A 144,179-nucleotide genomic window follows, 5' to 3' on the forward strand; every position below is an offset into this window, starting at 1 on the left:
CTATGTCTCTTGTTTCCCCTTTCTAATTTTTCCAAGTTTGGGCATGGGGGATGAGGGGCAACAAAACAGCAAAAACCTTTGGGAGAGGAATGTTGCTTCTAGCCATGCGAATCATAAATATCTGGAAGGAGAGTAGGGGAGGAAATCAAAGTCCTAGCAGCCCTTACAAATCAGTTTAGGTAAAACAGTATACTTAAAAAAAAAACCTCAGAAAATGCATTAGTATTTTCATAACCAAAACCTTCAGAACACCAGTAAATATACCGCACAAGGCATTTTCTAACACCCTTGTTTAATCCTCCCAGTAAAACAGTATAAAAAAGTTATTAGCAGAGACTGATCAGAGTTTACTTCACAACACTGCATATACCTTGTTAGTCTACACCGCACACTAAATTCAGAATAAGCTTCTGAATATCTTCTGAAATAGCTTATTTCAAAATAGAGTGTCCACACTACAGGGAAGCCTTAAGATGTTAGTCTGAGGCAGCCTCCACTAATGTGGATGCACTATCTCGATGTAGAGCTCCAGGAAGCACTGGGGAGAAATTATATAGAATATCTCTGGTGAGGAGCTATTTCGAAATAGCAGCAGTGGAGCATCCACTCTCAAACTATTTCGAAATAGCTATTTTGGAAGATGAGTTATTCCTTGTCAAATGAGGTTTACAGAAGTCGGAATAGGCCACCCATTATTTCCATATTATTTTGAAATAACGGAATTGCTGTGTAGAAGCTCACATTGTTATTTCAGAATAACACTAGTTTTTCTGAAATAGCGGGGCAATATAGATGCACCCTAAGGATATGTCTACACTACAGTGCTATTTCAAGTTATCATAATCTGAAATAGTTAACTCAAATTAAGCTAATTTGAATTAACACATCTACACACAAAATCTATTTTGAAATAGCGTTTTGCTATTTTGAAATAGCGCGTCCACACTGAGTGGACCCTGAACCGAAGTTAAGGCTGGCCGGATCCAGTACCGGCAGGGTTAGGACTTAGCATGTGGGGCTGCTGCCTGAGGCTAACTGAGCTCTGTGCTTAAAGGGACCCTACCCCCACCCCAGTCACACAGTTCTCAGGGTTCCCTGCTTGCTTGTCTACCTCACTGAGAGTATGTCTACACTACCACCCTAGTTTGAACTAGGGTGGTAATGTAGGCAACCAGAGTTCCAAATGAAGCCCGGGAATTCAAATCCCGGGCTTCATTTGCATAAAGCCGGGTGCCGCCATTTTTAAATGTCCGCTAGTGCGGACTCCGTGCCGCGCGGCTACAGGCGGCACGGACTAGGTAGTTCAGACTAGGCTTCCTAGTCCGAACTACCGTTGCTCCTCGTGAAACGGTGGCCACCAGAGTGGCCACCAGGGCTCCCTGGGAAGGGCTGGAGGCCCTCTATTTCGAATTAAGTGTCTACACAGAACTTAATTCAAAAAAGCTATTTCAAATTTTGCATTACTCCTCATAGAATAAGGTTTACCAAATTCGAATTAAGCGTTCCACTATTTCGAATTAATTTTGAAATAGCGGTTTGCATGTATAGACACTATTAAAGTTAATTCGAAATAACGGCTGTGTAGACATACCCTAAGAGCGAATTCTCCAGAACTACATGAAAGTAGAAAACCACAGCCTTGCACGCACGGGGCCTGAAAGAAGGCCTCTCTTCATATGGGAATAAGACCATTCAAGAGTACCAGATTCCTCTATGTGTGTAATAGAGAGAAACTCTATGGCTGTGTCTAGACTACATGCCTCTGTCGTCAGAGGCATGTAGATTAGACACATAGGCAAAGTCAAATGAAGCCGCAATTTAAATGATCGTGGCTTCATTTAAATTTACATAGCTGATCAGCTGTTTGTCCGCTCAGCACGCTAGTCTGGACACTCCCCTGCCGACATCAAAGCCCTTTGTCAGCAGCACCGGTAAACCTCATCCCACAAGGAATAACTGGGCTGCCGACTAAGGGCTTTGATATCGGCAGGGGAGCATCCAGACTAGCGCGCTGAGCGGACAAACAGCTGATTAGCTGTTTGTCGGCTCAGCACGGCAGCCATGTAAATTTAAATGAAGCCGCGATCATTTAAATCGCGGCTTCATTTGACTTTGCCAAAACAACAAATCTACATGGCTCCGTCGACGGAGCCATGTAGTTTAGACGTACCCTATATTATTGCTGTCTAAATGGAGAAAACACCTCCATCCTGTTGAATATAGATATTAACCAGCTGATATAGAGCCTGGTCTAAAAAAACCAATTGAAATCAATTGGAATCTTTTCATTAATCTTAATGGAAAATGTTGGGTCTGATTGAAAACCTCCTTTGATATATAGAAACTAATAGTCTCATACATTCAATAAAAAAAAAAAGTTCTCCTAAAGCCATCAGGCTTTCTCCCCCCAAAGCTTTCAAATATAAGGAGATTTTATTGAGAGAACACTGCTTCTGACAGGTCCAAGGCACTCAGTGACTCATTGAAGATGGGTGAAAAACTGACTTGCATTTATTTCACAGACATTTTGAAGCAACCTTTGAAGTTTCATGTTAAACTAAAAAGCTCTCCGGTTTTTAGTTATCTAATTAAATCTGCTTTGGGAGAGACCTACATTCAAACCTCTCCTCTAGTGACTAGTCAACTATTTTATATTTAGTGGAACAATAAGACACTTTGAGAGATTTGTTGAAGAATATCCCGCTTGGGAGGGGAGATCCAAATTCAAATGCTTGCTCCATATCAGGCTAATGGTAGACTTGACCTCATGTCTTCCAAATCTTGGCTGAGTGCTTTAACCAGAAGGCTTGAAGTTCAGAGGTTGATGACCTCTTTCAGCTATTTTGTGAGCAGTGCCAGAGTCCCCTTTGACTCTAGTGTAATTTTAAAAAAACTTCAGTACAATTTTCTATTCAAATATTTTTGGTCAACCAAAACCACACATTTCTATTTTTCCCAGCTCTACTCATTAACCAGGCCACTAAATCAATCTCTAATATATTGCAAAAATCCAATTCACATAAACATAGAACTACAGTAAGACATGGATCTGCATTACATTACACTGTCTTTGCTGTCACATTGAAAGTCTAATCCCAGCAGGCTATGGGGAAGAACTGAAAGATGGAAGTGTTGGAGAGGGAGCATCTGTACACTCATATTATATGCTTCCATCTCATGGACTTGGGCCTACTTTCCTGTTCTAGGCATTTCAGCCTGGATCAAAAGATTGCAGCACCTCAAAGATTTAACCTGGTGGCCCCTTTATCTTGAGGCAAGTGGCATTACGTTTTCTCCCCTCCCATGTTGAAATATTCAAAGTGTGGAGCCAGGCCATTCCTTATGGAAGAGGACCAGTGCTGTGGAGTGAACTTGTTCTCCATATTCTTCCCCTCTTTTTCCCCATCCCTTCCCTCTGCACAGAGCAGATCTAGGCTGGGGACTAGTAATGGATTAATCGGACTCTGGCTTTGGCTACTTATATAGAACCTTTCACCACCCTCTGGTGGCTCAGGTAACACTGTTTAGGAAATGCTAATGACACACTTTATGGTGCTAATGACACACTGTATGGTGGTTTGTCCAGATTTTTGAAGTTCTAAGTGAGGGTGGAGGGTTCACTACTTTCTTTATGAGTATTCAACAGTTTGATATATTTTGCTATCTGAAAGTTATCTTTAGTTCACTAGACATGTTAATATTGATTAGTGTGGTGGGTACCACACAAGTGGACTAAATCTAATCCTTGTATTTCAAAATTTGTATAAGGGCCCCTGTTAAAAACCACCACTCTTGACAATGCAACTATATACAAACCATGTTCATTTTTCGTTGAGGTATTGTAGTACACAGTGAAGTGTTTCTCCTCATTTTACCATGTGAGGGTTTTGAAACTCTTTCTGATACCCGCTCTGTGGCTCTCCAATGTTCTGTGTTATTCTGACCATATATAGACACTCATGCATTATAGAAAAATATATTGTAATCTGGTGTCTGCCAGCAATTCCAGCTTCACATTTTACTTAAATGCTTCAAGACTTTGATCAGCAAAGCTGTAAGAATAAGCATTCCCAGAGTGACATCAACAATATTGTGTTAAATAGGACTATTTATATGCTTAATTTTTTGCACATATTGTGTGCTTTGCTGGACTGGTCTCTGAAAGTAGCATAGTGCTCAGCTTCAAATCAGACAAAGTGACCATACATACCTCACCTCTTTCTGGCTGGATATTTTATTTCTCTGGCCACTTTTGGCTGAGTGTTTCCTGCAGGATTTAGAGCCCAACTTCAATTATTCTTCATAACTGTTGTATAGAATCAAAGCAAATGGAGATGGGTGCTGTGCCATGTAAACAAAATTATTTTTTGTCTGCTAATGGGGGAAGAAAGCAAGAATCAAATGAGTTAGGTTTTATATAATAAGTATATTGAAGATTTCCAGAAAATTATGGTATGTGAAGCCCTAACAAATAGAATTTACTAATGTAAATCTTAAAAAACTTTTTTTATTTTAATATGACTTGTTTTACAGTAGTACACAAAGATGCTAACCAAGATCACGGATCTATGGTGCTAGACACTGTGAATAAATATAGCAGAGGAGAATCCATGCTCTTGATTCTAAAAACAAAAACAAACTAAAGTTGGAGAAAGGAATCATGTGTCTTTCCATTTTGTGGACAGGGAAGCGATAGCACAGAGATTAAGTGATTCACCAATGGTCATACAGGAAGCAAATAGTAAAGACAAGAATTGAAGCCTAATAACATGAGAGTTCAAGCCTACAAAATGCTATTATGATTTTAGTCCATCAAGCACATGCTTAGTTTTGAGCCTGTAAATAGTTCCATTCAATAGGAATATGTAAATGAAGCCATTATAGCTGTTTTCTCAGCTGAAAGAAGGATACCGTAAAATTGTAGGACAATGGAAGAGTTATAAGGAATTTCTGAAGGATAACTTAAAGTACAATGGTGACATTGACACTTGGGAGACACTCGTCTAGGATCACTCAAAATGGAGAGAAGTCCTAAACAATGGCCCCTGCATTTTGAATTTGCCCACCAACAAGCAGAGGTGAAGAGATGCAGGAGGAAGGGGAGACTGACTTCTTGTCATGGTCAACAGTCTCCTGATGTACCAGGAAACATCTATCCTCATTTTAATAGAACTTGTGGTTCAAGAACTTGCCTTATCAGCCACCTGAGGGGCCACAACTTCCATGGAAGATTATCAGACTCGGCAATGAGTGATCATCCATCATCATATGAACTTGAATCCTGTTACATCTAACCTAGCTGTGATACCAGGAGGCTTCAAAGAAATAAAAAACACACCAGGAAACATGCAGTTTAGCCCCCTAAAAAGACAAAACAGTCAGGCCCACAGAATCTTAATCTACAACTAATGCAAGACAAGGCAGGGCAGCTAACCAGGCATGGGTTTTTGATAAGCTTGGGCCTAGTTCAAATAGATCAGGTATGGCACTTAGCAGCCAATCTGCCAGCTCTAGCTCCATTTACCTAGCCAATAGCTAGGCAGAGAATGAAAGCTCCCTTCTCTGCCATGCATGAATTTGGACTTCTGTTATTTCTTACTTCCTAGTTAATCACTAAAGGAAAATTCTCATAGTTATTTTCCCCCATAATTAGTTCTTAGCCTCATTTCCAATCTTCTCTTTTTCTCTCTTTACCTTCTTTGGAAACAAGGAATCTTTTTTTTTAACATCTACATTCTTTCCAAAAGCAATAAAATAAATTTCAGAAGAAAGAAAAGGGATTCCTTCCAACAGCAGAATATCAGCAGGAATCCAATGCATGCAGCTGCCAAGTTATAAAATTCAGCTCAAGAAGGATGAACAATTACCATATATTCAGAAGTTCTCCTTTGGAGTAATAGATTTTTTTAATAGAAATTCTTTGCTAAATAAGATTAATAGGCTTACTGTTGAACTCACCAGATTCTTTGAAACAGGGTGATGGTGGATGGAGAAGATATTCTGGGCTTACTAAAATCAAGTAATGGAGTAAGTGAAAGAATTAATATGCATGAAAATACATTAAGTAAAGGTTACAGTTTATGTGCTTGATCTTACATCAGTTAAAACTGGAGAAAAGAGTTCTATTGACTTCACTAGTCTCAGGAGAAGATCCTATGTCCTTCTGGGTAGCAAGATGAACTCGTCAGCTTCAAATAGCTATGGAAGCATAGGAAAGTGTCTTCCTATAGATCACCTACATTTCCCCATTCAAAATTGATAAAAACATAGTTAGGTATTATATACATTTATTATTTGGGGTAAAATACAAGGACTTAGCTTGTATTGTATTGTATTGCTCCCCAAAAGCAGCAATATAAACCAGGAAACTCAGAATTGATGATAAACTTTAAAGACTTGCAAACATGTTAAGGTGAAAAAATCAAGTTAGGGCCCCTAGAGACCCTTAATTGTTCTCTGGAGTGATGGCATACAATTACAGGCACAAAATTATTCTTACTGTATACATGGTTCCACATTAGATTAAACTGAGTTTAAGAATGCATTTGATTTTTCATATTTTAAGGGTGTTTTTTTCCCAAAGGGAATAGCACCCCAAAGGCTAAATTAATTTGTCCAAAAGAAACTTTCACAGAGGTTTCATCATTCTGAGAAGAGGCAAAAGATCTGTGACATGTCTAGCTAAAGCAGTGTCCTTTCAAATTAAGTTAACCTTTCAAATTAACAGTATCCAAACACATATGAAAATACATGTAATCTAGATGCCATTTATTTCTCAAACTCCTTTACTCCAGTTGCTCTAATTTGGAATTCATGTGCAATTGTTTTTCAAGATACTGTCTTGAACCAAATTATTCTCAATCATTCCTGCGCCTCTCCATTGATGTCAACAGAGCTGCAGAATTTTGCTAAATAGCTTGTGCTCACTGAGAGGATGTGTGTCGATTTTCTTTAAATCTGTAGCAGGAAGCTCATCAGGTGAAATGGCTTTGAGAGAAGATCTAAATTGAAGCTCAGTGAGAGAGCCCTGAAGTGCTAGGGATAATACTATTATCCTTAGTGTTAGGCAAATAGAACTCTCATTGTATACCATTATCACATGACAATTACTAGGGTGAAACCTGTATTTATGACTGCATGCTCACTGCAGTTTCTCTCTTCCATATTAAAATTCTCAGTTCCTGCAAGAGTTATTTTCTCCAGTGTAATTCACTGAGGCTACATCTACACAGCTGCATTATTTCAGAGTAACTGATGTAATTCCGAAATAACATAGTGTGCACCTACACTACAAGTCTTTATTTTGAAATGTCAAGCTGGAGGACTTCTTACTCTGACTCCTGTAATCCTTATTTCACGAGGAGTAAGGGAAAGTTGAAGGAAGAGTGTTCTTCCTTCGACTTCCAGCTGTGGAGTCAGTGCCAAAAGCTGAAATAAGCTATTTCTACTTAAGCTACGCAATTGACGTAGCTCAAGTTGCATAGCTTAATTTGACTTTAGCCCTGCTGTATAGGTGTACCCTGAATCACGTGGCCAGATGCATAATACATTCCTGGCTGCCTGGTGCCCCATGCTGCTGTATACAAAGAATTTCACAGTATGAATGGAAAAGTTTTGTGGAGTCTCATTCTCCTTTCCTCACAAATGGTCACAAAATAAATGTCTTAGACTGAAAAAAAAATTAGACTAATGTTACCAATACAGATTATACTTAAAGTTTTAGTGTGCATTATTTACAACTCCATGTTGTAAAGTTTGAGTGAAGCCCTCCAAATGATTTATGAGCCCAATGTAATCCACGAGCTAGCATGCACACACACATAGGAACTTGATGTAGAATTAGTGTGCAATGAAGAGCTAGAGTGGAATAGCTCTGGTGATGTGAATTCATTCCCTATCTTATTTCACAATAGTTTCCATATGTTGATGAGTTAATTTGAGCTTAGATGTAAAATGAAGAAAATGGTTTGAAACCTGCTAAAATTAACAGCCCTTAGAATTCAACCACACTTCATAATAGTTGGCACAATCACCAAGAAATTGCTCATTGCAACTCTAACTGTAACTTACTTGCTAATATCATATATAAAATAGCCTTTCATTATACTGAGGAGTTCTCAAACATTTCTATAATATGGACCACATCTTAAGAAATATTGCTTTGTAAACCTCGCTTCCCATTCTTGTTTTCACAGGCCACTACCTCTGCCATTCCTGATTACATTGACCATCTACACTTTGGTTTGGGATTGCATAGCATTCTTGTAATATCAGCTGCTAGAAGATTTACCCAGAAACTGGAGGTGTGAATGGGGGGTGTGTGTGTGTGGGGAGTGTTACAGGAGTCAGGGCAGGAGACTGGGAGCTATGGGGGGAATCAGGGTGGGGGATGAGGGCAGGTGCAGCAATCAGGGTGGGGAGCAGGTGCAGGGGGCTGGGGACAGCAGAGGCCACACAATCCAGACTTCAGCTGCTCCCTGAGGGCACCCTGGGAGTGTGGGTTTCAGACTACCTGGCTGTCAGTAGCGCCATGGCTCTCTGGGTTATTGTAATACAAGGACCTCTCCCCTGGTCCAGCTGGGGTGGTGGAGCCACCATGTTTTGCTGGTGGCTGCTTTGCATCTCTCCAGGGCTGTCAGGGTAGTTGGAGTGCACTTGCTTGCTATCCCCCTGTGGTCATTCCCAGCTATCACAGCCCTCCCTTTCTGTTTGATGAGAAACAATCACATTCCATGTACATCCCATCGTCCTGACACAACCAAACCCTGACCTTGCTTTAAATTATTATAAGAGGAAGCTGCATAGCAAAATGGTCCTAGGTCCTCCATTTAGGAGGAGTTCTTGAATGAACAGACTCATGGACAGACAAATGCACAAACTCACTCAAATCTATAATAGATAACTGACTACATGGAAAAGTAATATTATAAAAATATATTTAGATTCTTGTCACTATACTTTAGTATCTGAAAAAAAAATAGTCAAACAACCTGTGCCTGATCCAAAGTCCATTAAGTTATTATAAATTCTCCCATTGGTCCAATGGGCTTTGAGACACAGGGTCAATGGTTCACCTGCACTCTAGATATACTGATTTGAAGACAAAAGCATTGTGATCATGAATGATGCTTCTCTTATAAATTTTGTGATCAAGTAATTTTTTTAAAAAGTTTGATTAAAGTGACGATGTTATGTCAAAATAAAATTATTCCCATCCAGGCTACCTCATGGAAGAAATCCCACTCCAGCAACAAACTTTCACAAGTACTACACAATTAGGGTATGTCTACATCTACACCCTAGTTCGAACTTGGGCTGCAAATGTAGGCATTCGAAATAGTCAATGAAGCGGGGATTTAAATATCCTGCGCTTCATTAGCATGATCTCGCCAGCACGTTGCTCTGATCAACAGCTGTTTTGAAAGTGAAAGTGTGCGCTGGGATGCATTAGTTCGAATCAAACCCTTTGGTTCAAACTAATGTTACTTCTCAAAAAAAGGAGTAACATTAGTTCGAACCAAGGGGTTTGGTTTGAACTAATGTGTCCCGGAGCGCACTTTCACTTTTGAATCAGCTGTTGATCGGAGTAACACGCCAGTGAGCTCATACTAATGAAGCGTGGAATATTTAAATCCTTGCTTCATTGACTATTTCAAATACCTACATTTGCATCTCTAGTTCGAACTAGGGTGCAAGTGTACACATACCCTCAGTGCTGTTCCGGTCATGAGACCAAAAGACCTGGTAGCAATAAATTCAGACATAGCACAGGCTAGATCTAGATGAGCTATGACATATGCAATCCAGGTTTCCTTCAAATAGATTTACTCTTGTAATTTAAATCTGAAACCCTAGCAACTCACCACTGGTGTTACCGACCTGAATGTTTGAAAAGATACTGACAATTTTAGTTCAATCTATACTCTTTGGTATATGGTATATACTCTTTGGTATATATCACAATAGTGTCTGAGTGTCTCTGCAATCTTAACAGTGGTTTTGGGACATGGTCAAATGCCCACCAGGGACTTAGACGAAGCACCCAGCTCACTTTCATTTCAAATCTAAGCAAGAACTTAGTCTCCAAAGGTTCAAAAACCAGTGCATCAGTCTAGTAATACACTTAGTCCTCAAGATAAATGTGTATAGAAATAGGAAAAGCATATAATTTCCTCAATATTGTCAATGTAAGTGTGATCCTTAATGGTGATTTATCCGAGTTATTTCTATCTATTTTATCTTTCTATTTCTATATAGAATATTCTTATCTTCAAACAGAAAGATGGAATGAAAAGATAGGACTTGCTCCCCTAACTCAAAATTAAAGATTTAATATAACTCAACTATAGAAAGGAAAATGTGTTTTTCTGTGCAATGATTCACAGCACAGATGTAGTAATGAAACACTTTGTCTGTTAAATGCATGGCAATCTACAGAATCTATTACATCACAAAGAGTAATGAGGCCTCCGCAGTTGCAGAATCTAAACAGATCATAGTGATATAGAACTGTTTGGTGTTGGACTCTGAATTTCCTAATTTTTTCCTGCATTTCAACAGACCTTGAACATGTACTTTAATGCATAGCTTTAGTATTCTTATGAAGTAACAAACTCTTGCTGTTTCCAAGACTAATTAAACTGACAACATCAATAACAAAACACGATTAATGGAAAGGAGGGACATCTCTTTAATAGGTTCCAATTCGCTCATAAACCCTAAAAGCAAGACTCTGACTATGAAATGACAGCCATCATCTTAAGTTCATTGCTGTAGGGTCTAATTTATTACTCACACAGCCTGTTTAGATACAGTAGACCTGTTGCTGCTTCTGGAGAAGGGAATATACTCAGTATAATCGAAAATTCAACTTACATGGTATTTTGTTTCATGATCAAACCATGAGTTATTTTCAACAAACTTCAACACCCCACCCCACTTTTCTTGTTTCTCATCACCAATTTGCTCTTCAGCTATAGAACAAATGGAATAATGAATGATTCTAAACAAAAATTCACCACAATGTTGTATTGACAAATGTATCCTATTGCTTAGGTGGTATCCTATTGCTTAGGTGGTACATATTAGAAATTGAGCATGTTGCACACACCAGAAATTACACAACCCTCAGCAAATGAGGTATGGAGTTTATTCATATTTTTTTGTCATGTGTGTGAAAAGTGTGGGATCCTTCTCAATTACTGGGGCACTTAGGTGCCATGTTCTATAGCTGGATTTCAGCAACTCCAAATATAAACTCCCAGGCTGCGTCTAGACTGGCAATTTTTTCCACAAAAGCAGCTGCTTTTTCAGAAAAAATTGCCAGCTGTCTACACTCGCCACTTGAATTTCTGTAAGAACATTGACGATCTCATGTAAGATTGTCAGTGTTCTTGCGGAAATGTTATGCTGCTCCCATTCGGGCAAAAGCCCTCTTGCGCAAATGCTTTTGCGTAAGAGGGCCAATGCAGACAACACGGTATTGTTTTGCACAAAAAAGCCCCAATCGCGAAAATGACAATTGGGGCTTTATTGCGCAAAACCATGTCTAGATTGGCACGGACGCTTTTCCGCAAAAAGTGCTTTTGCGGAAAAGCGTCCGTGCCAAACTAGACACTCTTTTCTGCAAATGCTTTTAATGGAAAAACTTTTCAGTTAAAAGTATTTGCGGAAAATCATGCCAGTCTAGACATAGCCCCAAAGTACTGTAATGGAGTCACATACAGTCTCCTTAGATGCTTTGGTCTGTCTTACCATATACAAAGCTGGTCTGACAAATAGTCAATATTTTGTGTATAAGCTATGAAATATTCAGGTTGTATCCAGTTTCAATAACTAGTCACCAGTTGCACCTTAGTTCTCACACCAAATACAAAGCTGGCAGCCAGTTCTATAATAAACTCGCTCAAGGTTTATTAGCTAAGAAAAAGAAATGAGTTACTGAGAGGTTAAAACAAATAAAAGACGGAATCACAGTCACTAAAGTCAAAAGTCAACAGAGATGTAGTAATCCATGTTTCCCAAAAGTCTTTTAGGGCTGCCCAGAATTATTCTAGAGAAGGCCTACCATTGAGAGGCATTTTTCATGTGATGCAGGCATTATTCATGTTAAGAGTTTGTAGGAGCCTTCTTGTAATGTAAAGAGCAAGGAGAGCTCTATTTTCATAGCTCTGATCTCTCTGGGCTCCTGGGCTACGTCTACACTGGCCCCTTTTCCGGAAGGGGCATGTAAATTTCACGAGTCGTCGTAGGGAAATGCGCGGGGGATTTAAATATCCCCCGCGGCATTTAAATAAAAATGTCCGCCGCTTTTTTCCGGCTTTTAAAAAAGCCGGAAAAGAGCGTCTAGACTGGCCCCGATCCTCCGGAAAAAGTGCCCTTTTCCGGAGGCTCTTATTCTTACTTCAAAGTAAGTAAGTAAGAATAAGAGCCTCCGGAAAAGGGCACTTTTTCCGGAGGATCGGGGCCAGTCTAGACGCTCTTTTCCGGCTTTTTTAAAAGCCAGAAAAAAGCGGCGGACATTTTTATTTAAATGCCGCGGGGGATATTTAAATCCCCCGCGGATTTCCCTACGACGACTGGTGAAATTTACATGCCCCTTCCGGAAAAGGGGCCAGTGTAGACGTAGCCCTGAAGTATAAAGGAAGCAGCATAATCACAGGGAAGATTCTCTCATATGCTTTGCCCTGTTAAATAGACAGCATATCCCATAAAATAGTTTGGTTAGTTATTTTTTTCTCTTTTCTGTTTATGAACTGATGCCAAACTAATGAACAATGAACATAATTAGTCCCACTGAAATTTCCTAGGCAAAGTTATTCATTTTTTGTCTAGATTTCATTTTTCAAAAGAAAAGTAACGTGAAATGTACAATGTAGTCAAGTGAGGTCAAATGATCCCAACTTTCATCCTGGAAGTGTCCTACCTAGTGATTTTCAATTATCATAGGTATTCAGTTCATTTGCCTATCCTTCATATTGTCATTATTGATCTGAGCTAGAATTTTACTTTGCTGTTGGAAGACATTCTCTTGCAAGAAACACATACATATCATATCACATCACAATAACTCCAGACATGGAACCACCACTGAAGTGACAGTTCATGGGAATAAAAAGAAAATATGAAATTAAAACAGCACAATGCCCCCCAAATGTGCCACTATATATTCTAGATGGAGGGACACACTCCCAAGCCACCAGGTCATGCCACTTTTGGCTAGGGCATCGAATTAGCACAGAAGAAAAGTATTGTCCCCAAGGATTGCTCTGAAATGCCATGGAAAGGACCCCTCCTTTTTCCATGGAGAGCAGGCCATTTTGTTTTCCTGGATGCATGTTCTCACGAGAGCATAAGCTTGCCCTTAAGTGTCCAGACATCTGATGGTTTTGCATCTATTTTTCTTGCCAGTGACAGAAAAAAATCCTTGTTTTTCATAGTGAAGTGTTGCCACTGTAGACACGGGGCTTCCCCCCCTGAATGTATCATGTGGACGTAAGACTGTCTTTGGGTCACCAACTCAAACCAGTTGCCCTTTTGGGTTAGGGTGGTCCTCCAAGCATCCCGCCCTCAGTGTGCCCTTCTGAAGAATACTTCTCTAATATGCTTTTCAACCAATAAAATTACTATCCCAGGATGTTGTCTGCCAGTGTAACACCAACTGGCAGAACTGAACCTGGGACCTCTGGAACTTAGCGCATAAGCCTTTACCACATGAGCTAAAAGCCAGCTGGATCTCAGCTATGGCCAAAGAGCACTCTCATTCTCTCTCTTGTAAGTGGTCTAATGCTACTACATAGGACAGTACACCACACACAGTAGGTGTGTGGTTTATATATCAGCTCAAACTTTCCCTCCAGTGGACATCTTTTTCCATCTTGTCTCTCTCCACTGCACTACTCATTCCAGGGTCTGTAGCTTCCTTTCTAGGGGTTGGCCCTCTGGCCAGGCCACTAAAGTCTTCCCCTTTCATTCTTTACAGACATACTGGCTGGTACTTCCAAACCTCTGCCCTTTCCCAGTGGCTGGCAGGGGAACCCACACTCCCCCTCTACACTGAGTTTCAGCCCAAGGACTCTCTAAAAAGCAACCACACTCCCTGTATGCCCCTATCTTTTTGCTACTATTTCTCTGGACTTCTTCATACTTCTCTAGCTTCTCTTCCCCTCTCCCAATCTGGGTTTATCAGCCTCTACTTTCCTACAGCTATTCATAGCTACCACCCTCTACAGCTAGCTATCCGGCTTAACATAGACCCTCCCTGGGCAAAACTCTCCTTAAATAGTTGCCTTCAGCCTAACTCACACCTGCTTGCAGTCTAACTATCTGATTGAGCACACCTGGCCTAATGTAGCTCTCTTGGGCTAGTGTTAGGAGTCCATCACAATTACCCTGTAATATGAGTGTTAGTAATATGGTACCCTCAAATCTCAAAATAATGTCTAATACTATGTCAAAAGTGTTTGTGTCCACCACTTTCTGAGACTGCAGGGACTTCAGAAGCTCTCAATCTGCCTTCAAAAAAGGTAATAGCATAGACAATGCCCTCTCACCTTGGTCTTATTAAAAGTCTCTCACTAGGTTCTTTCCTAGCTCCCTATACTTTGCACAGAGCAGTAGCTGCAGGGTTCCTCCCTGGATCCTCCCTCATACCAGTATTCACAGAAACTGACAGAAAACATGCACTGTACTGGTCCTTGACTTTCTTCAGTCTCAGATACTCCCATTTCCATGCACCTTGTACAATACAGTGGCTACTGGAGTCTTCTTTCCTGGAGTCTTTGCTCTGTTCTTAAAACTATAGGAAGGGTTATAGTCCTGTAGACTGGATTTCTACAGGACTCTAACCCTTCTACAGTTTTTCCTGCTGCTAGTGCTAACCCCCATGGTCCTTAAAAGGCTATCCCACCTTGTATCAGGGTCCTAGAGGAATGACTGTAGCAAATTCTGAGACTTTGCATTCCCAATATTATTGTTAATATTTCTTAAAAGAATGCCCCTCTTTTCTTAAAGAAAGACACTCATCTAATAGAATAGAATGTGGAAATGCCTTGAGAATTGAGAATAAAAATCCAGTGCACAAATGGAAAACAGGACTTAAACAGGAATTTTGGGCTCGAGATGCACGATTTATGTGATGAACAAAACATTTGTTTTCAAAACATTGGCATTCATAGTAAGAATATAGAAACTGCTAGAGTGTTTAACATAAATTACTACTTTTATTTAACTGTAAAAACATAGCAGCAGCTGTTTATGATGGGAATAAGATTATTCTGGCAGCTAGGGTACTAACCTGGGACTTAGAAAAGTAGGATTCTGTGTCCTGAGTGACCTTGGACAAAAAACATATAGCTTCTATGTGCCTCCATTCCTCACCAGCAAAATGGAGGATACTAGCACTTCCATATCTCATAAGGATTTGTGGAGATGAATGGATTAAAATACGTGAGATGCTCTGAAAATTCAGTATTGGGTGCAAGAGAAGTACCAAGCCCGTTCTATTCATTATTTAGTTCTTTCATCCCTCAGGGTATGTCTACACTAGCTCGTTAGTTCGAGCTAGGTAGGGTAATGAAGGCAAGTGATGTTGCAAATGAAGCCCGGGATTTAAATATCCCGGGCTTCATTTGCATGTTCCTGGGCGCTGCCATTTTTAAATCCCCCTTAGTCCGAACTCCATGCGCACGGCTACACGCGGCACGGAGTAGGTAGTTCGAATTAAAGATCCTAATTCGAACTACCATTACTCCTCATGAATTTGGATCTTTAATTCGAACTACCTACTCCGTGCTGAGTGTAGCCGTGCGCATGGAGTTCGGACTAAGGGGGATTTAAAAATGACGGCGCCCGGGAACATGCAAATGAAGCCCGGGATATTTAAATCCCGGGCTTCATTTGCAACTCCGCTTGCCCTCATTACCCTACCTACCTCGAACTAACGAGCCAATGTAGACATACCCTCACTGACTTGCATGGGAGCTGATGGAAAAGAACTGAGGACTAAGTTTAGCTATGTGTTTGTAATGCTGTACAGCAGCCTTGAAGCCACTACCTTAGTGTACAGGCATTTCTTTCCTTTCCTCTGTTTTGGACTTACAATTCAAGTACCCACTGGAGAATGAATCCACCTCAAGCATTTGAGGTTGCTTAAGAAAATGTATAGCTGATTTTATGTTAATTTAACTTTTTGGTTTACAAAATAGGGAGCCTGTTGGGAAAAAATGCAACAGAAGCAAAGTTTAAAGAAAATAAAATAAGTTATAATATTAAATTGAGCCGAACTAAAGTTTTAGCCCTTATGCTGTAGACACAGAAGTAACTGCAACTTTCCAACAGTGGTACACATTATATTTCCTCTTTACTATATATTAAACCATGTGATTTCTTTGATAAAGTAAAACAACCTCAGTTGTTAAAGTTTCCAATGTACCTGGTTTGAGGTTTCTTGTGGGGTACCCAGGGTTGTGAAGGACCTTGCTACTACATGGCCTTGGCATGAAAAGCTTTATCTGTCCTCTCATGGTCAGCTCCCCGACTCTACCAACTATTGGCCACACAAGAACTCCGCTCTAGACCTTGTAAGTCCTGCTGTTCTTTTATGTGTTCATGGTTTTCCCACTCAAACCCTTGAGCTATCAGATCTGCTTCTGGTCCACTGGACATTGGCAGTATTTACAGTTCATTGCTCCTGAAGAAACAGTACCCCACCATTTCCATCTCAGATCACTGCTGTGCTTAACACTGAGAACATATATGTGCTTATAGTGAAATTAAATGTAAAGTTATTTAACAAATCACAGAAATTCAAGTAGCATCAAGTAAAAATATTGGAAACAGATAGTTACATGTAAAATAAAGTTATAACTCACATTCTACAGCCTAGACTTAATAAACAAGATACTCTCATGTCTTGTAGAGTATTGATCACCTAAAATCTTAGCTGTATTTTACAGCTATGCTTGGCTATGGCTCCCCCTTTTATAAGACAAGTAATATACTGACAGTGAGGTAAAGGTTTCTATGTGTTTTCTTTGCATCCCAATATAGACCAGAACAATGCTTTATTTTTCATTCATAAACAGAAAGCTCCCAAATGTAGATTTCATCTGGTAAATTTCCCATCTGCTAGACTTGCAATCTTTCATGCTGCCCCTGTTCTATTATCAAATAGACATACATTACGGGGTGCTCGACACAAATGACCAATTAGGGAGACATATTTGCTACGTCCTGATTAAAGGAACATTTCTGTTGTATGTGATATCTTTTTAACTCCAAAACCTTGAGAGAATAATTTTAAAGTATAGATAAATAACTTCTTGAACATTACCTGTACATTGATATTGCAATGATAATGACCACTGTTCTAGTGGCTGTCAGTAGAGACTCCATATGCTGCCCTGAAGTGAACTATCATGCATATATATAATCCAGAAAATCCCTGTAAAACTCTATGCACTTTCTGTGCCCTAAGCCAGGTGAATCAAGGAATCATATTTGAACATTGGAAAACTTTCAGATGATACAAAAAATCTGTCATCTATTTTATTTATTAAACCTTCCATTCATCCTTCTTCAAAACTTGACCTTTCTTTCACACTGCCCTGAACTGTAACTGTAAAATCAATAGCAAGCCAAGAATAATCACTTTGAGTATGCATGCTATGGAGGAGAACATATTTTGATAAGCCAATGGGACCCAGTGTCAAATTCCAAGTGGTTATGATGAACAAATGATTTTAAAGATTATTGAATGTGTACTGAAAATGTCCTTTCAAAAGGATCTGACTTTGTTGTCAGTGCAGGGCAAAGGAAATTAAATCAGTTGCAGTGCTCGTCTGACTTTGCTGTCATCGCAACTTATAATAGTGAAATAAAATCAGAGTTCAACTGCCCAATGTGTCTAGACCCTGCTGAACTTTTCAGCCAAAACAATTATATTTCTTTCCTTCTTTATTTTGCAACATAATGCTCTGTGACCTTTTCTGTCAAATAAATGTATTAAAAATGGCAGTATGAAAAGTGCCTGGACACTACAGAACTTTCAGACCAAGAATATAATAATTTTCATCCTTTTCTTCTTGTTTTCTAAATGAAAACTAGGGTGTTCCTATTCATTCAGAGAAAGAAAAATTAAACCTGTGGCCAAATACTAAAGAAATGTCAGGGACAATAGAAATGCATTGATTTTGCTTTATAACTGAAAGATAATGGACTTTGATACAGCAGTTTGTTACTAATTTAAATAATACTACATAGCGTTTCAAAAACTGTGATGCCTGTAGGTTGTTTCTGCAATGTTTTGGCCCAGTTTCTGTGGCAGAATGCACAAGATTTTTCAGATGGAAGAAACTGCATCTGGTTTGAGTTGGATCCCAAATAGAAATTGGAAATTGCTTGAAACACAGACCCTTTAACAACCTTAACCTGATTATTACTATTGTTAAGACAGATTAAAGTCATTCCACTAATTAGAAACAAAAACATATTTAACTTAATGGGTTGCAGAAGAGGTAGCAAATAAATAAATAAATAAAACATAAAAAATCAGTCAAAAGCAATTTGACCGAGTGTAACAAATGTAGAGATGTAGGTTATATCTACACTGCAGGCTTTTTTTGGAAGAAGCTTTTCCGGAAGAGATCTTCCAAAAAAAACTTTCTTTCGAAAGGGAGCGTCTACTACACAAAAATGTATTGAAAAAGCGATCTGCTTTTTCAACAGATACTGTCCATTCAGTGTGAACACTATCTTGCATGTAAGCTGTGATTACTATGGGTAGAACGGCCACTAGGACACCTGTGCTTTTTCCTCTTTCCTCTTCTTGCAAAATAACTCTCTCTTTCTCGTCCGTACATGCCTTTTTCTGAAAGAGCTCTTTTGGAAAAAGGCTTCTTCCTCATAGAAAGAGGTTTACCAATGTCAGAAGAAAACCTTGATTTTTTTCCGAAAGAACACAATTGCAGTGTGGATGCAATTGAAGATTTTTCTAAAAAAAAAATGCCATTTTTCTGAAAAAACTCTGTAGTATAGACATACCCTTATCACTAGGTCCCATATTCTTCCAAGTCAACTTGCTTTGGGTGGAGTCTAGTCACCATTTCTAGTATACTCCCAGGCTCATACAACTTGTTTTACACCCTTCTCTGTGACTTGGAGTACCACTGCCTAGCCACCCTAGACCAGGGTTTCTCAACCTGTGGGTTGATACTCAAAATTGGGTTTTGGATTAAATCTATACAATTTTGTGACCCCAATACCCATAACAGGGAACTGAGCCAGCTGCATAGGACAGGAGCCAGGAGAGAGTGGTTGTTGTAGGTAGGATCTGAAATGCAATAAACCATTCCCAGGCTTGCAGCTGAATGAACCCCATCTCAAATACCCCTGTCTTGCCTCCTAGTACAAGCATCCCAAAGAAAGAAGTCTCTCCATATGTCATGCCACCCAATTGGCCCTACAGCTCTTCATTCTACCACAGAATTTCCATCTTCCTTTATCCTCCACACGTATCATCAGGACACCAAACCCTTCCACTCCTTTATCCTCTGCCCACTAAGGGCCTTGTGTATGGGTTGTTCCTCTCCCAGACTCCTCTGACCCATATCCTTCACCCACAACCTTTGTGCACCCAACACTTCTCCTCTAGCCCACCATAAACCTCTACCTCTTTCCTGATTGCATCTTACCACTTATGTGTGTTTTTAGGGAGTATCTTCGTTCACCTTCCCTTCTCCATGTGATAACCTGGGGGAGCATTCCCTAGGTCACATCTGGCTGGAGTGTCTGAAATCTTAGCTCAGAGCCTCCCCTTCCCCTAACAAACCCTGCAAAGGTTTGGGGGAATCAAGTCTATGTTGTCTTGAGGGAAAGCAACCATGAGTCAAAGGCCTGGCAGTATTTTGGACTAGATGGAGTCAATACTTCTGTCTCTCTCTTGTAAATTCCCCTGTCTTGGTGCTATGACCAGCCTCTCAGCATAAAAAGGGAGCCCTGATTTATATTCTCAGACTAAGAAGCTCCTGCATCACAAATCTTATTCATACCATTGGATTTTAAGCAGAAAATCCATAAACCCAAAGGGAACAATATCCCCAGATCAGGGTTTTGATATCTTCATTGTTAGTACTTCAACAAACTTTCAAGCACCTTTCCCTGGCATGGCAGTTATCTGGAGTTTAGCATGATAAATTATCTTTGGGCACATCCAGGTTTGTGCAGTTACGATGTACAGTATAATATTTCCACACATGGTACAAGACTGACTCAAACTGTAAGTTCTGACATAGCCCACCTACTACCTAATGGATCAGGAAAATATTGAATATTTAAAACTAATACTTGTGGTGACATTTTTGGCAGTATACCACAATGAACCGAAAGGTTGGTAATACCTAGTGCGCCTTCCTGCTCAACATGACCTATAAAAAGTATTCCAAGAAATTTCAGAGAAAAAGAAAAGATTTTTTTTACAGTAGCTATGATAAATGATGACCACTGACTCTATTAATTAGTCATGTTAGAGAGAAAGGATGAGTGAAGTAATATTTTTATTGGACCAACTTCTGCTGGTGAGAGACAGACTTAGAACTCATCTTCAAATCTGGGAAAAGTATTCAGCATCACAGCTAAAAATAAGATGGAACAGATAAGGCATTCAAGATAAGTCATGCAAGAGCCCATTCAAGGTGACAGAGTAGTTAACATCTTATGCAATCATTAGTAGGTTACAGGTACTCATAAATCCAGTGTATCTATGAAGTTCATGCTTTTTGATGATTTTGGTTGTAGACTATGTTTGTAGACTATGCAGCTTAGCTTTTGTGAGCCATCTGGGCTATATCTACACTGCAAGGTTTTTGCACAAAAATGGCTGTTTTTGCATAAAAACCTGCAGAGTGTCCATACATCAATTGCGCTTTTGCTCAAGTAAACCAGCAGTAAAATGGCAGAAGAGATGGCTTTTGCTGGTATAGGTAAACCTCCTTCTATGAGGCATAACTCCCTTTTGAGCTACAGCTATTGTGCAAAAAGGACGCTCCAGAAGAAAAAGCAGAGGTGCTCTGATGTCCATTCTGTGAATAGCCATCAGAGCTTTCTTATGCAAGAGTGTCCATGCAGTGTGAATGATCTGTTGCACAAAAGTCTTCTTGTGCAAGAAGCTGGCAGTGTAGATGTAGCCCTGGAGAAACCGTGTGGATCAGGATGAACCATGTGGGTCATAGTCTTGAATGATCAGAGGCAAGATTAACAAAGTCATCCATGCCTTTCCTTCTGCCTGAGTTTCTAGTACTGAACCCCAAATCCTTCTGAGACTAGTACTCAGAGAGGGAAAGTATGGCTATGTATAAAGCTATACCCAAAGACTTACACTCACATATAAATACCTTTCTTTCTATTTTAAGGTAGCCTCTTCCCATTCTTATTTATGGGAGTCAATCTGCAGGTAGATGAACTGAATTCTAATGAAAGAAAGTTGCAGAATTGCTTTGTGAAGGAGCATCAGATACAGATGCCCAGCCAAGAGAAATCCTGTATTAAAACGTGAATACATCTCCCAGTAGCAGCCCTGCAGATTTGTCAGATGGACAGATTATGGAGAAAGGCCATGTATATCGTTATATCTCTGTGAAGTAATGCTTTCAGGCATCGATACCAAAGCTGTAGGATAACAGGGCAGATCCTTTGTGGTGAACAGCTTGAGATGTGACATTATATTATAGTGTCTGAGCACTTGTACAATGTGGCTTTTGAGTAAAGGAGAAAAAACCATTGGAGCCCATATCTGACAGCTTGAGCCCATTTACTTGGATTTTTACTTCTCAACTCTTGACTCTCAGACATAAACTCCTAGTTCCAGAGGCAGGCATCTGTGAGGAATAGAACTGAAGAAGAAAACAGAAAAATAATCTGTTCTGATTGTTGCCCTGTCATTTCAAGAGAAGACTTGGAATTCTAAGTGCATAATCAAAAGTACACTCGTATCTTCTACATCTACATTTGGAGTGCAATTTGCTTCCACTCAATGTTTTAATGCTCCAGTTTGCATATAGTATCAGATTTGGGATTGAGGCCTTGAGACAGAAGAGAAAAAAGATGTGAACAAATGTATTGTGGCAGTAGTGCTTTCATGCTCCCATGGTGTCTCTTTTCATATTAGGATGTCATCTCCATGATAGAAGCTTAGGTGACACCAAATGACTTCAAGGCAAACACAATAAGAGGCTGTCTTATCTGAATTGGAATGTATTGACACTCAGATGGAATAATGAGATGTCAGTTACACATGTTAACACATTGTTAAAACCCGAGTAATATTTTTACAAATCTTAAATAAAATATAAAGTGCCTTCTCCACTGCAATGAAATGATCTATGTGCAATATATTTTAAAACCACAAATTTCAAATGTTTTCCTCTTCATAGAAAATGTTTTTGATTGACAGCAAGTAAAAGGACTTTACAAAATTACAAATAGTTGAAATTAAAAGTGGACAAAAAACTTAATTTGTACAGAACTGAGTTTAGTGATATAGGTATGTGTTTACCGTATATGTATTGGTGACATAAAATATAAGTGGTACAAAGTGCTACTGTCCAGTCCCCAGAATTCTCTATACCACTTTAGGTACTAAAGTTGACATCAGCCACATCAGGAGTAGCAATGAACCTAGGTCTTGGCAGATCAATACAGGTGGAATTATACAAATATTTTGTTTCAAAATGTGTTTTAGCAATTTGTTCTGTGTGCATACAATTTGAACTCTGTAGCTGGCTGATTTTGAATCTAAGACTATGTCAACACTGTGGAGCTATTTTGGGATACATCCGTTATCCTGAAACAACTGTTCCATGTCTTAAAAGCAATCCTGTTAAAAAGGAAGTATATTTCGATATACCTCTCCTAACATAGACTCATAGACTTTAAGGTCAGAAGGGACCATTATGATCATCTAGTCTGACCCCCTGCACAATGCAGGCCACAGAATCTCACCCACCCACTCCTGGAATAATCCTCTCACCTATATCTCAGATATTGAAGTCCTCAGATGATGGTTTAAAGACCCCAAGATGCAGAGAATCCTCCAGTAAGTGATCCATGCCCTATGCTACAAGATTTCATAAGCTTCTTTGAGACAAGAATTCTCCATATTAGGTCTCAGCCAACAAATGAAGATGTCTTGAAAATGTAAATGAAATTATTTGAAGCATTTATTTATTTGAACTATGAAAATCTAAATAAATGAACATAAGTTCTTTGTTTTCCATTTGGTTGTTTCCAAAACACTGGAGAAATGATACTTCAAATGTATTTCGTTTTGTAGATCTTGTTGAGACTTGGGCCAGACCTTCAGCTGGCATAAATCAGTGTGGCTTTTCATTATGTTGACTTCAATGGAGCTATGTCAGTTGACATCAATTGAGATTCTGTCCCAAAATTACATTGTGGTCATGTAAACTGGCATATTCTGACCAAATAGATCTATCCACCATGTATATTCAAGAATACACTTGATTATTGTGTACTGACAAAAGTCAGTGTTTACCGATTCTTGCTCCAGTTCGCTCTGCTGAGCCACCCATGAGTGAGCTATGTTATGTTTCTTAGCCACCACAATAGAAATTTGTAAAATTGCAACTAGTTACATTTGTCAAACATTGCTGAAAGCAACAAATTTGCATAGGTTCACATAGAGCCCAATTTAACTTGCAGAGCCTTTATAATAATACGTGAAAAAAACAATGGCAGCTTGACTATCAGATGTCAATATATTTAGTATGGATGGAACTGAGAAACAGTATGCATGCAAACTCATCATAATTACAATCAATTTTCAAGGTTTTAGAGATGTGGTTCAGTACAGTTTTTTTTTAAGTTATAAACATGCAACCCTTCTGCCAGGAGTCACGGGCTGTAACCAGGCAGAATTCAATAATATGCCTAGGAAAGCATTTCCAAAATTAATAAAACACGTGGATCAAGCCTCTAACTACAATTGTAGCTACTCCCAGATTTTAATAGTTTAAATACCCCAGTCACTGTTACAACTGTTTCTTTACCACTCACAAACAACAGGACTCCTTGGGATTATGAATCCCAGATATCTCTTCTTTTTGTGAAAGCATAATAACTATATAGTTGCCCTTGAAAGTCATCTCTAATAGCTGTCCACTCTCATGTAGCTTGCAAAGTCAGATCCATTGTAGCCAGTGTGATCCTGAAAATGTAGTTCCACGGCTGCTTGAGGTGGTCAAGAGATTTCAAGCAAGGGGCCTTGTTTCAGAAGCAAATGTTGCAGGATTGTACATACTACCTGATGCAGTCATATAGGCCAGTGTACTAAACTCCATTGAGAAAGTGACCAGAGTGCATCATGTCACAATATAATTTCAGGACCTGGAGTCAAGATTGACCCTCTATAACGTAAATATGATCCTTGTAATAAAGGAGGCCATCCTGAATTCAGAGCTGGATTGGGCATCTCCATTATCCAGGGCCTGAAAGAACTGAGTTGTGGAGCTGCTGAAAATGAGATTGCTGTTGCTGACATTAGATTGCTGTTGACAGACCCACTGACAAAGCTGGATGCCTTAAGCACCATAGAGTTCTTCTCTAAGATCAAGATACTCTTCTTTGTGCAACAGGGCATCTGCTTTCGCATTTCTAGCCCCCCAGGTGATAGGTAAGTCTAATTAGTCCAAAGAGACTAGCAGATCTGGCATTAAGATATCTAATCATCCAGAGGCATTCTACGTTCTTATAGTCAGAACCTGGATTGGGACCCAAGATACTTTCAGGAGATGATGTTATTCCTTGAATTCTGCCTTGGTTGCTAATATCTCTAGGCACATCTACACAGCAGGGCAAAATTTGAATTAAGCTACACAACTTGAGCTACGTCAACTGTGTAGCTTAATTCAAAATAGCTTAATTAGGCTTTTGGTGGTATTTACACAGCAGGAAGTCGAAGGAAGAGCACTATTCCTTTGACTTCCCTTACTTCTCATAACATGAGGGTTACAGGAGTCGGAGTAAGAAGTCCTCCAGCTCTCCATTATTTCAAAATGATGCCTTGCAGTGTAGACATGCTCTTTGTTATTTTGGAATAACATTAGTTATTCCAAAATAATGCTGCTGTGTAGACATACCCTCCTTATGCCAAATATTGTAATTCTGTTCCACAGGGGTCATTTGAGAGAGTAAAAGGATAAACTGACTGTGGGAGCTAACAGACTAGAATAAAACTACGCTTATGGCAAAATTTATTGTGTTTGGTTATATAGTACTTTTGCAGGGTCAATGGCTAAAAATTGGCAGAATGGTGAATGCCCTCTTCAATTGATCAAAGGCAGATTGACCTTCCGAAGATCAAACAAACTATGCTTCTTTTCACAGGAGTGCTGTTGCAGAGACAACCAGGTTAGGAAATCCATTGACGAAAGACATGTAAAATCTAATGAAACACAAGAATCACTGTATTCTCAGAAGGTATCTGGACAAAAATTTGTTCAGCATGCCATGGAAGAGATCATTAAATGAATTGTTGAAAAGTCTTCAAGGCATTGTATGGGCTGAAAGGCATGAACGGTTTTGAAATGTTCCTAGTAGGTGCAGAAAATGGCCTTCCACTTATTTCCTTCCTCTATCTGAACTAGATTATAGGCTCTGTTAAAGTACAGAATCCTGAAGATTCTGGCACAGTGCAGCTTTTGAAAGAGCTCACTAATAAAGGGTAAAGGCTACTGAGTATCAATGCCTGGTATCCCACATAAGAATGCAGGGAGCTATCCTTAGTAACAAAGAAGATCAGAGCACTGGGCAGAAATGTACAGAGGCAGATTAACCTGTTTTGGAGGTTTTCCTTGAGATAATTTTGGGGAGATAGTAGTTCTGACTATGACAGCAGATAGATTTGCTCTAAAGGGACCTCCACTTCAAGATGGAGAGGAATGTGTACCCATAGCTGTGACGTGTGGGGCCCAAACACTGACTACTTTTTTTTTTAAACAAGTCTGTAAAAGCCTGTTATTTGGCAAACATTCCCTGGCATTTTGGAGAGTAGCATAACTTTCCAGCTTCACTCCTTTGGTCCCAGAGCTCCCTGGGGCAAAGATAGAGCTAAAAAGTATCTATGGCCTGGCCAGATTCTGGGAGACAAGATTGCACTCTACAGTGAATTAAAATGAACTGTGATGGTTTGCCTCCAGATATATGGCTTGTGGGTGATGACTCATAGGATGCTGAGAACAACCTGATAGTGGCTTGCACAGATCTAGCTGAATTGGAGAACTTCATGGTGACTTTGTGGTGTGATGAGTTCTAAAGGGAATGTCTGGTGGCTGGCTAGGCCTGAACGGAAGGGCCTGAATGGAGGAGCCTCCATCAATAGCCTCCAGGAAATGGGGATTAGTCTTGCACTGGGTTGGGATATTATGCAGCTGGGCAAACTCCAAATGTAGGAAATTGTGTGAAGTGCTAGAGTCTACTAGAGCTTCTAGATTAACTTACAAAATGGTGATGGGGGTACCAGAGAAGAAGCAAGAATTGGAGAGGTTCTGATGAACATTATGTAGGAAAGCAATTAAGTGTTGCAAAAATCTCCGTGGACCTGCATTGGCATAAAGGACTAGGGAAAGGGTAAAAATGCTAACTCAACTCAGTCTGCTCTGTTGAGACTGAGGTATACCATTTCCTGATCAGAATTTCAAACTGGGGTTTTCTAGGGCAGCTTGATGTGAAATGTCCCAGTTCAGTGCACAATACAATCATAGGCCTGATGCTTGCTACAAACCAGTTTTTCTCTATGTTGGAGAGACACAGCCAAGCTTGGCTGAGCTGCATGGGTTCCAGCTGAATGAGGACATCAGGGTTATGTCTAGACTACATGCCTCTGCTGACAGAGGCATGTAAATTAGACATACCGACATAGTCAATGAAGCAGGGATTTAAATATCCCACCCCTTCATTAGAATAAAAATGGCCACCGCGTTGTGCCGGCTCAGCTGTTTGTCAGCCCGCACCAGCAGTCAAGATGGGGATCGGTCAACAAGGAAAGCCTTTGCCGACTGATCCTGTAAACCTTGTTTCACGAGCCATAAGGGATCGTTCAGCAAAGGCTTTCCTTGTCGACCGATCCCCGTCTTGACTACCGGTATGTACCGACAAACAGCTGAGCCAGCACAATGCGGTGGCCATTTTTATTCTAACGAAGCGGGGGATATTTAAATCCTTCTTCATTGACTATGTTGGTATGTCTAATTTACATGCCTCTGTCAGCAGAGAGGCATGTAGTCTAGACATACCCCAGGTGCTGGAAGACTGGACCTGGCAAGACCAGTGAGGGTTGGAACTGCCTGATGGAACACTGCCTGGAAAGTAAGTCAGTCTTAAAACAGAGCTCTAGCAAGACCTCCAGGCATTTGACTCTGTGCTTGCCAGTTCATCTTTAGTCTCATCTTTGAGGCCAACCTGGAAGTGGTAGAACTCCATTGCCTCATTCCATGTGGTGTCAGCTTCCAAATGTTGAAACTCTGCAGCTTAATTACCCTGTCCCTATGACAAAGTCTAGAGTACAGCCTTGGTAGTCAACATGGCTTGGATCATCAAAAAATAATGCCGTGACTTGAACAAAGTCCTCGAACTTTGCCAGCAGTAGGGAGGTCTAAGCCAATGTCTCCCTGGTCAGCAGGCAAATGGTAAGTCCCACCAGGAACAGGTGAATGGGGGGAAATGGCAGACATAGCAGGAATAAGCACTCAAACAGAATAATAAAACTGTAGAGCTGACTGCAGTCAGCACCACACTTGTGCAGTAGGAGAACTTCCAATTCCAGAGAGGAAGATCTCATGGAAGAAGAAGCCTTGGTCTGCAGCATGGTATTCTGCACATGCAGCACATTTATTTGCATTTGTAGGTTCTGTATGGTGCCATGATGCTAACTTTAGTGGAATACATTCCCATAACCAACCTGCTCCTGTCTTCTTCTTTGCTTCCTTGTTTGGTAGGGCTACTCAAACTGTCATTGATTGGGCCAGGGTGGTCAGTGGTGATCAGTCTTAGTGATTGGACCTGGTAGCGAGATCCAGAACCAGAACTGGAAACCCGGAGTCAGAAACTGAGCCAGGAAGAAGCAAGCCTGGAAACAAGGTAGGTACAGGAGCAATTGCAGCTGTGGGTATAAGTACTAAGCAGCCATTGGCCAAATGCCTTTGTTGGACTTAAGAGCACCTTTGGCAAGCTGACGTATTAGTAGATGTCCACAAATGCCACATACTTGTAACAGTCTTATTTGCTGTTTATATTTCTCACAGTAATCGTTGTCATCTCCAGCACAGAGTTCATAGGTAAACCAAAGGTAATGTCAATTGGGAAAAGAGCTGAATTCCACATAGTAAATAGAAAGTTGAAAGCCCTGTAGCTTCATTTTTTTGTACATTTATAGTCATAGATGGTCTTATTTAGGGAGCCCTTTCAGTCTGAGTTTTGTTCTTCTAGAATGGTTCTCAATGTAGCTTTCTGAGCTTGGTTCAGCCTTTCAACTTCCTTTATGTCCCGTGGTAACATAGGAATGTGTGAAATGTTTCAGTTTTACTGAAGTGGTATAACCTTCTAAATAAATTATTTGAAAATTCTGCCCCTTGGTCATGATGAATCCTTTTGGGGAATCTTAAAACATAGTCATTGAAGATCTTATCCGCCACAGGCTTGTCTGACTTGTTGATGATAAGAAAAGTTTGGACAAAGAAGATGCAAAAAGTCTATTGATACCAGTGCAAATGTTTCTATTTTAACTATGGTAGTTTGCAGAACTGAGGTGGTCTCTTTTGCTTGATAGATGAACAAAATAACAACAGTGTTCAATGCCCCACATTATCTTTGGCCAATAACCTGATCTCATGCCAGACTGTTCATTTGCTTTGCTCCTAAGAGTCCCATCTCTACCTGTTACATCCCCGACTAAAACAAAAGAGCTTTTGCTTCAGTTTTACTGCAAATCATTATAGAAAAGCCTGGGATTCAAAATCTCTTCAGTGCTCATCATTTAGCTGTTATAAAAGTCATCCAACCCCAGTGAAGTTCTTCTAGCTCTTTCCCAGCCATTGTACTTGCAAATAATTAAATCTTCTTTGGCAACTTTTCCTGGAACAGTCTGAAGCAGCTGTAGGTAGAAAGGATCATCTCTTGGCGAGATTCGATAATCCTGTGCATGCCAACCATTACATTCCCAAACCAGGGACCATTTTAAACTTAATGTAAAAAATACAAACACATACAATTTGTGCAAGCCCCATTGCTGCTTAATCCTTTCAAGGACACACAACCAGATCTGTCTTCTTTGGTCCCTCAAAGGAACAGAGTACAGGCGAATCTACCTCAGACATTCCCTCATGAGTGCTACATTTGGAACTTACCTCTCTACAGATCCTTCTTTTTTCTGCTTCCCTGAAAGGTAACAATCATCCAGGTTGGCTTTAATTACCTTCTGGCAGCTGATCTAATGAGAGTGATATCAGAGTGATATCAGACCTATGAGTCCTTCTCCCAGAAGGTGGTTTAAGGTAAGAATTAATTTGGGGGCTGGTTGGGAGGAGAGTAGGTCCAGCGAGAAAGGAAGAAAAATGGATGTTCAATGTAGTAGGTAAATATTTATAATGAAGTGTCAGGAATATTTAAATTAAACTAGAAATGGACAGTAACTGGTGATTCAGATGGTATTTGAGTTCAGAGGCTATTAATGACAAATTATTTTTTTCTCCTAAATACGGAGCATGTGTTAAGTCTGTATGTTTTTTTTCTCTTATATGTACATTCTGTCTTTAAAGTTTTCAAACAGACAGTTGAAACCTTAAAATCACAGAGACAGGTGTTAATCACTGCTCAGGAATAGCTGAGAGAAGCTGCTTGGCAGTTTCCCAAGGAGAATTGAAGACAGACATCATGTGGTGGCCAAATGAATGTTTTTTACATCAACCGTTGGCTCACTTTTGGAAACATCTGAGAAGAAGCCAAAAGCTTTGGCTGCACTTGGCTGTTTCCAGTATGAGCCGAAGAATGATGCAAAGCCAATGTAGAACTTCCTTTAAAAAATCAATTGTGAGTTTTTTTAAAGTGAAACACATTTTGCTAGCAACACAGCAGTCAATATAAGCCTATGGCCTCTTTTTTGCAATTTAGTGGTGAGCGTTTTTGAGCTGTAAAATCTATTTTTCCGTGATTGATAACATACAGTAGATAAATACTTAACACCATGGACCTGAAAGAATGTTCACTGGAGAATGTCCACTATGAACTGGAGTTTGGTTTTGCAAGATTACGCTCTAATGCCAAGTTCTTCTGTCTTGAAACTTCCTTTTCATTTTGAGAAGAGCATGTTTCTGAAGGTCAATAAATCATAATGCAATTCTCAAATTTAAAATGGCCACCTGCAAAAGTACTCAAGATACCATACATCATAATACAAAAAATAATTAATTAAAATATAATAAAAAAGCTTCTAAAAGTATCCAACAAACTAAAACAGAAAGTGTTGGGTTTTTTTTTTAAAGCAGAGATGGGCAAAACAATTTAGGGCCAAAAGTAGCCAAACCAGAAAACAGTTTTAGACTTAGGATAGTAAAGTGCTTGTTTAGACATGAAAATTACAATAGTATAAAACAAAAACATTTCAAACTTTCAAACCAATGGGTTTCAATTAAGAATATGACAATAGTTTATACACTGAAACTAAATCTTGATCTTGAACAAGGAATCAAAAAGTTCAGCAATGAGCAATCAAAGCCTAATAGATTGAGACATTGCAGGCTTAATTTTTAGTGTAGGCAAATACATTACACACGCATGCATTGGTAGTAGGATATATAATCACAGCACTATTTTTTACTAGTGAACTTTTCCTCTATGAATTCTCATCTTCTGATCCAGCTACTGGAATGACAGGAGTGTGCAAATATTAATATAGCACAAATGCACAGCAGCTGCAACTATTTGTACCATTGCATATGAAAAAACGGTGGTTGGGTTGAGAAAAAGGCTGTTTGGGGTTAAAAAAACCATTTAAATTATCCAGCACAACATTAAATGCACCTACGTCTTTTTGCAGACCTTATTTGTGTTATGTTTGTCCATCTCCTCAGATCCATTTGTGCCCATCCTTATCTCTGCTGAGTACTCTGTGAGTGTTCATGTATTTCTATTGTGTGAATAAACTCAGTCACTTTTTCCTATTACAGAGTATACAACTGTATACAATTTGTTCTGAGCAAATATTTTTAGCACTTATTTGATTTTGACTTACTGGCATAGAACAAGCAGATGGTGATTTTTCTCTTGCTCACATAGTCTACTTGTGAATAGACTACAAGTCACATGACATTGTTTCTATTTTCTGGGAGTCTGAATGCCTTTCATCAAGTTTCTGCTGCAAATGCTTGAAAATGTCTTTTTTAAATTTGCTTTCCATGAATTTTCAAGCATGTGAGTTTACAACTTGCTTATAGTGACAATTCATGCTAAAATATTTATTGTATGAATGTTAATGCGAAATTACTATACAAGGGAAAAATAGTCAAATGAAGTTATTTACATTTAAAGAAATATTCATGAAAATATCTTTCATTATTTACCAATCTCTAATGTAGAAAACATGACATTGAAGGTGGGGGTATGGAAAGGCAATGCACAAAGAATTTTGATGTCTAAATTTCTGAGTCACATATTAACCAGTTTTTCAAAGCAAATAATGCAATTTTAAAACAGTGTAGAGTGTAAGAAGTTGTCAAAAATACAGTGTAGCAACTGACATAATTATTTTTTATAAGAAGATAATGAAAAATAATTTGACAGAATTGCAAAATCAAATTGAATTATAAATTCATCTTTTTTTACTTGCTGAGGTTATTAGTCTATATATAATAAAGGGAGAGAATACTATTAGACTAAAGTTGTAAAATCATTGTGTGAAGGGAAGGAATCAACCCAGACCACAAGTTGTATGATGAGCCCATATAGGAAAAGACAAGTTACAAATGCATGATTACACGAACACTTTTGTAAGAGAAGGCCACAGGTTTATTAAAAGCAAGAGTCTTATAAACCAAGAACAAACATTACTCACTACAACATCTTGCACTACCATACATAGTAAAAGATGACATCTCTTCTTTACTAGCAATATTCACAAACATTCCTATGCGTTCTAAACCATTTTTCAAATATACCATATAATTTGTGTCTCCTCCAATTTTTATTTGTTTTTATTACACACACACTGCTTCACAAATTACTGGATTCATTAATGCGGTCTTTTTTTCATGTCCATTCTATGAGAATGTTACCTCAGGAAGGGTACATCTACATAGCAACATTGTTTTGAAATAAATAGTGTTATTTCAAAATAATTTAGTCCGTGTCTACACAGCTGATAGTTATATTGAAATAATGTTAAAATACTGTCAAGCTGGAGGACCTTCTTACTCTGACTCCTGTAACCCTCATTGTACAAGGAGTAAGGGGTGGAAGAGTTCTCTATTTCAAAATAAGTGCTTTGTAGACACTCCCAATTTCGAAATAAGCTATTCCAACATAATCTACAAAACTGACGTAGCACAATTTGCAAAGCTTTTTTTGAGGTAAGCCCTGCTGTATACACGCACCCAAAGAGATGAGACTCATGGTAGTGTACAACTAGATGGTAGAATTACTACACTAAAAATAACGATCAAATTTGTCCATACGAAACAGGGAAATCTTGGATCTTTCTGAGTTTGACTAATGGTCTTTCAGTCTTCCAGAAAAAAGTTGAGCCCTCTTGCCTTTTATTCGACTACCAGTCAGTGCATTTGAATGGAGCCCTCCTGAGCCAAATGAATACTTAATCTTGAACTCTCCATCAAGAAGCATGCAGAATCGCAGTACCTAGACATCACATCTTCTTGTCTTCTGTATAAACTGGCAACAGTAAGGCGATTTTAGCAAAACTAAAGCAGGATAAGATGGATTGAAATTTAGATGACACAGCAGTATCTTAAATGATTATTTGTCACAGAAAATATATGTAGATAAGAACAAGGGGACAACAAACATTCCGTGGCTAGTAGTGGAGTCCTCATCAGAAAACAAACAAAAATACATTGATTATCAGGGAAGAAAAAGTGGCAGATATTCCTAGTGTATGAGGAAGGCAATTAATTTTAGACTTCTGCTAGCAACCATTCCTGCCAGGATGTGATATACCAACAGAAGTCAAGAATTCCACTTGAGAAGGGGACTGTACTGGGTTTAGTCATATTGACAGAAGCAGAACCCATCTTGTTTGTAGGAGAAGTCAAACCAGACCTGGTCAATTTTTTTTTTTTTGTTACAGATAATATTTGTTGTGAATTTGGCCTTGTTTGGTTTTATTGTTTTCTGATTTCTGTGCACATTTATTATTTGTAGCTATTTGCAGGAAGGGTTAGAGAAGCCTTCATATCTGTGTTTGATTTTGAGCAGCTTCAAACCTTAAGGAATAGATCATGACAACTAAAAATATCTATCCAAGAAATCTTGTTAAGGAGAGAGTCTGCCATTTATCGGCTATTGGACATAGGGACATTTTCTATTCCATTACAAATGTATGATCATTCCACAGAAGAGAAGGGAAATTACTCCAGATATAAACTTGTGTAGCTGAGAGCAAAATCTTGTCCGCAGGAGGCCAATTTTTTTTCAGTCCTCATTAGGAAGACTCCCAATAGACATTCATTCATTCATTCATTCAAGATATTTTTACCCCACCTATTTATTTAAAATATTCAAGGTGTCTTACAAAATTTTTAAAACACAATATATATAAATTAAACAATAAAATCAAGACTCCAAAGTGGGGCATAAGACACCTCAGGAGCAGGGACACACACACACACACACACACACACACACACACACACCAATAGGGTGTCTTTATCCTGGTGCTGAAACAGTGCCAGCATTGATGCCAGGAAAATGTCTGGGGGAGATAATTCCATAGCTTGGGGGCAAAAGCTAAAAAGGCCTTGCTCCATGTAGATGTCAACCTTATCTCCATAAGTGGTAGAACATGGAGCAGTCTTCAACTGACCTCAATCTCTGGACAGGTTTGTATGGAAGGAGATGGTTCTTTAAATACCCCACTCCCAACCCATGTAGGGCTTTATAAGTCAAAACCAAGACACACTTGAATTGTGTCCAGAAACCTACTGGAAGCCAGTGCAACTCTCAGACCACCGGTATAATCTGCTCTGTATAACAATGTTAGTTAAAACTCGAGCAGCCACATTCTGGACCAGTTGAAGTGTCCGAAGACATTTCAAAGGCAGCTCCAGGTAGAGCGCATTGCAGTAGTCCAGTTGGAATGTGACAAGAGCATGAATCACTGTAGCTAAGTCATTCTTATTCAGGAAGGGTTGCAGCTGGCGGATCAGGGTTTTGTCTCAGTGAGGAGTGCTAGATTTGGTCTTCCAGAGATACTGAATAAAAAATATCAAGGGAAAAAAAACTTACTCAATGTGTTGGACCAAACTCTTCTTTTTTTTTTAAACCATGGAGGTTGACTGCAATGTAATGTAGTTGCCCATTCTTATGTCCGACAGCCAGGAGTTTTGTCTGAGTAAGTGAGTAGAAATTCGCCCAGACAGCATAATTTGGCCATTTCAGTTTCTTTGTATGTCAATAATAAATAATCTTTCTCACCCTTTAAAATCCTGATAAATAGAGAAGCGTAAAGTTAAAAGTAAATGCATCATCCTTCTATGGTCTACACTGAGAATTTCATCTCATCATTCTTCACTCATGTAATGCATTAAAATCTCATTGGTCATGACGTTCCATATGTTGGGATTGGTCCTGGTTTTAGCAGGGGGGTTCTATTCAATGGCCTCTTCGGGTTTCTGTCAATCCTTTGATTCTATGAAGCAAATACAGTGTGTGCAAACTAGATCCAATCCATGACTAATAAGTCAATTTTATAAATCAGAAATATGGCTGTTCATCCAGTTGCTGGTGTCCCACACAGACCAGCACTGCTACCCCTTTGGAGAAAGGGAGCTGAAGCTGTTGGGAAAAGAGGTTACCAGGATGGATGCCATTTATTGTAGTGACGTCTTGTCCAAGAGAGTTGATAACCTAGAGCAGGGCTGGGAGGGATGTGCAAGCTGAAGGAGCATCAGGCAGCTGCACAGTCAGCCTGAGAAAAGCACCAATTTTAAGGGGAAAGTGCTGCTTCTCTTTAGCTGCCTGCTGTGCATCAGCCCCCTGCTCTGTCCTCCAGTCTACCAGAGCTGTTTGCCTCCAACTGGTGAACATGGGCTGAATGCTGAGTCTTGGTGGAGGGTGCTGGGAAATGGGGTGGCTGAAGGTTTTCCTATCAGTAGGGATTACCCAGAGAGAATTTTGCACCACATTTTTAATCAAAAGGACATTTTTCATAAAGTGGAAGAAAACCAGGAGCTTTCTGCTGGGCTTTGTTATTCAATGTCTCATTAAACTTACAGTATCTTAGTAAATTGAGTAATCAGTTTTGAATACTGAAAGTCTAGAAGTTACACTAACTTTGGGGCAGAACAACCTGTATTCCACTTGGGAAGAAGTCTTCCTGATTGAGAGAATTTTCAGATTTTTGTAGCAGCTTTTCAGAGTATGCTATACTATACTTATCTCAGGCATCTAGACAGCAAAAATAAGTAATACATTCACCTCTGCTTTGGGGAAAAAAAGTCATGTTTGTCATTTGCAAGATCTGTAAATAGATCTCTATGAAGTAAAACACCTTTTTAATATTGCCAAATATGAAAGAATTACTCACTAAATTAGTTTAGTTTTACAATACCTGTTGAGATTAAGTGGAATTAGACATTTGAACCAGATTTAAAAAAAATACTTTTAAATAATTTATACTCTCCTAACTTACAATCTCTGATAGGAAGGGACATCTGGTTAAGCTCACCTACAAATAATTATTTATGCTAGATCCATATTACTTTATCTACCAGTAAAGAGGTCTGGAGCTAAAACTTTGAACATAAATTAATAATAAACCAGTACTCAGAGCTGTGCTGATTTAACAGATAATATCATTGATGATTCATCACTGAGCAAGATATTGTTGAACAAGGTATAGGCAGATTAGTTTGTGTCAGGGAACAACTGGCAGATAAAATTATTTGCTAAATTGGGGGAAAATGTTGATAGTTGCAAGAAAAAAATCCATTATGCTTGTTTTTAACCAAATTTGTTTTTAAAAAAAGTATGGGCACTGTCTGCAGCTTAATGTCCTAAACAGAATGCATAAAACCAAAGCTAAAAGAAAAGGAGAGGGAACAAGGGAGAGAATAACTCTTAATTTGTTCACATATGTAGGTAAAAAGCGTATTATTTACCAATGAGTCAAATTGGGTATGTCTACACTACAGCGCTAATTCGAACTGACTTAGTTCGAATTAGTTAATTCAAACTAAGTTAATTCGAATTAGCACATCTAGACTTAAAAACTAGTTCAAATTAGCATTTTGCTAATTTGAACTAGCGTGTCCACACCGATTGGACGCTGGGGCGCACTTAAGGGCAGCTGAAACTGGTTCCGGCAGGGAATCAGGTCAGTAGTTGCTTTGTGTGGCTGCTGTCTGAGGCTATCTGAGGCCTGTGCTTAAAGGGACCCCCCTGGACAGCCGGTTCTCAGCTTTTCCGCTTGCTTGTCTACCTTGCCAAGGGACAGCAAAGCGTTTTTCTCTGCGCCTGTCTGTGTCGGTGCTTCTCTTTGGGGCCGCCGCCGCAGTTGGCAACATGGAGCCAGAGCTCACCCTGGGCTTTCTGGTGCAGTTTTTGGACTTGCTGCTGCAAGCCTGCCAGAAATGGTGCACGTCAGCCCCCTACCTCTCCGCCTGGCCTCCCTGGGGGCCATGGAGGAGCCGCAGCAGCGCCCGGACGCCAGCGTTCCCCGCCGCATCTGGACACCAGCAGCGACTGGTGGGACCGCATCGTCCTGGAGCGCTGGGGAGACAGACAGTGGCCCAGAACTTCAGGATGAAGAGGGACACCTTCCTGGAGCTCTGCGAGTGGCTCGCCCCTGCTCTGCTGCGATGGGACACTCGCATGAGGCCCGCCATCCCCCTCCAGAAGCGTATGGTCATCGCCCTCTGGAAGCTCTCCACGCTGGACAGCTACCGATCCGTCGGGAACCAGTTCAGCGTGGGGAGATTCACCGTCGGAGCAGTGCTCATGCAGGTACAGCACCCACTGGCCACTGGACCGAGGGGGAAGAGGGCTGCAAGGAGGGGATGGGCCGCCACAGGGAAAATGGGGGGGGGGGAGGCGAAAGTGCCCCGCACCGGAGGGTTTGGTCTGTCCCGGCCGTACTACATGCCGCTCGGGGGGGTTGCTTCCGGGAGTGGGGCGCGGAGCAGTCCCAGGACACGAACACTCCCAGTCACCCAGGTGCCCCAGTGATTGGCGCTTTGCTGTGTCTCTCTGCAGGTGGTCAAGGCCATCAACCGGGTGCTGCTCTGCAGGGTGGGCCGCCTCACTGACCAGGACGCCGTCATCCAGGGGTTCGGTGCCCTCGGCTTCCCCAACTGCGGGGGGGCCATCGACAGGACGCACATCCCCATCCATGCCCCGGAACACCAGGCCTCCCAGTACGTCAACTGCAAGGGGTACTTATCCGTGCTCCTGCAGGCCGTGTGTGACCACTGGAGCCAGTTCATGGACATTAATGTGGGCTGGTCCGGCAAGGCACACGACGCACAGGTGTACCGGAACTCCTCCGTGTGCCAGAGGCTGCAGGCCGGGACCTTCTTCCCCAACCGCCACATCAGGGTCGGGAACGTGGACATCCCCGTGTGCCTGGTGGGGAATGCGGCCTACCCCCTACAGCCCTACATGGGACACCTCAACCCCTCCCGCTAGGCCTTCAATTCCAGGCTCACCAGGGCCCTCATTGTAATGGAGGGGGCCTTCGGCCGAATGAAAGCACGATTTAGGTGCCTCCTCACCCGCCTTGACCTCACCAAGCACAATATCCCTCCCGTGGTGGCAGCATGTTGCACAATTTGTGCGAGAGGAAGGGGGAGGAGGAGCCGCCATTTCCCGGGCTTCATTAGCATAAGCGGGGAGCCGCCATTTTTAAATCCCCGCTGCTTCGAACCCCGTGTAGCGCGGCTACACGGGGCTCGAACTAGGTAGTTCGGACTAGGGTGATTATTCCGAACTACCGGTACACCTCGTTTCACGAGGAGTAACGGTAGTTCGGAATAGGACCCTAGTCCGAACTACCTAGTTCGAGCCCCGTGTAGCCGTGCTACACGGGGTTCGAAGCAGCGGGGATTTAAAAATGGCGGCTCCCCGCTTATGCTAATGAAGCCCGGGAAATTCAAATCCCGGGCTTCATTAGCAAGTGCGGTATGCATACATTACCCCGCTAGTTCGAACTAGCGGGGTAGTGTAGACATACCCAGAGTTAGTTCAGTATAAATGTTTTGCTGAAGAGTATGAATTTTCTATGCTCCTGAGTGATGTAGGTTTACTGACATAATTTGCTAGTATAGACCAAACTTAAGCCCTTCTTGTTTACAGAATGACAGCGTTTCATTAAGAGTTGTATACGCTACAAGAATTGAAGCAAAACAGTTGGGGTATGGCTACACAGCAGGGCTAGTTGAATTAAGCTATGCAACTTCAGCTACATCAATTGCGTAGCTGAATTTGAAATAGCTTAATTCGGTTTTTGGCGCTGTCTACACTGCAGGAAGTCAAAGGAAGAACACTCTTCCTTCGACTTCCTTTACTCCTTGTGAAATGAAGGTTATCATGAGTCAGAATAAGAAGTCCTCCAGCTTGACATTACTTCAAAATAAAGGCTTGTAGTGTAGAAGTGCACTATGGGTATGTCTACACTTGCCCCCTACTTTGAACTAGTGAGGCAAATGAAGCATTCCGAAGTTGCAAATCAAGCATGGGATTTAAATATCCCGTGCTTGATTAGCATAATTGCAGCTGGTCACCATTTTAAAATGCTGGTCGCCCGATTTAACTTGCCGCGTGTAGACATGGTAGTTTGATCAGAAACTCTTCCCTCGAATGAACTGTTACTCCTCTTGCAATGGAGGCAGTGTTAGTTTGCATCTGCAAAAAACAACGAGGAGTCCTGTGACACCTTAAGGACTAACAGATCTATAATTAGGGCATACATTTTCATGAGTAAAACCCACTTCATCACCTCGCCTGGAATCCTCAAAAGCTTATGCCCTAATTAATCTACTCCAAGGTGCCACAGGACCCCTTGTTGTTGTGGCCAGAAAGAGATAAGCACCGTGCAGGATAAATGACCCAAACTCAACCAATAGGGACATAATGGTAGATAATGTGTGTGTATATGTATTTATGTTACTAGAGGAATCAAATGTTTCAGGTCAGTGCTATATTTTTTTAATTCAGAGATCAAGAGGAGATCTTAACATTTAAATTAACTGAAAAATATAGAGATATCACTGTATTGATCACTCTTTGAAAGGTACAGCAAATGGTGGGAAACAGGCAATTGCCTTATGTTAATCCATATAGCTAATCACCAGTGATGTTTAGGAAATAGGTCTGCTTCACATACTTGATGATTTCCTATTGTTTGCCTAAGGACTCTGAGCTGTCAAGAGAACTGTACACAAAACCTCTGACCCTTTTTATCTCAGATCTGCTTCATGCTTTATGCAGGAGAAGTTTGAATCCTAAGTCACCAGTCCCATCGGGATCACCCTGATTATGAACATTGGACCATAACCTATGGTCTAGTTCTGAACGAACACTTTGCAACTACAAAGTCCAACATCTCTGCTATGAAATTGTTCTCAGATCAGAGGGGTAGCCGTGTTAGTCTGGATCTGCAAAAGCGACAAGGAGTTCTGTGGCACCTTATAGACTAACAGATGTATTGGAGCATAAGCTTTTGTGGGCATGCATCTGACGAAGTGGGTCTTTGCCCATGAAAGCTTATGCTCCAATACATCTGTTAGTCTATAAGGTGCCACAGGACTCCTTGTCATGTTCTCAGAGCTGTACTCATATCTGTATGTATACAAATCTTTTAACTTTGTTTCATTGAGATTAGGGAAAATTGGAAAGAATGGGACAGAATCACCAAAGCTGACTGATAATTCAATACTTGGCTTTATCAGACCAGAACAAAACGATTTCTATAATACCTTATTAGATACACAGAGAGCACATGGTTCCCTTAGAGCAACCCAACCTTGGGCTCTGCAACAATGCAGTCTCACCACTGCAGCACCTCCTGCTGGTCACACTGGGAATTAGCTTAGTCCATAAAGTGTGCTGCCTAATGGATGGTGTCTCCCCTGTTGTCCACTCTCCCCCATTGTCTGTTTTCATGTCTCCACCCTATGGCTTTGGACTCGTATCACAGTCTTTTTCCTCTTGCCAAATTTTGCTTCCGATTTTGTGGGTGGTCATCTTGCTTTGAATTTTAAGAAAGAGGACCAGACTTAAAGAACAACAGCAGCTTCAACCTATCTTACATACTTTCTTCTCTCTTCCCAAAAAGGAATAATAATTACCGTCTTTAATACCATCTGAAAGATTCTCCCCCTCCTGGGGATTTCCTCCAGCTAAAGGGAACAATGGAGGTTGTTAAAATTAAACCCTTATTTAATATTTAATTTTCAAATTGTTAACTGTTTTCCCCTTTTTCCTATATATTTAATAAAAGTCTAAAAGAGTTTTAATGGCGTGTTTATCATAGTATTAAGCAGGCAAAAGTCTCCATGTCCAGGTCTACATTACAAACTTATATTGATATAACTACGTCATCCAGAAATGTGTGTGTAGTTATAATCTAATTCCAAGGAAAGGCTTGTTTTAAAATCCTTAAATGTGTTTGTTTGGGAGAAGCATGCAAAGCATGCAAGTACCAATGACATAAGACAAGATAGAAAAGAGGATCAGGGAGGTGGGGGTGGGAGGGTCTTGCATATTTTGACTTATAGTTAAGAGATAGTCCAGGATCTCCATGGTAACATTCTCTGAGAGACCATGGTCCATCATGGGATGCCATTTCAATACACAGGGGCAGGTGGATATGCAGAACGGCAGGATCTACCTGCATAGATGAGAGGATAGTGTTTGGAAGAGGGATTTAGGCTAAATAGGCACTGGGAAAACTTTTCGGAAAGGCAGATCTGGTATGTAAAATTAAAAAGGTTGTAAAGGATTATTTAAATTAAGGGCTGGGGGAAGCTGAGAGGGACAGAGGAGCACATGGTTCAGATGAAGACATCCCTTAGGGGAACATTTATTGCAGAGAATACAATATGCTGATTACTCATTACAGATTTCCTCATCCTTACCCATCTTGGGCTTCACAGTCAAAAAAGTAACAAAAGCCAATTTGTTCCTAAACATCTTTCAAACACATTACAGCAGCAGTTTTAAGATCTATTTTAGCTACAAATAAGACTCAATCTCCTGTAAAGTTTAATTGTAATCTATTTAATGTTGAATCAAATAAGCATTCGTAAATCCTAATTTTGGAATAAAAACATTGCAAACCTTAAAATAAATCTAAGTACCCTTTTTCTTTTATTTTTTGCTATAAGGTTAACTAAGATTTGTTTGTCATTGTAATTCTGTGAACAAAGTTGGATCCTAGATTATTTCTTAAATTGCAATAATTGGACCTACACACTTACCTAATTGTAAGCTAAATTGTAAAAAGTGATAGTTAATGAAGTATCTCAATAACCTGCTATTGATAAATATTAATGAATAAAGTTTCAAGAGAGAGAAAAAACTGAAATAAAGAAAAACATAATAAAATTTAAGGTTTGTGTTACAGTCATCCCTTGTAAACATGCATCTGATGAAGTGGGTCTTTGCCCACGAAAGCTTATGCTCCTACACTTCAGTTAGTCTATAAGGTGCCACAGGACTCCTCGTCGCTTTTGCAGATTCAGACTAACACGGCTACCCCTCTGATACTAGTCATCCCTTGTAAACAATACAGTTTTAAACCAAAAACTTAGTGAACCAAATTAGTGTTACAGTATTTAGACCTCTTAATAAAAAGGATGAATGATCCTGCCCATTGCTACATTTTGTATTTGATTTTTGTAAAGAGATTATGGTGGGGAAATGCAGACAAACAGATGGAGGTTGCTATGACACTAGCTGACAAAGACATGACAAGGGGAAGAAGAGAGGTTCACCATCCTGGCTGCATACACCATAATCTCCTGGGAGCCTGGACCTTCTTAATCCTAACCCTAAGTCTTTTGACCTTCCTGGACCCAGAGATCAGGACCCAGATGACATCACCATATTCACCTAAATCCTACATACTACCTAGGATGTAAGACTTTGTCTTCTTCCCCATCCTCCACATTTTTCCTTTCTCCAGTTTATTTCTTCTCTTTCCCAACCCTCATTTTTTCTATGTTAGCCAGCTGTCACAGTTCAATTCCCCAACCTGGCACTTCAAGTGTAGATATAGGGGCCCAGCTAGCAGAATAAACTCTGTAAGAACTTCTCTCTGTAATTCCCAGAAACAACTTTTTCAATCTCAGTTTCCCTGAGATCTTAGGGAAAAAAATCGCTGCTACCACCAAGTGTCAATTTGAATAAAAAAATAAATAAAAAAGAAATTACCTTCTTACAAAGAAGAGACTACTTGGAATCCCTTCCCTGAGGCAAAGTCTGCCCCCCTGCCCTTGCCTCCATCCTCCATTTTGCTTGGAGTAGGGAAGACAAACAGAGATAATCCACAGAGAACAATGGGGCTCTGCTTCTCTTGGGTAACATGGTTTCTCTTAGGTAGGAATATTTAAGGACACAAAAATCAATTAATACCAGTTAACCAAAACAGAAAGAAAACACTTTTATTATTAAAACAAGACTTCTGTTGCAAGCATAGTAAATGACTGGGTGTTAAAAGTCATGGACTGAAATAGACTCAGGGAGAATCCCTGGGATATAATTCTTAGTTACAAAAGAACAGAGAAAAACAATTAACCAGCTCAGAAATGATTTCCAAACCCCCAAACAAGGAAAACAATAAAAACCTGACAGACTATCTAAACTTTTCCCAACTCACACATTTCAAGGAGTCTCTTCCTGGGGGAGTCCATCTCTCCTGCTTCCTGGGGAAAACTGCTGCTTGCTCCAAAGAAAGGGAAAAAAACCCCTCTGTTATTAGAAATTCTTTATTTTCATTTCATTGGCTGACTGCCCAAATCCCCCTCTTTCAGGTGCATCTCCACATTAGCTTAATCCTTTCCTCACTCTCTAGGTAAGCCAGAACTCCTTTGCAGTTCCCATTCATGACACCAGCCAAGACTGAATATATTGCTGTAAACTGTAGCAAAAAGAAAAAAAGAAAAAAAGAAAAGAAAAGGCAACTAAAGCACTCTATTAAACAGCCCAGTTCAATGCTGGTACAAGTTTGCCAGATCTCGAAGTATCTAATAAGACTGAGCTTTGCCTGTGTTTCTCCACTAGTGAGGTTGGAAGTGAAATTCAAAACCAGCAACAGAAGCTGCGCACTCAACTTTTTATATTCTTTTCTTGTCCCTAGAGTGTGTTTGTCTTGTTTTGTCTTTTAGAAAACAGGATTGAACTTTAATAACAAAAGCTCCCATCTATTAGTTAGTCTCTAAGGTGCCACAGGACTGCTGCTTGTTTTTAAAGTTACAGACTAACACAGTTATAACGCTGAGGCTCCAGGCTATGTTATCCACCACTACCCACACCCAAGAATAAAGAACAATTATTAACTTCTTTAGTACTACCTAAAAGACTTTCAACCAAGGGAATGATTCATTATAAAAACTGCCCAGTGAAATGGAACAAAAATGTTATTAAAAGAAAAGCTGTATATAATACTTTACATTTGAGATCCGTTCCCCCTTTATGTGTATGTGTATGTACCTTATGTGTAAAAGGTTATAAAGATGTTTAATGGTGTATTTGCCATGCCACTAAGCAAGTTAAAGTCTCTGTATACCAAACCCCCAACCTTCTTTAAAACTGTTGAATGTTGGACAATAAAAGGGTTATATATACCCATATATTTCATCTACATTAATACAAAAATTCACTAAAGGAAAACATGCCAATTAAGACAATCAGCATAGAACATTTGTTTGGAATGGAAGCAGTGCCTCAGTATTATTTAATAAGTAGAATAAAAAGCTTAAAAAATAAACTAATGAGTCTATTGTTTCTCTCAAGGACAATCAGTTCAAGCTCTAGATTTCACACCAGTAGTTTCTCCAGTTCTCAGGCTATATCCGCACTATAGCTTATGTTGGCATAATTTATGTTGTTCAGGATGAGGCTAAACCACCCCCCCAAGTGACGCAAATTGCATTGACATAAGCGTTTGTGTGTACAACACTATGTTGGTGGGAGAGCTTCTGCCATTTGTGGTGGCATCTATTAAGCTTAAGGGAGAATTCTCTCCAGTTGGCATAGCAGCTGTACAGCTGTGTTGGTACAGCTCCACTGCTCCATCAGTGTGTAGTCATGTGTGTGTCTGAGTGAGCTGTGGCCCATTTACTTTGCACTCAGGCACACACACCTTCAGATCACCTAGCAAATGAGTCAGGGAAAGGGTCAGAGCATTGGAGCATTCTTCCATCTGTGCCAGTGCTGTGGTTGTGGAGCAGTGCTGAGGTTCAGCCTGTGGTGCTCCATCCAAGTGGCAGAGCTGGCACTTGCTCCACAGAACTCTAGATGGGGACTAGGGTGCTGAGGCTTGCTCCTCTCTCCCCCTCTCTCTGTCCCTCCCCATTTTTGCCCATTTCTCATGTTAGGGCCCATCCAAGCGGCCCCACTGGCTATGTCACTGTGCTGCAAGCCTGCATCATTTATTCACTATTTCCTGTATACATGTTTATTTTAATTGCTCAATTTTATTTCTGATTCTCCTCTTATTTCAATGTACTTGTATGTAGCCTTTTTTTCTAGTGTAAATAAATATCAGATTTATATCTGTTATCTCTACCTTATGGGCATTTCTTGATTTGCAGTGCTAGGAATAGCATACAAACTGGAGGTACATAATCCAGTATGACCACCTTGAAAGCATGCTCCTTAATGTTACAGAGAGAGCCAAAGAAAGATGTCTTGAAGCTTGATAAATTTAAACATTTGAAATTATTTTAATTAGCGGGGCTTCCCATTTTGAAAAAGATCCACTAAAATATAATATGTGGACAGCACAATGGATTTAAGAGTTGGGTAGAGATGAGAAGTAATCTTTCAATCTTATGAAGGTGGAAATCCCAACATAATGACTAATATTTCATCTCATTAAAACAAGTTCTAAGGCCCATAAACTCTTTGTGTGTTATTGCTTAAGGCATACTGGTTGGCACACCTTTCCTGCTGAGTCACCACACCAGCCATATTTAATACAACATTACTTCCTAAAATGCTTTGAAGTACTGAGCATTATAAGTGTTATGTATAAAACAAATTCTGCCCACTGGCCATCCCCTCAGTGACTTCAACTGGAGGAATGCTGCTTCCCCAGTAAGGAACAGTTTGTTACTTTCAGTAGTTTGAATGTGCAGGAGTGGGAGAGACAAAGAAATGTCAGACTCACCTGACTGGGAACAATTTTGTACTCGAGAAGCACAAAGACTGCTCCTCTATGAAAGCCTGGGCAGAGGAGGAATCTAAATTGCATCCAAGAAGAGGGGAGAAAGCTGTAGGTCATGGTCCAGACTCTGCACTGAACTACAGAGGAGCGGTAGAGTAGGGAGCAAGTTGCACTATGCCACTGGATGTCACAACTTGATTATCTTCCTCCTCACGGCCTTTCCTTCCATATTTCTTGGTGGCACAATTTCAAAGTAACTTCTGCTACAGACTGTGGCTAATTGATACAACTTACTCCTAAATTAATGCTTCATACAAACCTGGAACCCAGGATTCTCCTCTCAGTTTCAATGAACGGATACCTGGTCAACAATGTTCATGATGGCATTAGCTTGCACTATACAGTACTCAGGTTTAGAAAAACCACATGGTTAGTATTCATCTTAGTAATGGTCTTATAAAAAGGAAAGAGAAATGAATCAAAACTGATTTTCTCTACAGTTCAGTGGTTCCACTGTTTACATTTGATGACATTTATCTTTATTGATACAATTCTGCTGGAAATTTAGAGAATTTTGGAATTAAAAAGACATAAAAGTAATAACATATACCCATACAATAATTTTTACCCCAAGAATCTCCTTGAAATTCAGTCTTAAAATGCACTGTGAAACAATAGTTTGGAAAAGATCAGAATTTGGACTTGATGTCATTTATTCTGAATCCTAGGAAATCATCCAAAATGTAGCAGGCTGTGAATGCAGGCTGTAAGTCAAGTGGCAGAACATCATTAATTTATGTTCCCTTTCTCATGTATCAATCCTTTTTTTTCTCCAAAACATTGGGTGCTATGGGCTTATAATCACCTGGTTAAAACTGTTGTGACAGTTCACATCTGCCTCAAAGATCTTTAAAGATATATGCAACTGAGTTCATCTCCATTAGCTCATATTCATCCTGAGGGTTGTTATACAGTATTTGAAAACCAATACATTTTTGCCTAGCTCGAAATAAGTTGGCACTCTGTCTAACAGGCTTCAGCCTTTAGGAAATTGTTGTCATGTATTAGAATTCAAAGAGAAGACTATCACCATATTACAATAGGAAAGACAAGATGCTTTGCATACTTCAAAGAAGTAATTTATTCTTCTTGAATATGATATTAAATAGTGAAACCCTCTCGAATTTTCCCTGGAAGGAATACTCTCAAATTCCTAATCTGTATAGTGGTATTAGGGTAGATTCTTGAAAGATATTGCCTTGTGCTTGGAATCATTAAAAACTGGGGCCCTGGTTGCAGAACTGATAGCTTTAAAATTTAAGTTGATTTTAACTGTTTCATTCTTTTGGTCTGAAACAATGAGCCAAGAGAGTGTTCTCTTTTAAAATTAAAAACATCTGTGACATGCAGCCTGATTTTTTTTCAAAAGAACTGTTTGAGATAAATCATCCAGGACTGCTCACAAGAGAGCGAGATGCAAAATGTACTAGCTCAAAAATATTGTGCTCCCACTTAGCTCCCTTCATAAAAGGCCATGAGTCTGTCCATACTTCAGTCCATGGCTTTGAGCATGTCAAAACCCACCAAGGACTTACTTAAAATGGATGAGGCCAGCCCATAAACCTCTGAATCCTACTCCTCAGTTGTGCAAGTGTGATACAGGCACAAGGAATGCATAAAGAAAGGGAGGGTGTACTTGCTTTAATGCATGCTTTTTACTGTGTTGATCCCTGTGGCTACAGCAAGTATAGTAACAGAGGAGGTGAGCAAACACAAAGTAATGCTGATAATCAAATGCATACGGATCTTCAAAATGAGGGCTTGTTTGGTGCACTCTCTGACACACGCAGATACACACACACACTACCTCTACTGAATCTCTCATCTGCCCGGACCATATTACAAATGAAATATACCATTGCCACATCTGATGGGGCTGGTATGGTGAACCTCTGGCAACGTCCCTTAAGGTCTGACATGTCTTCTCCTCTTTGACTGCCTCAGATGGATTGGTGCATTCAGATACTGGTCCATGAGCTGTGGTATTCCTCCCACTATTGAGAAAGAAACTGTGACAGATGTGATTTAATAAGGTCAGTAGCCATACTTTAGTGTCACCTGGGACACGCTATATTCATGATTTTGTAGCACTTGGAAAAAGTAAGCACAACTCTTACAGTTAGTTGAAAAATGTGAGTTCTTTTCTATGAACATTTTCAAATGAAATTAAATCTGTGGGGTTTGAACATTTTTCATTTTTTTGGCAAAACATTTTTTAAGTTTTGTTTTCTTTGTTTTACCTCCTGTTCTTTTCCATTAAGAAAATGAGAGAAAATACAAACTAAATAGAAACCTGAACATTTTGTGTTTAGATTCAAACTGATTTGATCAAATGTTCGCACAAAAATCACTTACTTTCATTTTTTAAAAGAACCTGGAAACTCTGAAAAAGAACATTGTGTATTTCAAAAAGGTGTTTTTCTTCAAAAAATCAATAGAAATGTCAGTTATATTTATGGCTCATGATATAAATGACCAGCTGTATCACTCTGAATGCCTTCCCTGCTCCTTGCACACACAGCAGGTCTTTAAGTGGATCAGTAAGTGCATACTGTCTGGTAAAACCCAAGGCTTTGCGTCTTTATCTTTTTCTCAATGACCATTACGGTCCTAAAATCCTTTTTTTTTTTCTGTTGAAGTTTTCCCATCTTTCGAATCGACTGTCCTTCAATTCTTGGGTGTGGTTTTACTGATCTTTCTGGCAGTTCGGTTTCCTATTGTTGCTCAGTTTATCCTGCTTTCTTTGCCAGCATAGATAGTTGTTTCGAAAACATCTAGGCCTGCACTCCTTAGGGGAGATTTTCCACTTATTGCTCCAATATCTGTGGGTACATCTACACAGCAATGTTATTTCAGAGTAACTGATGTTATTCTGAAATAACATAATCCACATCTACACTACAAGCAATTATTTCGACATAATGTCAAAATAATGTGAAGCTGAAGGACTTCTTACTCTGACTCCTGTAATCCTCACTTTACGAGGAGTAAGGGAAGTCGGAGGAAGAGTGTTCTTTGTCGGACTTCCTACTGTGTAGATAGTACCAAAAGCTGAAATAGGCTATTTCAACTTAAGTTACACAATTGACATAGTTTACGCTCAAATTGCGTAATTTATTTTGGCTTTAGCCCTGCTGTGTAGACATACCTTGTATATGTCCACTGTTTCCCCACTTTAAGGATCTCAAGCCTAGTTCTATAGGTTAGCCATTCTGTCCAGTATCAGATGAAGGAGTAAGAACTATGGTTTATTTCAAAATCTCTCCTGATATTTATCTTCTGAAATCCCCAACCCATCCAAAATAACTTAGCTCATGATCCATCTGTAGCATCCTTATCCAGAACTCTATAGACAGGTTAGAAAAAGGACCAGCTGGAAACTTCAGGATTCCTTTCCCTACTGATCTGAAATAGCTATCCATGCAAAAGTGATCAGGTAACCCAGGCCCTCTGATGATCCCAGGAAAGCTAGGATTTAACAGTCACCAGAACAGAGCCATTGAGTTACTCAGCTTCTGCAGCTACTGCTAACAGAACTGCTGCTGCTGCTGTTCTTTCACAAACTGCACCCAGGCCAGACACTGTTCTCACTGGGCTTCAATCTGGGCTTGCTGCTGTTGTCTGAGTTCTATTATCAAACTCATGACTACTTGCATTTTGCCTTTGTTTCAAAGATGTGACTTCCATGGAGTCACACAGGCTTACCCCTATTGGTTATTTAAATTAACAATTAAAGAAAATCCTCAAACACAAACCTCTACCTAGGTTTCCTCCCACACATAGCTGTTCCTAGGGTTTTTCAGTGCTAAACCCAATATCCATTCACTTTGTGGTCTCTGTCTTAGACACACACTGGAATATAGCTAATAAGATCCACCTAATCTGTCAGGTTGAATACTATGCACAATGCTGTCAGGTGACCCAATTATTTGCCATTATATCTATTACATGTACAGAGCACTTGACACTTACAGAATGATATGAAAAGAAGTTCCTTGCCCCAAGGAACTTACAAAGTAAGAGGAAGATCATGGAAGGTGCCATGCTGAGAATATATCAGCTCACTCTAACTTCAATGATATAGGAAGCTATTCAGATCACACAGGAGAAACTCAACACTTCTAGGATTGAACCATACATGGACAGACCGCAAATATACCAGAGACAATGAGAAAAAGCCAAAAGCAATAGGAGGGAATTATTTGTTTCATTTATATGCTTAGAATGAACTTCTGTTCCAGTGAGTTAAGTGGAAAAGCCATGTAGTGCAAGGAGAAACTTGAAAGTGGTAGAAAGATACCAGATAGGGTCAAGGAAATGGTTTCAGGAGCATGGAGAAAGGGTGGGTGCCAACAGTAGAATAGTTAATATAATCATTTTCTCCATTTCTCTTACAACAGTGTTTTTTCCCACCAGCAGTTTTAACTCCAAACAATCTATTTCTTCCCACTTCTGTCAGTTTGTGGCTTTAACAAGATTTTAAGGGTTTAGTTATTATATATAGATATATATAATACATTTCACACATATATAAAAGCAGATGGTCTGCTTTGTACTAGTAAATCTAACTTCTTTTTATCTAAAAAAACTCAAACCCCCTGTTCTATTTAAGCGCAATCTCCCTGCAAATGGTTCAAATTATTGCCCTTATTCAACATATGGCTTACATATGGTAGCTCACAACACCAATAATACAACAACCAGTGTTTGCGAAAACAACTATTATTTACAGTACTCATGTCTGAAGAGAAATAGGATAGGTTCATTAGTGAGTCATTTCTGAAGTTACAATAACACAATATTTTAATATGGTTCTATCAAATTAATAGTTTAGAACCGTGTTCTTCTAAGTGGTCCACAAAAACACTTTGAGAAACCTAACTGGTTACTCCCGTGTGTTTATTTACTAGCTCTATGGCCTTGGAGCCTCATGGCTCCCATTGTCTCTGGTTTGCCATTTGCAACTAAGGGGAGCCACGGGAAGCAGCCAGTTAGTAGGTTGCTCAGGGTCTATTGACACTGCACACTTACCTCAAAATAAGCTACTCAATTTGTGCTCCACAAATTGTGTAGCTTATTTTGAGGTAATTTAAAAATAACTTATTTCAAAATTTGGCACTGTCTACACAGAGCCAAATTTCAAAATAAAGCACTATTTTGACAAGTCCCTTAACAAAATAAAGGTTGCGTTTGAAGACCGGAATACTATTTTGTGAAACTTCTGGTATCCTGAAATAGCCCTGTCTAGATGTAGCCTCAAAGTGGTTTCACCAACCACTTTTAGAAACACTGGTTTAGAATTAGGGACAAGGGTTCTCTCTGATTCCACAGAATTCTGACTGGCTTCAAAGTCTGTTGTCTTCAAGAGCCCATGGAGATAGATTCTACACAAATATCCTTGGCTGTGTCTAGACAGGCAAGTTTTTCCGCAAAATCATCAGCTTTTGCGGAAAAACTTGCCAGCTGTATACACTGGCCGCTTGAATTTCCGCAAGAACACTGATGATCTCATGTAAGATTGTCAGTGTTCTTGCGGAAATACTATGCTGCTTCCGTTCGGGCAAAAGTCCTTTTGTGCAAAACTTTTGCACAAAAGGGCCAGTGTAGACAGCTGATATTTGTTTTCTGCAAAAAAACCCCATTCGCGAAAATGGCGATCGGGGCTTTTTTGCGGAAAAGCGCGTCTAGATTGGCCATGGACGCTTTTCCACAAAAAGTGCTTTTGTGGAAAAGCGTCTGTGCCAATCTAGATGCTCTTTTCCGAAAATGTTTTTAACGGAAAACTTTTCCCTTAAAAGCATTTCCGGAAAATCATGCCAGTCTAGACGTAGCCCTTGTGTGATACATACAGGACGCACAGGAGTTATCCAAAAGTGTCAATATTCCACAGGATCAGAACGAAAGATCTGCCTAGCATAGTCTGAATAAATGTGCTTCTTTGAATTTGTACCAAACTCCTCATTGTAAAATATGGCTTTAAAGTTGTTCCATTTTATCTATTTATAATCCTGCGTTCCCTGACAGAGGTGACATTCCTGTCCTTTTTGTCTAGGAGCAGAGGAAAAGTTAACCTTCATGGACAGGAAGTCTTCTGACTCCAGTCAGTTTGTATCAATTAACTCACCAACTCACATGACATAGGTTGGTCAGGCCAACTTACCTATATAGATGTATATAAAGCTATCATTTCAATTTTTCTTATTATATGCCATACTAAAAATAAATATAAATAAAATCATATATTTAGTTACACGTACTCACCACTTTCCAGCTGGCTACCTTGCCTTCTGAGGACTGGGTCTCAGAAAATCTCGAGTATAATGCACACTTTTTCCCCCGGTTTTTAAGGATTAAAACTGGGGTGCACATTATACATAGGAAGCAATTTGTAAAGTTTTTATCTAACCATCCCTGCCTGGCTGACCTCTTGCCTGCTGTGGTGGGACCCCTGCCCACCTGACCTCGTACTTGCCATGGGGGCCCCCTACCCAGCTGCTGGTGTGCCACGCTGAGCTCGCACCTGCCACAGGGGCCCCCTGCCCAGTTGAGTTTGTGCCTGCCACGGGGGCCTCCTGCTCAGCTGCCGGTGTGCCATGCTGGGCAGGGGGCCGCTGCGGCAGGCGTGAGCTCAGTGCGGCGCGCTGGCAGCAGAGCAGAGGGCCCCTGCGGCAGGCGCGAGCTCGGTGCAGCACTCCAGCAGCTGGGTAGGGGGCTTGTCCGGGAGCCTGGCAGGGATGGTTAGGTAAAAACTTTACAAATCGCTTCCTATGTATAATGTGCTGGGTGGGGGGGAGGAGGAAGGGGCCCTGCAGCAGGTGCGAGCTCAGCCCAGTGAACGAGCAGCTGGGCAGGGAGCAGGTTTCAAACTCTGCTGCACACACTTTTCCAGGGTGAGCCTGCAGGTGGGAGCGGGATCGTAAAATCGTGAGTTTAATGGGGGTATGCAATATAGATAACAGCTCAGTTTGTTCCAGAATTCTGATGTTTAAAAGGTAGGTGCGCATTACACATAGGTGAGCATTATACTCGAGATTTTAAGGTAATCTCTTCTAGACCTTCCTACAGCTTAAGCTTTGGCACCATCCCAATACTTTGGAGAAAAATCTGTTAAGGAATCATTTTAAAAGAATAAACCTGCCTGAAAAGTATAAGGGACCAATCTGATAGCAGTTCTGTTACACTTAATGAGTATTTTCCCTGGCTTTGCCAGAATCTCCCTTCCTAGTTTCTCACTTTCTAGTTTCCCGTCTCACTTTCTAGTTCAGTACCACAGGTACCAAAGATTATGTATTTCTACGAAATAAAAATAAACAAAATAATTGCCATGCTGTTTGAAAAGTTGTTGTTCTATTGAGGATGTTAAGGAAAATCAAAAGCAAAAAGCTATACTCCTATTACATTTCTTGGGAAAGGCCTCACTATCATAATCAGTTTGTTACCTCTCATACCATTGTGGTTATCTTTATTAAAGAAAAGCTAATGTCTTCTATGGACATTCATTGCATTGAAAAATTGTCTAAAATGTACATTTTTGGTAATAATTGGTACATGATTGGCAGTAGCAATGCAAGCTTCCTTGCTAATCTCTTGGGGTATGTCTAGACTGCATTCCTCTGTTGGCAGAGGGATGCAGATTAGGCAGGATGACATTGCAAATGAAGCGGGGATTTAAATATCCTGTGCTTAAGTTGCATAAAAATGGCCCCCGTTTTTGCTGACTCAGCAGTTTGTCGGCAAAAAGAGGCAATCTAGAGGGGGATCTGTCGAGAAAGAAAGCCTTTTTCGACAGATCCTGTAAACCTCCTTGCAGGAGGCATAAGGGATTTGTCGAAAAAGGCTTTCTTTCTCAACAGATCCCCCTCTAGACTGCCTCTTTTTGCCGACAAACTGCTGAGTCATAAAAAATGGCTGCCATTTTTATGCAAATTAAGCACGGGATATTTCAATCCCCGCTTCATTTGCAATGTCAACCTGCCTAATCTGCATCCCTCTGCCGACAGAGGGATGCAGTCTGAACATACCCTCTGAGTCACTTTTTATACCACCAGTGTCTGTGGGGAAAGTCATTCATTTTATCATGTTCAGTCTATCTTTCGCCTCACTGTTGAATTTACCAAATGCAATTGTTCACCATGAACTGTACTAAGACTACCAACTCACTTCACATAGGACTGACAAGATAATAAATTTCTTTTCTACTGAGTATTTGAATGATGACTTGAGTTCAGTGGAAGATAGGTGGAAAAATCCTATTAAGCATCTATCTGCATCTTGGGGCATGTCTACACTAGGAAATTATTTTGAAAGAACTAAATTAGTAATAGTAACACCCAAAATAGCTATTTTGAAATAAGCTTATTCCCCAAGGAAAGAAGGAGTACAGGTTTCAAAATAACCAGTCCCTTATTTTGAAATAACAGGCTTGGTGGTATGGATGTTCCACTTATTATTTCAAAATAAAAGGGGTTATTAGAGGCCTAAACACCTTAAAAAGTCTGACCCTACCCCTCTAATGGTGCAACTGAACCAGTTATGAGCAATTGAACCAGTTATATATTTCACTCTGAACAGTTTCTGCCACATAAAGCACCATGTAGGGTGTCACTGAGTTAAAATTGCCTCCTCTGAGGCTCAAGTAGCCCAATTCAAGGAGCCACATAACATTATTACATCAGGAAGATGTTTAAACAAAAGTCTTCCTATTAAATATTCATGGTCTTGCTTATTGGAAACTTTTATCACCTTGTCTTTCTCAACATGAGTGCTGGAGGCTTTGGATATGAAAAGGGTACACAAGGGCTGCATGGCATGCAAGCTGAGTGAAGAATGGCAGGAAAAAAATGGAAGGTAAGTCTATTTAAAAGCATGTATCACACTTGTTATTGGGTATTTACATGCTGGTTTATAATTATACCAATATTGAATCAAGTATCAAAGTTTCATTGTTTCAGAAGATAGTTCTTGCAGAACAAAACCAGGGAATATGTAGCTCGTGAGTTTGTATGGGGAAACTAGGAGAAGTTTAACAATATACTTTAACCTACTTGGTAGCATCATGTATATTAATCTTGGAAGGCTTTTTTCTTATTTAAATAAAATTATGTAATTATATACACATACTGAATGGTCTGTAAAACATTCTACACCATATTAATTTATTTCTGCATACATATATTTAGAACTACAGTGTGAATACTGTTTTCTGGAAGCAAATATTTTGAATCTACTTTGTTCTGCACCCTTTTCACTTTTAAAGCAAGTATATTATCACTTTCAACATTTTGATAGAAACTATAGTTGTTAACCATATTTTCAAAAAACTTCCTAAACTGTGCTTAAAAATATTTGCAAGCACATTTATTTTCTTGTGTTAAATCTCACAGTTGTAATGGCAAATTTCATGATTATGAACTCATTTTCATGTTCTAAGGCAGGACTTTGTGTACACAAATGGATGCATTTACACACTAAGGTGGCTTTTGGAAAGTTTGGCCTTAGATGCTTAGTAAGGTTTTTTTGAAATGCAATTCACCTGCAGTCAGACTGTTGTGTATATCATGTTTCCTGGTTTCTTTTAAAAGGAAATAGAAGATACATCTACGTACCCATTATTTGTTTATTACTCTCAGTACAGCTTTATTACTACAGTTTCTGAGTGTTATTTTCTTAGCTATGAATTGTCTAGACAAAGTAATGTAAATCAATGAGATTAGAGGTAGGCTCAAACCAAAAAGTTAGTATCCGTGTCTATCTACATTTTAAAAACTTTGGAATTTATAAGTGTTTAGCTCTGAAGCTATAGTTCACTTCTCTATAAAAGATGGGGATCATTTGTAAAACTTGGATTCAGATTTTGAATTTGTACAACCCAAATTGGTGATGTTCAGATGGCTGTGTATGGGCATATAGAAGAAACAACAAAATCTCAAGTTTGATGTTCCATTGTTCTTTCATTCTGTATTCTACCTTTTGATGGCTCAGCGCAAATATGTTTTTCATGTGATCTGGATTACAACGTTTCATAAGGAAAAGGGAATTCTTTTGGTTACATTTATGACTCTTCTAGTTAATGCTTTGTACTCTTAGTAGTTTAATTTTCTGGGTCCTACTCTGAGCAGGAATAAAGTATAGATATACACACACATGCTGAGAAAATCTGATTTTCATGTAATTTAGGTGACATTGTTTCTAACTGTGGTATTTATTATGGTTTCATTTATTGTAGTTTCTGAGTGCCTCACCTTCTTTGAAGTATTTATCCCTCTGAGGTATGGAAATGCTAATTGCATTTCCCCCCCCCCCCCCAACAGATGGGGATCTGAGAAAAAGAGGCTAAGTAAATTGCCTGTGGTCATATAACAATTCTTTAGCATGATAAAGTCTTGAACCTAGCTTTCTTAAGTCCTAGACTAGTGCCTTAACCACGGAATAATACTTATTTTCTACACAATTTTCTTATCAACTTCAAGTGCAAGTTTTATGCACCAGGCTGGAATTTTAGCTATGGAGATAAATGGCAAGCTTTGATTTCTCCTTCCTTTTATGCAAGCCGAGATGGGGGAAGGGTTTAAAAAAAAGAGAGGATTGAACTCCAAGGATTTTATGAAACTAAAAAAAAAAAAAAAAAGATTTCAAGAAGTTTTATGTCTTGTTGTCCAGTTAATCTAATACCTTCTCTGTTCATTCCCTCTGAGGCACCTGGCATTGGGTCACTGATGGAACACAGTATACTGGGCTAGATGTACATTTGGCATGACCCACTATGGTCATTCTTTATTCACTTAGTACCATTGTCAGCCAGTTTTAACAACAGTCCATCTGCTCTTGAAAGCCTGACCAAGTCATAGAGGCAAAAATATGCTTTCCATTGACATTACACATATTCCACATTGTTCTGCCTTTTTATTTATATGTTTGTATAAACGTGCTTATGATGGATGCCATAGAAGTGCTATCTTATGTAAATGAACTTTACACAGGGGAGTTCTATGGGGGGTCAGTGAGAAGCAATGAATTCTCTTCCTCAGAGTAGAGCAGTAACACTGTTCTATGTAGCAGCCACAATCTCTGTAGCATCTTTGCCTTCAACATGGATTTTTGGCCAGGTATGAGTGGGTACCCTAGTTACACTTATGTTCCCAGTTTGTTTACCTAGGTACAATAGATAGCCCATACAGCATGCAGGATGGTGTAGATTCCTTATACAGGATAACCACATTCTGCCCTCATGAAGAACAGCTACATTCCTTTCCTCGTTGTCTGGATTATGTTTGCTATGATGGAACAGAATAAGGCAGGATTTAGGTCCATGTCTGAATAGCTCTACACAACTCTGTGAATTCACAAAGGCAATGATATGCAGAGTTCTCCAAAATATGTTTTTATTGTTTAATATGCACAAAGGGATGGGGGGGGGTCCTTCTGCTCCATTTATTAATAATTACTCATACATCTTGACCTATAAATGTCCATCATGGATTTTGTCTCATCACAAAGAGAGCACAATGGTGCAAATAGGATTCAAGGCCATGGTGTATATGCTATCAGGTATGGCAACACATGAGCATAATAACACAATAAAAAGCATTTGCTGCTTTGTAAATGGTTTCAGTGATATCTTGTCTCCTTTCCCAGATTTATTCAAGAAGACTGAACAAAATAGCATGTATGGAAGCCTGTCAAAGAATTTTCATTACCTCATTACAACCTATCATGTAAGCCTATTCTGGCCTATCCAGATTGACAAAATGTTTGAACTATGCACTCAAGCATCCAACACAGCTTGCTCTAGAAGAGGTATTGATACAAGCCAGGGAAAGTAACAAGTAAAAAACTGACACCACTGAACAAAATTACTCTGTCATAAAAAAGAATGTCATACGATTGTACGGGCCATCAAATAGTTAAGGCCTTGTCTATTTTGAGACAATTTAGAGTCCTGACATGTCATTCCTCAGCAGAGAACAAAAAGATACCAACACCAAACTGCTATTCAGGAGGATCTTGCCAAGAACATGACAGAAATTGTACATTCAATAAAGGTAAAAATAGCTATTAGTTGCATGCATGCATTGTTACTCAGCACAAGAAAGATTGACACCATACCTGGGGCCTTTTGTGGGCTTTTTTCCCTCAACAAGACTTAAACTTTATTTCTCTCAACCAACACAAAGTCATCATTTGCCATTTTGCCTTCAACCAAGGACATTTAGCAGAAGTCTACCAATTCCCCATATGTTCCATGTACTAATCACTTGCCTGAGAGTCATCCTCTCCCAGGGCCAATCTACTTTCTGTACCTCCCCACTAGGGCAACCCTTCTCAGCTGGGAGGAAAATGATTGGTCACAGGTAAGGCTATGCTCCACTCCCCTTTAAGGACTACCCACCCTGTGACAGGTGTGGGGGAGGAGGGCAGATGGGGGGTAAAAAACAAGGAAAGGTACATTTTGGACTCTATATTGCTTGATCTATGAAACTCTTACTAATATGAATGTAATGTTGTGTAACTTTACCATTTTTTCTGGTTGATGAAAATGTGGAAATAGCTATTGGTTGCATGCATTATAACTTTTTTCTTCACACACCATTTCCAATCTGGGGAGAATTTATATCTTCAGGTCAGTGGCTCTACTATGGGTACCCACATGGCCTCACAATATGACAACATTTTAATGGCTGAACTAGAGCACTTCCTCAAGCCCCATCCCCTTACACTACTCCTCTACCTACATTTTATTGATGTTATCTTCATCGTATGGATCCATGGAAAGGAGGACCTTGAAGAATTCCACTGGGATTTCAATAATTTCCACCCCACTATCGCCTCAGCTTGGAACAATTCACACAAGAGATCCACTTCCTGGACATGACAGTACAAATAAATGACGGTAACATAAACACCATCCTATACTAGAAATCTGACAACTGTTATTCTTACCTACATACCTCTAGCTTCTATCTGACACATCACATGATCCATTGTCTACAGCCAAGCCCTAGGATACAATTGTATCTACTCCAATCCCACAGACAGAGATAAACACCTACATGAGCCTTATCTGGCATTCTTAAAACTTAAATACCTACCTTGGGAAGCGAAGAAACAGATTGACAGAGCCAGATGTGTACCTAGAAGTCACCTACTTCAGGACAGACCCAAAAAAGAAAACCACAGAACACCACTAGTTATTACTTACAGCCCCCAGCTTAAACCCCTCCAGTGCATCACTGACAATCTACATCCTATTCTGGAAATTGGTTGCTCACTCTCATAGATCTTGGGAGACAAGCCAGTCCTCACCTGCAGACAGCCTCCCAATCTGAAGAAAATACTTACCAGCTACCACACAATACACCACAGAAATCACTCTTACCCAGAAACCTATCATTGAATCAAACCCAGTTCCCAAATTTATCCACATATCTATAAAATGACATCATCACAGGACCTAACCACATAAGCCACACCATCAGGGGCTCATCCACCTGCACATCCACTAACATGATACAAGCTATCAAGTGCCAGCAATGCCCCCCTGTCATATTTGCCATACTGGACAGTCTCTATGCCAAAGGATAAATCAGACATCAGACATGTTAACATACATAAATCCGTAAGAAAACACTTTAACCTCTCTGGACATTCAGTAATAGATTTAAAAGTAGCAATCCTTCTACAAAAGAATTTCAAAACCTGATTACAAAGGGAGACAGCTTAACTAGAGTTCATTTGCAAATTCAGTGTTACCAATTTAGGATTGAATAAGGATCTTAACTGGTTAATGCATCACAAAGGCAATTTCCCCATGTCTTGATATCTACACTTCCACATCAATGGCTATGAATGAGCCACTTCCACCCTGACTTGATTAGCCTCATTTACACAAATACCCTCTTTTTTTGTTGTTGTCCTTATATATACCAATGCCTCTGTAAATTCCATTCCGATTCATCTTATGTTTATGCTCTAATAAATCAGTTAGTCTCTAACTGGCACAAGATTTCTAGTTTTTGCATATTTTCAGCATCTCTTTCCTATATACACAACTTAATACATAGCCATGTTGCCCTAACTTATAGTTTAATGGCCCAGACATGAGAGTAGGTGACTACCATCCACACCTCATTTTAAGGGACATCTCTTCTTAGTGTTTAATGTCCCATCTCCAGTAAAAAGAGTTTTTTGAGGAATACAGGATCTTTTGAAATGGGGCATTTCTGTCGAAAATGCCCCATCTAAACTGCCAGGTTTTTTAGAAAAGCCCCATTTCGAAAAAAAGCGTCGGCCGCCATTATGCAAATGAAGCACAGGATATTTAAATCCCCTCTTCGCTTGTACTTTCGATACATCTAATTTACATCTCTCTGCTGACAGAGGGGTGTAGTTTAGACATGGCCTCTGAAACAAATGCATTTTTATTCAATATGCATTTTTATTGTGCCATAAAATATTGTGGGGAGCTGACACTGAAAAATTAAACTAAAATTTATAAAATTTTAATTCAATTTAGGATCACATACACAAATAAAAATAACAGAGTGGAGTGTAGCCTGGGTCCAGAAGACAGGATGGCTCAGCACAGTGAAGAAGAGTCCAAACTGTTCCGGTCTAATAGATTCTTTCTACATAGTGATGCATGGGACACTAACTGCACATAATAAACATGCACCCAGTGATCTGTGGCTCACTGCGTGTCTGGGCCTTGTTACATAATGGTAGAAAACCACACTCAGTATTGATGGACTTTGAAACAAGTCTGGGATTACCTCAGCAAATTTGTCAATGCAATTATCCTGACATATGCACTATCATCAGGAAAGTCCAAAAGCCCTTTACTACCATGGGACCAAATTCACATGCTGAGGGGCTTAGGTACATTACATTGAAGCCTTATTGATGACTCTAGAACTTGAGCTGACAGTTGTAAGCAGATAGAAAATGAGCATTACTTCTTATAGCAGCATTACTTGGGTCACTATAGTTACTATTGTGTCAGCGCTTCTACTATCAGCCTATTTTTCAGGGGTTTATAAATCATCCTCATAATTTCACTCCCTTCTTGTAACTAGCATACACAATCCCTCATCATTATCCCTCATCTCGGTCTTTCTGTCACACAAACACACAGCTGCCACCACTGACTTGCCCAGGAGAGCCTCACAGTTTTAAAAGAGTCATTTTGTTCACCTCAAAGGATAAACATTAAAAACCCAAGGAATTCACATAAAACAAACATGTTTAATGATATGGTTGTGCCACAAATTGACATAGGCCAGAAAATAAGGTCAAAACATCACAGCATCTTTAATGCATATGTTTCTTCTTTCAGGACAATGAGTGTTTTAAATTCAGTGACAGCTTTCCCAGCATTGGTTGGTAATATTCATACTCACAAGCTAAAATTGTGACTACATTCTAAAGAGCAGAATTAAATGAATTGTTCAATAATTGTGGTTCTGATTTAGCAAATCAATTCACACACAACTACAGAGCTGGTGGAACATTTAAAACATGTTGGAAAATGACAAAATGAACAAAGTTGATTTTTCCAGCAGATTTGAACATTGGTTGTACATTTGCATTGCCCCTTTTATGTATTTCTTGCCTCAGTGCCTTCCATTTGAAATTTGCTAACTACAGTAAAATTCCAGTGGTCCAGCATCCAATGGTCTGGCACTCCTGATGGTCCAGCACCATCTGGAAACTGGAAGTGCTCCAGGCAGCTGGACAATTGGAGCTGATCTGCCTCTGGCTTCCTCGATTCAGTCGCTGCTGAAACTGACCAGCAGCTTCCCCGAGTCAGCCGCTGGTCAGTTTCAGCAGAAGTTGACTTGGGGAAGTCTGGGGCAGAGCAGCTGGGGTGCTGCCAGGTTGGTCCCACAGTGCCGAGGGACACATCCCTCCCACTCCATCCCAGACCCCTCATAGCCCCCCCTTCTGATAGTCCGGCATATCTGATAATCTGGCACCCCCTGGGTCCTAAAGGTGCCAGATTATCAGAAGTTTACTGTACAATTAAAAATGTTGTATGCCATAACCAACAGAACATAAGAACATAAGAACGGCTGTATTGGGTCAGACCAAAGGTCCATCTAAAGAGCCTGTCTGCCGACAGTGGCCAGCACCAGGTGCCCCAGTGGGGGTGGACCGAAGACAATGATCAAGCGATTTGTCTCCTGCCATCCTTCTCCAGCCTCTGACAAACAGAGGCCAGGGACACCATTTCTATCCCCTGGCTAATAGCCTTTTATGGACCTAACCTCCATGAATTATCTAACTTCTCTTTAAACTCTTTTATAGTCCTAGCCTTCACAGCCTCCTCTGCTAAGGAGTTCCACAGGTTGACTACACGCTGTGTGAAGAAGAACTTTCTTTTATTAGTTTTAAACCTGCTACACATTAATTTCGTTTGGTGTCCTCTAGTTCTTCTATTATGGGAACTAGTAAATAACTTTTATTTATCTGCCCTCTCCACATCACTCATGATTTTATAGACCTCTATCATATTCCCCCCTCAGTCTCCTCTTCTCTAAACTGAAGAGTCCCAGTCGCTTTAACCTCTCCTCATATGGGACCCGTTCCAAACCTCTAATCATTTTAGTTGCCCTTTACTGAACCCTTTCAAAGGCCAAAATATCTTTTTTGAGGTGAGGAGACCACATCTGTACACAGTATTCAAGATGTGGGCGTACCATAGTTTTATAGAGGGGCAGTAAGATATTCTGTGTCTTATGTTCTATCTTTCTTAATAATTCCTAGCATCCTATTTGCCTTTTTGACCGCCAAATCTTCATACCAAATCTGGAATTAAGTCTTAGGGAAACATGTAAACATGTATGCTTTCTGACTTGTGCATTAGAACAAGTAATAATGTTTAAGCAAAACAAATTTAACTATTCTATTGATGAACAAGTGAGAAATGATTTTAGCTCAATGTTAGAGAGCAGCCTATAGCCAGCCAGCCAGCCTACAATAAGGTAGAGTTAATTGTGCTTCGTTCTTTTAGGGTATGTCTACACAACCCGGATAAAGTCCAATTAAACTACGTAATTTCAGCTATGTCAATTGCATAACTGAAATCGAAATAGCTTAATTCAGCTTTTTGTGCTGTCTACATAGCAGGAAGTTGAAGGAAGAACACTCTGAGAAATGAGGGTTACCATTAGTCATAGTAAGAAGTCCTCCAGCTTGACATTATTTCAAAATAAAGGCTTGTGGTGTAGACACAAACTATGTTATTTTGGAATAATGTCAGTTATGAAATAATGCTATTGTGTAGATATACCATTAGGGAGCAGCCTGCTTTGTCTCCATTTTTGTCTTCTTGTGTGTTGTCATTCTGAGTTCTAAGAAGTTTCATGCTATAACTTCCCTGAAAAAGAGTATTTGCTTTTTCATCTAATGTTTCTGTTTATGCTGTGAATATAACAATGACAAGATCTGTTTAATAAGATGTAATGTGTGAAGCACCACTTTTCTGATGGCAACTGCCATTTAACTTTATTCCAAGTCTATTTTCTTTGCCAAAGTTCATTCATTTTGAATCAAAATTGTTCCACTTGAGCTGGATCCAAGAGCTCCTATTCTGCTGAACTTTGCAGAGTCAAACCTGCATTAAAGTGAAATTGCAAATCTAAATGGTTCTACAGCTTTACTTCTATACTCTTACAATAGTTGCTATACTAGGTATGAATTTATTAGTTGGCCCTCTCTGGTTTTCTGGTTCAAAGACATTCGATAATTAACTTAATTTTGATACAATTTCTACTAATTCATTAAAAACTAAACAAACCATTGTTTGAATGGCAATGCTTTAATTAGTGAGTGATAGAAATGTAGCCGTGTTAGTCTGGGTTTAATTAGTGAGATAACAGAACCCTGTATGAAGACATTAGTCCCCACTCTTTGACAATGAACTGCTGAGACTATATCTGTAATTTCTATGGGGAAGGTTTTTTTGTTTTTGTTTCTGTTTTGGTACTGCACTAACAAATGTGAATGAGTTCCATGAAAGGGCAAAATGGATTTAGTTTCCTTCACATGCTGCCCTCAGATAGAGAGAGTGTTTAAATTATATGTTTTGTTAGCACTATCTAACCTGCTCAGTTTATTTAACTGTTTATTTAACTAAATGTATTTAGACAGACAGCATTCTAATAGCAACACTTGCGTATGTCAGATGATTTGGTACCGCGTTATTCCCTGTTAACATAGCAATGTAAGAGTAAATGAGATTCTAATAGGTATGAGAGACAACTGAAAGTAGGGTCAGGAATATTACATTTCCCCCCTATTAACCATCTTGTGTAGGTGCCACATTTGCAATTAATCATTACACTGATTTGTGTAGATGCTAGTTCAGCAGGATGAAACAAGTGATTACATTACTTCAAAGACCATTCGTAAGATATTCACACGTAATTATGTAACCATAGTAGAACAAAGATGAAGGGAATTGTTATCAAAACATCACATGATAATCATTTTGCTAGAAAGCAACGGAGTTATATATACCCTGTGACCTCCATCAACCTAATCTGCTAGCAACTTTTATTCTGCTAATGGACTTTGAGCAGTCTGGTTCAGAAGTAACAAAGTATATCACAAATGATGATCTTAAGTATTCTTGTCTGTAAGACATAGCCGATCACAGTGACTGGATACTAGATTAGAAGGGCAACAATTTGCTTCACTTTTCTGAAGAAATGGGTTGTGCCCATGAAAGCTCACTGATAATATCTATATATTTTTTTGTTAGTCTGTAAGGGTATGTCTACACTACAGCACTAATTTGAACTAACTTAATTTGAATTAGTTAATTCGAACTAAGCTAATTCGAACTAGTGCATCTAGACCTTAAAACTAGTTTGAATTAGCTAGTTTTGCTAATTCAAACTAGCATGTTCACACTGAGTGGACCCTGAACCAGGGTTCAGGATGGCCGGAAGCAGTGATGGCAGGACATCAGGTTAGGACTCAGGAATGTCTCAGGCTAGCCGAGGGCTGTGCTTAAAGGGACCCAACCCTGGACAGACAGTTCTCAGGGGTTCCCCGCTTGCTTGTCTAACTCGATGAGGGACAGCAAAGCAGTCCTGGCTTGGAGTGCCCTGAGTGCCCACGCTCGGCACATCACAGCCCTCGGCCATCAGCCCAGGTGCACTTGCCGCAGGCTGCCATCCAGGGAGGGGGGGGGTCAATCGGGGGGCTGCAGGAGAGCTTCCACCCCAAGGAGCCCACAGAGCCACCCCAGTCCTCCCCATCGGGGGCTCGTACCCCATTCCTCCCTCACCTCCTTCCACTTACCCCTCCCTAGCCCCCCTTCCTGATGTACAAAATAAAGGACACATGTTCAAAAATAGAAACTCTCTTTATTGAACAAAACTCGGGGAGACTGGGAAAAGGAGGTGGGAGAGGGGAAGAGAGAGGGTGGGAGAGGGGAGGGCAACTAAAATGATCAGGGGTTGGGAACAGGTCCCATATGAAGAGAGGCTAAAGAGACTGGGACTTTTCAGCTTAGAAAAGAGGAGACTGAGGGGGGATATGATAGAGGTCTATAAAAGCATGAGTGGTGTAGAGAGGGTGCATAAAGAAAAGTTCTTCATTAGTTCCCATAATAGAAGGACTAGAGGACACCAAATGAAATGAATGGGTAGCAGGCTTCAAACTAATAACAGAAAGTTCTTCTTCACTAAGCAAATAATCATCCTGTGGAACTCCTTGCTGCAGGAGGCTGTGAAGGCTAGAACTATAACAGAATTTAAAGAGAAGTGAGATAAAGTCATGGAGGTTGGGTCCATGGAGTGCTATTAGCCAGAGGGTAGAAATGGTGTCCCTTCCCTCTGTTTGTGGAAGGCTGGAGATGGATGGCATGAGACAAGTGGCTTGGTCATTGTTTCGGTCCATCCCCTCCAGGGTACCTAGTGTTGGCCGCTGTTGGCAGACAGGCTATTGGGATAGATGGACCTTTGGTCTGACCCAGTACGGCCATTCTAAGCTCAGGGCTCAGGGTCGGGGGTCTCATTGGACCACTTTGATTTTCATGCAAACCTGATCCTGGGTGGCCAGGCTGGCAGCTATCCTGCCCTAGACGGTCACTTTCCTGTGCCTACTGTGGACGTCGTGGATGAGGTCCACAATCTCCGCACTAGACCAGGTGGACACCCACCTCTTGCGGACCCGGACAGGCTCCTGGGAGCTGCCAGCGTGGTCCCGGGAAGAGGCGGAGGGCTGGGTGGCAGCGGGTAGTTGGTTCGTGCCATGCCAGGTGCAGGGTCTGCTGGCTGGGTGCTGGCAGGCTTGCACCTGGCATGGGCACCGTAGCCAGCCCGTGCCCCTTTAAGGGGTCCGGGGCCGGGAGGGGGGCAGAAGAGTTTCCCTGGTGTTGGCCAGAGTGGCCACCAGGGAAAGCTGGGGAGGGCTAGCCTCCCACTAGTTCGAATTAAGTGGCTACACAGCCCTTAATTCAAACTGCTTAATTCAAACTAGGCTTTAGTCCTCGTAGAATGAGGTTTACCTAGTCCGAATTAAGCGCTCCACTAGTTCGAATTAAGTTCGAACTAGCGGTTTGTATGTGTAGCACCTATCAAAGTTGATTCAAACTGACGTCTGTTAGTTCATATTAACTTTGTAGTGTAGACATACCCTAAGGCTGTGTCGGCACGGCTACATGCGGCACGGACTAGGTAGTTCGGACTAGGCTTCCTATTCCGAACTACCGTTACTGCTCGTGAAACGCGCGGCACGGAGTCCGCACTAGCAGACATTTAAAAATGGCGGCGCCTGGCAAGATGCAAATGAAGCCCGGGAAATTGAAATCCTGGGCTTCATTTGCAACTCCGGTTGTCTACATTACCACCCTAGTTCGAACTAGGGTTGTAGTGTAGACATACCCTAAGGGTATGTCTACACTACAGCATTATTTCAAAATATTTTATATCAAAATAGTTATTTTGAAATAGCTTATTTTGAAATAACACATCTAGATACAAAATGTATTTCGAAATAGTGTTTTGCTATTTTGAAATAGAGTGTCCACAATGATAGGACTCTGAATCGCATTTAAGGCTGGCCGGAACCGGTTTTGGCAGGGCATCAGGTCAGGAGTTACCTTGTGTATCTGCTGCTTGAGGCTATCTGAGACCTGTGCTTAAAGGGACCCCGCCCCTCTCCCTCCCCTCCCCCCGAGAGCTGGTTCTAAGGTTTCCCTGCTTGCTTGCCTGTCTTGCTGAGGGACAGCAAAGCATTTTTTCTCTGCGTGCTCTGATTGCCCTCACTTAGAACACTACAGCACTCTGAAGCATGGAGCTGGAGCCACCCTTGGGCACTCTGGTGCTTCTCCTGGATGTGTTGCTGAAAGCCTGGCAGCAGGTTCTGCAGGCAGTAACAGTCTCCCTGGTGTGCCCCACTGGGGGCTTGTGCTTCATTCCTCCCTCACGTCCTTCCACTCACCTCTCCCTAACCCCCCTTCCTGCTGTACAATAAAAGACACATGTGTTCATTACAACAAAGCCTCTATTGAACTAAACTGGGGTGGTGAGGAGAATGAAACTGAGGTGAGACTGGGGAAAGAAGGTGGGAGAGGGGAGGAGGGAGTGTGGGAGAGGGGAGGGGGAAACCTGGGAGGAGGGAGCTGGCAGGGGGAGGCAAGGAGAGGAAGGGGGAGGAGAAGCTCAGTGCTTAGGGTTGGGGGGTCTCACCAGCCCAACTGTCTCCCAGCACCATGGGTGTGGGGGCGTTGGTGTCCCTCGGGGTGTGGGGAGGAAGAAGTGGGAGGGGGAAAAGGAGTGGAAGTAGGAGTGGTAGTTGGGGAGGCAGCAGGGACTGGAGCAGCACCACGCAGCAAGCTCTACCCCAGGGTAGATGACCACCTGGGAGGCACGGACCGTCCTGCCCCCCCAGGATGTGGTCCATGGCATCAAAATAGGGGGAAGGGTCTGGGTCTGCCCCTGGTTGGGAGCTGCTCCCTGTGGCCCTGGCATATGCCTGCTGCAGCTCCTTTATTTTCATGCGAACCTGCTCCTGGGTTTGCATGTGGCCTTTGGTGGCCAAGCTGGCAGCCATCCACCTGTAGACGGCTGTTTTCTTCCATTTAGTGTGGAGATCATGGACGTTGGAGGCATCCCCCCAAACCTAAATTAGGTCCCTGATCTCCGCACTGGAGCAGGTAGGTGCCCGCCTTTTCCGGCCCCTGGCAGGCTCCTGGGAGCTGGCAGACTGATCCTGGGGAGTGGTGGAGGGCTGGCTGGCACTGGCTACCTGGCTCATGCTGGGGCCACTGGGTCAGGCGCAGTGACTGCTGGCTCTGGGCTGACAGGCTTGGAGCTGGCACAGGCACTGTGGCCAGAGTCTACCCCTTTAAGGGCTCCAGGGGACGGCGGAGAAGAATAGGAGTTTTCTTGGTTGTGCCAGAGTGTCCACCAGGGCATGGTGGGAAGGGCTGGAGGCCCCCTATTTCAAAATAAGAATCTACACAGCACTTATTTTGAAATAGCAACTTCAAAATTGGTGCTATTCCTCGTGGAATGAGGTTTACCAATTTCAAAATAAGACTGTGTAGATGCTGGTAAAATTATTTCGAAATAACTTTGCTGTGTAGACATACCCTAAGGTGCTACAGGACCACCTGTCTTTTAAGTTTTTTGACGTTACAGACTAACTTGAGTACCCCTTTGAGACAGTTCTACTATGTATCCATCCAAGATGAGAGTAAAACTATAGGATTGATGGTAAAACCTGTGGAATGTGGGTGTAGTAGAAGAAGCAATTTATAGCAACTTGAAACCAGATGGTTGGGTGAATTTGCCTAAAATATGTATCTATCCATATTACCCTGGACACCACTGTCACTATTATGCTATAGCTTTGACTTTTAGTCACATTGAATTTCTTCACACTGAAGAAATATATAGACTGAAATGAAGATGTTATAATTGTTTTTAAGGAAAACACCATGAGTTCCATACCACTAAAGTAACCTCATAATCTATTTGTAAACTTCCCTCCATGTTTCACAATGACATCTACTTGTATGTCAGTATGTCTCACTGGGAATGCCAGTTCCTCAGTGTAGGAACCTTGTCTTCCACATCTCTATCCAGTGCCATATATATCATAACATTATTTTTAAATATTAAGCAATAATAATTGTTATAACTAGATATTATTGATAATATGTGCTCTATACTTGAGGAAAAGCCAGAGGATATATTCGTACTATATTAATACAATACAACATTTTCCACCCTAATATTAACTTAGGAGGATGTTAAAAGCAGTTCATAAAGACAAACATTTTAAAATCAGCAAGTCTGAATAACTCGCATCCAAAAGTTTGTAGACTTCTGGACAAGGACCAGGCTTTTCTCCGGACACCTGTGGCAGAGCAGCTGGGGTGCTGCCGGTTGGTCCCGCAGCGCAGCTCTGGGCGCTACTGGCCCAACCCAGCAGCATCCCAGCTGCTCTGCCCCAGGCGTCCTGATTTAGCTGCTGCTGAAACTGACCAGCACTGACTACAGGAAGCCCGAGGCAGAGTTGCTCTGCCCCAGGCTTCCTGGAATCAGCTGCTGATCAGTTTCAGCAGCAGCTGACTTGGGGACGCTTGGGGTTCTTAAGTTGATTCTGTATGTAAGTCAGAACTGGCAGTCAGTTTCAGCAGCGGCTGAATCTGGACGCCAGTTCCGACTTACATACAGATTCAACTTAAGAACAAACCTACAGTCCCTATCTTGTACGTAACCCGGGGACTGCCTGTACTGTGATTACAGAATATATAAACAAGGGTATATCACATAGAAGTAAAAAAAAATTATATGATTAGTGTGATGAAAGCAATACTGGAATACTGTGTGCAGTTGATACATTGGAGAGGATTCTAAAAACAGACATGAGAATTATGATAATATTGGAAAAAACTTCCTTAAATTGATAGATTTAAAAAGCACAATCTGAAAAAGAAAAGTTTGAGAAGTTACTTGATCATGCCTGTAAGTGCCCACAGAAATTTAATAGGAGAATGCTCTTCAATCTAGCAGATAAAGGTATAATAAGATTGAATCTTGGAGCCAGACTAATTCAGAATTGAAATAAGGCACATTTTAACAGTGTCAGAGCTAAGCCAGGCTACAGGCAGTTTGTGTGCACCAGTCAGTTACCAAGATGCAGGAAGCAGGTAAGTCACAAAGTGAGGGTCAAGCCAGGTCAGGATCCCAGGAATTTAGGGTAAAGTACTTGGTTACAAACAACAAGCAAACAGGCCCAGAAATCAGACCTTAGGATCCACAGCATTGCTCAAGACAGCTTGCCATCACGACCCCTGGTTTGTATACCAGCATGAGCAAATCGGTGGAATGTGTGGGGCCACGACATAGGCAATGCTGGGTATCACCTACTGCAGAGTCTAGCTTCTCAGTGTCCTACAGCAGCAAACAAACCTAAGCTGGCAGTGATGCTGCAGAAATGTCAGTCTCCAACAATCCTTATAGTCCCAGGCTCTTGACCTGAAAGTTCTTAGAAACAGTGAGGGTAATTAACCCTTGGGGAAAAAATTACCAAATATTGTTGTGAAGTCTTCATCACTGGAAATCTTGAAAGAGATTGCATGGTTTTCTAAAAGAGATGCTCTAGTTCAAACAGGAATACATTCAGGACAGTTCTTTCGTTTGTGTTACACAGAGATCAGATTTGATTATCACAATGGCCCTGTTCTAGCTTTAAAATACAATGACTGACCTAACCACCAGGGAGAATCTGCCTGTATAATTTATGAATTCTGGTAGATATTATGGATTAATTATGAAATGTTATTTCACAAAATGGATGTATCATGAATGTACATAAGGGTGAGTATATATCCACCCACCAGAGGTTAGCAAGATTGTGTCACATCCTCCTAGGACAGATAAAAAATAAAAAACTTTTAACAGCATCACTTTGGACACAATAATGTGCTATGAAATAACTTCATCTTTTGAGAAAACAGTTTTTTTCTTACCCTCTGGAGAGAGGCAGAGAAAAGTAGGAGCAGTGGAAATTCACTAGGAGCAGAACTAAATAGGAAAAGGGCATAGGCAGGTTTATAAATAAGGGAACATGCAGGAACCAAGGAGATCAGGCAGGAAGAGAAAGCACTGAATAGGAGAGAGAAAGGTTACACAAGCTGACATGGCACTTAAACCTAAAGAGAGCTTAAAACAAATACTTTGGCCTTGAAATATTAAGGTCTGGTGGCTTTGGGGCCTGGTCCTTTCCCCAGTTAGTTAATGTGACAGTTTTCTAGGGGGCTTTCTTCCTCTTTTAGGATGCTCCCTCTCTTCATTCGGTGTTACAACATTTACTCATCTCCCTTCTCCTCCAGGTCATACCATCCTCCAACCCCACATTTAGCCCTTCCCTCTCCATCATATACCTGACACATTGGGCTCCATGAGTTTTTCAAATCCATTTCTTGCTCAGTGCTTCCTCTTCCTGTCTAATCTCCTTTGCTTCTGTGTGTTCCAGCTGTGGGATCCTGGATCCATGAGTGCATGAACACCGGCCTGTGAGACTCAGAGAGGAATCAGTAACAGTGTGCATGAGGCAAGGGAAATGCTGCCTGGCTGCACATTGATGGTCCTGACTCCCCAGTAGGATGAGTTAGAAAGGGACATTGTGTTTAGGAGGTTAGCTATATTCTATATGAAATACTTGCTTGTGGTTTATATGACTAAGTAGGAAAGAGCAATAATGTGTTAGGCTTGTGTGAAGTATTTTTTTATGTTGAATACTTTACACTTACTGTTTTCCCTTCTGGGAGACTTGAAACTATAAATCAGAGGCTTCACACCCTTATGGGAGAGGGAGTGTTTAAGTAATTGGGGTATTTTGCGGGTAGTGCTGGCCCAAGCAACATGGATTGAGGAACTCCATTTCTGTGCAAGGGAATTTGACTAATAGTCAGTGCCTAGGAGGGAAGCAGTGCTTCAGCCTGCTAAGACCCCAGGGATGCTTAAACTACTTGTGAGACTTAGTGCCCTGGAATCCTCTCTCACAGCTCAAAAAGCAGCCACTATTGGAATATCCTACTGTGTCTGTGACACCACAACAATCATTTTCTTTGTAATCTAAATGAAATTTATTTTAAATTTTAATGAAATTTTCCCTCTGCTGTCTAGAATACAGAAGATACATCCTGGAATAAGTCAATTGAGCCATTCACATCAAATCCTTACAGTCTTCTTCACTTTGAATAGTCAGAAATCAACCTTGGACCACAAAACAAGCTACTATTTATTTATTTCAGTAGAACTTAAAGACCCCAACATAACTTGTGGGTCTATTTGTCTAGATTACTGGGTAAACTCATAATAAGATAAAGTCTCCCATCTTCAGCAAAACTGGCTGGTGATCATAGAAACAAAACTAATACACCAATAATTTAATAAATTCCATAAAGCAACCCAGTTTTTCTTACATATTAATATTATATTCTACCATTTCATCAATATACTTAATTATTATTAATCTTATAACACTGTACATGTTGAACCTCTGCAAAATGGTACTCCATTGTCTGTCAACATCTGTGGTCCAGAAGGACTATAGATGTTGCAGGACCACAGCGTCTCGATGGTGGGCTGGTGCCTACAATCTCTTTTGACTGGCAGCAGAAAGCTTCCAGAAGAGCCAAGAGCCAGGCTCCCTGCAGCTGGGCTGCCAGATGTACCCCAGCTGGGTAGCTCATAGGGGCTGTACCAGCGTGCCCCAGCTGGGCTGCCCAGCTGAGCCAAGAGCCTCATGTGCCACAGTGGAGTTGTTCAGTGGGACTTGAACCTCAGTGGGGCTGGGCCCAGAACCAAGAGTGCCTTGGTAGGACTGCCTGGCAGGCCACAGCAGAGCTGCACTGCACGTCCCAGCTGGGCTGCCCAGTGTGGGGACCATCAGGACAGAGGGGCCTGCAGCAGGGTTCAGAGCTGGGGGGCCGATAGGAAGGATGGGGGAAGATATGACTGGCAAAATCTCTCATCTAAAACCAGTCAGATCCCAAGGGTGCTGGACCAGGGAGGTCCAAATCATATCACCAAATCCAAGTACTCAAATATAATGGATTAGCCCTCACCCACCAATCGTGAGATTAGCCTAACAACAATACAGATATCAATATACTAAAAATGAGAAATTATTTTTATTTCCCTTCTGATTTTTGATCCTTTAAGTCCGTGGTGTCCAACATGCTAGCCACTAGCCACATGTGGCTATTTGGCCGGTTGATTGTGGCTAGTTCACTGTAGTAGTAGTCACTATAGTGTTGTGAACTAGACATCAGAAGTAATTCTTCTTCTCTACTCTGCACTGATTAGGCCTCAGCTGAAAGATTATGTCCAGTTCTGGGTACCACACTTTCAAGAAAGATGTGGAGAAATTAGAGAAGGTCCAGACAATAGGACCAATGAGGAAAGACTACAAGAATTGGACTTGTTTAGATTAGAAAAGAGAAGACTGAGAGGGGACGTGTCTGAAAGGTGTTACAAGGAGGAGGGAGGAAAATAGTTCTTCTTGACCGCTGATGATAGGACAAGGAGCAATAGGCTTAAATTGTAGCAAGGGAGGTTTAGGTTGGACATTAGGAAAAACTTCCTAACTGTCAGGTTAAACACTGGAATAAATTGCCAAGGGAGGCTGTGGAATCTCTATCATGGGAGATATTTAAGAGCAGTGTGGATAGATATCTATCAGGGATGACCTAGATGGTACTTGGCCCTGCTGTGAGGGGAGGGGAATGGACTTGATGACCTCTCAAGGCCTCTTCCAGTTCTAGTATTCAATGATTCTATGATTCTATGATAGTGACTACTGCTTCAGAATCAGTTGGATATCACAGCTTTAGGGTTTATGTTTTCAGGCTGTTCTCCACAAGCATGTGGGCTAGAAATTTACTTTTAACAAAATGAATGCCGAGAAGCAAATTTAACCATATGACTGAGGAACTGGGGCTTTAAGAAAAACACCAAATATCACAAGTCTCAAAATATAATCACAAGAGCACTTGTGCTTAGTGTCCCCAAACAAGATTAATCACCTTTGTCATTTTAGCCAGAAGGTCTCTCCCCAGAAGAACTTACAATTTACATAGACTATACCAGACAAAGAGGGGGAAAAAAGAAATATTACTTGATTTATATTCTTGAGATAGAAGCCAACAGCGTATTAACCTTTATCACTGATGTGCCCTGGACCAGACATTTTAATGCCCAAACTATCAGTACACCTACACAACTTTCCTCTAGCTTATTAATAATTCAGTACCATTTGCATTACAGAAAACTGAGTTTGGGGATTATTTCTACCCAAGTGATCTACTTCAATCTTAGATACATTAAATTTCACAGCACACCGTTCAGCCTGTTCATCCAATCTGTTAAAATTATGCTAAGAAAATATATCCCTCTTCTGAGTTTTAACTACTCTTCCAACTTATTTCTAATGTGCTAATTACAGATCTTTGTTACAGATCTTGGTACAGATTTTTATCATTGTTTAAATATCTACAGGTACTGGCACAATACTGGTAAAGTGTATGTCTCATTCCCTGCTGGTGGCTTCTGCACTGGAAGATACCAGCCTACTGCTACCATTTATAGAAGTTAATGCCTTAGCTCAGATGATACATATAATAGATCAGATCAAATTGGTCCCTTGTAGGATTAAAATCTGTGAAGTCTGAACTGTGTGCAGAAGTTCTCAGATTCAAATTCGTCTGACAATTCTTGGAAGAGGAAATGGTTAGCACTCTCTCCCTCTCCACATATAAGTGTACACTCTCTCCTTTAATTACAACTTTCTATTCATTATGTCTTTTTTTTTGCAATGCACTGAGCATGCTTTGTAGCACTGCAATAGGGCTTTCTGGGTCTGTGGGAAATGGGGGCAGCGTGCATAAGAAGCTATAATACCAAATCTGAAGATTTAGTTGGTCCAGGGTACAGCTGCAGTAAAGGTAATATAGTCACAATTTTGCTGACTATATCTATTTCAGAAATACAAATAGCTCTGTTTTTATGCCTTAATCTTAGTTCCACAGTTCCTTCTTGTCTATTAGGCACTTTATGTGGAGAAGAAAGAAACATCCAAGTCCAACTATTCAAATAAATACAAACTTTCAAACTAAAGAGAGCAAGCAGTAAGCACAACTTGTGCATTGCATGAGTTGATACTCCATAATGTGAATGTTTCCTGTGGAATGTGTATCTTGTGAAATACAGATTAGCAAAGTAATATCAGAGAAAAATGTTACAAAACAGCCTTGTGAATGTGTAATTATTAGGTCAACTGAGATTACTAAATTCTGATCTATGCACTTTCTAAATGGATGTAGTCTCTGAACATCAAGCAGATTTTCTGTACAACCTCAGTCCCTGCCAATAGGTTCATCAAATAGTATTGGCACCCATAGGGGAGGATATAGGGCAGGGCAAGCGGGGCGGCCGCCCTGGGCTCCGCGCTTCAAGAAGCCCCGCGTATGCGCATGGCGCCACTGCGCATGCGCCGTGTCAAAGGGGGGGCCCTGCGAAATTGTGTTGCCCTGGGCCCCGCAAAATTGTCATCTGCCCCTGGACACCCACTTCAATGAGAAGTGCTATCCCAATTTTCTAGTGGAAGGGGCAAATACTGCAGTCATTACCCTGAGCAGGAAGCTGGAAATGAAATAGTGATAGTAAACCTTCCACCCCCTCCCCCCAAAAAAACCAATAGAATGCTGCTGTTGGTGCAAAAGCAAAGATTGTTTACAGCTACAACAGTTTTACTTAATTTAAATTAGGGAAATGGGCCAGACATGAAGAATGAGCAAACATACATATTATTTACTGTGATTTTTCCTTGTAGGCCTGCCCTGTAGTTCTCCAACTTGATGTAGTTAGGGGCTGTATTTTTTCCCCTTTCCTTTTACAGCAGAGAATAGAAGTATATTATTTTCTTTTGTAAAAGAAAACTTGGCATGTGATGGCCTGGTTGAGCTTTGTTGTTGTGATGTGAAGAAATTGACATGACTAAATGACAGAAACAAAATAGTAGTTCCAAGCCACATATTAAAGACTCGAACACTTATTTTGGGTTGCAAGAAAAGCTATTAAATCAGACTGTGGCTTTTTATAGCTGAAGGGCTTGAAGAACGGGAGAGATGTGAACACTTGCAAGAAAAGAATATTTTATCGCTCACAAGGCAGACACAAACCACTACTGAGCTGTACCCATATTTATTCTTTATATTTCATTGGTAATGTCATTTTCATTATTAAATAGCAGTCAGCATATGCACATTTTAAATCATGCTATTAAATGTTATACTAAAAACTGGCCCTCCAAGGAGGAATACTGTGAGTTTAACCTTTTAACACACACATACACACAAAGAATTGGCATGAAATAGTTGAATTTTTTCATCCACCTTCTACTTTGGAACTCAGGCTCTCTTTCCCAGCCACTGATTTCTCAGTGTTCTCTGTGGGACAAACACTGCCCCCTTTCTAGATAAAGAAACTAGATAAGATAAGAAATAAATTAGAATTGGATATTCATGGAGAATAGGTCCCATCAATGGCTATTAACCAGGATGGGCAGGGATGGTGGTCCCTAGCTTCTGTTTGTTAGGGCTGGAAATGCTTGATAGAGGGGTTGAACACTTGATGATTATCTGTTCTGTTAATTCCCTCCAGGGCACCTGGCACTGGCCACTCTCAGAAGACAGAAAACTGGGCCAGATGGACCTTTTGCCTGACCCAGTGTAGCTACAGGTATGTTCTCCACAGGTCCAGAAAGTCAACCTGAAGTAAAATTGGCACAGCTCCAAATATCATGTAATTTAAACAGCATTTACTCCTTCTCTAGATGGATCCTTTGGGGATACCTTCAGGCCATCATATCCGTATGGAGGAGAAGCAATCGTGGAATTAGGCAATATAACAGCAAGAAGAAAGTTTGGTTTTCTATGCCAAACCGTATTGTACATTCTAAGTATTCCTTTCTCTAAGTTCTTTTGTGTCCTCTCTCTTCATAGTATCGGAGTGCCTCAGAATCAATGGATTTATTTCATCAGAAAAATATTATTCCCATTTTACAAATGGGCAACTAAGCCACAGGGTAATTTAAGCCACATGTGCAAAATCAGTGTCTCAAGTCCAATCAAGCTGCTAGAAAATCCTTCCTATCCTCTTGATAGACATTCCTATTTCTCATTATTATTATAAGGTATTTACTTGGCCCCCATTACTGTAGTATCTAGTCATATACTATTTACCCTCCCAGAACTCCTGTCAGATGGAGAAATAGTATTATTCCCATTTATTGGGAGCCAGTACTCATGTATAAATATATATTCTACGAGGTCAATGATAAAGACAAGCTGGAATATATTAGACTATATTGTTTCATTTTAGCCATTTTTCTGCCATTGGATCATTGCTGAAGGACTTTTTTTTTGCTTGATAAATGTTGCAACAGAATTTTATTAATAAGAATTATTAAAATTCTGTTTGGGACCATTTCCACATTAGCTGCTTCAGCTTAGCCAAGGCAGCTACCAGAAACTCTATTGATATCCATTAAAGGATGACTGATTTCATATTGTACAACAAAAGAACATTTCTTATTATAAAATGAGTAACATCTGTATTGAAGACTAATGTGAAACTAGTAACTTGATAGGTACTAGCTCCCCTACTAGCAGCTACTGAACCAATATCTCAGCATAGCACTAAAGGCAGTCTGATGCAGAAGGGACAATCAATTGGAGTGGAACAAAACTAAGCCCTTATAATCTATTAGTCTAAATAATTTGCAGGTGCATTTCAAAAGGCTGCTTGTGACTTAGGAAGTCTTAAGGAGCTTGGATTCCACCCACCCTTTTACACCTGTGCAAATGGAGCGAGTTTGTGCCATATATTCCCCTTCTAATTTGGCAGCTACCTTGACCAGGTGTGAATAAGTGCACAAGATAAAGGGCAAAGAGGAATTATCCCTAACACCACTTTGTGTGACCATACCACTGAGATCAGAAGAGGTACCTGAAGACAATGACTGCCCAGGACATTAAGTGACCACATGGACTCTAGAATTCTCTCCAACAAAGCTTGAGGCTATTGACTTTCAGAGTATGTTGGCAGGCCTCCCAGGTTTAAAAAAAATAGGCAGTTAAGAAGACTGGAAGCTACTTGTAGGTGATATTAGTGAATTGTATTGTATAAATAATAAAAGATAACTACAAAAGCACATTTTAAAAAGAATAGTAGTGCTGTTATTCATGCCTTGTTCAAATTCCCATTGATTCCCATTCTGCTTATAGATAAATTATAAAATGTATTCTTCAGGTCTCCTTCTAAATAGAGCTTTGTAGTGTAGCTAAAGAACAGCTGAGACATTCCACTCAGAAATGAGTACATTTTGCATGAATGTATCTATTTTTTTGTGAAATCTGATTTTTTCTCCCTGAATCTAAACAAGGTCCTCTAATTTTCTTGATCTTTATTTCCCTAACTGTTAATCTATCATAACTTAATGATTCTCCAGCATTCAAATTTGCAAAAATAGCTCACCAAAATGGTTAGACTTGCCTGACTATTCTGTGTTTCTCTTTTTTAATATCACCCACACAATGGGATTTCCAATTACTTTGCTATTAAAATCCTAGCTTCAATTTTTAGATTAAATGCATTCTTTTCATCTGGCATTGGCAATTGATGTTCATAGATATAGTGCTTTCTAGCAAGACAACTCTATAATTGTTTATTTCGGAGTTTTGAGAAAAGTTCAAGGCTTATTTTAAGATTGATTTTTTTATTTCAATCAAATTACTAATGTAGATATGGTTTAAAAAACAGATTATAATGTTTTGACTTTTTCTATTTCCTGGTTTGAAACATTAAACATACCAAATGGTTTCTCTTAGACTCATAGACTTTAAGGTCAGAAGGGGCCATTATGATCATCTAGTCTGACCCCCTGCACAATGCAGGCCACAGAATCTCACACATCCCCTTCTAGAATAATCCTCTCACCTATATCTCAGATATTGAAGCCTTCAAATAGTTTGAAGACCCCAAGATGCAGAGAATCCTCCAGCTGTGATATGTACCCCATGCTACAGAGGAAGGTGAAAAACCTCCAGGGTCTCTGCCAATCTACCCTAGAGGAAAATTCCTTCCCGACCCCAAATATGGCGATTAGCTAAACCCTGAGCATGTGGGCAAGACTCACCAGCCAGACACCCAGAAAGTTCTCTATAGTAACTCCTAGCATCCCTCCATTGACCTATTTCCCACTGATAATGAATGGTCAATTAGTTACCAAGATCATGTTCTCTCATCAAACCATCCCCTTCATAAACCCATCTAGTTTAATCTTGAAACCAGATAGATCTTTTGCCCCCACTACTTCCCTTGGAAGGCCGTTCCAGAACTTCACTCCTCTAATTGTTAGAAACCTTCGTCTAATTTCAAGTCTAAACTTCCTAATGGCCACCTTATATCCTTTTCTTCTTGTGTCCACATTGGTATTAAGCTTAAATAATTCCTCTCCCTCCCTGGTATTTATCCCTCTAATATATTTAAAGAGTGCAATCATGTCCCCCCTCAGCCTTCTTTTGGTTAAGGTAAACAATCCAAGCTCCTTAAGTCTCCCTTCATAAGACAGGTTTTCCATTCCTCGGATCATCCTAGTGGCCCTTCTTTGTACCTGTTCCAGTTTGAATTCATCCTTCTTAAACATGGGAGACCAGAACTGCACACAGTATTCCAAATGGGGTCTCACCAATGCTTTGTATAATGGCACTAACACCTCCTTATCTCTACATCCCAAGACCGTATTAGCCTTTTTCACGGCCATGTCACAATGGCGGCTCATAGTCATCCTATAATCAACCAGGACTCCAAGGTCCTTCTCCTCCTCTGTTACTTCCAACTGATGTGTCCCCAGCTTATAACTAAAATTCTTGTTATTAATCCCTAAATGCATAACCTTATACTTCTCACTATTAAATTTCATCCTATTGCTATCATTCCAATTTACAAGATCATCCAGATCTTCCTGTATGATATCCTGATCCTTTTCTGAATTGACAATAGCTCCCAACTTTGTGTCATCTTCAAATTTTATCAGGACACTTCCACTTTTGGTGCCAAGGTCAGCGATAAAAAGGTTAAATAAAATTGGCCCCAAAACTGATCCCAGAGGGTATTTCTACACTACCCCGCTAGTTCGAACTAGGATTCCTATTCCGAACTAGCTGTACTCCTCGTGGAATGAGGAGTACAGCTAGTTGGGATTAGGAAGCCTAATCCGAACTAGCTACTCCGTGCCGCGTGTAGCCGCGCGGCATGGGGTTCGAACTGCCGTCATTTAAAAATGGTGCCGGCCGGCTTCATGCAAATGAAGCCCGGGAAATTCAAATCCTGGGCTTCATTTGCAAGTGCGGTATGCCTACATTACCCTCCTAGTTTGAAGTAGGAGGGTAGTGTAGACATACCTGAGGAACTCTGCTAGTAACCTTCCTCCAACCTGACAATTCACCATTCAATATGATCCGCTGTAGTCTGCCCTTTAACCAGTTGCTTATCCACCTCTCAACTTTCATATTAATCCCTATCTTTTCTAATTTAACCAATAATTCTCCATGTGGTACTGTATCAAATGTCTTACTAAAGTCGAGGTAGATTAGATCCACTGCATTACCTTTATCTAAAAAAATCTGTTACTTTCTCAAAAAAGGAGATCAGGTTGGTTTGGCACGATCTACCTTTTGTAAAACCATGTCGTAATTTGTCCCAATTGTCATTAGCCTCAATGTCTCTAACTACTTTCTCCTTCAAAAGTTTTTCCAAGATTTTGCATACTACAGATGTCAAACTAACAGGCATATAGTTACCCGGGTCGCTTTTTTCCCCTTTCTTAAAAATCGGAACTATATTAGCAATTCTCCAGTCAAATGGTACAACCCCTGAGTTTAGAGATTTATTAAAAATTTTTGCTAATGGACTTGAAAAAATTCTCTTACATGAGAAGGCTTTCTGGAGTAGAATTCTTATGGTTAGTACATTCCTCTCCTTCTCCTTTGTTCCAACTCCACCTAAGATCTTTACCATTTGCTTATTTTATGTAAATTATCAGTCTGAAGTGTGCATTATAAGTGTTTTAAATTTCCTCAGCCTAACTTGTGAGCTATATGCACAAATATGAGACTAAATATAAATTGCTTTTGTGATTTAACAAATATAATTAGAACATAAGAATGATCACACTCAGTCAGACCAATGCTCTAAATAGCATAGGCTCCTGTCTTCTGAGTGCCAATGCCCGATGCTCAAGAGAGAATGAACAGACAAGGACAATTTATCAAATGAGCCATCACCTGATGTCCTGCTCTAGCAGAAGTGTTGTAAGCAAAACATGATAAGTAATTATTTCACTCTACTCCATGATGATTAGGCATCAACTGGAATATTGTGCCTAGTTCTATGTGACTTTTTCAAGAGAGATGTGGACACATTGGAAAAAGTCCAAAGAAAAGCAACAAAAATGATAAAAGTATGACCTATAAGGCAAGACAGAAAGAACTGGGTTTGCTTAGTCTGGAAAAAAGAAAACAGAGGGGACATCATAACAGCTTTCAAATACCTAAGGCTGCGTCTAGATTGGCATCATTTTCCGGAAATGCTTGTAACGGAAAACTTTTCCGTTAAAAGCATTTTCGGAACAGAGCGTCTAGATTGGCATGGACGCTTTTCCACAAAAGCACTTTTTGCGAAAAAGCGTCCGTGCCAATCTAGACGCGTTTTTCCGCAAGAAAGCCCCGAGTGCCATTTTTGCGATCGGGGCTTTTTTGCGGAAAACAAATCTGAACTGTCTACACTGGCCCTTTTGCTCAAAAGCTTTGCGCAAAAGGGACTGTTGCCTGAACGGGAGCAGAATAGTATTTCCGCAAGAAGCACTGATTTCTTACAGTAGGAAGTCAATGCTTTTGTGGAAATTCAAGCGGCCAGTGTAGACAGCTGGCAAGTTTTTCCGGAAAAGCGGCTGATTTTCTGGAAAAACTGGCCAGTCTAGACACAGCCTAAGATATTATTACAAGGAGCAGGGAGAAAAATATTCTCCTTAACTTCTGATGACAGGACAAGAAGCTGTCAGGGTGGTTATATACTGCAGTAAATTGTGTAGGGAGGTTATAGAATCTCCATAATTGGAGATTTTAAAGAGTAGGTTAGACAATACTTCTCAGAGATGGTCGATGGGGCTTGGTCATGCAATGGGTTCAGGGAATTGGACTTGATGGCTTCTCGGGGTTCCTTCAAGTTCTATGATTCTGACAGTCAGGCTACGTCTAGACTGGCCCCTATTCCGAAATAGCCATGCTAATTTTAAATTTGGGAATAGGGAAATCCGCGGGGGATTTAAATATCCCCTGCGGGATTTAAATAAACATGGCCGCCGCTTTTTTCCGGCTTGGGGAAAAGCCGGAAAAAAGCGTCTAGATTGGCCCGATCCTCCAGAATAAAGCCCTATTCCGGAGGATCTCTTATTCCTACTTTCATTCCCTCAAGAAATGCTTTAAGTTGCCTAACTGTAGGCAGTAGGTTCCCATTTAAGGATCATTAAGCAGAGTTAGGTTCTGCCCTGCGGCTTGTACTTAGAGAGATGGTAGGTAAGGTAAGAAAATGTGCCATTATCTCAGGAGTGAGAAAGAAACATTCAGGGAAAATATAACAATTTCAAAATAAGTATTTTTAAAACATCAGCTCTTTGACTATACCAAATTTAAAGGACACCCCTCCCAATTTTTCCCTTTCCACCTTGAAAAGTGTGCTAGGAAAAAAGTTCCATAAGAAAATAGTCCTGCTTCTCAGAGCTTTATTTGACAATGGACAGTCTTGAGGAAAGGTTTCCTGACAGCAGTGAGAATCGTGGCTGTGGGAGCAGAAGTAGCTTGTATGTCCTGTATATCACACGAGATATTGTGATTATACAGTTGTTTTGTTCTGTATTGATTACCTTACAATTGAGAGTATTAAATTGCAACAAACTGCAAAAGATAAGCATAAATCCAATTACTATGTCTGATAGTACATATTTTTGTTTCATGGTAAACAGATTGCAATATTCTTCATGTCAAAACAAAACACTAAAATGTTTTTGTGTTTGTCCTGAGGTGAATGTATTGTTCTTATGGGTGCTAAGAAATACCCATGAAAATAATGTAAACCATGAGAGACTGTTAATGTTGTCTTATGTTAGTTCCACATTTTTTATAAGCATTCACATATACTAGGGTGGCTTTGGGCACAACAAACACAATGCAACAGAAAGACATGTGAGGCTGTGGAATGATTATGGTTTTCAGAGTTTTAAAAATGCTATTTCAATGTTTCCTTGTAATTATGCCTTGCCTAGTGCTCAGAAGCACTATCAGTGCATACTCCCAGAAAACTTTTTCACTAAAAAATCACTCAGCTATTCTGCACTTCAAAAGATACATGAACATTTTTGTTCAATTTTCATGTGTCTGAGTTTACTTTCCCTGTCCTGGTTTTATTTTTGGTTCAGACTAGTCCACATTTTTAAGAAAAACTTTGTCAAGGTGACCAATTTTCACCCACTTTTACATGAAAGATATTCTCTGTAAAAATTTCTCATACAAAATCATAAGCTGATAAATATTTGCTTCAGGATAGATGGGTAGGGAATAAAGACCATACAAAGCTACTATGTTTGCTTTGATTTATTTGCATTTAGTAATATCATTCTAGTCTGTAGTAGTAGAATAGCATGATTTTGTTTAAAGCAACCAGGTTTCTTTGAATGTAATACTTATGTTTGTGCTTATTGAACAGTTTGGATGTATAATGTTCAGACTAATGGTTCACATCCAGTATTGCCTATTTCTATTTGGTCACTTAAGTCACACAGCATTGCTTGTTTTCTATGACTGAAGCTTTTAAAATAGGTAAGTACTGAAAAAAATAGCAAATATAAATATTTTAGTAAAGCATATCATATCCAAATTTTGTGACCATTTTGAGATTGTTTACCTTTTATGAATACCCAAATACCTATGAGCAGTGAATAGACTGATTACATGAATACTCACAAGGTAATGCAAGTTGACCTCTCTGGTCCAGCAGCTCAGGACTTGACTGGTGCCAAACTAGAGAATTTGCTGAATCATGAGGGGGTCAATATGGTCTATCAGCATTACCCATACTTCCACAGCTTATACTGGGTTTTTAGAAGATGTTTAACAGCAAATTAGAGCTAAACAGCAGTACAGAACACTGAGAGTCAGGTGGCTGATGGCTGTAAACAAACTTTATATGATCAAGGGAAACTTGTTCAAACCCATGATAAGTGGACATCCAGCTAACTAAAATCATGCTGGACCATGGATGTTGCTGGACCAGAGAGTGCCGCACTAGAGAGGTTCTTGGAAGTTTATCTATGAAATTTACTTGGGGCTCATAATCAGGGCTCGACAAATCAGTGAATCTACTTGCCTGTGGTGAGTAGATTTCAGCCGGTCTCCCCATTCATCGGTGGCGTGCGCATGTGCAATGTGGGTCTAGCGCATGCAGAGTGCGGGGCTGGCGAGTAGATTTCACCGTGGTTTGTCAAGCCCTGCTCATAATCATAAATACATTTGCAGTTTGCGTTTTTCAGTATTTGACCAGTTCTGAAGGATCTCCATCCACCTACACCCTAGATTCAACAATGAAATTGTGCCTCTTATGACAGAGGTGAGCAATAATTTTTGATAAGGGGTCCACACCAAGAATTTGGTAAGTGGTCAAAGGCACTCTAGGATATTAATGGAGAAGGTGAGGGTTTGGGAGAGGTTAGGTCCAAAAGGGAGCTCAGGGAAGGAGATTGGGGTGCAAGAAGAGTGGTAAGGCCTGAGAGGGAGTTTGGGTGAAGGAAGGGGAGTTTTAACCTGAGACAGGGTATTGAGGTGTTGGAGGGGATTCGGCATCTGGATGCTGGAGCAGGAGTGCAGGGGGTAAGGGTTGTTATCTGGGTCAGTAACCTGGGATTCTGGGAGGTGCTTACCTTAGGCAGCTCCCAGCCAGCCACCCAGAGGGACCCTCAAGCCGTGCCTCGACATGTTACTCATAGAGGCCAGTATATGATTCTCTGTGCCATGCATCCCTCAGTGGAAGCTTCATATTTGCCCCTGTGCCCAGCAAAGTCTCACAGCTCCCATTGTCTGGAAATTGGTGAATGGGAGCTACCTGGAATATACTTGCAGTGAAGGCAGCACATGGAGGACCCTCCCCAAAAGGGTGCCTGTCTCCTTTAAGTAGTGTGCAGCGCATAGCAGATCTTTTACTCAGCCCTAGAATCATAAAATCATAGAGCTGGAAGAGACCTCAGGAGGTCATCAAGTCCAGCCTCCTGCCCAAGGCAGGACCGATCCCAACTAAATCAACCCATCCAGGGCTTTGTCAAGCCAAGACTTAAACACCTCTAGGGATGGAGTTTCCACCACCTCCCTAGGTAACCCATTCCAGTGCTTCACCATCCTCCTAGTGAAATAGTTTTTCCTAATATCCAACCGAGACCTCTCCCACTGTAACTCGAGACCATTGCTCCTTGTTCTGCCATCTGTCACTACTAGGAACAGCCTTTCTCCATTCTTTTTGGAACTTCCCTTCAGGAAGTTGAAGGCTGCTATCATATCCCCTCCCTCCCTGTTCTTCTCTTCTGCAGACTAAACAAACCTAAATCCCTCAGTCTCTTCTCATAGGTCATATGCTCCAGACCCCTAATCATTTTAGTTGCCCTCCATTGGACCCTCTCCAATGTATCCACATCCTTTTTATAGTGGGGGGCACAGAACTGGACACAATACTCCAGATGTGGCCTCACCAAAGCTGAGTAAAGGGAAATAATCACTTCTCTGGATCTGCTGACAATGCTCTTCCTAATGCAACCTAATATGCTATTAGCCTTCTTGGCTACAAGGGCACACTGTTGACTCATATCCAGCTTCTCATCCACTGTAATCCCCAGGTTCTTTTCTGCAGAACTGCTACTTAGCTATTCGGTCCCCAGCCTGTAACAATGCTTGGGATTCTAACATGACAAGTGCAGGACTCTACACTTGTCCTTGCTGAACCTCATCAGATATCTTTTGGCCCAATCCTCTAATCTGTCCAGGTCACACTGGACCCTATCTCGGTCCTCCAGCATATCTACTTCTCCCCCTAGCTTAGTGTCATCTGCGATCTTACTGAGGGTGCAATCCACCCCTCATCCAGGTCATTAATAAAGATGATGAACAAAACCGGTCCTAGAACAGACCTTTGGGGCACTCCGCTAGAAACTGACTGGCAACCTGACATCGAGCCGTTGGTCCCGACAGTCTAGCCAGCTTTCTATTCATTTTACAGTCCATGTATCCAATCCATATTCCCTTAAACTTGCTGGCAAGAATATTGTGGGAGACTGTATCAAAAGCTTTGTTAAAGTCAAGGTACATCACATCCACTGACTTTCCCATATCCACAGAACCAGTTACCTCATCATAGAAACTAATCAGATTGGTCAGGCATGACTTGCCCTTCGTGAATCCATGTGGACTATTCCTGATCACTTCCCCTCTTCCAAGTGCTTCAAAATAGATTCCTTGAGGATCCCCTTCATCATTTTTCCGGGGATTGAGATAAGGCTGATTGGCCTGTAGTTCCCTAGATTGTCCTTCTTCCCTTTTTTAAAGATGGGCACTACATTTACCTTTTTTCAATCATCTGGGATCTCTCTCATTTGCCACGAGTTTTCAAAGATAGTGACCAAAGGCTCTGCAATGACATTTGCCAACTCCCTCAGTACCATCGGATGCATTAAATCCAGGCTCATGGATTTGTGTAAGTTTAGCTTTTGTAAATATTTCCTAACTTGTTCTTTCCCCACCAAGGACTATCCACCTCCTTCTCATACTGCATTGCCTAGTGCATTAGTCTGGGAGCTGATCTTGTCCTTGAAGACAGAGGCAAAGAAAGGATTGAGTACTTCAGCTTTTCCCACATCCTCTGTCTCTAGGTTACCTCCCTTATCCAATAAGGGCCCCACACCCTCTCTCAACACCCTCTTATTGCTAACATGTCTGTAGAACCCTTTCTTGTTATCCTTCACATCCCTTTCTAGTTGCAATTCCAATTGCACTTTCGCCTTCCTGATGTCCCCTGCATTCTTGAACAATATATTTATACTCCTCCCTAGTCATCTGTCCAAGTTTCCACTTCTTTAAACTTCCTTTTTGTGTATAAGCTCACCAAGGATGTTCCCGGTAAGCCAATCTGGTTGCCTACAATATATGCTTTTCTTGTTGCACATCGGGATGGTTTTTTCCTTTGCCTTTAATAAGGCTTCTTTAAAATACTGCCAGCTCTCCTGGACTCCTTTCCCCTTCATGTAAGCATCCCAGGGAATCCTGCCTATCAGTTATCTGGGGGAGTCAAAAGTTCTTTGAGGAAAACTTAGAAGAATGCCATTTATTTTAAAAAGTAGGCTCTCTGTGTGTGTGTGTGTGTGTGTGTGTGTGTGTGTGTGTGTGGCTGTGTCTACACTGGGCCACTTATTCCGGAAAAGCAGTCGCTTTTCCGGAATAACTTGCCAGCAGTCTATACTGGCCACTTGCTTTTCCGGAAAAGCAATGACGATCTACTGTAAAATTGTCAGTTTTTTTCCGGAAAAACTATGCTGCTCCCATTCGGGCAAAAGTCCTTTTCCGGTAAAACTGTTCCGGAAAAGGGCCAGAGTAGACAGCACAGTAGTCTTTTCTGCAAAAAAGCCCCGATTGCAAAAATGAAGATCGGGGCTTTTTTCCAGAAAAGCGCGTCTACATTGGCTTTTCCGGAAAAAGTGCTTTTCTGGAAAAGCATCCTGCCAATGTAGACGCACTTTTTCCGGAAATACTTATAACGGAAAACTGTTCCGTTTTAAGCATTTCCGGAAAAGGGTGCCAGTGTAGACGTAGCCCGTGTGTGTGTGTGTGTGTGTGTGTGTGTGTGTGTGTGTGAGAGAGTAAAATGCCAAACAAATATATGGAAATCAAAGTTTTCTATTTTATCCACAGAAGTAGAACAACAATTCAAGCTCTCTCACTTTGGCCCCATTCCTGCAAAGCATTCAAGCATCTGCACAATTTTAGCATGCAAGTAAGCTTGACTATTCTGGGATAGACTCTCTGTACTTGAAGTTAAGCACTTTGAAGGATCAGTGTCATTGTGCCTCCATAAGTGATTGGATTCCTCTTTGGCCCCCTGTTGAAAATTCAGAAAGATTTGCCAGTTCTAATGGTGCTTTTTACCACGTTGGACATCTGACTACTAGAAAATAGGCTTAGACTACTGACTGCTTTGAATATGTTACCATACAGACATGAAATGATAACATTTTGTCTCATCATTTAAGCAGAATTTGACTCTCATCTAATGCTGAAAGGGGCTAATTGCCCTTACTAATATGATGAGTATTCTAGTCCCCTAATAAGTAGTTTCATAAAGCTCTTTTATACTTGCTTTTTCTATTTACTTTCTTCTCACATTTGATTAATTTCAGTATGGTTTAAATTCAAACAGCAGGCAATTAGTAAATGTAAATTTCTTATGCTGTATTTTTCTTGTGTTGACTGTTATTACAGTGTTTGATTAAAGGCTCAGAAAATGGTATATTAGCTACTTTGTCTAGTGAATCATAATTAAAATGAAGTGTATAATATAAATAACTAATACATAAATATAGGCAAGATATAAAACAATTTTTGAATCAGTTCTTAATATGTGGATCAAATCTCAGTGGAGTATTAAGTACTACATTAACTGCAAATTTCACACATTCTTTGTTCTCTTGAATGCGTGTCTTTTGGGATGAGAAGTTAGACTCAAAATCAAATACTCTGCCCCTGCTTCTTCTAGTAGAGTCTAGTGTTCATTCATTTATGCACAAGAAAATTTGAGAGCAGGAACAATGATTCCTAATGTGCTTTTCTTGTCAATGAAATAAGGAAGATTTAATGAAATTCCCTGTACCATTAATCTACCTGTCATGTTAAACCACTATAATATTTTTCTCTTGGTGGTTACAAAATTGAGAATTATGGAGCACAGTCTTCAGCTCAGTAATTTTCAAACAAAAAAAGTTGTCCAGCAGCTTATTTCATGGATTGAACATTTAATAGTAATGGGCTAAGTTAGGAATCAGAAAATAGCTACTCTTGCCAGTGCTCCATTAGAGGTTTTAAAATGTCTCATCCTTTATACAGTACCTTTAATTCTATTTTGTTATGGCCAACAAACTTCAGAAACTTTTAAATTAAGAACTTTACATTTTTGCTAGTTAATCACGTGTTGTTTTTTCTATCAAGTCATGTCAATGTAATTGCTGCATAGTATGAACAATTTTCACTACCTGGATGGTTCAAAATGATTGATTGACATTGACAATTTGTTTATTGTATGTGAAGGATAACATAAATTACATGATACTACTTCTTTTTCCTATGCTGAAATTTAATATACAGGGCAATAAAAAACATCAAATGAAGAAAATGAAATAACTAAGTTTGTTTGTGTTCATGCAAATAAGGATATTCACAAAGAAATTCCCCAAACATTTATGCTACTAAAAATATTTTCATGCAAATATTTATGAATAGTGTTTAATATGGAGTATGAGCATCAAATTGAACAGCTGTTCAGAAAACTGATAAATTTGGCAGTATTTGGGCAGCATATTTTTTAACAAAAATATAAATCCTATAACTACCAAAATTATTATTTCTTCAGAAATCAAAAAAGCTCACAAATACCCAATAGTCATTTTCTCCGCATAAGAATTAACTTCAGAACTATGAAGAGTGATTGGGCAAGGCCTGTAGCAGTTCTGGAAGACTAGCAACACTTAAAATAGCAATTACAAAGGAATGGAGGTGATTGTAATGTGTAGAAATAAGGTAGTAGCTTTCTGTGGTTTAGAAACTGCCAGAACCCATGCAGGGAAGCAATATGTATATGTCTCTAGACCTTGCATGTTGTGTATTTTCAGTAAACAAATTAATTAGACCCAAATGGAACTCCATTGAGCCTATTATATTTATGTGAAAAGCAAAAGATAAAAAAGTGGTAGTGGTAGGTGGATTAAAAAGTATCCAGTCAGGATAAGTGAGCAAAGAGATTATCTTCATTATGAGTTTAGGTACTAATTCAGCCAATCAGAATCTGCCATATCATTAAACTACCTATCAGAGGCTAGGAGAAGTGGAAGCTGCAAATAAATGCTTGCCCAGGGGATGCTGGGTGGCTGGAAGGCCTGGCTTTATCCCAGTTTTACCCCTCCACACCCAAGAAAAGTGGTGGGTTAAACTAGAGGACAAGGCCCATCTAACTCAAGCTCCTGATCGAATAGCCCAACTCTGTTTCAACAAAGGCATTTATGATAGAAACTAGTAGCATCAACATCATTGTGAGGGTTGTTGGGAAGACTGACAATATGCTGCAAAATCTAGCAATTTCCTTTTTGAAATGAACAGAATAATTTTAATAGATCATTATGGCTCATTTCCCTTGGGATTCTGAGTAAGAGGAAAACCAACTGCTTTCTCATCAGCTAGCATCCACTCCACTCTCAATTTTTAATTGTCCCACATCAGGGAAACATCATGACAAGAATGTAATGTGTTTACCTTTTTTTCCTCTCTCCTGAACTGATAGACTCTGAAAGTATGATAAATATACATACTAGTAGTGGATTTGCTCAGGTAACATAAATGCTGTAAACACCAGGCAATTCATCACACCTAAATAATAAAATGCCGCTTAAAAACATTTTCTGATATTTTCTATATTTTCAAATACTGATTTAAATTACAACCCAGAATACAAAATGTAGTCAGTTCATTTTATATTTTTGTCTATTATACATTTTGAAGAGTATGTTTGTTTGGATTTGTTTGTATAAAATAAAGTCATACTTCACAATTAACCAAGCGATACCAAATTTTACATAAGCAATTCTAGCACCTATATCATAGAATCATAGAGCTGGAAAAGACCTCAGAAGGTAATCAAGTCCAGTCCCCTGTTCTAGGCAGGACCAATCCCAACTAAATCAAAACAGCTAGGGTTTTGTCAAGCTGAGACTTAAACACCTCTAGGGATGGAGAATCCACTACTACCCTAGGTAACCCATTCCAGTGCTTCACCACTCTCCTAGTGAAATAGTTTTTTCCTAATATCCAACCTGGACCTCTCCCACCACAATATGAGACCATTGCTTCTTGTTCTACCATCCGTCACTACTGTGAACAGCCTTTCTCCATCCTTTTTGGAACTTCCCTTCAGAAATTTCCCCCTGTCCCTGCCCCCGTTCTTCTCTTCTGCAGACTAAACAAACCTAAATCCCTAAGGGTATGTCTACACTACCCCGCTAGTTCGAACTAGCAGGGGTAATGTAGTCATCCGCAGTTGCAAATGAAGCCCGGGATTTGAATTTCCTGGGCTTCATTTGCATGAAGCTGGCCGGCGCCTTTTTTAAATGCCGGCTAGTTCAGACTCCGTGCCGCGCGGCTACACGTGGCACGGACTAGCTAGTTCGGATTAGGCTTCGTGGAACGAGGCGTACAGCTAGTTTGGATTAGAAGCCTAATCCGAACTAGCTAGTCCATGCCGCGTGTAGCCGCGCGGCACGGAGTAGCTAGTTCAGATTAGAAGCCTAATCCACGAGGAGTACAGCTAGTTCGGATTAGAAACCTAATCCGAACTAGCTACTCCGTGCCGCGTGTAGCCGCGCGGCACGGGGTTCGAACTAGCCGGGATTTAAAAATGGCGGTGCCCGGCTTATGCAAATGAAGCCCGGGAAATTCAAATCCCGGGCTTCATTTGCAAGTGCGGTATGCCTACATTACCCTCCTACTTCAAAATAGGAGGGTAGTGTAGACATACCCCCAGAGACCTGATGGGTAGAATCCCCTGGGATGTTAACATGAAGGGGAAAGGAGTCCAGGACAGCTGGCAGTATTTTAAAGAAGCGTTATTGAAGGCACAGAAAGAAACCATCCCGGTGCGTAGCAAGACAGACAAACATTGTAGGAGACTGGATTGGCTTACAGGGGAAATCCTTGGTGAACTTAAGCACAAAAAGGAAGCTTACAAAAAGTGGAAACTTGGACAAATGACCAAGGAGGGGTTTAAACGTATAGCTCGAGAATGCCGGGGGGTTATCAGGAAGGTGAAAGCGCAAGTGGTATTGCAACTGGCAAAGGATGTGAAGGATAACAAGAAAGGTTTCTACAGGCATGTTACCAAGAAGAAGGTGATCGGAGAAGATGTGAGGACCCTACTGGATGAAGGAGGTAACGTAGTGACAGATGATGTGGGGAAAGCTGACGTACTCTATGCTTTCTTTGCCTCTGTATTCATGGACAAAAAGTCGGCTCCTGTACTAATGTGCTATGTTATGCAAGATGGGATAAAGATCGACAGCCCTTGGTGGGTAAAGTACAAGTTAGGAACTATTTAGAAAAGCTAAACGTATACTTAAATTAGCTGAATGGAGTACTTTTAACAATGGAATATCCTGGATGAAAGGGTTAAATAATTATTTTTGTTTTCCATTAGAAAAAAGTCATGATTATTATGATTAGAGTTAATTAAAATATTTGATAAAATTAAAATTAAGTCACCTATTCAAGTGTCATTTTAATGTAAAGAACATTTTTAGTGTTACAAATCACAAAATAATTCAAATTAGTTACAGAAAGAGGAATGAAAGCTTTACGAGTTTCAGATTCAAATTTACTATGCATGGTAATTATTCAATACAATAAGGAATATTTGAAGTTGAAATCCTACACATTTAAAACTGTTCTTTTACTTCCTTTTTGCAATTACATATATTTAATTTCTTGAACTTTCTTATAAGTGTAATCTAGACAAAATGATGTTGCCTGGTCAACAACAGTCCTCACTTGCTAGTTACAAATATTTATACTGTAAAAATAGTATTTTTTAATTCCCCTAATACAAGTACTGCACTCCAATATCTTTATTTTGAAAGTTGAACTTACAAATGTAGAGTTATGTACATAAAACGTATTAAAAAATAAACCAATGTAAAACTTTAGCACCTAAAACTCCACTCGGTCCTATATCTTGTTCAGCTAATCACCCAAAGAATTTGTTTACATTTGCAAGGGATAATGCTGTCCGCTTTTTGTTCACAATGTCACCTAAAAGAAAGAATAGGTATTTGGGTGGCACTGTTGTAGCTGATGATATTTATATGCCAGATGCATGAAAGATTCATATGTCTCTTTATGCTTCAACAACTATTCCAGGGCACATGGACCCCGGCTGAGGACAGGTTTTGCTCACTAGCAAGCCAAAGCAGTGCAGACCAGCGCATGTTCATTTTCATCACCTGAGTCAAATGCCACTGCAGAAGGTTGGTTTTCTGTGTTAAGGGTCTGTAGTTTCAACGTTGGAGTGTTGCTCTTTTAAGACATATCCCTCTCAGCTTCTGTCACATTCTGCAGCTATTTTTAGAAATCTCACATTGGTATCTTCTTCATGTTTTGGCAAATCTGCAGCAGATTTGTATGGCAGAAAACAGATAAAACAGAGGAGACAGACATTTCTCCCCAAGAGAGTTCAGTCAAAAATGTAATTTTTACTATTTTGTAACCATCATCAGCATGGAAGCTGTCCTGTGGAATGGTGGGCAAAGCAGAAATGAGCATACAAATGATTAGCATATCTGGCATGTAAATACCTTGCAGTAACAGCAAGGTATAACAAAAATGTTATACTAACTCCTGTTTCTGAGAGTTATAAAGATTACAAAGATCACAATGAGTTGCAGTTTAAAACCTTAGCCATTACAGTTTAGTGTAGTTTCAGAAAATGCATGTGTATAAATCAAGTAAGCTCAGGTGGAGGCTTTTTTATGCAAAAGTTATAATTTTTAAAGTGCAAATATTTGCAGTATAATGTGAGCACTGTATACTTTGTGTTCTGGCTGTTCATTGAAATCACTATTTCTGAAATTGTAGAAAATACCCAAAATATTTAATAAATTTTAATCCAGTATGGGTATGTCTACACTACCCCGCTAGTTCAAACTAGCGGGGGTAATGTAGTCATCCACAGTTGCAAATGAAGCCCGGGATTTGAATTTCCCGGGCTTCATTTGCATGAAGCCGGCCGGCACCATTTTTAAATGCTGGCTAGTTCAGACTCCATGACGCGCGGCTACACGCAGCACGGACTAGCTAGTTCGGATTAGGCTTCTAATCTGAACTAGCTGTACGCCTCAACAGCCCTAGCATATGCCCATTATTGTAACTGAGAATGGGACAAGGGTGATTGTTTCATGCAAAAAATGTTAATCCCTTTTCAGCCATTCATTTACAGCCCCTATCACTGAACAAAAATGTCAGCTGCAAACCCATCTTTCTGTAAGGCTCAGCAAATAATCCAGGAATGATACAAAGGTTTAATGACTCTACAAAACTGATGAGGGATGATAGGCCAAGCACTTTACATCTGACAGCTACTCAGTAAGGTTTTCTGAATGAATAGACATCAATTGTGCTGTACCATTCTGATCCCTCTTGAGATGAAAAAGGATATTGGCATTTGAATCACTTTGCTGATATTACTGCAATAATTTCCATGGACAAGTAAGCCACAATGATAGAAGAACTGCACATAGAGCACGGTGAAGATTTTAAAGTACAGAGGGTCCAACCCTGCAGGTTTTAAATATGCAAAGGTCCTATTAACTTCAATAAGAATTCTGACTGCTTATGAGCTAGATGATCATTGTACTGAAGGCTCTAAGCAATATATCACTTAAGCCTTCTGGTATTCAATCCCAGTGAGGGGATCATTCACTGTAATGGGTGTATTTTCTAAAAGGGAGTGCTCAGAAAGCCCTTTCACTCCAGTGATCTAAGTTAGCTTTTCAGGACTCTGTTATTGCCACAAGCCAGTGTCACTTTGAGCAATCCCTGGCTTTTATAACAGAAGTACATGGTAGAAGAAGTGAAGAGAACAGCATCAAGATGATGACAGTGTGTGACTCCAGTATGTCTAGATGCCAACTGACAGAGCTCACAAGAGGCGTAGAGGTTGCAGGGACCCCCAGAGGCTGGTATTTACATTCTAATTCACAAAGGAAAGTTTCTACTGGGTCACAGTGGTCATCAATCTTTCCAAAATGGATATGTGGACAATACATAAGGAGAAACAATATCTATGTTTCTGTTCTTAAGGTCTTGAATTTAAAGGCAGGTCACTGAAAGTACATCTAAAATGTAATTAAAATCCAGCATCTGGCTGATGCCAGCTGACTCAGTCTTCCTAGGCTGAGGCTAAGCAAGGACATGGATGATGGATGACCTGTTGGCTCAAGGAGGCTAGCCCATGGATGGCCTTGTCCCATTCTCCTGCTAGAATCCAGAGGCCCCAGTTCTCTCAGCCCCCAAGCACCAGTTGCTTGGGGGGTAGGGGTGGTGGGGTGGTCGTTCCCTCACAACCCCAAAATGAGATGCGGGTAAGTAGATCTCCTTGCTTTGGGTGGGCAGTGTGCAGCTCTCCAACCCTAGTGTGTGCTCTCTGAGCACTAGGTGATGTAGTCCATCAGCCTGGGGTCCAAGCTAACAGAAGTCCTGGCCACAGGACACCTTAACCCTTGTCCCGGAGCCTCGCCCTAGCATGCTTCCTTGAAGAGGAGCCTGGGCAGGGGTCAAGGGAGAAGGGCAAGTAGTAGAGGGCCTTCTGGTCAGAACATGGGCAGGGCCACGCAGGGCTGTTTGGGGAGGCACAGCCTATGATACACACATTCATGGTAAGATTCTATTCAATGGCTGTGTTCAGGTTCTAGCCAGGGCTTGAGGACCCTGTGAGGTGGGAGCAAGTTGTCGCCCAAGCCTGAATATCCATGCCACAATTAAACAATGTCTTAGCCTGAACCCTGTGAGTGTGGGTTGGCATGGGCCAGCCGTGGGTATCTAATTGCAGTGCAGACATATGCTCAGAGATAGAGTGGCTGGAGACAGACTTCTTCTGACAGGCTGACCATTGCATGTCTTAGAATGAGAATACATGTCTTTTGTGAGTCAAATGCTAATGAAGAGTTTAAGACACTTCAGGAGGAAAATGAACATGAAGATGTAAACAGTGGGGGTATTTTCAGGTGCAAATCAAAAGTCTGGGGAGCTATAACTGGGGGTTTCGAAAGATGTCCGGACACCCTTCTATAGGGTAGATGAGCTGTCAGCAGACTTGGACTCAATGAAAGGAAGGTCTTGGCCATCCTGGTGGAAAAATGGTGAAAAATGCACTGAGAATGGTGTAAGCAGTGGCTTATTAGATATCAGGTCAATTTGTGAGTGAAGTTTCGACTGCAGAAGTGTGTTATGACTTTATTTTATATGTAAACTCCAGTTTCTAATATTTCTGGTCACTAACTTTTAAATCTCTTCTCTGTTAATTAAATTTTTATGTTGACTTTCTCTACAACCAATCTAAGTTCCTTCAGGAACAGTGGGCCTGGTAATTCTGTGAATGTCTAGTGTATCAGGGACAGGACACTGCAGAGGACACTTCGAGGACTCAGAGATTGGCATGTGCTGATCGCTAGCCTGAGTGAGCAACAGTGAAATGTAAAGTGTGTGTCTGTGTATTGCCAATGTCTAGTGGAGTCAGGGACCTGACCTGTTGCAGGCACAGTCAAGGCCCTCTCAAGGCAAGTGCTAGAGAGGTGTGTCTCAACTCATGGGAAATATCAGACATGCCAGTTTTGTGGTTCTCTGAGCATTTTGAAAGTATCTGTTTAAGAGGGTTGGGTGGGATTTTCAAAGGTGCATGTGATGGGTCGTGGGACTCAGCAGCCACTGAGTCCATGGAGCCCCGCCCTCCCCGGTGGCTGGAGGAGGTGTTGGCTGCCGACCGCGCCGGTCCTGTGCGGCATGCTCCGCAGCCACTCCCCCAGATGTGGGGGAGGAAGTGTTGAGGGCTGATGTCGCACACCAGTCATCGGGGGCGGGGCCACGGCATGACAGACATGCCCAATTCAAATGGCAGGCACAGGCTGCAGACAAAAGAAGAGGAAGGGAGGATGGTGATGGCAGTCAGGGGTTGGCCAGATGCATGGAAGCCCGACAAGCTGCGGGGAGATGCAGGACCAGTTAGACATGTCAAGGGAGCAGCGAGGACCAGGACCTGATGGTCGGGTGACCAACTAGAGAGGAAACCAGATGGAGGGAAGGAAGTGACCCAGGATAGGGTAAGGAAAGCACCAATAACCCCCAAGGGTTGATGAGATACGGGGAACAGCCCCACCAACCAGGCAGTGGAGCCGTTCCTCTGCTTTTAGGGGCCTGGGTCGGGAGCTGGAGAGAGGGTGGACCCACATCCCCCTTCCACTCTGCCAGGGCATTTGGCAGATAGCGAGGCCTGTCTAGGCCAGTAAGTACAAACCGTGGTATGTGAGACAAAGATTGTCTAAGTCAAAGATTCATTTGGGAGTTGGGGAACACTTGGGTTTTGGGCATAGAGTGCCAATAGGCCCCGATGATGAGCCGGGTATATGCCTGAGGGGAGCTTACAGTATAACAGTGCCCAAAGATGGCTTAATCCCATTCCTATTAAAGTAAATGACAACATTTGCACACTTTGTCAGATAACGGTGGCAAAGTAAGGGTACATCTAGACTACCGCGTTTTGTCGACGGAAGTTTTGTCGACAGATACTGTCGACAAAACTTCTGTCGACAATTTGCGTCCAGACACATGGAGTTCTGTCGACAAAGCAAGCCACTTTGTCGACAGAACTCCGTAGTCTGGACGCAACGTTACAGGCAATAACACCTTCTGTCGACAGAACTCTGTTGACAGAAGGTGTTTTGCCTCGTAAAATGAGGTATACCAGCGTCGACAAAACCGCAGAGTTCTGTCGATGTTATGTCGACAGAACTCCGCGGTAGTGTAGACGCTGGTATTGTTTTGTCGACAAAAGTCCACTTTTGTCGACAAAACTAGGTAGTCTAGATACACCCTAAGATAGAGGACATCCTTATCACCATTGCACCTCAGTGATGAGCTTCTGCCCTACTGAAAACAACAATTTTAAGCCATCATAATGTACGTACTTCATGTGGGGAATCTTATAGATCAGAGGTGAGGAACCTTTTTTGGGTCAGGGGCCACTGACGCACAGAAAAATCACTTGGGGGAAACACACAAATTAGAAGCAAAAGAAAAAAACAACACCTTCACTGACATGGGCCCCAATTGAGAAGACACTCCCCGTAATCCCCTCGCTCACCAGACCCTGGGCGGGTGGGCAGCCTCGTAGATTTTGTGTGCTCTAGCCCGGGAGGTGCAGGGGGAGACTGGAGCACTAGCATGGGCTCTTCAATGCTGAGGGAGGGGGGGCCCTGAGCTTCTGGATCCAGGCAAGCCAGGGGAGGCATGTGGCCTCCGAGCCTGAGGATCCCCACCCCTGATATAGATCTAACCACAAGGCCTTGCTTTGAGTGTGTTTAGAAGTGCCATTGGAACTATCGTGGCTGCTCTAAAGGTTTAGCAATTTGACATATGAAAAGAAGACTCAGTCATAAAAATAAACATACTTTTGAGTGATAGATTAATATGTATTGAATAATTCTCTATAGGGCAAGGAAGAAAGAGAGGGAAAAAATGAGGGATACTTTTGTAGTAACAAGTCAAAAGCTACGAGCCCAAAAGTCAGGTATTACAGATTTTTATTGTTGAGCTAATTTGTTTATGACTTCTTTCCTGTTTTAAAACTTTTATTTGAATTCAAAGCTCACGAAAGTGAGAATTTTATATCGCTTTCTACAGCCAAACATAATGCAGGAAAGAATTTACAGTTTTGCAAGCATACTTAATCCATTACTAAACTATCCAAGAATTGGCATAGAAAATGCTCATTATGTTAATTTGTGTGGTTGTTTTATAATGTGACCAAACATCCATGAGGGACTGAGTGAATTCACCCAACTCACTTCTTTTTCAACAACTTTTGAAAGTGATCAGTGAACAAACAAAAAGTGATTGAAGAGAGGAGAGAGTCAAAATGTTAGCCAGTAAATGCTATTTCAGAGATTAGTTATTTAACATCATTCTAGGGAAAAAATAGCAGATGATTAGCAAATACATTCCCAATGCCGCATCCATCCAATATTTAAAAATAAACCTAATTACAGGTCTTATCTGAATACACACAGAGTTTAGAGAAGAACAAAAGCTTTTTGCTTTAGTCAAACCATATCTTTACCTGAAAGCAATTCAAGATGCTGAATGTAACATTATCAAAGTTTTCCGAAAAAAATCTAAAATTTATCTCAATTTAAATATACTGCCAATTAACAAACCCCAGTACTCCATTCCCCTGCAAGACTAAAACAACTTAATGTAAGCATCACAATGAACTGGGCTTTGAGCCTTGATGTTTGTAAGAAGAAATCCTAAAAATGATTTGGAGAAGAAAAATCTGTCCACAGCTGTGAAGGAATTTCTTGAAGAAATACTAAGCAGAAGCTCTCTAGTTATTGGCAAATTGCCATTGTCTCAGTCATTTACAAAAGAAAAAATTCCACATTGTGTAGTTAATACACAGCAATTTGTCTTTTAAATATTGACCTTAGACTATTAACAAAAATAATAGTGAAATGATTAGAATTGTTGGAAATGCTCATTAGCACAGATCAAACAGATCTCGTAGCTAACAGACTCAGAGCCTAGAGTCTAAGGAGCAATTGTTTAACATAATTAAAGATTCAAAAAAGGACAGCAGAAAATGTTACTTTCCCTAGATGCCAAATCTGCACTTGACTGAGTAAATTAAAGTATTGAATGATGTGTGATGGCCGCTTAAATATACCACTCAGATTAAAACACACTAATCATTCCCAGAGGTATAGGTCAGAGTGAAAACTCTTAATTCAAATGTATTTAAATTACAGAGAGGCATGAGGTAAGGTTTTACCTGTGCCCTTTCCTATTTACTCTGGCAATTAAAAGCTTGACACTTACCATTGAGAGAGAACAAAAAGAATCCAGCTAAAGTGGAGGAAAAAAAGCTAAACAAACTTTCTGTGAAGATATCATACTAATACTTTTTTCTTCATACAAACAGTCTGTCCCCAGGTAATCCTTTACACTAGAGGATTAAGGAGAACCATTTGATTATAAAATCTATGACATAAAAAAGGACAGGTTCATATGTACCCAGAAACAAGCTGATTTAAGGGGAACAAAAGAAGGCTTCCAGAATTTAAGACCTCAGGTAACAAGAAATTAAAAGTCATTGAAATCAACAATGATAGATTCTTCATTATAAATACAAATTCTTAAGCTAATGGAAGAAACTTCTTGTGGACAGACTGACATCCTGCAGTAGCTTTTATTGAACCGAGTTAAACTTTATTCCATTAAGTTTAACATCATTGGAATCCATTAGATAAAATTGCAATTGCATGTGGGCTGATATGGGATTGTGTTCACCTTCTACCATTTCAAAGGTCTCTTATCAGGAGCAAAATAAGCAGGCAAACATGTTACCAGCATGCTTCTTCTGAGCTGAAGCTGTGATAAACTCATAACTACAAGGAATCCCCTTCCATGCCAGGTTTGAAAGATTGTTCCTGCCAGAATCCATGTTAGTATTGGAAGGTAACCTTTTGGTAAAACTAATTCGCATATGTGTCAATTTAAAAAAAATATGTGTTTTCTATATAGTGCTTTTTACCATATGAATAAAATAGGCTTGCATAGGGAAGCACTGTGTGGTACTTTGTAGCCATTAGATCTGTTAATTGTCTTTGAAATAAAGGCAAGCAGGTATTTTTGGGGAACTTGTCTAGGAGGAATAAAGTGAAGGCAGGGAAATGCAGAGCCTGGAGATACCCAATTAGAAAGGAGAAAGATATGTGTCGCTACTCTAAGAGAGGTGACAGCCTGCCACGGGTGCCTTTGGTGGACCACTGAGGGGAAATAAGATGCGGTTGCAATGAGCTTTGACATTTGCAGGTTGTCAAAATAAAAGTACTACTCATTCTTCAGAAAGGGGGCATTTAAGGGATCTAAAATTTTGCATGTAATATGTGGAAGTCAATAAGGAATTGCATGTGTAAAACCTTTGCTCCCCCAACTCCTTATTTGCATAACTAACAACATCATCTTGGGTCCGCTTTGGAACAGTGGTCTTTTTTTATTTTAATATAATGATATTACCTTTGACTTTAACATATTAACTTTTACATAGAGTTAATAACCACATACCTTGTTTTCCAGCCTTGACCCGAAGCCAAAACTATAGTATAAAACTCTACCAAGTCCCATGGGGTATGTCTACACTACCCTCCTAGTTCGAACTAGGAGGGTAATGTAGGCATACCGCACTTGCAAATGAAGCCCGGGATTTGAATTTCCCGGGCTTCATTTGCATAAGCGGGGAGCTGCCATTTTTAAAACCCCGCTGGTTCGAACCCTGTGCAGCACGGCTACACGGGGCTCGAACTAGGTAGTTCGAATTAGGATTCCATGAGGTGTACCAGTAGTTCGGAGTAGGAATCCTAGTCCGAACTACCTAGTTCGAGCCCCGTGTAGCCGTGCTGCACGGGGTTCGAACCAGCGGGGTTTTAAAAATGGCGGCTCCCCGCTTATGCAAATGAAGCCTGGGAAATTCAAATCCCGGGCTTCATTTGCAAGTGTGGTATGCCTACATTACCCTCCTAGTTCGAATTAGGAGGGTAGTGTAGACATACCCATACTCACATGACTAAAATATTTAACAGAGCAAATTGGAAGATGACCAAATATTAAACTGTTAGCAAGTGAACAAATTCCATTCTTTGTATTTCCCCTCCCATTTATAAGCATCACCACAAAAGCCATTTGATGACACAGAGCTTTACAATATGGAATCCAATGTAGGTCAAATTGAATTACACATATTTAAAACCACAATTCCTACTGTTTCTAGCTTTAAGAATGATTGAGAGAGACGGAATAATATGCAAGCCAGTTGGACTGAAATATGAGAGAAGGTGAGCATATATAAATCAATAGCCATTGATGGACCCATTCAACATGAATCCATCAAGCTCCTTCCTGAACCCTTTTAAAGTCCCAACCTTCACATTTGATAGCTTTCTGTCACCAAAAAACCTGTGAATATGGCTGCAGCTACCCATAGTTATATCCTTTTAGAGACAACAGGTGTGTCTAGACTACAGGTTGTTTTTTTTTTAAGTGGCCTTTTTTCAAAAAAACTTCCCTTGCATCTAGACTGCTGCTGCATTCTTTCAAAAGTAAATCGAAAGAATGCAGCAGTTTTTTCAGTCACGGAAAACCTCATTTTACAAGGAATAACACCTTTTTTTGAAAGTGCTCTCTATGTAATGCAAACTGTGCTTTTTCAAAAGAGCATCCAGACTTCCTGGGTGCTCTCTTTCGAAAAAGTGGCTTGCTTTTTCAAAATTACTGGTTGTAGTCTAGATGCTCTTTTTCAAAAGAGGCTTGCAGTCTAGATGTTGCAAACAAGTGTTAACACACGTGTTGATACAAAAACAGTAAAGAACAGTGATATAGAGTAGGATATTAAAAAAGCTTCACTGGTATAGGAACATAAGTACAGTATCATTAATTTTCAGAAGGACTAGCGCTTCTAAGTCATAGGAACTTTTTGAAAATTCTACCTACTCTCTGATGCCATTTGATTTAAGTTACATGATATTAGAAAATGCCGGGAATATCTTCTGATAAGCAATGAAATATGGGAAGGATTCTCAAAAGTGTCCAGTCAGTGGATGCCTGCTTCCATTGACATCAATAATGAAAAATCTCACTGAGTTTGGCAGGAGCAATATTAGACCCATGGAGTGTGCTTTTCAAAATCCCACCAATATTTGTAATTCCAGTGTTGTTCTTATTGGATCCCGAGCTTGTCCAGCCAGTTTGCTGTAGCCTCAGTGAAGTTCAGAATTCTCAGACTGCCATAAAATCTGGTCCTAGAGTACAGAATAGCTATAGCCATGCTTGCCACAAGAATGAAGGCTGGTTACATACACGATAGCCCCTAAATTTAACATTCCTGTGTGTACCCCCAGAATTTGACAATACTGCAGTCAGCCGTTTTATGTGTTCAGTTACTGCCAGATGAAAAACAAACACATCACATAGAATTATCTGAGGTTCCGTGGGATGAGACTGTGCAGCTGCGTGTTTGCAGCTTTGCTAATCAGAATGGGAGGATGGGACAGGGAGTTAATGTTATATGAAAATAGATATTTGGACTGCCAACCTTGCTTTTGAATGCCTCTGCCATGTACATTTTATTGTTTTTATGACTAGAAATGGTTTACTGATAAGGACAATAATGAAGTGTTACTGGCTTTTGCTAGGCAAATTGTTGGCCAATTAAGGGCTATTATGACTTCTGTGCTTTATCTGGAAAAAATTACAAAAAAGTTGAGTTAAAAATGTGCTTTGGTGCAGTTGGAGGAAGCTTTTCTTTGGCTAAGGATCGTATACCTAAAATTCCCCATCATCTGGATGGAAGGAGAGCCTCTAAGGGTATGTCTAAACCGCAAAGTTATTTCAAGAATAACGGCCGTTATTCCAAAATAATTGTGCGAGCGTCTATACAGCAATTCCATTATTTCAAAATAATTTTGAAATAATGAACGGCTTATTCTGACTTCTGTAAACCTCATTTTTTGAAGAATAATGTCTATTCCAAAATAGCTATTTCAAAATAAGGCGTGTGTAGACGCTCCCCGTCTGCTATTTCAAAATAGCCCCTCACCAGGCCAATTCCAAATTGAGATAATACATCTACAGTAGGGAAATCTGCCTTGGACTAATTTTGAGGTTTCCCTTCAGTGTAGATGTGATATTTCAAAATCAGCTATTTTGGAATAACTATTCCAGAATAGCTTATTCCAAAATAACTGTGCAGTGTAGACGTAGCCTAAAAGTCCAGCTAGTGATCACTCCAAAACATTTCAGATTTCAGTAAGTATAAATGTTTTAAATGCTCTAAACCACTATTATAGCATGTGTGTTTTTCAAACCTAATAAGAAATAGTTTTGTATCAATCATCTATCAGACAAAGGAACGGTGTTCTCATTAATTTATTCCTGATGCCACTTGGAGAGAAGCAGTAAAGTTATCATTGCTTTGGGTTCCGAAAACCCTCGGTAACAATATAGTTTGGTCAATTATAAAAGACAGACTTCTGACACCAGAGGCAGATTATTTTTCACACCACATCAACATTGCAGAGAATTCAGACTAGGGCAAGTAGGCCCACTGTGGATGTCTTGATGACTAGTGTGCTGAGAAGCCTGGCTATAGTGGTAACATTTGGTTTCCCCTGATCGTCTCAACCATCCTGCCTGTAACATCCTCACAACAGCAGAAGAGTGATGCTGCTTAACACAGGGAAACATTATAATGGTCTGAAGCCAATGGATTAGTGGTTCTGCTACTCAAACTGTGCGTACTCAGTTCAGCCTGGAAAAACTGGTGATCTGAGCATTGGATCACATTCAAAGTCCTTCCTAGGGCTGAAGCTCCATCACCTACCAGCCAACATTCCTAATGCAATTCTGCTATCCAATAGTCAAGCCATTGGGTTGTACGATGAGAGATTGTCCGCAGCCAAATGCAGCATTGTCAGCGACAATTCCAGTTCTGACAACTGTCGAATGTCTAACACCATATTCATTATTAAAAGAAACCACTTCACTTGGAAGCTGCTAAATAAATTGGATCATCATCAGTATGTGTACCCCAAACTTTCTGTCTTCTGCAGAATGGTGTTTTTATTTGCTGTAGTGTTTATACAGTTAAAACTCTTCATCTACAGTGCAAAATATAAGATGACTACAGATGCAGAAACCTGATGGGCTATGAAATATTTTGAAAATACTCTCATCTTTTAAGGTGTCTAATTGGACTATTGTAATGGACATAATTCAATACCAACTTTTATAATACCAATAGATTTTGAAGCCGTCATATGGGAAAAATGCATGTATCACTATGCAGGTAGAGGAAAGACAAGGATAACTATAACATCATGAAGAGGTTATAGACATTTTCTTTTTAAAATCTGTTTTACAAAATATAAAAAAGTGGTTTGGGAAATTACATTCCAGGGTACTCTGTTTTGATTTATTATCTCCTAATGCTGGTTTATGTAGAGAATACAAAGCTCTAGAAAATTAAAATTGGTAACAACTGTAGTTGGGGGATCAGCTTTGGAGTTCAAATATTATATAGATTTTTAGATTAATGTAAATGGTGCGAAACTGAACATTTATGTAGCTTATTCATTACACTTCCTTATGCCCTCTATAAATCCTTTATGCACTGAAAACAGAGAAAAAAATAAAATTAAGAAAAAAAACCTGAGAAATTGTTGAACAATCCTGAAATGAGTTAAATTTTATATTAGAGGAGGATCAGTGGTTTTATTGTCACAAACCCCTAAACTCTTTATACATTATTTCCCTAAGTACATGAATAAAATCTGGCATCAAGCCTGAAGTACCAGCTCTAGTTCCCTGCTACACAACAGCCTCCCTCCTTCCCCAAATCAAAGCTGCAGTTAAACTTTCTGGCTTCTACTGGTTGCACAGAAAAAAAAGAACACTGCTGGTTTACAGGTCACAAAACAGGCTATTAGGAAAAGCAGTGGCCACACTATCTTGTCACCGTATTCTCTTCTATACGCATGGCTTCACATCATAGAATAAATGTTACCTGTTGAAAACGGCTAAGGATATAACAGTAAGACATCATCCTCAAAGAAGACAAAAAGAGTGGGTTTACCTGAATTTAATTTAAAAAGTGGTTTTTGCTTCATGAAGATTTGAAAGTGCCCAGTTAGTGCAATGGCGAGTTTGTTGTTAGTCAGAAACCCCACCCTCCCAAATGAGCCCTTTAAAATTTTCTTTTTTCTTCAATAATAAGTGGCCTTTATATAGCACAGCAAATCATTCCAGAAGTACTTTAGTGGGTAGAGTTAGGAGTCTGTCAGCATTCCCATTATAAACTCATATTTTCTGAGGTTTATAACTTGGCAATAAAATTCACTCCAGACTGGAACTTGGCATAGAAATCTTTATGATAAAGTGGTATATTTGTAATATACTTACATTGAATATACTACAAGCGAACTTGCAGTGCACTAAAAGGACGATAAAAAGGCTTTTCTTTCCCCGTCATGGAAGTTAACCCAGGATTTGTAAATATATATTGGAAAAATGCTCATTTTTAAAATATTACAGCAGAGTAAATATTAGGAAGCAAATGCTTTTGTTAGCTTTGTGAGATTGCACTAGTCTAGTCTAATCAAGAGAAGAATGTGTTAGGAGCCACTTTGAATACAACAATTACTCTGTCTAATGTCTATTCTTGAATATATATGATATAGGAAACCCTGAGAACCATCACAGAGAATCCAGACATGAGAGTCACTGCCTACAGCAAGATGGAGTCTTTATTATGATAGCTGCGTGTCAGCTCCTTGGGACCACCAACCTTTTAACCATTCAAGTACCCTCCTCTGGGCTACTATGCCAACGTAGATTTCTACTTGCAGGTTAACAACAGTTACAACTTAGTCCTTAAATTCTTCTCCTGAACTAACTACCACTGACACTGGCTACTCATAGAAATTTCAGATTCTCTATACCTAAAAGTGCGGTGTGCCCATTTACCAGTTTTACCTGAAACCACTGCTCCTGTAAACAACAGTACTTGTAATAAAAAAAAAGTTAAACTAAAGATTTCACTGGAAACAAGAGTGTCTTGGACACATCTAGCCCACTAAACTAGCCTCATTAAAACAGGTCTTACAATTGATGGGTACTTCTTCTGCTGTTTATATATATATATATATATATATATATATAGGTTTCTGATATTTCCATTCCAATTCATCATGGTTCTATATATATATTTGTTAGTCTCTAAGGTGCCTCAGGACTACTCATTGTTTGGAAACAAATGGTTACAATATAAAACTCAAACCTCATCTAAATGTATTAATAGTTACCTCTCCTATCCAAGAAAGTAGATTTTTCTCTCAAAGGTTCAGTTACAGAGATGACTGTTTTTCTCATAATCAGGATCCAAAATTTTCTTGGAAGCACCTCCCTCCACAAGGGCTTCTCATCAGTGGATCAATCCTGAATGTCCTTCCCTAATTCTTTTTTACTGAAAACACATAGTCTTTGGTTTCTATGCAAGCTGTAGTGAGGCTCTGTCTGTTTCCTTTTTCATTTGATTAAGTAGTGGTGCTGCCTTTGATTGTTTTCCACTGATAGTTTTGGGAGGAAGCAATCTTCGTCAATTGGCCCTGGCATTACCCTGCCAGCTGATGAGTGAGAGGAGTGAAAATGGCTTGGATGAGCTATTCTTGAGGCCCATTACATTTACTACTTAGGAAAACCCCACTTAAAGAAAATGCAGAGATTCTACTTCCACTCTCTTTATGGCAGGAACTTATCATTTACCTTCTTCACCTCGGCTTAGGTTGGGGATTGAACTCAAATGTTTCTTCCATCTGCAAGTGTGGTTTACCTTATTTAAAAAATAGACCCACTAAACTATGGACTAATCTTTCTTCCTCACCTCTCCCAACTAATGGAGGTGTTATAGTGCTTATGCAACCAACACACCTACTGGGAGTGGTGTACTGTCTCACCTAGTGTCACTCAGACCATTTAGAGAGGGGAAGAATGAGTCTAATCGACAGCCTTAGCTGAGAGCCAGCTGGCTTTTAGCTCAAGCAGTAGTGTAACAATATGGTTTTTCTGTAACCTTGATGGAAGGCCTGTAGCCATATTGGTAGACCTGAACCAAACCCTTCCTCTGCAGCTAGACTCAAGAGCAGCAGCCATTAGCTGTAAAGTCTGCAGTCACATACTCACATTCCATCTAAATTGCATTAAATTACTGTCACACTAGGCTGTGAGAAGGCGACCTTGTCCTTATAGCCCCCCACTATCAACTGATAAAGAAATAGATCTCAAGATGGGTAAAGGAAACTTAGTTAACACCATTCTGTCTGATAAGAAACTGCTTATCAATAGCTGAGATTGTGGAATCCACACTATTATTATTGTCATCACTTTCCTATTGTTTGACTATGTGATCTCTGTCTTGTTTGTAACTATTTCTGTTTGCTGTATAATTAATTTTGCTATGTATAAATCAACGAAGATGGTGGGGTATGATTGGTTAGGTAATTCTTTTACAGTATGTTATGATTGAGTAGTAAAATTATACTAATTGGTTAAAATATAGCTAAGCAGGATCAGGTTTCACTATATAAACTGGGGTTCAAGAAGGAGACCAGCAAGAAGAGCAAAAGTAATAGAAGCAGCAGGAAAGAAAGGAAGACCAAGAAGAAGGGGGAAAGACCTGAAAAAACTCACCTCCAAGACACAGCCTAAAACCAGAGCTGCCAGGATTTTTCTGCATGACTGTGATGTGAAACAGCTAAGAACCAGATAACTTATCTTTCCTGGCCAACAGGGGAAGTCTGCCTGCCTGTATCAGGATTGGTGAGCATGATACTGTGTGCTTAGCATGTGTATTCTGCCTGTTTGAGAATTGTCAATAAATAGAGAATAAGAATACAACTGTCTGAGGCTCCTTCAGTGGCTAAAGATCCTGCAAACCCGCAGGAAGTTCCACCCTGAGCCCTAGGAATTAGGTAAGGTTGGGTGTGTGAATTAACAGGGTTGTACCTTTAGCCCTAAGAACTGGGTGAATGTGTGTATCCCTAAATTGTGGAAGGGCTAGAGAAATTTGTGTGGATAACAGTAGAGGCCCATGCATTAAGCTCCAGAGGTCAAAATGTTCAGTTCCGGCTGTCAGCATTATACTTTGGTTGAGAGAAACCCCATGGTATACAGAGTAACCCTTCAGGTGTTTTGGCTGCAGAAATCTCAAATCTGTGGCAGTTAGGTTTCTGATCCAGTAACTTTATAAATTCTACTGCAACTTTAATCAGCTCTTACATAAATTAAGTTGTCATGGGATAAGAGGGAAGATCCTTTCATGCACGGAGAACTAGTTAAAAGACAGGAAACAAAGGGTAGGAATAAATGGTAAATTTTCAGAATGGAGAGAGGTAACTAGTGGTGTCCCCCAACGGTCAGTCCTGGGACCAATCCTATTCAACTTATTCTTAAATGATCTACAGAAAGGGGCAAGCTGTGAGGTAGAAAAGTTTGCTGATGATACTAAACTGTTTAAGATAGTCAAGACAGAAGCAGACTGTGAAGAACTTCAAAAAGATCTCACAAAACTGAGTGACTGGGCAACAAAATGGCAAATGAACTTTAATGTGGATAAGTGTACGGTAATGCACATTGGAAAAAATAACCCCAAGTATACATGATGGGGGCTAATTTGGCTACGACAAATCAGGAAAGAGATTTTGGAGTTATCGTGGCTAGTTCTCTGAAAACATCCACACAGTGTGCTGTAACAGTCAAAAAGGCAAATAGAATGTTAGGAATTATTAAGAAAGGGATAGAAAATAAGACACAGAATATCTTACTGCCCCTGTATAAAACTATGTTACGCCCACATCTTTAGTACTGTGTACAGATGTGGTCTCCTCATCTCAAAAAAGGTATTTTGGCCTTCTAAAGGTTCAGAAAAGGGCAACTAAAATGATCAGGGGTTTGGAACAGGTCCCATATGAGGAGAGGCTAAAGAGACTGGGATTTTTCAGTTTGGAAAAGAGGAGACTGAGGGGGGATATTGTAGAGTTATATAAAATCATGAGTGGTGTGGAGAGGTGAATAAAGAAAAGTTATTCATTGTTTCCATAATATAAGACCTAGAGGACACCAAATGAAATTAACGGGTAGCAGGTTTAAAACTAATAAGCGAAAGTTCTTCTTCACACAGCGCATAGTCAACCTGTGGAACTCCTTGCCAGAGGAAGCTGTGAAGGCTAGAACTATAACAGTGTTTAAAGAGAAGCTAGATGAATTCATGGAGGTTAGGTCCATAAAAGGCTATTAGCCAGGGTTAGGAATGGTGTCCCTGGATACGGATGGCACAAGACAAAGCGCTTGATCATTGTCTTCGGTCCACCCCCTTCGGGGTACCAGGTGTTGACCCCTGTCGGCAGACAGGCTACTGGGCTAGGTGGACCTTTGGTCTGACCCAGTATGGCCATTCTTATGTTCTTATGCATATTCTTTAGGAGCAAGGGGGTAGATAGGGAATCCCCAACTAAACAACATCACCCCTGGGGTACTCAGGATTTCCTTTCATGTTGAAAACATCAGATGCCCTGGTACACATGTGAGTGTGACCTGCTCCCAAATAACTGTGGGAGAAAAAAGTGGTTTACATTTATTTAATGGAAGTCTTGTTTTCTCACTAAATACCTTTGTAAATCTTCCTCAGGACATTTTTACTGCACATCAGTTGCTATTACAACTTCAGCAAGTAGCTCTGTTAATCTGGTGTTCTAAAAACAAGCAGTGTTACTTTTATTTCTTGAGGGGGCTAAGTTCTTCCCCTCAATAGACTGGCCTTATCCTCTGCATCAAAGGCCTATAAAGTCAAATCACATTTCTGCTGCACAAGGTTCCAAAACCACTGCTCCTCACAAGACTTTGCTGTGGCAATGTTCAACTCACCAGTGTGGCACATTCTTCTGACTGTTGTAGGAATTAACTCTGTTTGCTAGTGGTGATGTGTCATTGTCATCACTTCTGTTCATCAACCTGTCTCACTCCCAGGAATCGGGGCTTTGTTCTGGACACAGCCCTCTAGCCTGCCCCACTCAGTTAATCCCAGAAATCCACTGTCTAGCCACTTCATTCTCAATGACACATGGTAGTAAAGGGAGGGGGAAAACCCATGCTCACCTACTTCTGCTGGTTCCAGTACCCTAGAGGGGGGCAGTTATGTGCTATATTCCCTCCATTGTTGCAGTTTATTTCATGGATCACTTCCCCACAGTCGTAGCACCTTTTCTGCTCTTGTCTCAGAACCTCTATTAGCAGACAGCAAGGGACTCATTCCTGCTTCCCTGATCCTGCCCAGCACTGCTCTGTCCCAGGTGCTAGCTACTTTTTTCCTGCAAAAACAAAAGACAGGACTATGTAGCACTTTAAAGACTAACAAGATGGTTTATTAGGTGATGAGCTTTTGCAGGCCAGACCCACTTCCTCAGATCAAATTGTGGAAGAAAATTGACATGACCATATATACCAAAGGGATACAATCAAAAAAAAGTGAAGACATATAAAATTGACAAATCAGATTTTAGAACCGGGGGGAGAGGGGAGGGTGGGGGGGAGGGGAGAGGTTAGTGTCTATGAGATAATGATATTAGGGGTGATAATTGGGGAAGTTATCTTTGTAATGGGTAAGGTAGTTAGCATCATGGTTTAGTCTTTAAAGGGGGGCGTGGGGAGGTTAAAAATATTGTTAGTCTTTAAAGTGCTGCATAGTCCTGTCTTTTGTTTCAGCAAGCTCAGACTAACACGGCTACATCTCTATTACTATTTTTCCTGCATGGCAGCCAGACTTCCCTCCTTGACCTCCACAAAGTAACTGACACTACTCTATTCATCAACCTTTCTTACACAGCACAGCCTGGTCCTGACTGGCTGCCTCCTATGCTCCTATAATCTCTTTCCTGATTGGCTGCCTCCTGTATAGCCTCCCAAATGTTGCTTTAATTCCTTATGTATAAGCTCCATCACAGTCAACTTTCTGTATAAGGAACAATTATTGTTTGTGTGCTAGTTACAAAATTGAAATAAGAGTTTACTGTCAAGCGATATAATTTCTTAAGGGTTTTCAGCTGTATTTTCTTATCTATTTATTATTTTGCTTTTGGATTTGATGTGCTAGCAAAATAATTATATCATTCAAGTTCCTTTAAAATTGATAAAATGAAGTGACTAGGTTAGTAAATTACAAGACTACAGATGCAGAAAGCTTTTCATGTTAAAAACTTGCTCTTGACTAACCCTATTCATTTCCAATTAGAAATAGGATTGAACAAGAACCTAAGATTCAAACACTCCCAAAATTGGGGGAGAAGGAGGTTTAAAATCTGAACTTAAATCTGAATTTCACAGATAAGATTAGCTTCCAGACCAATGTGAGGAATATAATTTCTAATACTTGTGAATATCATTTTATGACCATTCTATATCAACATGTGAACGAATCCTCTGTAGTTGGTCAAAAATATTTACTTCCCTACTTAAATGTTGTTCAATTTAATTTCTGATATAACATTGGACAGTTTAATCCTGGCATGTAGATAATTTGCCAAAGGAAATACTTAGGCTCCTGTCTTGCAATAAATCTGCACGTTATGAATAATTTTGTTTTGTTCAATTACATTTACTGTTTACATTGTGTACAAAAGCATATCAAACAAAGTAACAAGGAGAATAACTTAATAAAACATTTATTTTTAGAGGGAGCTATTTTTAGAGTTTGAAGTGAGATGTTAATTGGTTTTCCTGGTAATAACTAAGATTACTACTAAGTTTATAATATGGAATTTAATTAATTATTTTTAGTCTCAAGCACTCCACATAAACGATTTTATAATAAAACTGAGTTTTATCACATATTATGTCAATTATGGATTTAAACTGAACACTAATTAAAAATTACAATCTCTTGCACAAATTTATAATGTATCCTCTTTCCCACTACCAAATAGAAACAGTACCAGCACTATTGCAATTAAGGGCCTGTCAGCTTTTCCATTCAGAATCATCTGAGTTAGGTCTCATAAATATGAAAGTAAGTTATTGACACCATTTTCTTTTACCTGAAAGTGAGCACCTGTTACCTTATACAGTATTTCATTAATATGTTAAGGCCCTTATTCATCAGATCATCTCTATTTAACAAAACACCTTAAGCATGTGCATAATTTGAAGCATGTGTTTAAGTCCCATTGATTTTAACAGGACTTCAGAACACGCTCCTTGTTGAGCATAGGCTTAAGTGATTTGGTGAAGTGGAGCCTAAAATTTTCACTGTGACTACAACATAATAATTACCATACTGGGTCAGACAAAAGGTCCATCGTGCCCAGTAGCCTGTCTGCCAACAGTGGCCAATGCCAGGTGTCCCAGAGGGAGTGAATCGAACAGGTAATGATCAAGCGATCTCTCTCCTGTAATCCCTCTGACAAACAGAGGTTAGTGATAGCATTCCTTACCCATACCAGCTAATAGCCATTCATGGGCTTAACCTCCATGAATGTATCTATTTCTCTTTTAAACCTTGTTATAGTCCAAGTCTTCACAACCTCCTCAGGCAAGGAGTTCCACAGATTGACAATGCGCTCTGTGAAGAAAAACTTCCTTTTATTAGTTTTAAACCTGCTACCCATTAATTTCATTTGGTGTCCTCTAGTTCTTATATTATAGAAACAAGTAAATAACTTTTCTTTATTCACTTTTTCCACACCACTTATGATTTAATAAATCTCTATCATATTCCCCCTTAGTCTCCTCTTTTCCAAGCTGAAAACTCCCTGTCTCTTTAATCTCTCCTCATATGGGACCAAACCCCTAATCATTTTAGTTGCCCTTCTCTGAACCTTTTCTAATGCCAGTACATCTTTTTGGAGATCAGAAGACCACATCTGTATGCAGTATTCCAGATGTGGGCGTACCACGGATTTATGTAAAGGCAATAAAATATTCTCTATCTTATTCTCTATCCCTTTTTTAATGATTCCTAACATCCTGTTTGCTTTTTTGACTGCCACTGCACACTGCGTGGATGTCTTCAGAGAACTATCCACGATGACTCCAAGATCTCTTTCCTGATTATATTATATGTATAATTGGGGTTATTTTTCCCAATGTCCATTACTTTACACTATCCACATTAAATTTTATTTGCCATTTTGTAGCCTAATTACTTAGTTTGGTGAGATCTTTTTGAAGTCTTAATTACCCTGCGCAGTTTAGTATCGTCTGCAAACTTTGCCACCTCACTGTTTACTCCTTTCTCCAGATCTTTTGTGAATATGTTGAATAGGATTGGTCCTAGGACTGACCCTTGGGGAACACCACTAGTTACCCCTCTCCATTCTGAAAATTTACCATTTATTCCTACCCTTTGTTTCCTGACTTTTAACTAGTTCTCCGTCCATGAAAGGATCTTCCCTCTTTTCCCATGACAACTTAATTTACGTAAGAGCTTTTGGTGAGGGACCTTGTCACAGGCTTTCTGGAAATCTAAGTACACTATATCTACTGGATCCCCCTTGTCCACATGTTTGTTGACCCCTTCAAAGAACTCTGAGGGCGAGGAGTAATGGTAGTTCGGAATAGGAAGCCTAGTCTGAACTACCTAGTTCGTGCCACGTGTAGCTGCGAGGCACGGAGTCCGAACTAGCGGACATTTAAAAATGGCGGCGCCCGGCAACATGCAAATGAAGCCCGGGAAATTCAAATCCCGGGCTTCATTTGCAACTCTGGTTGACTACATTACCACCCTAGTTCGAACTAGGGTGGTAGTGTAGACATACCCTAATAGATTAGTGAGACATAATTTCCCTTTACAGAAACCATGCTGACTTTTGCCCAACAAATTATGTTCTATGTGTCTGACAATTTTATTCTTTAGTATTGTTTCAACTAATTTGCCCAGTACTTATGTGAGACTTACCGGTCTTTAATTGCTGGGAACATGTCTAGAGCCCTTTTTAAATATTGGCATTATATTAGCTATCTTCCAGTCATGGGGTATAGAAGCCGATTTAAAGCATAGGTTACAAACCATAGTTAATAGTTCCACAATTTCTCATTTGTGTTCTTTCATAACTCTTAGGTGAATACCATCTGGTCCTGGTGACTTGTTACTGTTAAGTTTATCAATTAATTCCAAAACCTCCTTTAAGGACACTTCAATCTGTGACAAGTCCTCAGATTTGTCACCTACAAATGGCAGGTCAGGTTTGGGAATCTCCCTAACATCCTCAGCTGTGAAGACTGAAGCAAAGAATTCATTTAGTTTCTCCGCAATGACTTTATTGTCTTTAACTGCTCCTTTTGTATCTCGATTGTCCAGGGGCCTCACTGGTTGTTTAGCAGGCTTCCTGCTTCTGATGTACTTAAAAAACTTTTTATTACCTTTTGAGTTTTTGGCTAGCTGTTCTTCAAACTCCTTTTTGGCTTTTCTTATTACATTTTTACACCTATTTTGACAGTGTTTATGCTCCTTTCTATTTACCTCACTAGGATTTGACTTCCACTTTTCATCTCTCACTACTCCTTATTACCTGAGGCCATGTCTACACTAAGGAGAAGATCGATGCTGCCGCAGTCTGTATTCCAAGCTTTGATTTACCATGTCTAGGGAAGATGCACTAAATCGAACTCAGAGGAAACCCTGTCGGTGCTGGTTCCCCTGCTCTTCAAGAGGAGTAAGGGAAGCCAATGAGAGCATTTGTTCCCATTGACTTCCCACTGTGAGGACAGCAATTTAAGATATGTCAACTTCAGCTATGTAATTAATGTAGCTGGAGTTGCATATCTTAGATCAACCTTCTGCTCTAGTGTAGACTAGGTCTAAGAGCTTTCACATAAGCAGTTTGAGCAGTTAAAAATAGGGTGACCAGATGCCCCAATGTATAGAGCCAGCCTGATATTTCGGGGCTCTGTCTTATATACAAGTCTGCCTCTTGCCTTCTGTCCCTATTTTTTCACACTTGCTATCTGGTCACCCTAGTTTAAAAAAAGATTTGCCTGAAGTTTGGAAATCTACTTGAAAAATCTTCCCACTTACCATTACGTGGTAATGAATATGTGGAGAGGAAGATATGTGGAGTGGCAGAAGAACATGGTATAGTGATCTTGGAAACTTAGCCATTGATTTGAAGGTTGTGAAGAAAAATAAAAGAGATTGTAGAGAAGACTTATAGGCTTAGAAACCAGTTTGTCAATTTCCAGAAATGCCAGCTACCTCAGAATATGTAGATGAAGATGATAAAGATGTCTTGTTATATATAATAGTATTTTATTGTTTTTTAATTAAAAAAGTTAAATGGTAAAAGTAAGAAATGCTCATTGTCCATGCTCTGAAATAGGTGATGTATGTCTAGATTATCAAGTGATCTTTTAACTCTACATAAATTACCCATATTTAGATATTTAAAATTTGACCTACAATATAAGATATAATAATAAAATAAAGTGGATTGGAATTTTCAAACATTCTCTTGAGTTGATTTAAAGTAATATTTGATTTACTGCAACATAAGTGAGCAAAGAATCAGTCTCAATAAATGCAAAGTGAGCCAAGACATTATCCCATTTGGAAGATTAGTTATATAGATGGATGAAACTTATGGATAAAAGAGGACTCAAATCTTCAACACAAAGTAAAACTGCAACCTAAACAGAGGCATTTTTGAGGTTTAAAATATTTGTATTAATACCTATCTTTGTACACTTGCTAATACTAACCAGGATGAACAATTTCTTCCTGAATTGCTTATATATGTCATTAAAAGGCTAGGATAGGTCACTTCCAGCCCACTTAATTAGCCTCATTAGCACCAGTCCTACAACTGACAGGTATCTTTTTTTCTATTATAAAATACTTGGTTTCTCTCCATCTCATCATCTGATGATTAACCAGTAATGGATTTGAAAGTAGCCATCATTCTACAAAAAAAAATAAAAAAACTGGTTACAAAGGAAGACCTCTGAATGGGAATTCGTTCGCTAATTCAACACTATCAATTTAGGATTGAATAAGGATCTCAACTGGTTAATGCATTAGAAAGACAATTTCCCCTCTCCGAATATTCACATCTCCAGTCCAAATGCTATGAATGATCTACTTTCACACTGACTTGATTAGCTTTATTAAGGCAAGCAACTTCTTCCTTATATATACTCCTGCTTCTGTAACGTTCATCTGATGAAGTGGGTTTTACCCACAAAAGCTTATGCCCCAATAAATCTTCTAATATCTAAGGTGCCACAGAATTGTTTTTATGTCGAAAGTGAACTTTAATGTAATTTTAATGTACATACATGCTTTTAAGACCAATGACATTTTGATCTTCATATATAGAACTACTAATATATTCTCAGAAATAAAAATCAGGTGCTACTCAGGGCATTTTTAGTTACTTCCGTAAAAGAAATATTGAATACATCCTGGTATTGTGAATGTAAGATGATGTGTACATTTAAAAGAAACACAAATCACCAAGGCCTTTTAATAAGGAAGCAGCAAACTGTAGCTCACTTTAGGAGCTTCAGTTATCTTTGAGCATAAAAATGGAAATAGTGATACCATGACAACACAGCTGAATTTTCTGCTTTGCAGACACCAGATTTATTTTTAAACAGTGTGAATCAAATCTGTGCTGAGAGGCCAACTTCAAAACACAAAGGGAAAATTGGCAATGGAAGGTTTTCACTGTTTTGGCTGAAGTGAAGCTCTCCACAGCATTTTCATGCTAGTAGAGCGCCTAACTGTGAAAATAGTTCAAATTGTAATTCTCCTTGGCTTGCCAAAAGGGGATTATGAATTAAAGTCAGTGTTGCAGGAAATGTCACCTGTCCTTCTGAAAGAATAACAATAAATCAAAAAGTTCTTTGTTCATCTAAAAGAAAAAATATGGCTATGCCATCATTTTTGCTCTTTATTTACGTGATAAGTGAATAGTGTGCCAGGTATTTATCTGCAGTGGGGTTTAGAAAGAGTGCCTACGAGTTGAAGCTTTGTTTATTTCTCCAATCACAGTCTTAAACACAAGAATGATAAGAAAACAAAATCAGATTTTGAAGAATAAAACCGTCAAAGATCCCAAATTAATATACTGTACTTTAAACTAATGTAGGCAAGCTTATGAAACAAGAAGAAAAGGGATTTTCTGTGCCTACTCATTTGCACTTCTCTTGTTTTAATCATCTCTCTAGAGACATTGGCAATAAATACCGCCCATGATGAGACTGTTTTGTCACATCACTGAAAGAAAGCTATACAACCCTGAAAGGTAAAAGTTGTATAGCTGAAAGAAAGCTATACAACTCCTTGTATTGTGGATATTTATGAATATGATGATAATGTCACTTCTAGTAGAAGTACAATTAATTATGAGGGTTTTTTATTATTCTAAAAATACAGAGGAGGATAAGTTTTACATGATAGTTTATTTACAAAAGCTATTTTCAGCCATTTATAGTTACATTCAGGGAACATTAAGATGACACAAACAATGGAAGAAATAAAATTCACATATGTACAAAATGTGTTTTAAGGCACCAATTCAAGAAAGTGTCATTCTGTAAAGACACTGAAGCCTGTGCTTCAGTTCCACTGAACTCAATGGGTTAAATTTCTTCCAGGAGCTGTCTTACCACCCCTCTCCAGTAGGGACCTTAAGATGAGGGTGGGGTTTGCAATACAACAGCACCTGTAAGAAATTTAAGTGTGGGATGGAATGTGTGGGGCTCAGGGCAGAGGGTTGGAGTGTGTGGGGGAGTGCAGGAGTTAGGGAAGGGCCCAGGAACGGGGGATACAGGAGTCAGGATTGGAGTGCATAAGGGGCTCAGAATAGAGGGCTGGGTGGTGTGTGGGGTGCAGGAGCTAGGGCAAGGGGCTGAGGATGTGGAGGGGTGCAGGAGCCATTGTTGATGATGGAGTTGGCCAAGAGTGCCATCTTGAAAAGGGGTGCCCAGAACTGGACACAATACTCCAACTGAGGCCTAATCAGCACAGAGCAGAGTGGAAGAATTTCTTCTTGTGTCTTAACCTGCTGCTTAACTCTTGCTTCTAGTTGCCTGGGGAGGGGCAAAGGAGGAATGCAGTAGGCAGTGAACTTTCCCTTCATTCCCTAGTCAAAAGAAGCTGGAAAAGCAACGGGGACCCAGTATGTGTGGCTGCAGATCCCCTCCCCCCCCGAAATGGTAGCATGGGGGAAGAGGCTCAGTGCTTGAGCAATTCCAGAGGGGGGTCGCGCCCCTAGCCAACCCCTCTAACTTGCCTGGCTGCCTGCTGCTCAGCACAGTAGCATACAGGAAGCCAGGAGCTGGGCTTGGAGCTCCCTGCCCCTCCCACTGCAGCCGAGAGCCCCAGCCAGCCAGCTTCTTGCTGTAGCACCTCACCAGGGTGCACCAGCTTACTTTCACCTCTGGTATTATTGTTTTTCAAGCTAGCTAGATCAAAACTAGTTCTGGCATGTCTACATGCGCTGGTATCATACTGCTTTGCAGACCTATCCTTAGGCTTTCTAGGGTAGTTGGTGCATTTCAATGTAATTTGTTATTTCTTTTACAGAATTATCACACAGGCCTTAACATAATTTAAACACATTTTTGCTGGAAATTTTCCTTTATCTTTTTCTGATATTTGAAAAACTGGTGAATAAGTACATACCTTCCTGTAAGCCTGGTTTAATCCCACTGAAGTTAATGGTCTACAATGAGCTTTGGATCAAAGCCTGTGTGCTCAGTCTGACAAGGTGCTCAGAAATTCTTTACAGCGAATGCCCTCGATTTTTATGGGCAATGGAATTTACATAGAACATAAGAGCGGCCATACTGGGTCAGACCAAAGGTCCATCTAGCTCAGTATCCTGTCTTCCAACAGTGGCCAATGCCAGGTACCCACAGAGGGAATGAACAGCAGAGGTAATTATCAAGTGATTCCTCTCTCGCCGTCCATTTCCAGCCTCTGACAAACAGAGGCTGGATGCTAGGGACACTATTCCTACCCATTCTGGCTAATAAGTATTGATGGACCTATCCTCCATGAATTTATCTAGTTCTTTTTTTAACCCTGTTAAAATCCTGCCTTCATCACATCCTTCATAACTTAATGAGTTCCACAGGTTGACTCTGGATTGTGTGAAGAAATACTTCCCTTTGTTTGTTTTAAACCTGCTACCTATTTATTTAATTACATTTGAGGATCTCTCACACCCACAAGCCTTGCTCAGCACAGCCATTAATTATCACAATCATCAGTTAAAATGATGAAACCATATCTTAAATTTCATTTTGTCTCAAAATTAAAAATAAGTCATACATGGAATGTAATGCTTACTGTAGATACCCATAGGATATCCCTTAACACTATGATGAATCTAATATAGTGATCTAAGTTGGTAGTGAAGGGGAAATCTCAAAAGAGTCAAAGATTTGCATCAGAGCTATGTTATTTAAATAGTGTTTTAGTCATAGCTGGAGGAGCAAGGTGTACATTATTTGTAGTACATGCTGCATCTTGTTCTGCTTTTAGTATAAAAGAAACTACTTTGGACTTAGACTACAGATCGGTAATATTCAAAAATAGTTATTTCTGGTTATGTACGCAAAAGTTCAGATGCTTCTCCATGCCATCCCAATCTCTTCAATGTGCACAATTGGCTGGTAATGTCATAGAAAGTGTCTCTTTAGTTTCTTAGTATTCTGTATCTCAGTTCATCCAAAAATACCAGCCATGTATGTGGGAGAAACAACTTTATCCGAACTTTAAAAATGTGCCTTTAAAGTATACTTTAGTGACAGATGAAGACTCAAAAGCAATAATAGAATACTAGAACTGGAAGGGACCTCATCAAGTCCAGACCCCTGCCTTCACAGCAGGGGAGACCACTATCTAGATCATCCCTCAGGTTGTGATTCTTATTTTTACTGAAGTTATTTTTACTTATTTATTGAAGCCTATCCTTCAGTAGGCTCCAAATATTAAAATGTTCAAGGAAGAATACTAGAACTTCCAGGAAAATGTTTTTCCTTTTAGGAACTAAAAGAGTTCTATAGCATGAAAACTTTATTTAAATATATAGACTTCAGCCTAAAACAGAATTTTTTTTTTTTACAAATTATATATAACCATTAAACTGAATTCAGATGGATGTGAAAGCTGTCAAACAACTTTAAAAAATCTACTCCGTTCATGCTGCTCTCAAACATGCCAGGTTGTTGTAAAGAAAATAAATAAATAAAAAATTTAGTACCAAAGCCTACAAAAAGCTTGTGTATCAGTATGAAAAGGTGAAGGCTTTTTCAAATTCGGCCTTTTCTAAGGCAATACATTTCTTTTATTGCCTATTTTCTTTCTCAGTAAATGCTATTACTTTGAGTCTACTGGCATTTTGCAAGAAATAAAAGAAGTTAAACAGTATTCCTGCCTGCAAATTGTTCCAGTCTAGTCCTCTGTGTTCTTTTTTAAAAGAAAGGTGTCAGTCTACACTGAGCTTCCATTCAGTTCATAATTGTTACATTTACAGATAAATAAAGTCACAGAGATTTCCATAAAGACATGAGAGCAGTATTTTACTAGGCTAGTCTTAGATGTTTTCCCTTTCCTTCACATTTGAAAAGGCAGCTTTCTGGAAGTTAAGATAGGGGATGGGAAAAGCAATCTGGAGTCATTGTTGGCAAATTTTTCATACACACATAACTTTGCACTCATCTCTCGCAAGCACTCCCGGCCATGTGTGCTTGTACACTCTCCTTGCTTATGGAAACTCTTTGGTGATTTAGTCCTCTGGCCAAATCACATACAGTTTGAGTGCCAAAATAAACAAACCCTTTGTAGGGTACAAGTCTAACACGGACTCTGTAATGACTTTCAATTTGTTCCCACTTTGCCATAGAGCAGTGGCCACAGGGCTTCCTTCCTGGAGGCGGAGTCTTTGCCCACTCAGGGCTCTTCCTGTTCCAGCCCTTTGGATGGGTCAGTATAGCTCAATTCCCCCTTCTGGGATGCCTCAGCTACTTTTCTCAGTGGCCAATGGAAGGTTGGGGGAGGAGGAAGAGAGGACCAATCCCACCCTCTACTACAGGCCCTCCCAGGGATCTTGGAGATAGCAGCTGCCTGCTGTGTCCATTTCAATGCTGCTTTGATTCCTTGGACCATTTCCCCATGGCCATCTTTGCCCTTTTTCAAATCTCTGTCTTGTTTGCTGTGAGTTGTCAACCCTCAGCTGCCCATGCCCTTCCATTCTTCCTTCCTTCTTTCTAAATCTATCACTCAGAACTGAATTAAGTGTAAACATCAATCTGTAGAAGCATGTTTTATATTGGAGAATACAATTGACCAGTGTGTAACATTTAAAGGTAACTCCATCTCTGTATCCTAGGTAAAAACACAATTTTAAAATAACTTACAAATAAAAAAATCACTGTAATCTAAAGTTGAATTATAGTATTAATAACAAAAGATGGATTAGGATATAGAAAATGCCAAAAAGAAGCATTCTGATAACAGGAATTTATTTGGAATGAACAGCTACAACAACAACAAAATACCCAGTGTGATAAATCCCAACTAAAATGTTCAAGCGCACAATGTTTAGCAAATATGATGCTAAGAGATTGGAGAAGTCAGTCTACAGCTCATGTACTATAATTAAACTGACCAATCCTAATCCAGTCTATAAAGGATGTAACTGGTTTTATTATTCCAATTCTGAATAATGATATACAACTGATCAGTGGTATTTATACTTGAAGGTTTGGCGGAGCTGTTACTAGGAGCATTTCCATTGAAATCCAACTTCATTGTCAATAGATCAATTGTTAAACATTAGAAAACTGTTATATAGTTTAATGATACTCAAGGTTGTACAATCTTATTCCTTCTTACAAATTCATTCTTGCCCTGTGACCTAAACAGTCATTCAATATTCTGGGCTTGCCAGGTTGTTTCCATTAGGAGGAGATACAGATTATTCAAGTGAAATAATTATTTAATACAATCCTGCTTATTTACAAAGAATGTACACAGTCCTGTTTCCCTGAACGCAGTAAGAACAAATAGTAGGCGCTTTCCTTGCACTCTATTTCCAAGCCTGCCTTTCCAGCTAGCACTATTGATACACACAAACAGTTTCTTCGTGTGTTTTGCTCTAGAAGCACACTTAAGAACTGCTAGTACATGTCAACTGGATCCACACAGACATTTAGTGCAAGGTAAACCTGTGGTAGGTAGATTCATACCAGTTTGCTGTGGAATAACTGTCTGTGTGGACAATCCCCCAAGCATGCTAGAGGACTAGTCTGAATTAGCACATCTCATTACATTGTCAGCTCTGGTAGACTGGAGATTGCAGGTACTTTACATCTCCACAACTTCCTACCTGACAGACTCCATTTGTGCACTATGAAACACAGATCCCATCTTGCCTTTAGTATAATTGTATGCCCTTCCACTGGCAGAAATACATTCAGCACTCTACAGCTCTGACAAAGAGGTGTCGGTCCTAAATATTGTCCATCTAAGTTTGAAAAATCTGGCCTGAGTTGAAATGGCATTAAAACACCTTTCAATTTAGATTCTTAGGATTTAAAGTAGGCAGAATGACTCGCTAGTCCCAACATTCTTTGATTCAAAAGGAATTAATGACAGGCATTTGTCAGGAAATGATGGCAGACTTCCACATCTCCCAGAATTATTCAACCAGGGTCTCTAGAGAATCTGCTCTCTCTCTCTTTTGTGACCATCTCCTATTACAGAGTTACACAGAGGTACTTGCTGGACATGAAGAGGGAAGAAATCAATTGAGAAACAAATATATGCTTATCTCAGGACACTGCTATAGGTATAATGTGATAGGGAGGAAACTGCTTCCTTGTAAAACCTCATTCTTTTCTAGGTTTTATAGCTTGGGAACTCAGAGACAGATGACACAAGACATCTTTCTTTCATGTTCAGATACGTGAAAATGGTTTGGGAGCAATCCAGTCAAACACTTTGAGCTCATTCAAGTTTTATTATTTTGACTGTCCCTTTCCTTCACTCAACTTCACTGAGTCTCAAATATAAGAAGCCAGTTTTCTCCCATCCCAGCACCCTTTAATATCAAATTCTATTCTGGCACTTCTTATCCCAAGGACATTTGCCTGTATGTAGTTCTGTATGTAGTTTCTTGATTAGCCTATTCTCTAAATATATTTTATCATTTCTTTGATTTTTTTTTTTTTTTTTTTTTTTTTTTTAGAAACCACTTGTTCTTAGATAACCATCTGCTCTGAAAAGACTACTTTGCGAGTTAGGAAATAATTTCAGTGACAATTTCATAATTTTACAGACATGAAAGATCATGGAAAACCTTGGCTCAACTGTTTTGAGAAATAGTTTCAGTGGACCTTGGGAAAAAAGTTAAAGACAGATACTAGGGTACCTTAGTATGGAATAATAACTAAATATCCATCTTGAAAGATGACTAAATATGGATTAAACAACATGTATGAGTCACAAGGGGAAAAGTTTGTAACTCAAGATTCTGTTTGGTCCAGAAAGGACACAGTTAGAAACACCTGGAGATACCATGATGGACAAAACAAGCTCTGCGTTTTGTATTATTTTGGGAGTATGGGTTTGAATTTGCAAGACTATTTTGTTCCGTCCTCCCATCGCATACAGCAGGTGCTGGACACTGTCGGCAGACAGGCTACTGGGCTAGATGGACCTTTGGTCTGACCCAGTACAGCCGTTCTTATGTTCTTATGCAAATTGAGCTACATCTGGGAGTGCCTACATAGCACTTATTTTGAAATAGAGCACTCTTCCTCTGATTTTCCTTACTCCTCGTACAATGAGGGTTATAGGACCTGGAGTAAGAAGTCCTCCAGCTTGACAGTATTTTGACATTATTTCAAAATAACTGCCTGCTGTATAGACACAGTTTAAGTTATTTTGAAATAATGATAGTTATTTCTAAATAATGTTGCTGAGTAGATGTACACTTACATATGCACATGAAAACAGTAGTATCTCTCTTAACCAAGTATTTTGCAGTTTGGGAAAGATTACATCTTTCTGGTAATAGAAATAGCCCCAAAACAATAGCACATGGCCATCTTGACCCATTTTTGGAGGCTTTCAACAGAAGCTCTAGTTAGTGCAAAAACTGAATACAATTTGTGGTCTGATACTCAAGTGCACGTACATTGCCAAGGCTGAAGTTATATCTGTCAAAGCGATTAGTAGCATTAAAGAAAGCAATTGAAGGGTAGCGAGTGTTTGTGATTGGGATTAAAATATAAAACATAACATTTCTTCTTCCAGGACATATCTGTTAAAATAAATTTACTTATGAAAGATTGGCAGCCCTGAAGAAAGAAATACTCTGTTTAGCCATAGAAAAGGTACAACAGAATTGAAACCTTCCCTATGCTGCTCTGATAATGTGCTTTCGCCTTGTCTTATGGACATAGCCTAAAAGATTCTGAAACAATGTAATGCCCATGTGTTGGACTCTTATTTAATACTTACTTTTGATGGTTCCCATCAGAACTGTGGGTCATGGCAAAGGGAAACTGATTCCACTTCCCTTAATTATAATATTTGAGAGAAAAAGGCACTTTATTTTATTATCCCCACTTGGGAAAAAGTGTTGCAAGGATAACTGGATTTCATTGCTCTTCTCTTCTCTTTTTTACTTGGCTGTCTCCAACCCTCTCCTATAAATTGCCTTTCTGCTTCATCTACCTCAAGCTCTATCTATCACCTTCAACTTCAGCAAGGTTTCAATATTAAAAAAAATCAGAAATAAGGATGCCAAAGGAACTTTATATGTGGCCTATTAAAAAATCAAAGTTAGTTCACGGCATGACCCGGATTAATTTCACTACGGTTTGGATCAGGCCAGATATGGCTGCATTACATCCATAGGCTATAATAGGAAACTATCCCCATTCAAATAGTGGGTAAAGCTGGTCAGAGAAACATCAGTGAAAACTTATTCCATGAGAATACGCTGTTCCATCAAAATCAAAACACTTTGCAAAACTGGATCAATTTTGACATGTGTGTTTTGGAGAGGAACGAGGGGAAGTCCCAATAATATCAAAATGTCTGATTTTGACATGTTGAAAATTAAACATTTCAGTACTTCACTTTGAAATCACTCACTTCTTGTTTAATTTTTTTTAAATTGTAATGTAAAATAATATATCTGCATATTTTAGAAATGTGTGTCTGTCTGTATGTGAGCTTGTTTGTTCAAGAACTCCTCCGAAACAATTAGAGCTAGGACCACAACATTTGTTATGCAGCTTCCTCTTAACCTAACTTAAACCAAGATCAGGGGTTGGTTGTGCCAGGATAATGGGATGTGCATGGAATTCCATTGTTTCTCATGAAATGGAACTAGAGAGGTCTGGTAGGAGGGAGTTATATTGTGGAATGACCACAAGTAGGCAACAAGCACCCCAGCAAGAAGCCAGTGGCTGGCAGCAGCCAACACTCTGGCCTGCCTGAGGGAGTAGCTGCCAACCACTACGTGTCACCTGCTGCCTCCAGGGCATCCTCGAGGTGCATAGGAGAGCAGCCTGAGTGGCCTCTGCAGCTCCCATCAGCCCCCAGTCTGGGCCCTGGGAGCACTGTTGGGATGTTACATGGATCCCCTACCCGAGGCCGAGCCTGGGGAGTGTTGCTGGCAGGCATACGTGGATACCGGCTGCCCCTGGGCCTGCGCCAAAGTGAAGCCAGTGGCAGGTGTGTGCCCCCCTGGCTGGCATCAAGAAAAAGCTGATGCTGGGGTACATTTACACCCTCTTCTCTGGGCTAACCCAGGGAGAAGCCAGCAGTAATGCTGAGATGTCCCATCCCAAACCCAGGCAATGTCAGATACGTCTTCTACTACAAAATAAAGAATCAAAATAAAAAAAATGGCTCTGTCAAAACTAAAAAGTTTCATACAAATTATTTTTGTCCCATTTTCCTTCAGAGAGAATTTTCACATTTTGCAGCTTTGCAAATGAAGCCAATTTTTTCTCTCTCAACATGCTTTGCAAAAAGGGATCTTCTGTCCTCTTCACGGCTCTAGTTAGCATTTTAAAGTGACTCTTGAGCAAATGACTCATCTCCCCAACAAGCTCCCTTTCCTCTACAGATCATAAAAATCGTCAGCTTAATACCTCATGCTGCTTAGCTGCACTGAATAAAATAAGGTTGAATCAAGCAAGAACTGTGATACTGGTAGATCGGATGTCAGATCATGCCAAAGTTCATAGGTCTCCCTGAACTGGGACAAATGCATATCTGAAAGTCTGGCTCACCCGTGTACTAGCATTGTTAAAACAGAGCTTAAGTTGAGAAGAATGTCTTTAGTGCTTTAGACTTGATGAAGTGCTTATAGAATTCTCCATGTATTGATCTCACAACATCTGAAGCCCAGGGGATAAAGTTATATTGACTGCACTGTAAACCTCTGTACTTGTGTAACTCACCAAACAGGAAAAAAGCTATAATGAATGTACAATGAAGCTCTGAACAAAGGAAGGCCTATTCAAACCACATGAGCCATTGTGAAACTGCAGATGACAAAGACTTTGCTGATTGCTCTCTAAAAACACCCAAGAAGAGAGGAGACAGGCAGCAACATTTATTCCATCAGTTTGAATTCTGCAGGAAGGGAATTCTGCTTGAAATTTGGAGAGAGCAATATTTCTAAGCACAACCAAGGGATCCCCAAGCTGCTTAGTTTTGGTTAGTTCTAGAAGACATAGAAAGTTTGGACCTTCCTAGTCTGGCACTCATGGGACCTGCACAATTCCAAACCAGGGAGTTTGCCAGACCGGAGGAAGTTATGCTCCTCTGCTGGCCACTGGCCCCACTATCAACCATCAGCTCTGAGGGCTCTGCTCCCATCCAGCAGGGCTTCTGGCTGCCGTCCCTCCTGCTACTCGGACCCACCTTCCTAGCCTGCCTGGAGTTCCTGGCTGTGGTTTCCTTCCCCTGCCCTCCTCCTGTCAGCCAGATTGTGTCTCCCCAGCTGCCATCAACCCCACTGCCACTAGCCCCGCTGGGGTTTCCTGGCCTCTGCTGGCCTGGCTGGGGGTTCCTGCCTGCCACCAGCCTGTCCATAGCTCGCCTGGCCAGGACTCTCTAGCCACCCAGTCACAAACAACCCCCCTATTGCCAGCCTGGTTGGGGCTTCCTGGCTGCTGAAGGCCCCCCTGTTGCTGACTCCTCTGCAGCTAACCTGCTGTTCCCTCTACCACTGGACTTCTAGTGAACCTCTGCTCCTGACTTCCAGGGAGAGAGTCGTGGATTTCAGAGGTTCAACCTGAATTACCTTTTGAAACCTAAGACTGTAATTCATTTGTGAGTGTCTGTTTATCTGCTTTAGTCTGCTATATATTTGAAAGAGTTGGTCTGTCTGTGAGTCTGTCTGTCTATCCATCCATCTGTTCAGGAACTCCTCCTAATTGACCTACCCCTCCCATTCTGGCCTGCATGCTCCACAGCCAGAGTCCAAACCACTCCTCCTCCACCCTTGGCCCCAGTGCCAGATAGCTGGTAATGGGGAGGTGAGGCCCCAGACCTGGTGAACCCAAGAAGACCCCACAGTCTCTGGGTGGCCACAGTGCACCCAGGCTACAGCCCTAAAGCTTGGGCAGCTGGGCAGTGTGGCCCCTCCACTCTGGCCAGCCCTAAGGATCTGACACCCGAGCAGTGTGGTCCCCAATGCTCTGGCCAGCACTGCGAATACACCACCCGAGTGGTGGCCACACTCCCGAGTCCTCCACACCTCAAACCCCTGCCCTGAGCCCTCTCCCCTCCACACAAAACCAACCTTCTGCTCTGACTCCTGCACCCTCCTGCCCTCAGTCCCCACACCAGCTTGATTTCTGCACGTCCATCCCTTGCCCTGAGCCCTACATACTTCCCAACCCTCTGCCCTGATTCCTGTATCCCTCAAATCCTGTCCGGACTGCTGTGGTGAGAGAGGACCGGGATAGTCATCTCTCTGGGGGCAGCCTGCATACTGAACCCCTCATTCACAGCTGTACCCCAGAGCAATGATTTAAATGAATAAAAACAAAAAATAATTAAGTTAAGGACCTGAACAATGCTGGGTGAATTTTCTAGTTGTAGCCAATCATATACAACTACAGATTTACTAACTAAGAAAAAGATACAAAAGAATTATTTATACAAGTATTGTGTTGGGTTTGAGATCCTTTGGGACTGGAATTAACCCAAATATTGTTGTAACCTTTGCTGTAAAAGATTGTCTATCAGAAAGGCAAGCTTGCATGGGGGACAGGATAGATTGGAATACCCCAGGGGTCTGTCTGATTTTATGTTCAGGATACTATAGTGCTTTATGAGTTCACACTTGATATTTGGTTGGTGAAATCTAAATACAACCAGTTTGGTGTTTGTATGCTGTATTTTACTATCTGCCCTGAGATTGGCACTCATGATTCCAAGCCACTCTGGACAGCTTGACAGTAATAACCAATTTATTTAGAAGAACAAGTGTTCTCTAAAACTGAGAAGAAGAAAAAAAAACACCCTGTGTTTACTTAAACGGACTAGCTGTCTACCCTTGAAATGTAATTTCATAAACAGTTTATTTACTTTGTTCTCAAGAATTGTTTTTCACAGTTTTATCACACACACAGGACTCCATCACATTCAATTAATATGATTCTAACAAATCTCACCCACACATTAACAATATTATATTCTTTTCCCAAAACATTGTGACATTTTTATTAAAAAAATAAAATAAACCTGCTGAGTATAAACAAAGTAGAAGGGAAAAATCTGCAACGTATTTTCTGCACAACAGTTCAGACATAATAGATTAAGTTTGCCAGGTGGTTTGAAATGTAAGTCTATGGATTGGAACAATTGCTTTGTTCCATTTGCTGTCGATGGAAATTACATTTGGTAAGGTTTATGTTCAATGACTTGTCATTCCTGGTGAATTCTTTCTGCTTTTGACAAGACACATCATAATGGTGAAATTGCATTTAAAACTATCATTATAAGTGGGACAAAACTTAGCAATAAATTATATGTTTAAAGCCTAGAACAGTCACTCTTCTCTCCTCCCCCACCCTTATGAGGGCTCGCTAAGATGCTGGATAAAACCATAGTTGTTTGGCGGGAGACTGAAATGTTCCCTAGGTAGAAGTTTTCAGATTGGTAGTACAGTAATTGTTAAACTTTACAAACTTAATAAATTCCGCCAAGCATAAACTTACCAAATTTTCAGATTCTGCTGTTGAGATAATTTTGTTTATATAGATTTTAAAATGTGAGTATATTGCTATCACTGCTGCTTTACTTTAATACGAGCTTTGAAAAATAAATAAAATGCTATTGAATTAATCTAAATTCAGAATGGACTCCGGGCACTAATTTTTAATATATATTGATTGGATTGCAAACTAAAAATAGTTCATAGTCAGGAGAGTTTATTTCTAGTCTCTAAGAAATATGAACTTTGACTCTTTCATATCTATTCTGCAGAAGAGACACACTTTAAATCAAACAAAAATTTTATTCTACAAAATCCTCATTCAGCTATCATTAGAGTACTAAAATACACCTGAGAAAATGAGAATCAGACAGACATGAAAGTCATTAAACAGTAAATCAATCAAACAATAGCCTCTTCTTCCTTCCCCCACTCCCCTATCTATTTTGTATACATGTATACCTAAAAGATAAAGTTAAAGTTGTGACCAGCAAGTTCCAACGAATTGTGAAGTCTATCAACTTCCTGGCATGCTTCACAATACGCTAAAACAGAGGCACACCATGGACACATGCTAGCAGCCTGACAAGATTCCTATTTGAAAAAGAACCCCTCCTTCCCCCAAAGAGGTACTTAGGTATAAATCTGGTGACTGTCAGTAGGACTTTGGTTCCTAACAGCAAAAGATTGCTTGCCATAGCTCAATGCTCATGTTTCTTTTCCCCAAGCTTTTAATTTTGTTGACTGCAAGGTAATGTTGCTGAGGTTCCCACATGACGGAAGAAACCAGCAAACCACTAAAATAGCTCCAATAGGTGTTTGCCAGCAGATCTAAAGAGAGGTGATGGCAATTGCTCCTCTTCTCCAAGAACTTCCAACTATAGGATCCCACAGAGGTCTCACCTCTTTCCCCTGCTCTTCATGAAACCATTTGGGAGAGCTGGTGAGATGATACAGGCAAAATAAATCCAAAACTTAACAGGAGTGTCAGGAGTAGTGTGGGAGAAAAATCAAATAACTCCAATTGTGTCTAAGGGGGGACTGTGGAGGAAATCAAAACTCTCTAAAAGAAAACTGCTGTAAGGGTTAAAAGTTTTCCAGGCCTCTCTCCCTGTAACAGAGAGAAATCATCTTAACTCTAATCAGACCCTTACAATGCCTCCTATCTCAAGTTCATGGAGACTCCTAGTCTGTCACAAATTGTCATGTAAACTCTTATCTTTGTCACAGTTTGCCTTGTAGACCAACAGTGGGTCTTTTAGCTCTACATACATAAGCCTCTGGCACTGAAGGGAAAGAGCTCTCCCTGAGTTGCAACTAGCAGCAGGTTTTTTATCTTCTCAGTATTACACACATTAGAGAGTATTAAAAACAACAAGTAGCCCTGTAGCACCTTAGGGTCCATCTACACAGCAGGGCTTAACTAGAAATAAGCTATACAATTGACATAGATCAATTTGCTTAGCTTATTTTAAAATACATTATTTTGAAATCAGGAGTGTCTACACAGAACTTATTTCAAAATAGAGCTCTCTTCTTTTGACTTCCCTTTCTCCTCAAACAATGAAGGTTACAGGAAATGGAGTAAGAAGTCTCCAGCTTGACAGTATTTGAACATTATTTCAAAATAACTACCTGTTGTGTAGACGCGGGCTAATTTATTTAGAAATAAAGCTATTTTTTTTAAAAAAATTATGTTGCTGTGTATCCTTAGAGACTACTGGACCTGGCATGTGTGGGACACACAAGGAGGTGTCTCCCCATCCCACCCACAGGCTGGCATCTTCCCATGCCTGCTTGTCCCCAGACAGTGGGTGTAGCGATGGTCCCCTGAGACATCCATGCCAGCTGTCAGCAACAGATGGCTTTGCTCGAAGTACATTACCATCATCTGAACCGGGACCTTCAATGGTGGCTCAGAGGTTAGGGTTAGGCATCATGCACAGTGTCTCTTGGGACACTTATCTTTTGGCAAGCTTGGCATGTCCACCACCTCCCATACCATCTCCTCCCCTCCCCCCGACACACACACCCTGCGGTATCTACCAGATGAAACACACATGGGAAGTCCTGCTTCAGGAGCAGATAGCCTACCTCCAGTCACTCATCCAGGGGCTTGATGATGAACACCAGGAGTGGGCCAGGTTAGCAAGCCATGTGCTTCTCCCTCCCTCACCTTGGTGATGGAGTTCCTGCCTCCACCACCTTTCTTCCACTCCTAGCCCCCCTTGGGCCACTGGGGCTCCCAAACACGGGGTGGTGGGACCTGGAGGGCGGCCAAAGACTCCAAAACTGATCAAGGCAGGCACAAGTCCCAGCCCCATTCCTGAACCCTCCTCTCACTCCTCTTCCCTTCCCCATTCCAGGTTCACATGGGCAATGCAAGGACCCCTTCTGGAGAGGCCTGAGGGAGAGTCTCACAGATGGCTTTGGCTGAAACTCTCCATCAAGGTTTCCCAGATGAGCACTGTTCATTGAACTGGTATCTGGCTGCTCATAAGCTGTGTACGGCTTTTCAGTCTCTGTCCCACTCCCGTCAGGAAAGTCTCCCCCTTTCTCTCACAAATGTTGTGTAACACACAGCAGGCCACCACCACGAAGGGGATGTTGCACTTGCAGAGGCCCAGGAGGGTGAGGAAACTCTAGAACATCCCCTTCAAGTGGTCAAACACATGCTCCACAACCATGCGGCACTTGCTCATCCTAGCATTTAAGTTCTCTTTGGTGGGGTCCAGGATGCCTGTGTAGGGTTTCATGAGCCTGGGGAGCAAGCGATAGGCTAGACCACTGTGGGCATGTCCATGTCCCCAATCCTGATGGTGTGGTTGAGGAAAAAATGCCAATGTGCATCTTCTAAAACAGGCAGGTGTTCTGGAAGATGTGGGTGTCATGTGCTTTTCCCGACCACCCGATGTTGGTGTCTATGAACCAGCCCATGTGGTCCACTGGGGCCTGCAGCACTATTGAGAAGTATCCCTTTCTGTTGATATAGTCTAAGGCACAGTGGCTGGGGGCCAGGATGGGGATATGAGTGCCGTTTCTGCCACCTGCCCCACAATTGGGGAAGCCCATGGCGGTAAAGCCATTGATGATGCTGTCCACAAGGGCCACCAGAATAAATTGTGTCCATTTTGTGTCCCATGAGGGAGTAGGCAATGTAGGAGTGGCATGTGAGACCAGCCATTGTAGAGAGGAGCTCTTGAAAGCATGTATCTCAGCTTGCCTCACGTAGCAGCCACAGGAAATGTCCATGCTCCTGGTGCCCTTCCCCAGAGTGTTTCTGGAGGGTTAAAATCTGAGGCAGGGTCCAATCAGTGGGGACATTCTATTTCAAAATAATTCTGAGCTACTTCAATGCTCCCCCATAGTGTGGATGCACTATTTCAATTTTGTTATTTGGGAGTTATTATTTTGATTTTACTTATTTCAAATTTATTTCCTAGTGTAGACATGCCCAAAAGTGCTACAGGACTGCGTGTTGTTGTTTTTTTAAGTTACAGATTAAGACGGCTACCCCCTGAGACTATTGAGAGGGTATTGTTATACATATACCTATCTGCACACATCTGCATAAAGCCACAGCCAGTATACTGTATATACATCATGTCACATAGCTTGAATCCATTTCATTTAGTCTCAGGTACTATGGTGATGGATGCATTTGAAAACTCTGATTGTTACTGAAGTTGGCATAAGGGTCAAATTAGGTTGCATATAACTCAACCTATGACAATACAATATGCACTGTTAAAAAGACTGTGGTTTCTGCAGGTTCAAGTTTCCAGTACAGAAAGCAGATGAAAGGTAACTGGTAACTGATTGATTCCTCTTGACATGAAATGAGAGTTAGTCATGCTCCTTCACAGAAGTCTTCAACCCTATAAACTTAAAAAAAATCACTCCTATTTATCACATTCTACAGGAGACCTAGAGATAATGGAAAATGTGGTAAATGAACGTTCACTTGCAAAACTTATATAAGGAATTCTCATAGTCTAGACTATGGTCAGTAGCTTTGTCTTGTATTTTGTGATTTTTCATTTCTTAAAAATCTTTTGCAGGGGGCTAACAAAATGAGGAAACCAAGATATGGCTTTAATGAGAGCAAGAAATTAGAATAAAGTTTCATAAAACTAAGTTATGTAGTGAAATGAAGGATGCCCACTGACATGCATAAGTGAGTCTAAATGCTGTAGTCTCATTGTACTTTGTTTCCTTATTAACTCAAACTATTTCCTAATTCAATTAAAATAGCATAATTCAAATATAGGAAAATGCAATTTTTATAATATTTCTTCTTCAACAGTGAAATGAAATTACTGAACCAATGCACACAGCCATCACCTATGTTATATGTTTTATTAGGCAGGCATCTTTGTCATCTGACATTATTTCTCTGTCCTTCCCTGCACATAGCTCCAGACTAACCTGATTTTCCTCTCTGGGAAGCCTCAAACACACCTTCTTCTGCACATTGCCAGTTAGTTGTTGCCTCAGTTCTCACTATCATAATTCTTGTGATGTGTTAGTCAAGAAAAGCCACCATCAGTATACCCTATTGAACCCTGCTTACCTGCCACCATCTTTTTCCTCCCTTCTGGAGGTCTGGTGATTAGTTTGAGTGACCAAAGAGCATTCTCATACACATGGTTCAGGAAAGATAAAACAGAGGGCACACTGATTGCAAGCATTAAATTAAAAACAGCAATGGGTCCACTTAAAGACCAGCCACCATTTGAATGGCTTAAACATATAAATGAGTAAATATTCCATTCAATGAATACTTTCCTTCTGTTGGCAGCAACAATCCTTTCTTACACTCATACTCTATTTGTTTTATGGCTTATTAGTTAAGTTTATAGAGGTTATGTAGTATTTTTAGCTTCATGGCTTTATTGTATGTATTAATTATTATAATGCCCAATTCCCTTAGCAAGGAGGCACTATATTGTATAATTAAAAACGACTATTTATTAAAAAGCAGTAGGGGGTAAAATGCTCCACACTTTACTCTCAAAAGTAAAAAGAAGTGATTTATGCAAGTTTGATGACTTAATTCATTGAATATCCAAAGACAAATATCCAATGTCCAAAGATCAGAGCACCTGTTCTATTTCCTCCCCCTCTTTGTGGGTGGAGCGTCTTGGTAGTGGGGCCTGTACTTCTGGAGAAAAGGGAAGTTTCATTTCTCTGAGCTAGAATTTCCTAAAATACACTTATGGGAACAGAATGATCTCTTGTATCATCCACTTTGCAGTGATAATTGCTGCAGGTGTAACTAGTGTTGTCTTTAGTGGTCGACACATAACTCTTGTAAAACCATCAGTGCTGCTAAAATACCTTGTTATTAATGAAACTAGTATGTGGGTTCTTTTTTTAATTTTTCCTTCCTAGTTTCTCAAAGTTAGGGCATCTGATACAGTGATGATTGCCTAAGAGCTTGATAAAAAACACTAAAGGATTCTATTATGATATACTCTAGCTATATACATTAAGGAAAAAAGTGACTCAGAGTCAGGGACTTCACTGAATTATTCACTCATTCCTCTCATGCTTTCTCTTTCTGATTAATTCCACTGACTACTACTATTGATTCTCTATTGGTTGTGTGAATAGGCAATTATAGCAATTAATTTTCTCAAACTCACTTTTGCATCACCTGTTGATCATGCTATGTCGTAAATTTAACGAAGCACGGAGAGTGCTGGCTCACAGAAGGAGGAATTTATTTTTATTTCACAGTTAATATTTTTTACAATGGTGGGTGACTGTGCAAAATAGCAGCGTCTAGCTACAAATTAAATCTGAACTTCCCCTTCTTGGCTATAGGAAAACTGCAGTGAGCTGGGCAAAACAGGTTAAAACCTCTGTAAAATCCAAAACCAAATTCTATATTGTGGTTTGTACTGCTCCGGTTTTTGTTATCAGTTGTTTTCTGTGGAAATTGTCTTTTCCAAAGGCGAGGTCAGTAGCAAGCTAACAGTACTGCTTATAATCACCTTATTACATCTACAGTTTGCAAAGCTAATCTATATGAAAGCATGATCTTGTTCATGTCTCTTCTTTCACTTGCAACTCTCCCCTCTCCTCTGTTTTATTTTTGTTTCATGTTTTTGACTTAAAGATGCTGAGCATTTTGTGGCAGACATTGTTTTTCTCTGTAAATCTGTATCACAGACCTTGTTGAGGCCTCTAAGGGTATGTCAACACAGTACGTTATTTCAGGATACCAGAGGCACCCCTCAATAGCTACCTCATGTCTTTTGAATGCATCTGCTATTTCAAAATATAGCAGATACGCTATTTTGCCATCCCTGTAAACCTCATTGTATAAAAAGTAAGGGATGGCTCGAAATATTGCCTTATTTTGAAATTTTGTGCTGAAATAAGCTATTTCAAAATAGACTCAAAATAAGCTACACAATTTGCATAGGGCAAAATGTGTATCTTATTTCAAGGTTTGGGTGCTATGTCGATGAACACTAAGGCTACGTCTACATTGGCCCCTTTTCCGAAAGGGGCATGTTAATTTCAGAGATCGTAATAGGGAAATCCGCGGGGGATTTAAATATCCCCCGCGGCATTTAAATAAAAATGTCCGCCGCTTTTTTCCGGCTTTTAGAAAAGCCGGAAAAGAGCGTCTATACTGGCCCCGATCCTCCGGAAAAAGTGCCCTTTTCCAGAGGATCTTATTCCTACTTCAAAGTAGGAAGGATTGGGGCCAGTATAGACGCTCTTTTCCGGCTTTTCTAAAAGCCGGAAAAAAGTGGCGGACATTTTTATTTAAATGCCGCGGGGGATATTTAAATCCCCCGCGGATTTCCCTATTACGATCTCTGAAATTAACATGCCCCTTTCGGAAAAGGGGCCAATGTAGACGAGCCCTAAGTGTTACTGTAAAAGAAATTATTAACCAAACACAATCTATTAAACAATTTTCCATTTTGGGGCAGAAAACTGGCTGTCTTTCTCCCATGTTACATCAGTGCTTTCTGTAACCCAGAGGTATGGTCTATTCTTCCACAACAGGCATATGAATTGAATCACAAAATTATGACAATATCATCTACATTGACTAGTCCCACAGCAAGATTGTTTGTAAGTGGCCCGTCTGAATAGGTCAAGTACAGTCCACTGTCTTTCTGGGTTGGAATGGAGTCGTGCAGGGAGATACTTTCTAAGGAAGTATGCTTTTCATGGGGATGGTCTATTCTGTGAAGAGTTTTCAACTCATTATTCCATCCTTTATCTACTGACAGGAAAATATACTGTGCAGCAGAAGTTTTCAAAGAACATGATGGACAGTTAAACTTGTCTTAGATCTTGTAGAGATGGACACAATGATCCCATATTTCTCTTTCCAAAACATATTTCATGATTCCACGGGACATATGTGTGAAATGGTCCCATCACTCGGTCCCTTCATCAAATTCTGCCCCATGAGAAGAGAGAAGGGTGTCAACCACTCATTAACAGCAAGCAATTCTTCTAATATATTGCAAGCAAATTGTTTCTTCTTGCATTCATACATGCACATTGATGTGTAGGTGAGTGCTTTCATGGTTAATGTTCAGGCTTTCCTAATGTGTTGTGGAGAATATGTAATTTGGGCCTCTTTTACCCTCCATCAAACAAACCTATTGTGCTGCTTGGCTTTCTGCATGTGGAACATCCACAAACAGCCCCTAAAAGGCAGGGCTCCTTCCAAAGGTAAGGATCTCTGACTCAGGTAGCAACCCTGAGAGTAAGGCCTGGGAACAGTGGCATCAGCAGCATGAGCAGGAGGAAAGAAGTTGCTTTTATAAACCTTTTACAATACCAGTATATTTTGTGTGTGGCAGTGTTATCATTCCAGGGACTGAGTCAGCATGTGCTAACCCCCAACTAAGAAGAGTGTGAGGTTACATTAAAGTACCCTCACAATTCCCAGGGCCATGCTGTACTGTGATCTTCCCTACCCAGTGCTGATCTGACACTGCTATTTTTGGAAACAATAAAAGTGGCTTGTGCCCTGCTATTTAGGAGCAGTAACAGCCTTCAGTGGACAGAAACTTTTGTTCTTCAAGTAGAAGTATGAAAGTGAAGCAATCACCAGTGTTTCCATGTGGGCCACATTCAGGAATTCAGTATTCTGGGGTATTTTTATTGTAAATGTGATTCTCTCCAAGTTTTAAGCAAATATCTGTTTGAATTCTGATGAGACTGGTTTGATCAAGGTGACTGTCTCCTCAGTAATAACGGCATATTACTGCACGAAGAATAGGCACACAGTGCTGAAAAAGGCTCTTCTGCATGTTCTGAGACATATTGCTCTAGGGGATGTTCATACATCTGATACTTAATGGTTGAGCATTGCATTCAATGTTTATTCACACCTGACAGATTGCCCAACTTATGTCATGTCAAGGAAAAAAATACCAGATCTATGACTCGGGTCTTGATTCTTGCACTGGCTTTAGCATATTCCATAAACTCCTGGGCTACGTCTACACTGGCAAAAGTTTTCCGTTAAAAACATTTTCGGAAAAGCGCGTCTAGATTGGCAGGATGCTTTTCCGCAAAAGCACTTTTTGCGGAAAAGCGTTCGTGGCCAATCTAGATGCGCTTTTCTGCAAAAAAGCCCCGATCGCCATTTTCATGATCGGGGCTTTTTTGCAGAAAACAGTACTGTGCTGTCTACACTGGCCCTTTTGTGCAAAAGTCATTCGGAAAAAGACTTTTGCCTGAACGGGAGCAGCATAGTATTTCCAGAAAATCACTGACGATCTTACATGAGATCGTCAGTGCTTTTCCGGAAATTCAAGCGGCCAGTGTAGACAGCTGGCAAGTTTTTACGGAAAAGCGACTGACTTTCCGGAAAAACTTGCCAGTCTAGACACAGCCCTGGAGTTTGTTGACTAAATAGAGTACTAAAAAGTGCACCACAAGCATCTCCACCAGGACTCTTGCTATTCATCGTGCCCTACTCCAAGTGTTCCTCTAATGGTAACCTCTTTTATCTCCATCAGAATGTTAGGCATATAGTCTCCTGGCACACTGCTGAAGTGTGTCAGCTGGATAATATGGTGAGCTGGTGGCGATGGGCCTCTGCTAATGCTTGCACAAGATCACCTCACACACACCCTCATACTCCTCTATTATCATGTGACTAAGCTTAGCATTCAAGTCAAATCATATCAACGATATGAATGAACAGGAAAAGTCAAATGTTTCTTTTAAAGTACAGGAAATTGTATCCTTTGGTATATATGGTGGTGACAATTTTCTTCCACTATTTGATCTGAGGAAGAGGGTCTGGCCCACGAAAGCTCATCACCTAATAAACCATTTTGTTAGTCTTTAAAGTGCTACATAGTCCTGTTTTTTTATTCAGCTACACCAGACTAACATGGCTACATTTCTATCACTCTTTTAAAGTAGACTGTTTAGGATGCCAATTTTTTGGTGTGGTCTTCTTGCAGGAACATTTTACAAAAATCAAATTCTATAGACGAATGCAGCTTTAATAAAACATTATTTTGTATTGAAGTATTAGAAATTTCTGTTGAGCTGTGATGCTTTCAACATCATATCATAAAATTACAATTTTATTTCTGTCCAATTGAACCAGCAAACATCTGGGCTTTGACAGGCTTAAACCAACCAGTTCAGGCTAATAGAGTTCAGTACAGGTTTGGTTAGAGCTCTAATTTCTATTCATTTGGAAGCAGGAGAGAGGGAACTCATAATTATTATGGAGAATGAATGGATCGCATGACTGCTAATATTCCTGCAATCTGTAATTCTTAGATGTTTTTCTCAGAAGTTACTCCTGTAAAACAGCATGTTCTAATCAAAACTGGAAACACCTGCTAAGGTAGAAAATTGTTATTGAAGAAAAGTTGAAACTAGTACATACATAGGTTTTTGAGTTTTCATTATCATTAAGCATCTCTTTCACATTGTTTTGTTATGTGATAATTGTGAACTGAAATCCCTTTTTCTCTTCCATTTCTGACCCCTTTAAAGATATTAATTTAAAAACCCTAGAATTTCCTTCTGGGTCACTTCAGATATATATACACAGTACTGTTATTTCAAAATAACTGACGTTATTCCAAAATAACATAATCTGCACCTACATTACCAGCAGTTATTTTGACATTATGTCAAAATAATGGCAAGCTAGATGACTTCTTACTCCAACTCCTGTAATCCTCATTTTATGAGGAGTAAGTGAAGTCAAAGGAAGAGTGCTCTTTCTTGGACTTCCTGCTGTGTAGACAGCAGCAAAAGCCAAAATAAGCTATTTCAACTTAAGCATTGCAATCGACGTAACTCAAGTTCCGTAGCTTAGTTTTGGCTTTAGCCCTGCTGTGTAGATGTGCCCTTTCAGTCTTCTACTTCACTGATGGGAGTAGGGAAGTATAAAATAGAAATTGCTGTGTTAGCAAGTCTACTACATATTGCAGAAATGAAGGCTTTTTTTTTTTTTTTTTTTACAGGGAACCCATTTGTATTCACTTTGGATTTCAAAATTATTTCCATCCCCTGACAGCTTTTGGAATCTATGTTTCTATAAATGGAGGAGTGCAGATGTGAAGAGAGCCTGCCAAGAGTCTGGAAAAGCAACAGAAGCTAGTGTTGTCTGGCTTGATCAATAAAGGGTTGACAATGGAGCAGTGAAAACAATCCTTTTTGTGTGACAAGACGTATTTTCATTAACAGGATATTGATATTTATGGTCTTCATTCTTTTTGAATTTTGAATATAAGTGTACTCATGAGGATTTGCCTATTTATGGTAGCCCAGAAAGATTTGCTTCAATGGCTGATCAGCATATAACCTGACAACAGGTAGCCCTGTTCTGTAATAGTACAGAGATGGTATTTAGTTCATTCATTTAATCATATTCTAGTTCTTTTAAATGCAACTGGTCATTTTCTATTTTTAGAAAGCAGGAAACTGCTTTGTTTTTTGCTTGGAAAATATAGGGCATGTTCAGGAAGGCCACAGAATTGCCAGGCTTCAGTGCAAGTGTGTTGGGTGGCAGCTCCATGTTCCCAGAAGGCACGGGGCCTTTGGTTAAAGCGGCAGGGCTGGGGTCTACCCAACCCACATGTTACCTGGGGCTCTGGCAGTGGTTTAAAGGACCTGGGGATCCGACTGGCAGTACTGTTGCAATAGCAGCAGCAATGGTCAGAGCCCTAAGTCCCTTCGAATCACCAGACCACAGGGCTGTTGCCTACCTTGCCCCCATTTTGAGGCTTGAGTACATTTATATACATTGCAAGAAAAAAGGAAGGGCAGGAATGGTGCCCCACTCCCTGGATTTTCAACAGGAGTGGAACACTAGCTGGTGGAGGAGCATGCTGTATATTAGAGAAAGTGTAGAATCAAATGAAATTAAGAGAGAGAGATCTTGGAGTCATTGTTGATTATTCTCTGAAAACTTCTACTCAATGTGCAGTAGCAGTCAAAAAAGCAAACAGAATGTTTGGTATCATTTAAAAAGGGATAGAAAATAAAAACAAAGAATATCTTTTTGCTGCTATATAAATCACTGGTATGCCCACATCTTGTATATTGCATATAGATGTGGATGCCTCATCTCAAAAGAGATATCTTGGCACTGGAAAAAGTTCAAAAAAGGGCAAGAAAAATTATTAGGGGTATGGGACAACAGCCATATGAGGAGATATTCAAAAGACTTTCAGCTTAGAAAACAAGGAGACTAAATGGGGATATGCTAGAGGTCTATAAAATCATGGCTGGTGTGAAGAAAATAAATAAGGAAAAGTTATCTACTTGCATCCTCAAAACAAAAATTAAGAGTCACCATATGAATTAACAGGTAGCATATTTAAAACAAACCAGAGAAAATATTTCTTCATACAACACATAGTCAACCTGTGGAACTCCTTGCCAGAGGAAGTTGTGAAGACCAGATGTTGAACAGGGTTCATAAAAGAGCTAGATAAATTAATGGAATATAGGGCCATCAGTAGGTATTAGCCAGGAAGGGCAGGAATGGTGTCCCTCGCCTAGGGATGTGAACGACTAGTCAACTATCCGATAATGATATGTTTATCAGATAATTGATTTGACTAGGTCATTCCCCCCATTTTCTGACTCTTTCAGAACAAGGGGGGGAGCAGGAGCCAGTACTGGGGGAGCTGGCTTAAAAGCCTTAGGAACAGTTTTGACCTCACACTAGTTTAAATCAGAAATAACACCATTACAGTCAATAAAGCTACTAGTAACACTGGTGTGAGCTTAGAAATAGGACATTTGTCTTATTGTTATCTAAGAAAGTTAGCACACTTAACAATGTAATAATTAATAAATAATAATATTAATGATAATATTATTAGTAGTAGTAATATTGCCTATTGCCATACTACCTAACGTAAGATAGATACCCATACCTAATCATGCTGAAACAAAAGAAAGGACTATGCAGCACTTGAAAGACTAACAAGATGGTTTATTAGGTGATGATCTTTCGTGGGCTAGACCCACTTCCTCAGATCAAATTCAGGAAGAGATATGTCATGACCATATATACAAAAGGAATACAATGAAAAAAAAGTGAACACATTATAAAACTGACAAATCAGATTTAGAACAGAAGGAGGGTGAGGGGGAGCCTAGCATCTATGATATAATGATACTGGGGTGATAGCTGTGGAAGCTATCTTTGTAATGGGTAAGGTAATTAGCATCTTTGTTAAGGCCCATTCGTAAAGTGTGAAATTTAAGCATGAATGACAGTTCTCTTCCAGAATTTGACCTGAGGAAGTGGGTCTGGCCCAGGAAAGCTAATCACCTAATAAACCATCTTGTTAGTCTTTAAAGTGCTGCATTGTCCAGTCTTTTGTTTCAGCAAGATCAGACTAACACGGCTACATCTCTATTACATACCTTCTCTTCTTAGCAAAGCACAGGGAGGCTGGTTTGATGTTGGATGGGAAACATTCCAAGATACCTGGTTAGTACAGGAAGTTGTTTTGATAAGACATCAGGTGAAATACTCTTAGTATTTTTATCACAGATTAAGTACCAGCACTGAAAAAAATGAATCTGGGAGTACCCTGTTTTAGATCAGACATAATATTTAGATCTTGACCATTTCAATAAAGGTTTCATGACACTTTTTATAACAGTAGGAACATTAACCTCACTGTTAAACTTGGACTGTGAAAATATACTTTCTAAATTTCCTCTAAACTACAATAGTAAAACAAGTTCTTTCTGTCCTAGTTTGTTAGGTAGAGTTGCTATGTGTATTGTTGAATAGTCACAACAATCCAGCTAGAGAAGGCTGAATTTCAGTAATGGCATCAATGTGTAGTTGAAGTTCAAAAATATTTTAGGATCCTATGTTTTGAAAGATACTACAATAAATATATAGTACGTTTATCAGAATGTCAAAAATATGGTCCAGAATTTTTTTCATAATCTCACTAGCTGCACAGCTGAAATAAAAGTTTAATACTTTTGTCTGTACAAAAATCAAAATTTGAAAAATTATGTGTATATACGTTTATTGAACTTTTTATAACAATGTATCTGAAAGAAAAATGAGATACAATTCAAAATGAAAAGTTTTTTTAATTAAAAAAATATAAAAGTGTCATTTCAAAAGTGCAAACAGAAAATGTTTAATTTTTTTAAAATTTGTTTTTTTTTATGTAAATGATTTTGCAAATATTCCCTACATATACTATATATCAATAAAAGTATTGTGGAAAATGACAGTGCATAAAGCTATAATCTTGGAGTGTTGCTATGACTCTCTAATTAATGAGTGAGATATATCAGTGCTTCTCAACCAGTGATACATATACCTTTAGGGGTTCTTGAAAGAGGTCTGGGAGGTCTGTCAACACAACTGAAATTTGGAGAAAACTGAACTTTTGTTTTAAGTTTTACAGCACTTTAATATTTTTGTACTTTTTATACCCCAAAATTTCATCGCCTGCCCGGCTACAATTAAGTTGTTTCAACAGATATGTTGCAGTGGTAGAAAACTGTAGATACTGGGGGTACTGTATAAAAGAAAAGGTTGAGAAACACTGAGATATATGACTGTCATCAGTCAGGGTTTCGGGGTTGTTCTAGTGGGTTCCTGACAGGTCCTCTGCTCCGTCGGTGATGATAATCTTTTGGCTGCATGCGTGCATGCATGTGCTCCCTTTATCTAAAGTGTTAAACCCCATGCATTTGGGTCAATACAGTAGATCTGTGAGAGCCCCCAGAAACGACAGATTCAGGCAAAGATATTGCATGCTGTTTTGGTCACCTCAGCTCAAAAAAAGAAGTAATAAAAGTCCTCTCTTCTATTCACTCCTGCTAAAGTATCTGTGATTGGCCATTGTTGGAAGGCATGATGCTGGCCTAGATGGACCCAATATAGCCATTCTTCAGTTATTAAAGCTTAACGCAGTACTGCATTAATTCA

The 144,179-nt window shown here is 40.2% G+C and overlaps 1 long non-coding RNA gene across 4 annotated transcripts; it reads left to right on the forward strand.

Moving 5' to 3' along the window:
• Positions 1-54,251: 54,251 nt before the first annotated feature.
• LOC142829643 (uncharacterized) lies at positions 54,252-108,337 on the forward strand. Of its 4 annotated transcripts, XR_012904281.1 has the most exons (5): positions 54,252-54,529; positions 57,317-57,723; positions 76,372-76,449; positions 84,342-84,432; positions 87,771-89,211. It is a non-coding gene; the product is annotated as an uncharacterized LOC142829643 (long non-coding RNA). The 4 variants fall into 4 exon arrangements; XR_012904282.1 differs by lacking the exons at positions 84,342-84,432; positions 87,771-89,211 and adding an exon at positions 106,169-108,337; XR_012904283.1 differs by lacking the exons at positions 57,317-57,723; positions 84,342-84,432; positions 87,771-89,211 and adding an exon at positions 106,169-108,337.
• Positions 108,338-144,179: the final 35,842 nt, after the last annotated feature.

Source organism: Pelodiscus sinensis, chromosome 5 (assembly GCF_049634645.1).
Source record: "Pelodiscus sinensis isolate JC-2024 chromosome 5, ASM4963464v1, whole genome shotgun sequence".
NCBI lineage: Eukaryota > Metazoa > Chordata > Testudines > Trionychidae > Pelodiscus > Pelodiscus sinensis.